Consider the following 144,179-nt stretch of genomic DNA (forward strand, 5'->3'; position numbering starts at 1 on the left):
CAGTTTTGTCTTCATACACCTAAAGCATATGCTTTCATTCTGAAACCACTTTGAAATATGTTCAGCAGGATACTAATCATTTGTTTTTTGCATTTATATTGACAAATTGTTTTTCTTAGTTGTGAAGGTTAAAATAAGCGTAAATATTGATGTTGGGTTTACAGTTACAATTTTAATTCTTGAACAGATTCATTCGGATTCAGACTCAGCCTGTTATGGACTCGGCCTGTAATGGACTCGATCTTGAGTCCGACTCAGCCTCTTTTGGACTTGACTGTTTAAAGACTTGGACTTGACTCGGACTTGACTAAGGTTGACTTAAACCTAACACTATTACAGACCATTCCAGTCCATTGATGAGGCGACGGTGTCATTCTTTGGGGGATAGCTGAGCTCTCCCGATCTGCATGAGCTCCTCCTCAGAACTGGTCTCGGATGGTCTACCCGGCGAAGGAGGTCGAGCCGTAGCAGAACACATGCACAGGATGGAGGAGGCTTGCGGTGATGGTGCCGAATGGCCAGCCGGTTGTCGACCGTGATAGCCAAATCCTCCAGATCATCAAAATGAGCAGGGAGGTCCAGTGCAAAGATCTCATCTTTAATTCGATCTGATAGCCCATGCAGAAACCACAACACCTACTCATTCCAACAAAACAATGCAGCAAGGGTGCAAAACTCAATGGAGAAATCAGAAACAGAATTGTCTCCTTGCTGAAGATCTGAAAGCACCCTCGCTGCCTCCTTCCCAGAAGTAGCACAGTCGAAAACTTTGCAAAGTTCGTCAGAAAACGTGCGAAAGGAAGAGCAGCATGGATGTTCATTGTCCCATACAGCGGTCCCCCACTCGTGAGCTCTGCCAGTTAACAGGGTGATGACATAGGCAACCTTGACTCGTTCTTAAGGAAATGATTATGGTTGCAATGCAAAAATCAAGGAACATTGACAAGTCTTTGGCTCACCGGAGTATGGTGCAGGAGGGTTTAACCGAGGCTCAGAGGGTCTGGAATAAGAAGTGACTTCTGTGGAGCTGTAGTTTGGGCAGAGAGACCAGCGTTGGCGGAGAGCTGAAGTTGTTCAATCCTGGACAAAAGTTCGGCTATCCGCCCGGCCATTTCCTCAGTGGCTTGACTGCTGTTGGTGAGTTGTTCCTGTTGACTACCCAGGAGGGCCCCCTGTTGTGAGACTGCATTGTAGAGTGATGTTCCCTCTGCTGGGTCCATGAATGGCCAGATTGTTCTGTCATGAGTCGTTTAAGGAAGGACCCAAATGCAGAGGGAATGAAATAGATGGAGTCTTTATTGAAACACAGAGCAATGCAATAAAGGATTGAAAACTGATAACCCGGCACTGGTTGCAGGAATGTAGGGTAATGAGGTAGACAGATGAGTTTGCAGTGACGATCTTGGGACACCCAGGTGGAGGATGATGGGGATGGACGACAACGGTGATGAGGTGAGTAATCCACAGGTTAAACAGCCATATAGAGATAATAGTCCAGATGACAAGTCCACAGAGCAGTATATGGGGTGATGAGTCCAGAGGAAAGTCGTTGCTGGCATAAAACTGGGAGAGAACACAAGACAAGACCAACAGGATGGCAAGACTGTAACGAGCGAGAACAATCTGGTGACTAGACGTGACAAACGAGGGAGAATATATACACAGCGGTAACGAGAAACAGATGGGGGTAATTGCCTTGTGAACAGCGCAAATGAGCGGCTCCTAGGAAACGCTGATTGCACCGCTCACGTGGCCAGGGAAAACACATGAGGAAAACGAAAACACACAGACACAGAGAAAGAAACCGGCAGACCCACTGGAACCGTGACAACAAATTATGAAAACTAATAGTAAAATGTAAAATTTATATTTTCGTAATGTACCTAGTTAGAAGTTTCCCTGTATAATTAACAGCATTAGGTGAGAATTTCTATCAAGCAAAATGTACATTATAACACAAATTTACCTGTATAAATCAGAATCTGTTTCAATAGCCAGCCCTACTGTTCTATTTTGCAGTTGTTGTTTTTTTCTGGCTAAGAACTGTCCACCTAGACCAAAAGAGACCATCTGGCATAAAGTGATGGTAAACCAATCAACCATAGTTTATTTTGTTTCAACTTGCTTTTTTAAACACTATTCAATTCATACATTGCCATTTTTAATGTGAGATCCAGTAGAAGGAACCAGCATCATGTTACCACTTTTTACAGTATCTAGAATAAAAAGGCTCCTCCAAAAAATCTCTTGAAAGGGCTGCTGTGGTTTCAGTTTTTCTTATAATATCAGCATTGCCAGTGCTGTTGTACAGCAGATCTGTTGTATTGCATTATGTGACACTGAATCATTTGCCGTTGTGTGTGCATTCTGTGTGAATGATGTAATGGCTGTTGGGATGGTGAATCTAACTGAGGTCATAATACAATTTGAATGTGTTCAAAAAGAATAAAACACCTGCTCATTCTGGGACACAAAACCACAGACCCACGTGTCACATGAACTGAACTAAGAGACATTCAACTCCTTATAATCACTCACAATTGTGCAAATGTGCCATTTAAATGTTCATTTTTAAGCTTAGTATGTCTGAAGTTCGTAATTGTGGGTGAACTAGGAAGACAAGACCAATTACAAGGCCAATTTTGAAACATTCTAGCAATGTAAGTCAATTGGAGGTTTTCAAACTTGAATCTTAGATTTCTTGAAACAAAAGGAAAGTTGTTTCAGAGGTGGAGCAAGACTACAAGGACAACTTTTTTTTAATTTTATTTTTTTATTTAGAATAACATGCACTGATGAATCATTCAGACCAGGAACATGCATTCAGAAAGCAAATGGAGTCAATTTTGATATCATGTTGAATAAGTTTCACTACAAATTTCTTTAGTAAACCATCTACTGTATGTACTGGTGCTTTAAAAAAAATCCAGAAACCAAAACACTTATCTGAATAACCGGTTATGAAACATCAAGAACATTTTTTAATCTCTAAAACCATATAGCAACTAAGCCGCTTTCATAAAGAGCACAATAAGTACATATTTTGGGGCCAAATAATATGTACCTTTTCTTTTTTTTTTTTTTTTGAGTTCTTCTTAATATACTTCAAAAAACTAACCTTTAAAAACGGATTTTTTTTCTGAATGACATAAGATAAGGGTCCTTTTTTAAGAGAGCTAGCGCTAAGGGCATGGCCATGAAGTTTTGGTATTTTTGTACAAGAATGTGCTAAGTCTTGGCGCAATTTGGTTTGGCTAAATAACACACATAATGTGCAAATGACATTTTCCATTTTGGATTGAGTGAGCAAATCTCCACTTCGATGCCTGGCGGTCGCAGTTCCCTCAGTCTCGCTCAGTATATCGACCTTGCCCTGCAGATCACTGGTTCTACCTTCACTGTGGGGGAGGCGGATGTCCCACGTCATGGTCGCTGAGCTAGCAACGTCTTTTGTACCGGATCCTCAGCCTGCTACATGCCATGTCACAGCCACGCCTGAGTCTGTTCCACGCCATGTCATGGCCACATCTGAGCAGTTGGACCTGGAGATGGTTCCCGCCCTTGTACCCACCCTTAGTTCTCCTGAGCAGGCATGGGGAACTTTCAACCCTCCGACCATGCCTGGACCCTCCGAGCCCTGGACTCCGCCTTGGCCTGTCGGTCCCTCGACATTGCTTCAGCTCTACGTTCCCTCGGCTCCACTGAGGTCCTTCAGCCTGTCTGCTTTGCCGGGGTCCCTCGTCCCTCTGGCTCCTCCTTGGTCTGTCAGTCACCTAGCTCTGCCTTGGCTCTCTGATCCTCTGGCTGCGCCTCGTCCCTCCAGTCCGTCAGCTCCACTGGGGACCTCCATCTCTACGGCTCCGCCTTGGTCCTCAGTCCCATCGGATCTGCCTCAGTCTTCCAATCCCCCAGCTCCGCCTTGCTCCTCCGAGCCTCCAGCACTGCCTTGGTCCTCCCTGCCTCCGGCTCCACCCTGGCCCTTCGAGTCTTCAGCTACTCTCTGGGCACCAAGTTCCATGGTGTCGCCCTTCAAGTCTGTCACAGCTCCGCTTTCCATGGCTCTGCCCCTCGAGCCTCTCAGGGCCCCACTTTCCATTGACTCTGCCTTGGTCCCATGCCTCACGCCCTGTCTCGCCAGGCCATGCCCCACGCCTGAAGACCCCCCCACCCCACCCCCAGCTCCCTACAGAACTTTGGAACTATGTCATGTTTAATGTGTGTGTTTTGGGGCGTTAGTGGGGGGTATATGTCATGTGTATTTTGTTAATTCATGTTTTTCATTTCTTTTATTTTGAAAAATTGTATTTCTAGTTCCTGTTTCATGTCATGTGGTTCCCTTGTCCTGTGATTTCATGTTTCCCTTCCATGTTCATGTGTCTTGTTTTCTTTGGTTTATTGTTTAATTATCTTGTTTAAGAGTTCTGGTTGTTCATTGGTTTAATCTCCCATGTCCATGTATTTAAACCTTCATGTTTTCCATTGTCCTTGTTCAGGTATTGTTGAATGTAACTTTGGTTGTGTTTGGTAACGTAGTCATAGTTTATGTCAAACCAAGTTAATGTCAAGCCAAGTCAAGTCAAGTTCATGTTTATGCTAATGTTTCATGTTGTAAGTTAGGGTTATTTGGATATCACTTTTGTTTAATAAATTGCACTTGGGTTCTTCATTCCATCGTCATCGTCTTCATCATTGTCAGCACCAGCAGCACGTTACAATCATAAATACAATAGTAAATATAGCCTAACCATAATATTAATAATAATTGGAAAAAATAAACCATGACCTGTAGAAAGATTAACACAAATCTCATACATTTTTGTTTCATAAAACTAATACAGTAGTGATTGTCAGGGACATCATTTGACTACTGAGTTTGGACATGAACTTTATTATTTACTGTATCTGGTGGGATCTCCAAACTGCAAATGCAGGAACTGAATTTAGATTTTGCACTGAAAACAGACCTACTTTTGAAAAGTCTTAACGCAATTACATATTTCTCAGGAAAATAGCAAATTGCTTTTTGTGCCACTTCAGTTACATACACGCAGCTTGCGCGCATACACCCGCAAACACCTTTGCATGCTTTGAGCACTCACGAAAATAGAGCCCAAATCTTGTTTACATAGAATCTAACTAAATTTGTTGGGATTTATGCTTTTAAAAAAATAAAAAAATAAAAAATAAAAAAGAAGCTATTTGCCAATGGGGTTAGAAAATACTTGTTTTTCCTTTGAATTAAGTTTTTTTTTTTTTCTCACCCCATTGGCTAATAGTTTTTCTAATTAAAACTTTGACAAATTTGATCATTTTGCTTCTCAAGTAAATTTTGTCTTGTTTTAAAAATGTTTAGATACTTAAACTGGAAAACAAGACAAAATATTGAGTATTAAAACTCAGTGTATTATTACTTGTCTGGCTGGGAGTCTTTGCAGCCCATAGAACTGTACAAAGGAAACTTTTGAAATTTGGAACACAGGGTCAGCAATTTGGCATTGCTGAAGGTCTTATGATCAATCTATACAACTTTGGGGTCTACAACACAAACCCTCTAGCTCCACTATCACAAAATGTGTGAGTTTTTAACAGCTAGTAACTTTTAAACTGTGTGGCCTACACACATAAATAATTTATCCTTTGATTCATCTGCTCATTAACTTTTCAACAGATCCACCTCCTCTTACCCCTGCACTCGACTTTAGCTGGCATCTTGAAATCTGATGAAAATGTACATTTGGCCATATCGCCTGTTTGTCTTTTTTAAATTTGCCAAAAAATGCTGAATATTTTAAATGATTTGGCATACCGAAACAAAATTTGGTAAACATTATCAGTACCACACCCCGGAATAACCTAAGCAGTTTGGGCACAGCACTACAGAATATAAAAAAACTCTGTTTAGAGTAATTGCGTCATACTGAAAACAATGATACCAATCATATAGTCATATGCAATTTCGAACTCGTTTTACAGCTTTCATCAGATCTTCCTCAAATTTTGGTCAGATCTTGAGAACCAGCTGGCAAAAAGTTATCCAAAATCTTTTCATTATGGGGGGCCTGGGTAGCTCAGCAAGTAAAGATGCTGACTACCACACCTAGAGTCGCAAGTTCAAATCCAGTGTGTGCTGAGTGACTCCAGTCAGGCTTCTTAAGCAACCAATTGGCCTGGTTGCTAGGGTGGGTAGAGTCACATTGGGTTAACCTCCTCGTGGTCGCTATAATGTGGCTCTTGCTCTCATTGGGGCGCTTGGTGGGTTGTGTGTGGATGCCGCGGGGAATAGTGTGAGCCTCCACATGCGCTACGTCTCCACGGTAATGCGCTCAACAAGCCACGTGATAAGATGCGTGAATTGATGGTCTTAGACGCGGAGGCAACTGAGATTCATCCTCCGCCACCCGGATTGAGGCAAGTCACTACGCCACCTCGAGGACCTAGATTGCATTGGGAATTGGGCATTTCCAAAATTGGGGAGAAATTTTTCATTTTCCCAACATACACACCAGCAAAGTTGACCATGAAGATGTCCATCAGAAGTGAAACTTTATGTTGGCAATGCTTTAGCCAATTCTCATTACATTTGGCTCAAATGATTGTCAAACCATGCCAGACAAAAGGCTGATTGCATTATCCAAAGTAATCCAATGTATGCTTTATATTAAAGACAGATACATCTGCAGTATCTTACCTTTGGATAGCTCTTTGGCATTTTTGAGCTATGTGTCAAGTGCACCGTAAGTCAATTTTTATTTGTGATTCTCTTTAAACAAAGTGAAAATACGTTCAAATGCAGACTATAAGTGAAACTTTTCTCCATACAATGTGGTCAGTACAGGCTGAACAGTACTTTGAGTGTTGTCAGTGATGTCCAGTGAAATGTTTCCAGTTGTTAAAGGCACTTATGTAATGTGAGGGTGGAGGGGCCAAAATCAATTCAAAATGTAACACTTTGTCATCGCATTCTTTGTGCACTGACAGCACCAAACAACACATCCAGTAAAACTCAATGCCAAAAACCACTGATAGATCCGTTTATGAGGATATTGTAAATGACCTGCGAGCTGACCCTGCTGCATTATGAGTTTTACATTAATACGACTTTGTTGAATCTTAAATGTGGTTAAATTCGCATATATAAGTGTTTTGCTATGTACAGTTCTTTATGATGTCAGTCAATTCACATGTGCTAAACTTTGGTTTTGGCAGAAGTCAAAGTACTATTACTGGCACACATTAAACTACTTGAAAACTCTGTGCACACTTAAAGAAAGGACAACCTTACTTCAGTAGAGCTCTATGATTTGAAGTAAAATGTTTGAAGCAAAAAATTTGAAGTATAGTTTAAGTTTTGCCAACACAAAATGTCTTACATTAATGCTTTAAACTGGTATAAATTTATGATATACATCTTTTACCATGTATGAGAGACCATTGAAATCTATGGCAGCCCATAGAACCGTTTAGAGAAAAAGTATAAAATATTTATTTCCTTCAATTGCTTGGCTCATTCAAATGCACAACATGGTTACAATTTCTGTTAGGTCTTCTGCCATTTTTAATTTTCAGGAAAAACCTACTTTTTTGAACTCCTCCTAAGCCACACATCAGATTCGCACTAAATGTGGCATGTGTCTAGGTACACTCATGATAAAAGGTGGTCAAAATGTCTTCGATAGACTAATCCGTTCTTATATAATGCATGTTGAAGCTATATTTTGGCACTGCTTTAGCATATTGAAACAAAACTTGATATACTGGATGTAATTCCCATCATGCCCTGTGGGTACATGAGCAGCTTTTGCACAGAGACACATAGTGGTCAAGAAATTTGAAAAATGGCAATTTTTTATATATAACTTCTGAATAGTTTGGCTTAAAATTGAAAGACTAAAACTGAGACTTCTTGAGACATATTTTCATACAATTTGGGGGTTGGTTGAGGGCAGAACTTTGTTATGGACCATGCATGACACGGACGGTTTAAGCCATTGCGCACCGTCTCCAGAAAGCGAGCGGGGTCAGAGCTGTTGTGGCAAGTGGAGTGGCAAAGTTTTAAGGTGGCAGCTGCCACCCCATGCCACCCTCCTGGCCCTGACCCTGAACACAATTTCACAACATACTTTTAATCCTATAAGAATACCATGTAAAACAGCATAAAACAAAAGCAAACAAACAAATAAAAAGATTGTAAAACATAAATCCAGGCAGATTATTGTTCTGGTCATTTTAGCTTTTAATAAATTGTTTTGAAAGATTTTATAGAATTTCTCCATGAAAGTGTATTTATGATATCAGAGCTGTTAAATCTGCTTTAATTAATTTCCAACATGTTGAACACTTCAGTGTGTCTGATGTCCCTGGAAACATGGAAGGAAACATGACGTTTGTGTTAATGAAGGGCCGTGACTTCACTGCATGAGTACAGTACAAAACAGGGAGTCAGCATTTATTCATCTGTGATGTACGACATCTTATAGTATGCAGAGGAAATCTGAGGCTCTCTAAATTTATGTTTCCTGTACAGATGCTTTGGTCTGTATAGCTTTAGATTAATCCAGACTGGCTCAGCACACCCAGGGATTCGAACTCGTGAACTCCAGGGGTGGTAGTCAGCGTCTTTACTCGCTGAGCTACCCAAGCCCCCCGACTGACTTTCTTAATACACACTCCTGGTCTTATTGTGAACAATTCAACAGTAGTAATGTGTAGTTATGTTTCAACAAAATGTAATAACTTGCTCCGCCTCTGAAACGACTTTACTTTTCAGATGATGTCACCTAGACCACACAGGCTATTGGTTAATGCTAACCCTAATCACTTTTAATGGATTCCACATGGCGAGTTCCATTTTACATTAGCACTGTGCATTTCTGCATTGTGCATTTCTTGTGGTCATTTGCCCTGTGCGAGTTGCCATACGATGATGTCATCTTCACTTGAGCATATGTGTTTCATCTGTGGCTGCGTTTACAGACGCGCTGAGCCAAAAGAACCACGACTGTTTGTTCTGTAGATGTTTAACACGGAGCTTTGGTTTCTAAGCAGAAGGCTTCTTGGTTTTGGTAGGCTGATGTGTTCTGCACTAGGCTGAAGGGTTTTTCCTCTTCATTTTGGTTTGAAAGAGTGTTGTAAGCGATCATTTAGATTGTGTTTGTATTTGTGATCAAGTAGTCAACATTTACTAGGATTTCTCCAGTAAATGACCTCTCTTTTGAAATATTCTTCAAAATATGTCAGTCTTTAGATCCTGTGGACTTGCCTGTTTATCATTTCAATCAGTGTGAACAGGACAGTTACAGTTGCAATCGAAATTATTCAACCCCCCAAGACAGTAAGGATTTACAAGGTAAGCTTTTCTGATGACCCAGAATTTTTAAACTTTAAATCTATATCAGTTGAGTGACACATTCAAAGTCATAGTGTGAATATATAACCTAATATTTGTAAATAGCAGGATTGAAAAAAAAATACAGCCATGTCATAATTATTCAACCCCTATTGCGTGTAGCTGTTTCTTAAATATGTAAGGCTACACAAGTAATTGTTTTAAAACAAAATTAAGTCATCAATCCGCAATGGCACTTATTTAAGTTTTCAAATTTAAGTTTAGCGTTGTAAGCAAAAATGTATTTCTATGCAAAAATGCAATTAAAAATAAGCTGTCTCAAAAGCTAATATAGGAGATTATTTCATTACACAAGAAAGGTCATGGCTAAAAGTACATTTCCAAAGTACTTCAATTTCCAATAGACAAAGTTGGCAGCACCATTCGTACATTTTTTAAATATGGTACAACACCAACCTTCTTGGGGTGTGGAAGAAAGCAAAACTTCACCAAGGGAAATGTTGACTTGAATATTCAAGAAGTAATAGGAAAGAAGTAGGAAAGACCTGTGGAGTCCTGGAATAAGGTTTTATAGACGTAAGACACTAAACTGAAAATGAGTTTTAGACCCATGGGTCAGCAGTACGTCTGGAGTAAGATGACAAGGTGATGACAAGAACGACACCATCCCCACTGTCAAGCATGGATGGTCAGTCCTGTTATGGGGGTGTTTTGCGGATGCATGAAACGGCTATCCTGACTATATGACTGACACCATGGATTCTTTCAGGTATCAGGCCATTTTGGCATGAAAAATTGTGATGCCTTCAGTGTGTAAATTGAAGCTCGGTGATCACTGGACTTTCCAGCAAGACAGTAACACCAAGGATATATCCAAGTTGTCCAAAATCTGGTTCAGGGATAGGTCGTGGAATGTCCTTAAATAGCTCTTTAAGTCCATCATTAAAATCCCATTGCAAACCTTTGTTGGGATTTCAAGGAAGCAGTCGCAGCACAGAAACCAAAGAATGTCAATGAGCTGGAAGATTTTGCTCATGAGAAATGTGTAAAAATTCTAATAGAGAGGTGTCCGAAGCCTGAAAACACTTACCTGAAACATTTATTTGTTCTTATTAAGGATAAAGCATGCTCCACAAATGATTGACTTTGGGGGTTGAATATTTTTGACATGACATTTGTGGAGAGAAGTAGTTATTTTTTATTTAAAAATGTGGGTAAACTGTACTCTTTGTTCTAAAATCACTCAAATGTGTATTAAAAACTTTGACTGTTTACTGAGGTTTTAGTTGATGTGTTTTAATTCACATCACCAGAATGTATTGCTGGTCAGGGGGGTTGAATAATTTCGATTGCAACTGTATATTTCCCAACATACTAAGGTGCCATTCACATGAACGTGTTCCAGTCAGGACCTGACTTCCTTCAAAAGAATAACTTTTATTGGCTTGGGCAAACTCCCCATGCAGGGACAGGGCGGGGAGAACAGCGAATCAAACTCACCAGAGGTAACCGAACAGATCCAGCAGAATTATATTGGTACAATTGTTAATTTGCATGAAAAAGATTCAATAGACACTTGATAGAACTTCATATATTTAACAAGTTATTACAATAACACATTAAAAATAGACTTACAATAGATTTTTAAGACACTGTGTCAGGTTAAAAAGTACTTCAACTTTTAAAAACATATCTTGAGACACCATCTAAATAGGCAAACACAGAATGTTCTTCTATCGAATGTTTTTTGTTTGATTATTTTTTGGGAAGCAATTCCTAACATTCCAGGGACGTTATTTTTAGGTTTAATTTTTCATAACCATAATCTAACGTTCCCAGAACTAGAGTTGGGGTACTCAAGTTCGGATGAGTCACAAGTCCAATTTTAATGGACTTGGACTTGTCATGGACTCTGATGCATTTTTACTCTGACTTGACTTGGACTTGAGCCTTTGGGACTCGAATCCATGGCATTTGATTTGTGATGCAATGAACAAAATAAATAAATAAAAGAACAAAACAGAAATAAATGGACACTCTGTCTGCAAGCAGTTGTAGCACCCCCTGATGTCATAGACGTAGCAAGAGTTTGTTTCACCGTCTTGAGCAAACACACCTGCAGAGCGGCACACTCAGTCAACCAATACGCTTGAATGTTACTATGGAGACTGCTGTATAACATCGATTACTGAGGTGGCTTGCACAACGAACACATAAAGACGGGTATGTAGCCAATGTACTAGAAACTACAAGGCAGTTTCGCATGGAACAGGACCTGACAACTGGTAAAATCGCATGCGGTGTTTGTGCAGCCAAGACATGGCTCGCATCGCAGTTTCGTCATGGTTAAGAACTTCAGTAAGTCAAGTCGCCCACATCAAGTCTCTCACAGTTTACTAATACAACATATAAAAATTAAAATTCAGAAAAATATTATTAATAATGGGCTATTAAATCTTTTTAAACGTAATGTATCCACACATGTAGGCATCTGTATTCTCTTGTGGTCTACGCAGTGTTGTCAGCTTGAACCAGTCCTTGATTAATTAATTGTAACTTTTTAAATAGTCAGGGGGGGGGTTGTTATTGCCAAACCAGACTGCAACTCTGAAAAACAGATAAACAGCGCCTGTTTATTGTTTTTCTATATTAAAAGCATTGACAAGCTGCTTAAAATATGCTCTTTTACAGTTTATTCCACAATAAAATGCACAGTGAAATATGAAGTTATTTTGGGCAGCGAAATGTTTTGTTTATAATTTAATTATTATAGACTGGGTGACAAGACGTCCCAGTTTATTATATAGAACAGTACCGGTTTTGGTAGGGTCACTGATTTTTTTCTTCTTAAATTAAATCTTCTAATTGTCCTTCTCTAATTGTCCAACATGTAAAAATGTATGCGGGGTGTTTTCTGAATGTTCATTTTCCCCACGAGCGGAGGTAAATTAGACAATGGCTGTGTCTTGTTTGGAAGGATCAACTGTAAAATCTATTTTTTTTCTCTTTACATCATTATAACTCTCCTAAAATGTACCTCATACATTCCCTTCCAGAGGGACTTTGTTCCCTTCTCACTCAAAGCACTCGCACTTGTTAAAGAGTGGCGTGCTGTCATAACAGCCATGTTACGTTACCTTTCCATTTGTCCTAGGAAGGCCGTCTCGTTTAAACGAGGCTTGTTTAAAGGAGGACACTCGGTATACTGCAGCCTGCAAAGGACGCGTCCTACCAAGCATGCAGCCTTCCAAACGAGACACAGCCTATGTCATATTCAGACAGCTACACTGCACTTTTTACATAGTACAAGCACTTAAAGGAATATTCCGGGTTCATTACAAGTTAAGGTCAATCGACAGCATTTGTGGCATAATGTTGATTACCACAAAAATACATTTTGACTCGTCCCTCCCTTTCTATAAAAAAAAAGCAAAAATCGAGGTTACAGTGAGGCACTTAGAGTGGAAGTGAATATGGCCAATTTGTGAACATTAAAATACTCAGTTTCAAAAGTATAGACACAAGACGTAAACAATGTGTGTAAACATGATTTTAGTGTGATACAATCGCTTACTAACCTTTTCTGTGTAAAGTTATAGCCAATTTTTCAACTTCTTTGCCATGATGATATAATGTCAACAAACCCTAAAATGACTGTAAAAATGACTATTTAAACAACTTTACAGCTCCAATAATACATGAGTTTTAACAGAAGAATTAATGCAAGTGCTTTTATCAAATTATAAGCTTCACATTTCTTTGTTTAAACCCTCCAAAAATTGGCCACATTCACTTTCATTTTCCCCATTCACTTCCATTGTAAGTGCCTCACTGTAACCTCAATTTATGCTTTTTTTAAAGAAAAGGAGAGACTCGTCGAATTTAATTTTTGTGATAATCAGTATTATGCCACAAATGCTGTTGATTGAGCTTAACTTGTATTGAACCTGGAATATTCCTTTAAATGTGGGGATTGTATTTTGAATTTTAGGTTCCAATTTTGTGCATTTGTGTGTTCTACTTATAATTACACATGCAGTACAAAATTATATGGATAGAATAGGCTACATGGAATTTGTAGATTTAAAAAAAAAGCTAAAATGAGGTTAAATAGTGAAAAACAAGGTATAAAATAAAATATAAATTTTCACAAACTATATATTGCAGAGGTTTGCATACCCCTTTTGTTTTAGGCCTATACATGTTCACACCCCTTTCAAAATGTATGCAAATATAAGAGATAAAAGATTATATATTTTATGTAGCACTGCCCTTTAAAAGCTACATTACACAAAATGTACTGTAATTTACACAAATCATCCTGGTCAAAGGTTTGCATCCCCTTGGTTCTTGGGTTGCCTTCTTGAGCATCAATTAATGTTTGTACCTTTTGTAATAGTTGTGTATGTGTCCATCATTAGTCCTAAGTGTCAAAAGCTGGATGTCTATATCATTTTGCCACTGTTGGAAACAACTCTGATGTGAACAAAAGAATGTGCAGTATTTTTCTTAAGAAAAGTGGACTGCTTCACAGCTCAGGACAAAGCAGGGACTCATGAACAATTACACAAACAGTCATTAATCAGAGAAAGCAACACCATATTAAAGGGGTTGCTCTCATGCCAGTAGCTCTAAAGCTCTCCTGCGGTCTGTCTCATGAACGCGCACAGGAGATCAACGGTCGGTGAAGAGTTTCACTTAATAATACATCAGATTTCGGTTTGTTTCTCACCAAACCTTATCGTATTCCTTCAGAACAAGACATGAGTCGCATACTATAATTTATTAGACTTCTGAATTATACTTTTGTGTCCTTTTGAAGCTTGAAGAAGTGGTCACCATAAACTGCCATTGTGTGACATCACTGTGTTTTCACAATTTCTCCCTTTGTGTTAAGAAAAAGAAAGAAAATCATATGGAGTTACAACAACACAGGAGTGAGTAAACAATGACTGAATTTTCATTTTTGGGTGAACTAATCTTTTTGAACCAAGGGAATGTAAACTTTTAAACCGGATCATTTTTTTAAGTTCAGTTACCATTTTGTCTTGAGGAATATACAGTATCTGAGTATCTGTTGTCAAATAGCTTCTTCAAGGTAGTACTAAATACATTTTTATGTTACCTCTTTTTTTTTTTAAATGATAACACACGGACACATCAGGGTTTTAGGTGCACAAGCAGTGCGGAGAACTGTCCCGCGTTTTCCATGAATTAACAATCATTTCCGTGTTAAATGGCCCTAATATTAGCAATGGGCATTGCCAGTGTTCTTGTATGTAGCATTTGCAGTCAAGTTGTGAGATGTAACTTCTCAGTGAGTGCTAATTACTACTGTTGACTCATTATTTTCCCAAACCAGTTGGCAGATAGAGACAAAAAAGTAATCTCGGTATATATTATTAGATAGGGATCATTTTAGATAAAACTAAACTAAATTGAAAGGACAAATTGAAAATGAAGTAGAAATAAAAAGCAAAATTAAAATTCAAAACAATAATAACTCTGGTTTTAATGACTAACGCAGCTTTCACTTTCTTTAGTCTATGTTTGAGTGGAGGGGAAAAAGCAACAAATAACTGAAATGTCAACAGAACGCAATACGAATCGTGTTGAAGGACAGATTTGTCTTCACCAAAAGCATATGCTTTCATTCTGAAACCACTTTGAAATTTGTTCAGCAGGATACTACTAATAAAAGATATATATGAAAGGCAACAGAGGTGTTTTTGTTACATTTATATTGACAAATTGTTTTTCTTAGTTGTGAAAGTTAAAATAAGCTTAAAATATTGATGTTGAGTTTACGGTTACAATTTGAATTCAGATTTATAAACAGATTCATTCGGACGGTTATGGACTCAGTCTTCAGTCCAAGTTTGCCCCTTTTGGACTCGGACTTGATTGTTTAAAGACTCTGACTCAACTCGGACTCAACTAAGGTGGACTCGAGCCCACCACTACCCAGAACATTAGAAAGAAGGTACTTATGTATCAACCTAAGAACTTTTACTGAACATTCTCTACTGGTTATTTTTTTATTTTATTTTTATAACTATGAACTAACGTTCCCAGAAAATTGCAAGGAGGTTCTTGTGTAACAACCTAATAAATACGAATACAGAATGTTCTCTACTGGTTATTCTTATGGTCATTTATAGTCATTCTGAAGGACCAACTCAGTGACATCTTTTTATCGATTTCCTTAATAAATAGTTACTTCTAGACATAAAATTGAATATATATGTTGTTGATTTGTTAAAGATATTTTCTCATATTCTCATATTTCTCATATTCTCATATAATCAAACAGGACATGATGTTTACGTGTAACCGAGAAGTTTTTTGTTTATTGACAAAGAGAAGCAGAGATGTCCCTGCTAAATTGTACACTTCAGTGGTAAAGAAATGAATATAATGTCTTGACTGTGGTGAAGTAATATTTGACTTCAGTATCTGCATATTAATGTACAGTGCTGAGGTACAGTATTAGGAAATGTAAAATCAAGGCTCAGTTTTCAGTATTGTGGTACAGTGTTAGATAGAAAAAAAATACATGTTCCAGTAAATCTTACATATAATTAGAAAAATTAAATGTTACATATATTAATTTATTCCTCCATATTCTGTGTTAACTTATTTTAATGATTAATTAAACAATAGATCATGGAATGGATCATTGCATATTATTTACATACAGCAGGTTTGATGAAAGGATACTGGAATATATAATAATAGAGGTTAGAAGAACGTTATGAACACTCTCCAAACCTAAAGGAAATGTTATATTGTGAAACAAACAAACAAACAGAAAAGAATGTTAGAATGTCTGTTCTATGACCATTATGCAACTAAAAATTGTTAGCTGGGTAGCTCTTTTTAGCACAAGAACATGTTTGGTCTGAATGGCCCCTAAGGCTGAGTCAAGACTAATTTGTTTTGTTTGAAAAATCCTTTTTCAGTATTATAACATCATTGTTTTTCAAAGTATGAGAGACTAGAGTGTGTTTTCGAAAGTCTCCTTTCTCAAACACAAGTACTATATGCCGAGTTCTAAATGATCAATGGACTTGAAATTAACAGTACAAGAAGTAAAATAATTTTTTTGTGTGCAAACGATTTCAGCCTATTATCATAATTAAATATTTTAATACCACAGTGGTTTTTGTAGTGCATTATTGCTGCTGTGTTGAAAATCCTTGCTTGCCTGGAGTGGAACAATGGCAAACTTCCGTTTTATTGCATTGCCCTCAGTCACAGTGACAAATAAATCACTGTAGTCTGTAAAGTGTACTTATTACCATTAATCGAGACTGTTACTGTTTGACTGCTGTGATTAGCAGTCATGTTGCCATGTTTTATGGCTCTTATTAGCTTTAACTCATTAAACTGTCTGACCTGCTGACTGTTGTTAGTGGCTATTAGGGTCTGGTGGGGCGCACCATATATAGAGACTAGAATATCATGTACACTTGAGGGTTGACTCTCATCCAGAACACCCTAGCAACACACTAAAAACCACACAGAACACCTTAGCAACCATAAACTGTAGCAATGCCCTGGCAAACACCCACAAGTTTGGCTGTGCCACTGGTATGTTACAGATTCATTAATAAAATGAATGAATGCTGCGTAGTGTACTGCACTGCATACTCAGTCAAGCTAGTATGCCAGATACCTCTTCTGGGACCTATAAAACTACATGGAATCTAAGGCCAATAAATCAGAGCTCAGGTGTAGTTGATGGATGGCTTCTACTGCTCGACTAAATACTTGTGTATTTGAACATGACATGAATAGTAGAATGGATTATTCATTTGCCTGTTTTGTGAAGAGCTATTAAATAGAGGGAAATTGTTTCTGTGCAATTGCTTCATGGTAGGTCTGTCAATCGATTACATTTTTTAATCGAACTAATTACATTGTGAGCCGATTAATTAATCGAATTAATCGCATATATAAATATATACTGAGAAAGCCCCTAAAATAACAATAATTCAATATATAATGATTAAATAATTATAATTAGTTATATTTAAATAATTACAAATATATATATTGTGGCAGAGGAGTTAAGCATTGACAATACAAAAAGTGGCTTTAGAATCAAATGTATTTTTTATTTGCATATTATTGAACATAAGCTAATCATTGGTATACAGTTCACAGTAATCCATTTTGCAATTGAATTTGTCAGTCAGTCAGAGATTTATTATGAGGGCTTGTCTAAGGACGCGTCAATGTATACCTGCGTCAGATTGATGCTTTTGGTCTCACTTTGGTTGCATCGCATCATAAACATACCGTTTTTAGGACGCTGTGTCAGGTTTAAAAACGTATTGAGATCCTTAAGTTCGGATTTGTGCTCCATCAAGCTGTGTTTTGAACACAAGACCGCATCCTCGTGTTGTGCTGTCTGCTGAAGGGTTAGTTCGTTCTCTGTTTGAGTTGCATGTTGCCTATACAGCTGAAGTTTCACTTACTGCCCCCTGGAGAAAAGAGAATCAGAATCAGAATCAGCTTTATTGCCAAGTATGCTTACTCATACAAGGAATTTGTCTTGGTGACAGGAGCTTCCAGTGCACAACAATACAATACAGCAACAAGACAGAGATAATAATACAAAAATAATACAAAAATAAATAAAAATTGAATTAAATAAAAATTGAATAGAAAATAAATTATATATAAAATGCACAATAAGACAGTATTATATATATATACATACATTACCGGTCAAAAGTTTTAAAACATTCTTTATTATAATTTGTTTTCACATTTTAGAATAATAGTAAAGTCATCAAAACTATGGAATAACATAAATGGAACTATGGGAATTATGTTGGGACTATAAAAATCCAAAATAAATCAAAACTGTGTAATATTTTAGCATCTTCAAAGTAGTCATCCTGTGAGAATTTGCAGATATGTACTCTTGACATTTTCTCAACCAACTTCTTGAGGTATCACCCTGGGATGCTTTTTAAACAGTATTGAAGGAGTTCCCATCTATGTTGGGCACTTATTGGCTGCTTTTCTTTATTATTTGGTCCAAGTCATCAATTTCAAAAACATTTTTTTTTTAAATAAAATTTTAGTTTTGTAATGAAATAAATTGATATGTTGGCGCAATTATATTTTTGTCTATAAAACTCATTTCAAACATTTAAGCATACGCCTTCAGATCAAAAGATTTTTAAGATCATGAGAAACATTTCAGTCGTGTTTCAAAACTTTTGACCAGTAGTGAATATACACTATATTGCCAAAAGTATTCGCTCATCTGCCTTTAGACGCATATGAATTTAAGTGACATCCCATTCTTAATCCATAGGGTTTAATATGACGTCGGCCCACCCTTTGCAGCTATAAGAGCTTCAACTCTTCTGGGAAGGCTTTCCACAAGGTTTAGGAGTGTGTTTATGGGAATTTTTGACCATTCTTCCAGAAGCGCATTTGTGAGGTCAGACACTGATGTTGGACGAGAAGGCCTGGCTCGCAGTCTTCGCTCTAATTCATCCCAAAGGTGCTCTATCGGGTTGAGGTCAGGACTCTGTGCAGGCCAGTCAAGTTCTTCCACACCAAACTCGCTCATCCATGTCTTTATGGACCTTGCTTTGTGCACTGGTGCGCAGTCATGTTGGAACAGGAAGGGGCCATCCCCAAACTGTTCCCACAAAGTTGGGAGCATGGAATTGTCCAAAATCTCTTGGTATGCTGAAGCATTCAGAGTTCCTTTCACTGGAACTAAGGGGCTAAGCCCAGCTCCTGAAAAACAACCCCACACCATAATCCCCCCTCCACCAAACTTCACAGTTGGCACAATGCAGACAGACAAGTACCGTTCTCCTGGCAACCGCCAAACCCAGACTCGTCCATCAGATTGCCAGATGGAGAAGCGTGATTCGTCACTCCAGAGAACGCGTCTCCACTGCTCTAGAGTCCAGTGGCGGCGTGCTTTACACCACTGCATCCGACGCTTTGCATTGCACTTGGTGATGTATGGCTTGGATGCAGCTGCTCGGCCATGGAAACCCATTCCATGAAGCTCTCTACGCACTGTTCTTGAGCTAATCTGAAGGCCACATGAACTTTGGAGGTCTGTAGCGATTGACTCTGCAGAAAGTTGGCGACCTCTGCGCACTATACGCCTCAGCATCCGCTGACCCCGCTCTGTCATTTTACATGGCCTACCACTTCGTGGCTGAGTTGCTGTCATTCCCAATCGCTTCCACTTTGTTATAATACCACTGACAGTTGACTGTGGAATATTTAGTAGCGAGGAAATTTCATGACTGGACTTGTTGCACAGGTGGCATCCTATCACAGTACCACGCTGGAATTCACTGAGCTCCTGAGAGCGGCCCATTCTTTCACAAATGTTTGTAGAAGCAGTCTGCATGCCTAGGTGCTTCATTTTATACACATATGGCCATGGAAGTGATTGGAACACCTGATGGGTGAGCGAATACTTTTGCCAATATAGTGTATATATATATATATATATATATATATATATATATATATATATATATATATATATATACATAAACACATACACATACGTAGTGCAAATTTAAATACAAATCTGTTATATACAATGCAAGGGAATGTAATGGCAGAAGAAGTAGGATGTGTTGGATAAATATAAAAAGACTAAACTGTGTATTGCACATTAATTATTGCTCAATGGGGCAGTTTTAACTGTTAATGAGATGGATAGCCTGAGGGAAAAAAACTGTCCCTGTGCTTGACGGTTCTGGTGCTCAGAGCTCTGAAGTGTCGGCCAGAAGGCAAAAGTTCAAAAACGTAGTGGGCAGGGTGAGTGGAGTCCAGAGTGATTTTACCAGCCTTTTTCCTCAACAGGTGGTACTTCAAGCTTGATTTGCTTAGAAATCTTCCTTATTACGGACCGGGGACATGATTAATTGCGCAATTTTTTTACGCATTATTTTTAAATAATGAATTGTACTGAATTAACGTGTTAAATCGACAGCCCTACTTCATGGTAACCCGTTACAACCACAGCACATGTTTCTACACCCTTATAGAACTTTAAAGGACAAATTCATTAAAGTCAATTTTAGCACATGATATTTCAGCTTTCAGTTTAACCAGCCAGTGTGTGAAGCATTTAAATGGATCCATTGTCATTCATTTCTGGCAAACTTGCCTGATTTCTATGTAAGTGAGGTCAATCTGTGATGTATAGATTCTCAATTGGTCAAATGTATTTTCGCAATGTGAATTCAAGGTCAGAGTTCACCAAAAATGTGTGGCATGCAGCAGAAGATGAAACTTCTTTGCTTGAGTTGGCTACTGTTTGTAGGGCCCTATAAAATACACTTGATTTTTTTCCCCCAAATTCCGTGTTTTCCATGAGTACTATTTTCTAAATTCTGTATTTCTGACAGTTTAATTAAATTTTATCATCAAAATGGCATCTAATCAAATGAATTTATTAAAACTTTAAACAAATAAAATAGAACAGTTATTTGTAAACATAACATTACATTATTTTTATTAAATGAAGTGCTTACAGATCCTCACATAAAATAATATAAATCATATTAATTATTAATAATAATAATGATTATTATTACATACATTTACAGCTGTGATATATATTTTTCAATTTCACATACCCATTTAAAAAAAAAACATTCGGTGTCTCTGTGTTTTTGACGGTAGTTTCTCACCTATGGATATTAAGCATTAATTATTTAATTAAATTGTAGCCTTTTAGGTTTAATAATCACAATTGGTTCTATTCCAAGTGATTTCAATTTGATTTAATTGTGCATTCAAATATACATTTTTATCACAAATACATCAAATTCCGTGACATTCCGCGATTTATTGTAAAAAATTATTTTTTGGGACCGAATTCCGTGATCCTGTCCGTGTTTTCCTCAATGTGGATATCATAGTTTGGAGGATAGCGAATAATTTTGTGTTTGTGCTTCATTTTGGTTCAAACTATTGTGTCTCAAAACTCGTGTGTCTGTTAACTTTAGTACTGAAAACTATGCTATGTGCATTTTTCCTCTTAAGTTTAAGCAATGTAATATTTGGTGGTGGTTTTTTTTTTTAGAAATACTTTGTTGGCTTTGTCAAGCCAGCATTAGAAGCAACTGTCTGGAGAGATGAAGCTATTATGTCAGAATAGTTACAATATGATCAGGGCGGTTCTAGACCATTTTGACTGGGGGGGGGGGGGGGGGCGGGTGTGCTTGTAGTGGGGCAACTGTATTACACTTTAAATGTCCCCTGCACACATATCAAACATTATTTTCTGTTTTAATATTTGCAGACATGCAATTGTATAAAGACAACCAAAGATTCACCAAATCTGAGTAAAAATTTTGAAAATATATAAACAAACAGGAACATAACAAATGTTTCAATGAGTCAATACACCCTAACATTCTGGTTTTACCCACAAACTTTAAGCCATGTTGCCATGCTGTTCTTTAGAGTTACAAATGCAGTAAAATTCTTGGGTAAAATGAATGGTAGGCTACATCAAGATTTTAAGTTAGAATTTTATCAGTAGGCTATAATCAGCATGTACATGTCTTGTAAATGGTAACCATTTTCTTTAAGATTCTTTTTTTATTATTATTATTATTTTTTTAAGAATTTTTAAGCACATTTTTATATTCACTAGTTAATTATAAATGGTCCAGTGTGGGGGCCTGGGTAGCTCAGCGAATATTGACGCTGACTACCACCCCTGGAGTCGCAAGTTCGAATCCAGGGTGTGTTGAGTGACTCCAGCCAGGTCTCCTACGCAACCAAATTGGCCTGGTTGCTAGGGAGGGTAGAGTCACATTGGGTAACCTCCTCGTGGTCGTGATTAGTGGTTCTCGCTCTCAATGGGGTGCGTGGTAAGTTGTGCATCGATCACGGACGGTAGCATGAGCCTCCACATGTGGAGTCTCCGTGGTGTCATGCACAACGAGCCACGTGATAAAATGCACAGATTGACTGTCTCAGAAGTGGAGGTAACTGAGACTTGTCCTCCGCCACCCGGATTAAGGTGAGTAACCATTCCACCACGAGGACCTAGTAAGTAGTGGGAATTGGGCATTCCAAATTGGGAGAAAAGGGGATAAAAAAATTAATATATATATATATATATATATATATATATATATATATATATATATATATATATATATAAATAAATAAATGGTCCAGTGTAACAAGTGACTTTTAAATGTATGTATTTATCTTAATTACTATGAGTTTTACATGCATCGTAATTTTAAGTGACCAATACAATGGCTTTAATGTGTTTTTTTTTTTTTTTTATGATTATTATGTCTGTCAGCGTCTATGCGCATTCCTTATTGAGAGCACTTGATGTGCGCTTCTTATTAGAGAATGCGGTTACTCATTTTAAGCTCAATTCTCCATTAGTGAGCACACGTGTGCCTCTCACTTGTGATTGGTGTGCCGCGCATTAAAAATGGTATTGATAAATGGTATTATAAAGAGGACATTGTGTTTATGTTCTTCCCAGTAAACTATTTAGTGCTTCTTTTGCATTTCGTTTGCAAGAGAAGAAGCAGGATCAACTCTGCAGCTTTGTTCTCTCTCCCGGTTAGTTGCGTGTTTGCTTTTTATTCTTGTGCCTGTACCCAACAGTTCCAATATTAATCTGTATATATTATTAGGTTGAAGTGCGTTGATGTGGTGAGCTTAATGTATAAGAGCCTTTCTCACTGAAGGTATTTTTTGGGCTTTAGTGGGGTGGTTTATATGGTTTCCAATTTTAGGTTTTTAAGTATATTCATAATAAATTTGCCATTGAAGGAGCAGTGTGGCCCTGTATAACGCTAGCTGCTGTTTCTTCATACCTGTTTCTTCACATCTGTTCCAGCGTGCTGTTTCATCATATTCGCTTGTTTGTTTTGCCAAACTTGTTGCACTACATTTGTCTTGTTTCTGCATTGTATAGTGCAAAACATTAAATAAAAGACGGTGAACAAAATACCTCATTATAAATAAAATAAATGTGTACTGTATGTTGTCCGAGAAATGAAAACCCAACAGATGTACAGTATACATACACAAAATAATTTTATAATGAATGCTTGCTAAATAAGAGCGATCTGTAACGAGTTGGGCTCAGGTTGTAATGTTGTCTCTGTAACATCTGTAATGATGTTTCTGGCACTGGAAATGACAAAGATGATGACAATGGTGTAAAGAACCCAAGTGCAAATTTATTCCAACATGTATTCCATAAACCCTAACTATAGACATGAAGTAAACATAAACATGAACTTGACATAACATAAACTTGGCTTGGCATAACTAGACTTGACACACTTGACTCTCCAACAATACCTGACAATGGACAGAGGAAAACATGAGGCTTAAATACATGAACATGGGAGAACACATGACAAAGATAACCAATAAACTCTGAGAACTCTAAACAAGATAACAAGACAATCAACAAATGAAAAACAAGACAGAAGAACATGGAGGGAAAACATGAAATCACATGACAAAGGAACCACATGACATGAAACAGGAACTAGAATTTCAAAATAAAAGACATGAAAAATATGAACCAACAAAGTACACATGACACAGGTGCATTCAATAAGGCAGAAAATCTGGCGGGTTTTGTCATAATAAAGTGAGAAATTGCACTATAAAAGTAACTTAACTTGCACTTACTTTTACACCAGCACGCAACTGAAACTGGAGCTGGCAGGTCCAAATATGCTAAATTAATGCTGAAACTTCTACCTTATCTCCAGAAGTTCGTTTTTTGGCTCGTTATTCTTTGACATTCAGTTTCTCCTAATTACCCGACAGTTTTACAATGATACTGAAACAGTTCAATGGAATGAGGAAGCGGGAGACGGTGAATCCAACTCAAAGGGGTTATTTATTTTACAAAAACTCAAACTATGCTTTCCAGTGGTAAACACACAAGCACGCTTTCCACGCTTTTTTTTTTTTTTTAACACTCAAAAATAGTGTTAATTTGAACAGCACTCTATCTTTTTTGACTTTCCCTTTTTATTTCCCCCATCTCTCACTGTGAACACAGAAACAAGCAATTACCAGCAATCATCTTACCGCTTACTCTCTTACCAGACGAACGCTCGACAATGTCCTCGCCTCCACATACCCCCACCGCTTGACTCAGGCCAGGGAACCATCTGGACTGCCACCCCCCACCTCTAGAAAGTAAGTCTGCGACAGCCATCTGCGCCCCCGGTCTGTGGACCACCTCAAACTTAAATGGCTGGAGTGCCAGATACCAATAGGTGATCCGGGCATTGGCATCCTTCATGCGGTGGAGCCATTGGAGTTGGGCACGGTCCAAACAGAGGGTGAATGCCATCCCAACAAATAGTAGCTGAGGGTGAGGACCATCCACTTGATGGCTGTGGCAGAGGGGGCGTGGTCAAGCCTCCGTCCGGAGAGAGAGAAAGCGGTAAGGGCGCTTGCACCTGAGCTAGATTACGTTTAACACCTGTCACTAATTCCAGTGAGCATGGAGAGAGCGGCATATAAGCTGCAGAGAAGAGAGAGAGTCTGGCACAAGGATGGCCATGGTGCTCCTGAAGCTGTTGCGTTTAATCTATTGTGTTTGTGAAGCTGATGTGTTTAAGTAACTACGTGCCTGTGAAGCTGATGTGTTTGAGTGACTAAGTGTCTGTGAATCTGTTGAGTTTGTGAAGTTGTAAAGCACTCAAGTGGCCGATTAAAAGTCTAACCTGAACCTGGAAAACCCACTTCCCTTTGTTCTCCTTCCCTTCTGCTGTGAAGCTGTGTTACAATGGCCAAGCACTCCTTTTCTATGGTGCTGTGCTTAGTCTCTCTCATAGAGAGCTTCTGACTAATATACAGCAACAGGCACTCCTTCCACTCCACCACCTGGGACAGTACAGCACCCAGCCCCCTGTCCGATGTGTCTGTCTGCAAAACAAAAGGGAAAGAGAAGTCAGGGGAATGCAGAAGTAGCCCACCACAAAGTGCAGCTTTTAGCTGCGTAAATGCTTGTTGGCATGGCTCTGTCCACTGGACCGGGTCTGGAGCTCCCTTTCTAGTGAGATCATTCAGTGGGCTTGTGACGTCCAAATAATTAGGCACAAACCTTCTATAATAGCCAGCCAGCCCCAGGAACTGTCTCACTTCCTTTTTGGTCTTGGGTCTCAGGCAGGTTGCAATCGCTGCGGTTTTATCAATTTGGGGCCGCACCTGACCGTGGCCAAAGTGGAACCCCAGATACTGTACCTCCACCCGCCCAATTGTGCACTTCTTTGGGTTTGCCGTGAGCCCCACCAGTCGCATCGACCTTAGGATGGCCCCCAGATGCTGCATGTGCTGATTACTGTAAATAATGATGTCATCTAAGTAGGCAGCGGCATACGCAGCGTGCGGTCTGAGGACCCTGTCCATAAGAAGCTGAAATGTAGCCGGTGCCCCAAACAAACCGAATGGAAGGGTCACAAATTAATGTAAACAAAATGGTGTGGAGAAGGACGTTTTTCAAACGGGACATTGGCATTAAGTGGATCTGCCAATACACCTTTGTCAAATCCAGTGTCGAATAAAAGCGAGACGTGCCCAATCGATCGAGCATTTCGTCAATGCGTGGCATTGGATGTGCATCAAATTTCAACACCATGTTGACTTTCCTATAATCCATGCAGAATTGGACCGAGCCATCACTCTTAGGCACCAGAACCACCGGGCTGGCCCAATCACTGTGGGATTCTTCTATTACCCCTATATCGAGCATGGTCTTTAATTCTTCCCGTATTACCTGTTTCTTGTGTTTGAGTAGGTGGTAGGGATGATTGCGTGTTGTTTCAATGTGGTGTTCTATGAGGTTAGTGCGGCTGGGGAGAGGCGAGAACACATCAGAAAAATCCTTTTGCAACTTGGCCACCTCCATACATTGCGACGGCAAGAGGTGGTCTCCACAAGGGACCAGGGTGAATTGATTGGCTTTAAATTCACCTCCGGTCTGAGCTCCTCCCTCTCTGGAACTACTGCCGCCAAGGATATGGGGACCGACTCTCTCCATGGTTTTAGGAGGTTGAGATGGTAAATCTGATGTGCCCCGCCCCTATCCGTACGCACCACCTCATAGTCCACTACCCCAACTCGCCGTGTGACCTCAAAGGGCCCTCGCCACTTCGCAAGCTTCATGTAACAAATTCTCCTGTGATAGTCACCCCAGTGTGTGGAGTTTTGCTCTCAGGTCAAGATCGTATTGAATTTCATTTTTGCTCTGTGAAGGTCTCTCCCCCAATTTTCCTTCATGACGTCTAACACACCATGGGACTTATGACCATATAACATAACAAATGTGGAAAACCCTGTGGAGGCTTGCCACTCGCACTGCAAATAACAGGGGTTCAAGCAACTTATCCCAGTTCCGAGCATCTTCGTGCACGAACTTACGAATCATATTTTTTAAGGTCTGATTAAATCGTTCGACCAAGCCATCCATTTGTGGATAGTACACGCTTGTCCGAATCAATTTAATCCCCAATAATTCATAAAGCTAGCGTAGTGTACGTGACATAAAAGCAGTGCCCTGATCAGTGAGGATTTCTTTCGGAATCCCCACTCGGGAGATAATTCTGAAGATTGCCTCCCCAACACTACGTGCTGAGATGTTTCGCCGATGCACTGCTTCCGGATATCACGTTGCATAATCCACCAGAGACAACTGGGGGGGGGGTTGGCGTGGGTATGCCACCAGATGATTTTCCACAGATTTTCCACAGCACCTCGAAATGCTGCTGCTGCTCCATGTGTAGGTCCAGGAGGGCCTGGTGTTGGGCCTGGTGAATGCTGGCCAGGGACCTGAAGACTCCCGGAAGACTGAAGACTTTAATAAAATCTCAAACTACGCTTTCCAACGGTAAACACTCAAGCACGCTTTCCAGCGGCAAACACTCATACACAATGTTCATTCGAACAGCAGTCTCTCGGGGTGTGTGAAGCTCTCTCTCTCTCGACAAACTCTGATGACTGGCCCTTTTTATTTCCCCCGTCTCTCACTGCGAACACAGAAACAAGCAATTACCAGCAATTCATCTCATGTGTGAACCCTTACTGCTTACTCTCTTTCCAGACGATTGCTCGACCATGCCCTTGCCTCCACAGATATCATTAGCACAATTGGTTAAAGAATATATGACTGTATCATACAGGCATAAAACATTGAAATCAAACAGTCAATGCTTTTTGAAGCTGGAGATTTAAGCCTAAAAATGCTCCCATGGGCTTTCATTGAGCAGTGCTTGTTGGGGACCATCTGAAAATTCCACCCACAGTACTAAAACATTGGAGGTGTCCAAGTATTCATTAATTCATTCAATTAAAATGTAAGTTATTCATACAATTTACAATCTTTAGAATGTGTAAATGTTTTTTTTTTTTATTTTATTTTATTTTTTTTTTAATAACAGTGTTTAAGACAGAACATGCAAGAGAGTTGCATTGAACACTTGGACACCAGTGACGTTTTAGCAGAATGTGTGGACTTTTCAGATGGTCTCTTATGCACTATAAGCAAATATTTAATAAATATTGAACTTGAACTTTACCCTGCTAAAAATTATTATGCAGTCATAATGCATTGATGTTTTGTTTAAATATAATTTGTTTGGTCTATTTACTATGATGTGGGGTCACTGAACTCTCAGTGGGATGGAAAATGAGAATCCCACTCTTCCCATTCTAGCACTACAATTTAGGGGGGCCACTGGCCAGGCCTATTGACATGGGGACACTGCCATCCACCGCACATGGATACGATGACTTAACCTGTCTGTTAAAATGATCTCGTCTGGCTTACAGTTGTTCACAGCTGTTTGAAATTTGTCATCACTGTAAATTCATTTCACACATTTCTACACTTGATGTTTTCCAGACATTGTGAGATGCTGAAAAGTGATGTCACTTAAGATAATTTATCTACAACTTACTGTGTTTCGTGGAGTCAGTGAGGTCACAGGATCAGCAGTCTTATGATAGGAATGAATGGAGAAATCCAGTCCACTCCTAAGTTAACATCCCTTACTGGGTTGTGAGGCAGCAGACATTTAATTAGTTGTGTTAAACTCTGACCTACTTAACCACTGCTGACCTGTATATCAACACTGATCAGTAAGAGTAACAATATTTCTTTTTATTTGGCTCTACTAATCAATTCCTTCAAAAATGTTTTATCTCACTTTGTTTCAATACAATCTTGTTATGTCTCTTTGTTCATTACTGTTGAAAATAAATAAATTAAAGAGATAGTTCAACCAAAAATAAAAAATCTCTCATCATTTACTCACTCTCATGCCATCCCAGATGTGCATGACTTTATTTATTCTGTAGAACACATATGAAGATTTTAGAAGAATATCTCAGCTCTGTATGTCCATACAATCCAAGTGAATGGTGGCCAGAATATTGAAGCTCCAGAAAGCACATAAAGGCAGCATAAAAGAAATCCATATGACTCCTCTCCCCCCTTACACCCAGCCATGATTGTATGTAGTTATAAGTTTGTTTTTTTTTGTTTGTTTTTTTTTGTTTTGTTTTTTTTTTTAGAATGGTTAACATGTGGTCTGTTTTGGTCAGTTCAATATGCATTTTGCACATACGTTGCAAATATTTTAGTTTTAGGGATGTACCGATACTGATACTGGTATTGGAATCAGGTCAGATACTATGCTCATGTACTTGTACTAATGCTCGTAAAAATTTTCCGATACCAAAATCCGATATCATCTGGTGTACGAATGTCATTCTGTAAACATTCAGCGCACAAATTAAAATCACGTTATGTCCTAGTGTGATTATTAAACCGCAAAGGCTGCGATTTAATGAGATTAATATATAGATTGCATGTGCTTCAAGCTTCAAATTTGAGCGCTTGTGAATGTTTAGAGCCAGTGTTGTGCTGACAGCCTTCATTTGGCTTATTTTGGAGGATGCATCAGATGCATCCATCACAGCCTTCAATCACCCACAATCCTTTGCAAAATTCAGATTTTTTTTTTAAAGAAAACATCAGAAAACAAATCAAAAGGATGTGCACCCTCCTGGTGGCTTCCTCCATTTCTACAAAGCAGTTGTAGTGGTTCGCACATAATTTATTTAAAAAATTTCACACCATGACCACTGAGGTGGAAACCTTTGTGACGTAGCTATGCGGACTTACTAGACCATCTCATTGACTGCGTCCGAAACCAGGAAAATGCCTCTGGAGGCTTTGTACGGAGGTAGGAAGGGATCAAGGACTGACCGAATCCAATGTTCGTGTCACATCTTGTCTACTGAGATACCTTCATCTAATTGATTTTTGAAGGCAGCATAGATGTATCCTTCACTGCCTATGATATCCCACAATCCTATACATGCGGTTCCACAACAGTTGAGCTGAAGAAAAAAATGGTGGCTGAAGAAGCGGTTGATAGCCAATTTGTCTATAAATGTACGTTTTTCCCACTTTTTCCAACTTTTGATTCCATTTGATTTTAAATTAGTACTGTAGTTATGAAATATACAGTACATTCAGTTATCGCCAAAACTCTCTTGATTTTGTTCTAGATTATTAGACCATTGTGGTTCGATTGGACTGAATTGTGGACACCAGATGGCAATAATCAGTTGCTGGTATCCTAGCAACAATGTGATGAAGCCTTAGTAGCTTTTCCAAAATCAGTTTCTGGAGGTACCTTTGTACACGAATGCTGTCTGTTGTGTCATTGACTAATAGGGCAGCGATGCAACAAGACAGCTACCTTGGGTTTTGGAGGCAGCCATTCATATCACTGAATGCTGAGGAGGAGCCTAGCCTACAGCCTCAGAAGGACTGGTCTAGGAAGGACACAGCCTTACTAGGCTGTAGTCTATCATTTGAGAAGCATCCTGGGTCACTTAATGACCTGCTTTTCCAGAAGTGAGAAGCTACTGTAAGAAGCTACTGTGGAATAAAAAAAAAACAAAAAAACAAAACAAAGAAATGGAAAAGGCTTCACTCCAAAATTAAAGCTTCGCTGAAATTAAAGCTCAATTTGAATTGAAAAAAGTATGACAGAAATATATAATTACTGTGTAGGTATGTAATAGTCACTGTAATACTACTGCTAATACTAATAAATAAAAAGTAATTGTATTATGTTTAAGCAATACCTCAATTCTGTGATGCTCTATTATGCAGCACTTTATTTGACAAAAATAACTATAATAATTAGATTGTGCTGTGAGGTTCTGTATACCAAATCTGTTTGACTAAATTTCATTTGATAAAAATAATACAATATTATGTTGAAAATGTATTGTTCTTTTATTATTTTTGTTAAAGTTTTAATTATTTCAGTGTAATATTGACTAATATTAATGAATATGACATGATGTGCATGAAGTTATAGTCTATCTGTAGAATAAATTATTAATTATAAAGTATTATAGAGATTTTAACTTACATGGGAACAGCCACTCCAGCTGAGTGTGCTGCTCACATTGGCCCCTATTTAGACTCTCCTCCCTCAAAGTATTAGATAACACACACACACACACACACACACATGTGCTGTGATACAAGAGCTCAGGCTGATAAGCGTGTACCGTATGGCAGACAGACCGTAAATTACAGCAAATACACTGTTTTGATGTAAGTTTTATCATTATGTGTCTGTGTGCATTTCTCTGTCTCATTCAGGTCATTATGACATCATACTTTTTCATTTTACACATGTGTTGTGATGTGTGTGCAGGTGTGCTGCAAGCTGTCACGTCAGCAGTTGCAGGGTTGTGACCTGCAGGAGCGTGGTCAGTGGGCTATTAAAGCTGAATTTCTTTTGGCCGTTGCTGGACAGATTATCAGTTTGGGAAACGTGTGGCGCTTTCCATATCTGTGTTACAAGAATGGAGGAGGTGAAACATTCAACACTTACATGCAGCACTAACAGAAAAATACAATATTTGTCAACCTCTAATTTGTATGTATTGATTTTATACTGGTACATAAACAAATTTTAATACGATATGCATGACTAAATGTAATTGTTTCATCATGAACAATTACTACATATGTGTATGCGCACTACGTATGTGTATGTGTGTATGTATGTATGTATGTGTGTATGTATGTGTTGTACACTGGAAGCTCCTGTCACCAAGACAAATTCCTTGTATGTGTAAGCATGCTTGGCAATAAAGCTGATTCTGATTCTGATTCTGATATAGTGAAAAACATGTCTTCAGTATATTAAACTGCGAGATTGTGTGGTTAATCAGGTATGGAGATGCGGTATTAATTTTAATTGTTCAGGTCTTAAAAAGCCTTAAATCTGATTTTACAAGCTGTGCAGCAACCCTGTTTGTAAATTGTGCTATTGTGTCTTTTGTATTTGCTCTCATATCAAACACTGTAACCGTCCTCTTGTTCTCTCTGTCTTCGGGACAGGTGTGTTCTTTGTGCCATACATGTTATTCCTGTTTCTGTGCAGAATTCCTCTCTTCCTGTGGGAAATGGCTCTGGGTCAGTTCACCAGTCTTGCAGGAGTCAGTGCCTGGAATTATTTAAAAGAATAATTTTTTCACTCTCATGTTGTTCTAAACTTTCATTCTTCTGTGGAATACAAAGGAGATGTTTATCAGAATGTTCCCACTGCTCTTTTCCATACAATGAAAGTGGACAGTGATTTATACTATAAAGTTCAGACAAAAATGAAAAAATAAAATAAAATAAAAAATACCATAAACATATCAAATAAGTAGACTGAACAACTTGTGAGCTATATTCCATGTCACACAATTACAAATCACTATAAACATACATTGTTTTATGACTAAAAATATCTTTGCTAGTTTTTGAAAAGCAAAACAAAAAAAAAGTAAAAAAAAAAGTAAAAAAAAAGAAAAAAATAATAATAATATATATATATATATATATATATATATATATATATATATATATATATATATATATATATATATATTTGAGTGTCCTCAAAGCTGAAAGGATCATACTGTATATGAATTGCACATTTATTAAAACACCATAAATGTTCAGCTGCAACCCATATTTTAAGAAATGCTACTGTATTAAGGCTCAGCAAAATGCAGATAATTTGAGAAGGGTTGAGGGTATGTATAACCAGTCAGATACAATGGGGCTAAATGGGGATAAAATAATCAACATAAAAAATAGAAAAATAATAATAATAATTGTAAATATTGCTGGAGCAACATCACTTTTGTGAAAAGTGTGTGAAATTATAATGGTACATTGTTTTGATAAAAAAAAAAAAAAAAAAAAAAAAAAAAACACATTTAATAAAGGTGGACTTTTACCCCATATTTGGGGGTTATAGTGATATCCTGTATAGGGGGAATAGTGATATAAGGGGAATAGTTATAGCGCAAATTTGTCGATTTTAGCAAATACAACCCCAATTCCAGTGTCTGTATGGGCCAGGGGTGTGTCAGTGTCCATGGCATGGGTAACTCACACATCTGTGAGAACACCTTGAATGCAGACAGATATGTACAAATTTTGGCGCAACATATACTGCCATCCAGCACAGTATTTTCCAGGGATGTCCCTGCATTTTCCAGCAGGACAACTTCAAACCACATACTGCCCGGATTTCAAGTGCATGGCTGTGAAAACAGAGAGTGTGGGTGCTAGATTGGCCTGCCTGCACTCCTGACCTGTCTCCAATTGAGAATGTGTGGTGCATTATTAAGCTCACCATATGGCAATGAAGACCCCGTACAATTGTGCAGCTAAAGACCTACATAATGGATGAATGGGGGAAAATTCCACTTTCTAAACTTAACAAACTTGTGTCTTTAGTGCCCAAATGCTTAATACGTTATTAAAAGAAATGGTGATGTTTCATCTGATTTGAAATTAAATTGAAAAAAATAAAAAAATAAACAAAAAATAGAATTCACAAGGTAAAACATCATATAATGTGTAGTTGTAGTGCTTTCAATATAGCAAAGGGTGAATATAATTTACAAATCACTACTTTTTGTTTTTATTAGCATTTTTCATACTGTCCCACTTTTTCGGAATTGGGGTTGTACTTTTGGGACAGGTTAGAGCTTTTTTGAGTAACAAATGAAAATAATGCTTATTCAAAATTACCATGTCAGCACCGTGCTCCATTTACTGTTAATTAGAACCACATTTGGCATTTCATAACATCTCTAATATTCTATAAACAAATGAATATTTGTTCTTTATAACAAATATATTCCTCCCCGTAAGAAAAACTATTCGTTTTATGGGGTGGAGGGTGGGCTTAAGCCCCTGAAACAAGTTTTTTAAATTTTTAAATTTTATATTTTTTTTTTTACCTCAAATACTATCCTTTCAATAATTGGACAGTTATTAAAAAACAACATTTGATTGAATCACTTTGAAACAAACTGAAAATCACAGCCTGATCTCATGAACATAACGTGGCCATGGCAACATTTTTGCAAAACAAAATTATGTGCCTTATTTCACGTTTTTCTGCAGTTTCCCAGTGAAATTTCCAGCGAGGGGCACCAAAAAAAGAGTGAAATGGTGTTGTAACCAGACAAGGATTTTAAGGTAAATATTAGATGGAGGTTTTATTGAGTAAAACATATCTCCCTAACCTAAAACTTTAAACTAAGCCTAACCAATAGTGATTTAAAATCAATGGGAGGTGAACAAAACAGACATCCTTAACCTAAACCAACACCACGGTACCCCTCTAGTTTTATTGCTGTGATGTGGATAGTGGTAGAATCCTCTAATTCATTTATCACATTTTTTCAGTAAGTGCTTATTCCTCAGTAAGATATTATATGAGAGAGCTGGGATCATTATGAAGCACTTATGGCATTATATTACAGATGTCAGAAATATTTCACCTCTAATAGTTTTTACATTAAAGACAGTGAGAGAGAGTTTCGATTCGTTCCAGAGTGAATATAATACAAGATAATATCTGTTATTGCAGGTCTGAGTTATGCCAGTCAGGTGATGATCTTACATGGCTGTGTGTATTACATCATAATTATAACTTGTGTGCTTTTCTACCTGGGGAGCAGATTCCAATCACAGCTCCCCTGGTCACAATGCAATAACACCTAGAACACAGGTAACATGATTGACTCCACATGCACTTCATATTTATAATCAATATGTCCCGACGCTAGTGTCTACTCAAGGGAACATCATTTCTAGGTTGTGCCGACTGTGTCTCAAATCGCACTCATCATGTGTGTCGTAATGCAAGTGGACCACGCCAACATTTAGACTTATTTTTGGCCCAGTTTATTTCCATTATTCAAGTATCTAGAAATTCAGAACTGAACTCCAAAAATGTGCTCATTCTCCACCCATACAGCATCATCATGATAAAGGGAAAAACGTTTTCTTTAAAGATTCCCATGAAATTAAAATGAGAGTTTTGTGGCTTTTATTACATGTCTGATAGCTGTGAGGTCATCTGTTTGATTGTGTATGGTAGCTAACAAACTAAACTGAAAAAATATTATTTTCTAATGCTCATGGCCCTGAAAGAAAGAGGAAAGTGCACCAGGGACAATAGACCAAAAATATGTATTATTTACAGTGTCACCAGGGGTTTACATTTTTGTCTAATCATATGCTTTCTAGAATGAGAATGTTCTTCCCCCTTTTTATAATGCATTAGCAAGAGGCAAAACATGGTTCATGGCTGTGATGTAAACTAAAGGCTATTCGATATTAAAAGCAAAAGTCCCTTTAAGGCCAATCAGGTCACTCGGCGGCCATGTTCGTAACGCCTCTGGGCAACCCTCGGGGCACTATTTTCTATGGAGAGCTCATATCTTGAATGGGAAAAGGCCGAAATCTCCAAAATGGTTTCTTCAAAATTACAAGCAAATAATGTATTTCAAATCAGCGGTAAAATCAGGCCCAGTCTCAGATCAAACTTGCTAAGGGTGCTTCTGAAAATAGTGGAGGTGCTCTGCATTTTATTTTTTTTTTTATTTTTTTTTTATTTTTTTTTTTTTATGAAATCATGTTTAATGCTACCAAAACAACTTTTTTGTTTAATGTGACCAAAACACGAAATACACTGCTTATTAGTATTACAATCATTTATAACTACAGTACGTTTTCACTTCGCATGAATGCAGCAAGCGATGTCAGAAGTAGGCAAGTGCAGTATAACATTTTTACATCACGATATTGCTGAAGCTTTTATCAAGGTATACGGTATTACCACTGTATTGAATTACATGACAGAAATGGGTTGAAAGATAAACAAACTTTATTGTTGTTCTCTTAATAACAAGTTTAATTACATTTTCAATACCAAAATGGCCTTTAAATTAACAGATAAGAAACAACTTAATATTTAAATAATCATTATGCCACGGGGCCAGTGATCTTTACAGATCAGTACAGACAACTTGTATTGTTGAGGCTAATGTTCAAGTAAGGCTAGCTAGACTAATTATATCAAGCCAGCTACTAGGCTACAACAATAGTATTCATGTTTTTTGTTTTTATGGATAGCAAGCCAGTTGCTACTATATAGGCGCTAGCTGCAAATTTAATAATAGCAAGTTTATTCACACTCCATGACAACGTACGATTGCGTTGCATTCCAACTTGAACTTAATATTGAAATGATCATTGTGCCACATTGCCATTACAGGACTTAGCGTTAGCTGATTCCAACTTTATTTTAGTTGTTACCACAAGACGCCATCCGTTAATGGAAAAACTACTGTGTGATCAGAAAAATCTAAACAATTTGGCTAAAAGGTTATATAGAATTATTTACGGCATTTTGAAGTGCCCTCGATAAGATCATGCGTGTATATACCCATGATATACCATATTCCCAAATACCGTCACATGCCTAGTCGGAAGAAAGAAGTTATCCGAACCACTGATCTAGTGTCAGTTTCATGTTTCAGTAATAGTTAATGTTTGGATTTGGCTTTGGAAAACTGATCCTAGACCAGAAGGCCGCTTTATCCAGAAGCAGAAATCGGATGCAATAGGTGGTGGATTGAGTACGATACAGTATATTCACCATATTAAGAATTTTGTATTATAAATACAGAGCTTTGTAAAGAAGCCAAGTCTTTGTCATTTCAAAATAAGAGTCCCGAAATAAGTACGTGTATTTCGGGCTTGTTCATAGTCTTGCATTATACGCTAAATCTTAATTTGTTTCTGGTTTTTATTGTGATTTTGGTTAACTAATAATCTGCATTGGGATTTTATTAATTTTGGACTCTTGTAGCCTCTTTGTCTATGCCCATCATAGTAATGTAAAACTAAGAAATGTTTTATCATTCTATAAATACATTTTTAAAAACTATCAGCCGATTAATCAGTTATTGGCCTTTTCCACCACCTTAGTTATCAGTATCAGCAAAATCCACTATTGGTCGACCTCTTTCAACAAAAGACTTAATTTAATGACATAAAAATGTGTTGTTATCTAACGTTCATTTAACTACTTTTTTTTTTTTTTTTTTTTAAGAAATAATAATAAAAAATTATTCCAAAATACTATGCCACGCATTTTTTACTTTAAGACCCACTACAAATATCCGAATATGTTTTAATTCAGAAAGTGAAAACAAAGGCGTATTCAAGTCACAGTCTGTATGAAATGTTTTTTTTTTTTTTTTTTTTTTTTAAATAAATAGATAAATTAATTCATATCTGGATCTGGCAAAAAATCCTGACATTGATCGTTTTGTGTATGTAAATGTGAGTAGTTTTACTAGCTGTTACTAGTTCAACTGCACTGAAATTGTCATTCATGTTTTTCACTTTGTGTGTGGTCATGAAGATGATCAAGTGACTCTGTGGTACCTGTGGGTCCCTGAGGTGTGTGTGATCTGGTTTCAGGTAGTAAACAATCCCGTCCACAGCACCGGGCAGCGTCACCCCACGAATACAAAAATCAACAGCATTACATAAGAGAAGATGGCTGTGAGATACAAATATAAAAAAAATTCTATTTTTGCCTATTAATTTATATATATATATATATATATATATATATATATATATATATATATATATATATAAATAATATAATATATAATTCTAAAATATATTATTATTCACAAGATTTGTGTTGACGCAGCACGTTTCGATATAGAGGAACATGGAGGGCAAAAAAACTATTCGCAACCATAAGTAGATTAGTTGATCGCATAGATTAGATATTGCATAGATTTTTGCCGATAACCGATAGCCCCAAAACGTAACTACAGGTACAGATTAATCGGTAAAACCAATATGTATCGGTCTACCTCTAGTATAAATGGTGTAAAAGTTTTTTTTTCAAAAATGTATGTGTAGGGAAGATGTCATAAGGCTTCCACCCACTAGGGGGACCTGTAATTTCTCCATGTTCCAAATTGTGTTACTGAGCCATTCATTAGAGTGTTGAAGCTGTTGCTATGCAACAGATTTGTGTTCCCTCTGGGAAGGTAAAAAGTGTGCTCTTTATCTCAGAGTTAATCTAATTAATTTCTTTATCAATATTGCCCATCCATGTTCTTCAGTACAATTATTCACATGTTAAAATGTTTGTAGAAAGATGGTGTGATTTGTGGCAAATGGGTGTTCAAATTCAGTATTTTTGTACTTTGAGTAATTCCATGCGGGTGATTACATTTCATTATATTTAATCCTGTTTCTGAGACTCATTTAACGATTAAATCTGTCTTTATTTTTTGTATGTCAGACTATTAAACTTTTTTGGTTTACTTTATTTGTTTTAATAGTTTTGTGGACCATATTTATTTCATATCCAGTGCACATACTACAACTTTTATTTAATTGTTTTATGAAACAGGATTTATCTGTGCTGTTACAATTAATATGTAAACTAAAACAGATTTGTGTTCCCTCTGGGAAGCCTGCTGTTCCCCTTATGCCTGATGTGGAGAGAAAGAGAAGAGAATAAAAGGGAGCTACCCTGCTTCAAACACAGCAATGCCTCGTGTCTCCTCTCGTTTCTCACTCACACCCTAATAAAATGCAGAGACTCAATTAATGAAAAAGAGGGGGCCTGTGGTGCAGACATCGCAGAGCAAAGGTTACATATCAAATTGACATGCAATGGTGGCATGTTTAAGATCTTGGCATATGTGTTTAAACTTTTTTTATTATTCAAAAATTTACCATTTTCATTCTCTCAGACATTATAGATCTGCTTTGATTAATTTTTAGTCTTAATTTTTAGCCTAGAATTGAAGATTTGTGTAACTAGTTGTGACAAGTCTATTTTTCAAGTAGCTTGTAAAAGTATGAGATAAACTTTATAGTGAAATCTTTACTAATACGCTCAACTTGGGGTCCAAATAATGAAATCCAGAAGACTTTGGTGAAATGTTTTTTCTAATATACTCTGTCTCTCTTTCTTTCTCTTCTGCAGGTCTGGATGGATGCCGGAACTCAGATCTTCTTCTCGTATGGGATTTGCCTGGGAAGTCTGACCGCTATGGGTAGCTACAATAAATCCAACAATGACTGTTACAAGTAAGTCCTTCATCTTACACACTTTTTCAGCCGAGTTGAATTAACATAGACTGATGGCTTTAACAGAAGCATATTCCATCAATTTACAACCTCAGAGCTCTTGGTTTGTCTGTCTTTAAAGGTTTCTTAGTTATCGTTAATAATCAGTTCCCCTATGGAGAAAATGAATGGGATTTTTACTTCCAGAACCTCACTCTATTCTCACTGTATTGTCTAAAATCTCTGTTACTACACCGATATTTAAGTTTGTTTCATTTTTAATGAGCTTGCAAATATAATGTCTGCTCACATCAACTGCATTTGATAAAGGACCAAAGAAACATCTTTAACTAGTCGTTAAACATCTAAGTTTAATGTGTTGTGTTTCAGGGATTGCTTCAAACCGTGTCTGCTCAACAGTGGCACCAGTTTAATTGCTGGATTCGCCATCTTCTTCAGTGCTTGGCTTCATGGTGCAGGAGCAGCAAGTCAATAACTCAGAGGTCGCACAGTCAGGTGAGAGTCCATTAGAAAAAAGCATCATTGGGGAGTAAGGTAAAAGTAGCGGTGCAGCTAGTAGCGCTGTAGTTTCACAAAACACTACATCTGTCAGATCATATTACAGGGTTCCCACGGATCCTTAAAAAGTCTTAAAGGAGACCTATTATTGCCCTTTTTACAGGATGTAATATAAGACTCAGGTGTCCCCAGAATGTGTCTGTGAAGTTTCAGCTCAAAATAACCCATGGATCATTTATTGTACCATGTTGTAAATGCCTATTTTTGGGTGGAATCAAAAATACGCTGTTTTCATGTGTGTTTCTTTAAATGCAAATGAGCTGCTGCTCCCCGCCCCCTATTATTATACAGACAGTAAGCGTAAAAATAACTACATAGCTCTGGTCTCCGTGAATACAATCAGAGACAATGGTAACTGACAGTAAGCATTTTTGTGTTAAAAATTAAAAATAACGACATAGCTCTGTTCTCCGTGAATATAATCAGAGACAATGGTAACTTTAGCTGCATTAGCCATGGAATCAGCTAACAAGCACATTCGGAAAGGCGATTTGCAAACATTCACAAAATATAAAGTGCGATACTAAAGCTGGAACACGAACAGTTGGTACTCATCCATACTTGAGAATCAAAGTTTTGGAAAATCCTGCTTTATATTTGTGGCAGCGGGGGCGTGGCCGAGCGCCCGTCCGGAGAGAGAGAAAGCGGTAAGGGCGCTTACACCGGAGCTAAATTATGTCTAATTCCAGTGAGCTGGGGAGAGCGGCATATAAACAGCCACACCACCGTCAGAAGGAGAGAGAGAGAATGACACGTCAGTCCAGTGTTGGCGTGTGTCCTGAATGTCAAAAAGCTGCATGTCTTTTAAGAAGTTTATGTTTATGTTTATGGAGAGTTTTTGTTATTGGTGAAGCTATCTGAGTGAACCCAGGAAAACACTAGAGAGAGTGTACAGGCTGTGCAGAGGGCAGAAAATAAAAGCCTTACATTGACGGTGTCTGAGCTTCCCGACTCGTTCTTTCCTGTGCAACCTTCACAATATTGATCCTCATTCACAAAGCAGTCCGGTGTAAAATGATTTGCACAAACATACATGAATTTTGGTATGTTTTGGGGCGCATTTGCTTCAAAAACAAAACTTGTCCACTGCGTCTTCAGTGGCTCTGATGCCGGGAATTTATTAAACTAATTACATTTCTGTGAACTTGAAACATGTAATTTTTCATACTAGATTTTTCAAAGATTTCAAATTTTTATAATCTCTGACAACCTGTTTTTGTCTACAACCCATATTTTTGTCTGTGAAATAATCTTTACTTACTGTAATACTTTTGGATGGACATACGTATATTTTGATCACAGAGTCTATATACATTTTATTCAGTTTTTTGGGTGTTTTATGTACAAAGTTTTGCAGACACTGCTGCACAAGCAACTGAAATCTATTTCTTTTCATCACGGTCTGTTACTGAGGTATCATCTATTACAGATAAACCCGCCCCTAAATGGCATGTAAAAACTAAAACAAACTGCGGTTGGCCACATAATTTTTTTTTGCATGCAATAGAAAGTTGTGTTGACTATTTGTTGTCAGTGTATTTTGTAGCACCAAGTTTTTCTCTCATCACAATACCCAAGCTGCAGCTCAGCTAAAATATATAATATATCGGTGAAGAAACACTGTTTTAAAGCATCCTGCAGGTTATTTATAGAATATTATATAGTGTGAAATCAGAGAGCAACTACCTCTCCAGTCTTCTGAGTGGTTAGAAGTCATTGTAAAGAGAAAGACAATTGTTTATGCAAGTGGCAATTAAAAGTCCTTCGGCAGACAGTGAGTCTACAGTCTGGACTCATAATACTCCTGCATAAAGGCTCATTTATCTCTCTGTTGTGTTCCGGTGTCTCTTCTTGCTGTGTCGCCCTGTGGAGAGCTCAACTGTGACCCACAAGCACCTTTCAAAAGTTACTCATTTAACCACAGAGAAGAGCCAATTCAAAACATTATGTAATGGGCCTTATTCACAGCAGCCATCTTTAATTTTTGACGGGAATGACGAGTCTGTGAGGGACAGACTTGCAGACTTTCTGTGCTGTTTATTTTCTGCATTCGATGCCAATTTATAGTCAAAGTCTTTACACTAAAAAGGATAGCTCACATAAATATTAAAATAAATAATTATGTTTTTGGTGAACTATCCCTTAAACTATATGAAACTCTATCTTACTGGTACTTGAAATCACTCACACTAGATTGTTCACATTGTAGCATCATGAAAATAAATTATTAAATTAATAACTTAAGTTAAATTAAGTAGCAGTTTTATACTTTTAGTGCCAATAAAATAGTATTGAATTAATAGTCTTGTCTCACTTTTGCTTGTTGATGCAGGCTTACAAAAACAAGGAAAGCTTGTATGGGAATAACTGAGCTTTGTGGACAAGAAGGTTAAATCTAACAAAACCTCCCTTTGGTGATGTCAAAAGTACAACTATTTTTAAAATTAAATATAACTTTTCTGTCAGGATTTGTGTTAGTCTGTAGATTTTATAATTAGCTTTAAAGTTTATCTTTACAGTCTATTATATGTCCTTGTTTAAATAACTTAACCAAGTGTGTGTTAATGGCAATAAAACTTAAAGTGAAATAAATATTCAACAAGATAATTTCGGACATTAAGAATACTTGATTGTACAGAGACAGCTGGTGAATACGGTGATCAGAGCATTGTATTTCGCTGTGTATAAGATATCCAACTCAGCAGTGTTGAGGAGTAGTTAAAAGTTTGTGACGCTACTAATTTAACTACAAGATTCAGTACTATTTTCTCAATAGTGTAGCTTATCCAGTAACAAGTAGCGCTGTAGTGTTTCAAAAACTTAATTTATCACATTATGTTGTGAATACAGCAATGGAGCTGAGGGTGTATATAAACACGCTCACCGAAACTGTCCTCTTTCTTTCATGTAGCGCTGGCAATATTGAATCATTTAAGTATGAACTGGTTAAAATAATCGATTCACTTATATTTAGCATTGGGATTTATTTTAGATATTCGGTACTTTTGGATGGTTCGCGACACGTTAATGAACTAGTTCTCATAAATGATTCACTTGAGCCCCTTTGCAGCCTTAAAATGATTTTTCCTTCTTTTTTAAAGTGAAATGTGTAGTTAATTGTTTCTGTTTATCATGGCATTTTGACTCTAAATTACAAGGTTATCTAGTACATATACATTTGTTCAATTTAATGTCACCCTATTTCTTTAACCCTAATGAAAATTAACCTTGATTTTACTATAGTAAAACTGTAGTAACTTTTTTTTTGGAGTCACCATGGTTTTACTTAAAAAAAAAAGTGTAGTCTTGGGTACTACATTATTACTTAAGTTTTACTATAGTAATGCTATAGTTTCCATTTAGAACCCCTATAATTTTACTATAGTAATATTGTATTAAGTATAACCGTTGTAACATCTAAAAGAAGGTCACGAGAGCAGGATCCAAGTGCAGCAAGTTTTAATGATAAATGAATAAATAAAAATACAAGACAGGGTAAAACTGGGGACCATGAAGCAAGAACAAAACATAAACAAACAAGAACTAACCGGGATCATGAACTTCAGAAACACATGCATAAACATAACTCACAAGGACTGAACCGAAATCAGGGCATTATATACACACACAAGGGATAATGAGTTAATGAAACACAGGTGAGGACAGTCGAGGACAGCTGGCAGTGATGAGGGCAGGGAATTATGGGAAGTGTATTCCGGGAGGAACAGATGATAGGGAGAAACACAAAGCAAACAACAGTGAATCGTGACATAACCCCCAGCCCCTTAAAGGGTGGCTCCAGACACCCAAGGATGGCAGGTAAGGGAGGCAGGGCCAAGATGGAGCCGGAGACCAAAGAGTCCAGAGCAGCTCAGGCGGACGGCTGAGAGACCAAGGAGACCAGAGCAGATCAGGCGGACAACCAGGGGACCAAGGAAACCAGGGCAGATCAGGCGGACGACCAGGGGACCAAGGAAACCAGGGCAGATCAGACGGACGACCAGGAGACTCAGAAGGCCAGAGCAGATCTGGCAGACGGCCACGAGACCAAGGAGACCAGAGCAGATCAGGCGGATGGTCAATTGACTCAGTAGACCAGAGCAGATCAGGCAGACGGTCAAGAGACCCAGAAGACCAGAGCTGATCAGGCGGATGGCCAGGAGACCAGGGAGACCAGAGCAGGTCAGGTGGATGGCCAGGAGACCCAGGAGACCAGAGCAGATCAGGCAGACGGCCAGGAGATCTAGATGCCACCTCAGGATAGGGACTGGATTAGGAGGCCTGGTTGGCGGCCACAGGGCTTAAACAGGATCAGGAGACCTGGGAGATGACCACAGTCTAGAGACTGGAGCCGTGGAAGGCAGAGCCATGGCAGGCTCGAGGGGCGAAGTTGCGGAAGGTGGAGCCTTGGCAGGCGTGAGTGGCGAAGCCGTGGCAGGTGCGAGGGGCGACCTCTGTGGTCGTGGGCATGGACAGAGACTCGGGAATGACCTCCATGGTCGTGGGCATGGACAGAGACTCGGGAACCACCTTTGTGGTCGTGGGCATGGACAGAGACTTGGAAACGACCTCTGTGGTCGTGAACACTGGCAGAGACTTGGAAAAGGAAGCCTTTCCGCTCCTACTAGTTGGCAACGCTGGCTCTGGGACGGACAAGGCTGGCAACACTGGCTCTGGGATGGGTAAGTTTGCTCGGCTCAGCTGAATAAAAGGAGCCGCTAGATCCATTTTGTGCGGTTGTTTGTTCTGTAACATCTGAAAGGAGGTCACAAGAGCAGGATCCAAGTGCAGCAAGTTTTAATGGTAAATTAATAAATCAAAATACAAGACAGGATAAAACTGGGGACCATGAAGCATGAACAAACCGGGAAATAACCAGGAACTAACTGGGAACATGAACTTGAGAAACACATGCATAAACATAACAACTCACAAGGACTGAACAGAAATCAGGGCATTATATACACAAGGGATAATGAGTTAATGAAACACAGGTGAGGACAATCGAGGACAGCTGGCAGTGATGAGGGCAGGGAATTATGGGAAGTGTAGTCTAGTAGGAATAGATGACAGGAGAAACACAAAGCAAATGTCCTAGTTACTTGCATAACCTCCCTTCCCTGATGGAGGGAACGAGACATTGTGTCGATGTAGTGACACTAGGGGTCACTCTTGGGAGCCTGAGACACCTCTGGTCTTTGATAAAAGGCCAATGAAAATTGGCGAGTGGTATTTGCATGCCACTCCTCCGGACATATGGGTATAAAAGGAGCTGGTATGCAACCACTCATTCAGGTTTTATGCTGAGGAGCCAAGACAAGGTCCGGCCATTTCAGCGGGTAGTTCAGCGTTGTGGCAGGAGGGACACAACGTCTCGTTCCCTCCAATCAGGGAACGGAGGTTATGCAAGTAACCAGGATGTTCCCTATCTGTCACTCGACGTTTTGTCGATGTAGTGACACTAGCGGTCCCTATACAAAACACCGCAACTGACTGAACTGTGTTACATGAACTGGCGGTGTGTGACGGGCAGACAACTGTGTGCCTCATAGCCAGCACATCAGGCTGACACGTAACCTCCCCCAACATAGTTATGAGTGTCGAATGGCCCTTTGGGGACAAGTCAAGTACCCAAAAGATAGAGACAGGCTAACCCAGTCGTGGCCTCTTTTCCCCTTCTTTTTTTCCCACTCCCTAAAATACCTCTTCTTGCCGACCATGTGGAGAAGTCTCATGGTAGATCCTACCCATCGGGGGAGGAGTTACTACAAACATGGAGACTGTGGCAGAGGGGGCTCTGCCCAAGGAAGACGCAGTTTGCCAACAGGGAAATGAATTAGCGGAAGATATACATCGCAGGGAACCGCCACATGTGGAGCACCTATCCCAGAACAGGGCTCTTAGTTAGCACATCTACTGGGCCGGCAGCGAGTCTCTCCGAAAAATCGACTGCCACAGGGCTCGGAGGAAGTCAACCAGGGAACATAGTTTGTGAACACTACTGGGAATTAATGGCGCACGTCTTCAGCTCAGAGGAGGTGAAAGGCGCTATGTGCAAGCGATACACCTGGCTGGCTATCCCGGGCTTATCCGCTTGTATTGCATGCCACTACCTGGGATGAAACCGGTTCCACCCGGAGGTTGTAGAACCTTGCAAAGGTGTTGGGTGTTGCCCAGCCCGCTGCTCTGCAAATGTCTGTTAGAGAGGCACCCCTGTCCAGGGCCCAGGAGGCCGCTACACCCCTGTTAGAATGGGCTCGTAGCCCTACCGGGGGCGGCACGTCCTGGGCGTGATATGCCATAGCTATGGCATCAGTGAGCCAGTGGGTGATCCTCTGCTTGGAGACAGCACTTCCTTTCCGCTGTGCACCAAAGCAGACAAAGAGCTGCTCAGAGATCCTAAAGCTCTGCGTGTAATCCAATTAGATGCGTAAAGTGCACACCGGACACAGCAACAACAGGGTTGGGTCTGCCTCCTCCTGGGGCAGCGCTCGCAGGTTCACAATCTGGTCCCTAAAAGGGGTCGTGGTAACCTTGGGCACATAGCCCGGTCAGGGTCTCAAGATCACGTGAGAGTAGCCCGGACCGAACTCCAGGCACGTTTTGCTGACAGAGAACGCTTGTAGGTCTCCTACCCTCTTGATGGAAGTGAGCGCAGTCAGGAGGGCAGTCTTCAAGGAGAGTGCCTTAAGCTCAGCTGACTGCAAAGGCTCAAATGGGGCTCTCTGTAGACCCTGAAGAACTACAGAGAGGTCCCATGAGGGAACGAGGCGCGGTCTGGAGGGGTTCAGCCTCCTGGCACCTCTCAGGAACCTGATGATCAGGTCATGCTTCCCTAAGGACTTACTGTCCACTGTGTCATGGTGTGCTGCTATAGCAGCAATGTACACCTTCAAGGAGGAAGAGGACAGCCGCTCTTCCAACCTCTCCTGCAGGAAGGAAAGCACTGATCCGACTGCGCATCTCTGGGGGTCTTCCAGTCGGGAAAAACACCATTTAGCGAACAGACGCCACATAAAGGCATACAGGCGCCTCGTAGAGGGGGCCCTAGCCTAAGTAATCGTGTCTACCACCGCGGGTGGTAGACCGCTTAGGTCTTCTGCGTCCCGTCCAGGGGCCAGAAATGGAGATTCCAGAGGTCTGGTCGTGGGTGCCAGATGGTGCCCCGTCCCGGAGAAAGAAGGTCTTTACTCGGGGGAATTTGCCGGGGGGGGGGGGGGGTTGTCGCGAGGAGCATGATGTCCGAGAACCACGTCTGGGTGGGCCAGTAGGGTGCTACCAGGACGACCTGCACCTCGTCCTCCCTGACCTTGCACAGGAGGCTAGCTGTGTGCCAGTGCGTCTATGCCGAGAGGTGCCTCGGTCATGGCGTACCAGAGCGGGCAGTGGGAGGATTCTTGGGAGGCAAACAGGTCTACCTGTGCCTGTCCGAATCGACTCCAAATCAGCTGGACCACCTGAGGGTGGAGTCTCAACTCTCCCCTGAGGGTAACCTGCCATGACAGCGCGTCCACTGCAGTGTTGAGGTCGCCCAGGATGTGAGTGGCTCGCAGCGACTTGAAGTGCTGCTGACTCCAGAGGAGGAGATGGCGGGCAGACCACCTTGGCGGTTGACATATGCTACCGCTGCTGTGTTGTCTGTCCGAACTAACACGTGCTTGCCCTGGATCAACAGCCGGAACCTCCGCAGGGCGAGCAGAATTGCCAACAACTCGAGGTAGTTGATGTGCCAACGCAGCCGCGGGCCGAGTTTCAGTGGAACCGCTGTTTTCTGTTTGAACGCCTTCAAACAGGTCAGCACCGACTGTGCGTGCTCGTTCGTGAGGCGCGCTGTCAATGAGACTGAGTCCAACTCCAAACCGAGAAAAGAGATGCTCTGAACCGAGAGGAGCTTGCTCTTTTCCCAGTTGACCCGAAGTCCTAATCGGCTGAGGTGCGAGAGCACCAAGTCCCTGTGTGCACACAACATGTCCTGAGAGTGAGCTAGGATTAGCCAATCATTGAGATGCGAATGCCCACTTCCCTTAACAGGGCAAGAGCTGCCTCTGCGACCTTCGTGAAGACGTGAGGGGACAAGGACAGGCCAAAAGGGATGACCTTGTACTGATACGCCTGACCCTGGAATGCAAACCGCAGGAAGGGTCTGTGTCGAGGTAGAATCGAGATGTGAAAGTATGCGTCCTTCAGGTCTACCGCCGCGAACCAATTTTGATGCCGGACGCTTGCCAGAATGCGTTTTTGCATCAGCATCTTGAACATGAGTCTGTGTAATGCCCGGTTCAGTACTCGCAGGTCCAAGATTGGCCGCAACCCACTGCCTTTTTTCAGTACGATGAAGTAGGGGCTGTAAAACCCCTTTTTCATATCGGACAGAGGGACAGGTTCTATCGCACCCTTCCGTAGGAGGGTGGCGATCTCTGCGCGCAAGGTAGCAGCGTTTTCATCCTTCACCGAGGTGAAGTGGATACCGCTGAACCTGGGCGGGTGCCTGGCGAACTGAATCGCGTAGCCGAGTCAGACGTTCCAGACCAGCCATCGTGACGGATTGGAAAGCGCAAGCCACGCATCCAAGTTCCGCGTGAGGGGGACCAAAAGGACAACGTCGTCGGACGTACTGGCAGAGCTCGAGGTGCCACACCATGTCGTGGCCGTGCTGAGTCTAGGGACATCGAAGCACTTACCTGGCTCCTTGTGACCACCCCCGGAACAACTTGGGATGGGGGAGGAAGAGGCCTGTCCTCGCAACTTGTGGAGACTTTCACATTGGGGGCAGATGTGTGCCACAGCTGGGCACGCAGGGGCGGGGAGACTGCCACTGGAGCACCAATCCTGCAAGGGAAGAAAGGTGGACGGTGGTCGTGATGACGACCGTGCATACCGGGTATGTGACCCAGGGAAGGAGGAAACCGCTCTTTTGCTGAACTGTTGGGTACCGCAGCCACTTGGGCATGCAGCAAAATCAAATGAAAAGGCACCAAAAGATTCTCCACCCGGCCCTCCACCAGGGGATGGAGTGGTCTTACTACCAGCTCCAATGCAGTGGGTTCCATCGACCCTGGGTCACCTGTTTCAGGGGCGCTTTGATGACCTTCGTGGGTTCTTGGCAGCCGGCCGTGAGACGGGTGGCATCTGCTTCCTGCGGTAGGCTTCACGCCGGGGCCGGGTCGAAGGGGCGGGCTGCGGCGGAGCCGGTGCAGTCACCGCAGGTGGACGCCCTTGGCGACAAGCAGATGTGGTGTGGGATATGCCGGATAGCCTTCGTCTGCTGCTTCACCGTCGAGAGCTGCTGGGTGAAGTCCTCGACGGTGTCGCCGAATAGGCCAGCCTGGGAGATGGGGGCAGTAAGGAACCGTGTCTTGTCGGCCTCACCCATCTCGACCAGGTTGAGCCAAAGGTGGTGCTCCTGGACCACTAATGTGGACATCGTCCGCCCGAGAGACCGCGCTGTGACCTTCATCGCTTGGAGAGCGAGGTCGGTCGCCGAGCGCAGTTCCTGCATCAGATCTGGGGCAGAATTACCCTCGTGCAGTTAATTTTAGCGCCTTGGCTTGGTGGACCTGCAGGAGAGCCATGGCGTGCAGGGCAGAGGCGGCTTGTCCAGCAGCCCTACAGGCTTTGGCCATCAGGGACGACGTGAACCTACAGGGCTTGGACGGGAGCTTTGGGCGTCCGCACCAGGTGGCGGCGCTCTGCAGGCATAGGTGCACCGCAAGCGCCTTATCCACCAGGGGAATCGCTGTATAGCCCCTGGCCGCCCCGCCATCGAGGGTAGTGAGGGCAGGGGAACTGAGAAATCGGGACCGGGCAGTAAAAGGTGTCTCCCACGATTTTGTCAGCTCCTCGTGCACTTCTGGGAAGAAAGGCACTGGAGTTGGGTGTGGCTGCTTTGAGCGGCACCGCGAGCCCAGGAACCAATCATCGAGCCACGAGGGTACAGGGGAGAGCGGAGGGTTCCACTCTAGCCCGACGCTCGCGGCCGCCCGGGAAAGCATGTCCGTCATCTCTGTATCCGCCTGTGACTGGGCAATCGTCCCCGAAGGGGGGAGCCCAGCTGAGGCTTCTGCGTCCGACTGGACAAGCCTGCTCTTCGATGCTGCGCTCTAGAGCTCATCAGCTTCGCGGGCTCCGAACAAGAGGTCGAACTCACCATGAGACGAGCCGGCGGACTCATCCGGAAGCCCGATCGGGGCAGACGGGCGTGCTGGGGAATGGGAGGTCTGCGGGGGAATACCCGGCGGAGGCGGTCCCATTGGGGTCCCCAAATCGCCTTCCGTGCTAGCCGCGCTGGCCTCAAACCTGTAGGTAGAAGGACCGAGGCGGGGAGCCACTGGGGTGGCTTGCTTTCTTACGAAAGCAAGCCGCGATTGCAACGTTGCCATGGTCATGTTCTCGCAGTGAGAACATGAACCATCCACGAATGCTGCCTCCGTGTGGGTCGCGCCCAGACACGAAAGACAGTGATCGTGACCGTCTGAAGTTGAGAGGTAACGACCGCAACTAGGAATAACACACAATCGGAAAGGCGTCTTTAAAAAGATGTTCCGCTGTGTGTGCCGCTCTTTTAGAGAAATATACTCTTTCAGGAAAATATACTCTCTTTTTTCTGTCGAAGTGCCCAGGGGCGTTCTCTGCAGTGCACCAGTGCAGAGGAGGGAGAAGCTGCTGAAATGCACCATCAGATCCAGCAGAGGTGAATGAACAGTCGTGAGAATTCAGCTCAGTGAGCATGACCATTCGGCTCCGAAGAGAAAATCTGAATGAGTGGTTGCATACCAGCTCCTTTTATACCCATATGTCCGGGGGAGTGGCATGCAAATACCACTCGCCAATTTTCATTGGCCTTTTATCAAAGACCAGATGTGTCTCGGTCTCCCAAGAGTGACCCCTAGTGTCACTACATCGACACAATGTCGAGTGAGTGACAGGTAGAGAACAACAGTGAATCATGACAACCGTAGTAACCATGGTTAATTTTGTGGTTTCTACAGTATGCTTTTATTACCAATACTGTGGTTACTGTGGTATAACCATGGTTAATTTCCACAAGGGATTGTCACCCTAATTAAACATATGACTATAAGGTGATGTTATTGAATTCTGAGATCAGAACTGATTGCAGAATATATATAAATGCTTTCTTTAAATAGCTTCAGTGTAGCCACTATGGCTTGTAGTGTAGCCAGGGTCCAAAATTAACTTTTTAGCCCAACAGCCAAGGTGACTGTTAGATTTTTACCAGCCATTTATTTTATTTTTATTTTTTTGCATTTTACAGGTGGATTTTACAGACATATGAGACAAATAAAAAATACTGTATACATGTGAACTGCGTTTTTAAAGAATTGTATTGTTTTATTATTTATGAAATATTTAATTGCCAGATAGTCCATTTAGAATATTTTTTTAGATTATTCACTTATTACAACGTAACTAAATTTGTATTTTAAAGTACATGTTGTCATATGAATGACCAGTAAGTAACACTCATGAGCCTTTAGTACACACAACACAGTAGCAATTCTTGGTTTACTTGGAGTGAGTCAATTAATTCAGTCAGCTCTGAGGGATTCATAAGTCTTTTTGATTCATTAAATAGAGCCGGCACATAGAGTCGTGCATTTGGGAAAATGACAACAGTTGTTGATTCACTAAATAGAACTGACTCAAAAGAGTAATTTGTTTGTGACTCAGATTACAATGTCGCTTATGTCTCGCACTGTAGATTCAAAAGAACCATCTCAAAAGAGTCATTTATTTAGGAATCTGTCTGCTTGTAATGCTTTATATCTCGTCTCGTGCTGTAGATTCAAAAGAACCATCTCAAAAGAGTAATTTCTTTAGGAATCTGTCTACTGGTAATGCTTTATGTCTCGTCTTGTGCTGTAGATCCAGTACCAGTGTTGCTGTGGTGCTTAACAGTAATACAGGAAACACAGTCTGAGTATTTTAGTCCGGTTGTCTGTCTGCATCACTGGAATAAAGCACGTTCAAGAACCGTTAACGAAACCGAACGTCATGAAAATTTTGTTTTAATTATAATGCAATCATTACCAGAGAATTTGTATGTGTGGTGGTGGGTGATTAAAACTTACTCGCACATCCACTGTAAATCCAAGAGTGGGATTCCTTTCATCCAGATGGCATGAATGTTCCACACTGCTTTCATTTTGCATCAAGATGTACTGCTAACAGTACCTGCCCACTGGCTGGGAAGAAATCCGCTCACCATGCCAGAGAAGTGCCGATTCAGGGTGAGTTTGTAATACACAAAGCCAGTGTGTATTTTCTACTATTAGCTTTCAGTGCACGAGCATTTATGTCATCTAAAATATGCGCGATTACAGTTGGAAAAATGCCAACTTCATTTTCAGTTGCCCAAAATATACAAACAGTGTTGGTTTATTTAACACTTGCATACCCAGCTACAGAATTGCCACAAAGAATGCGTGCAATCATCATTTTAAGTCTGGGTTAAAAGCACTGAATCCACCTTCGCTCACCACACGCCAGTGGACACACAGCATTTGAGACTATTGATGAGCTGCAGGACTATGAGCTAATAAAGCGGTTCTACGTAAACAACACCAATGTTACTGACTGTACTTTAGTCCTACAGAGCACCCTTGAGGACAAAACTAGAACGTGTTAAAAATGTATTTTACAAGCTGAGAACCTGATAGAAAGCAAAAAAAATATAACACCTGCCAGAGTGGCCTGTGACGCTGCCAAATTCACCGGCCAAACAGAAAATCTACCTGCATTTGGCACTTGCCGGGTGTTAATTTCGGACCCTGAGTGTACCTAACTACTTTTTCAAAAGAGCAGCTTGACTGTAGTTTAAATACTTTTAAGTTGGAAGCAGCTTGAAACTTGAGAAGATAGTAGCTTCAAAAACACTGCAACATTGAAATATGATACATTTTAACACGTTATCAACATTGTCAAGAAGCATTACTCTTTTAAATGAGTGCAAAACAACTCACTCATTCTTCGAAGCATTTCAGGTGCATCTTAAACCTCATCAGTATTGTATTATGAATGAGTGATGCTGAAACAGACCATAACAGTGTCAGAACTACAACTGCCTCTTAACGCTCTTCATTTATAAATGGATTCTAGTGCTGTCGGCTACACACAGTGTGTGTGTTTGTGTGCTGTTGATGCACGTGTCTGTGCAAGCATGTCCAGATGCACGTTCTGATAGTATGTGTGATATTTATAATAAGGATAGACTTATTCTAATGGACTAGTGTGTGTGTGCGTTGTTGTGTTTCGCAGATGGATTGAGATTATATCTGATCCTCTAATGTTTGCTCGTGTCTGATACTGCACAGCACCAGTGCATCTCCTGCGACAGAAAAGCTTCAGCATGTTGAAGTACAGTACAGTATCTGTGCCAGCGCATGCCCGTGTTTGTGTGCTACATGTTTTGGATAGTGTTTTATTGAGTGTAAAATTTGTTGCAATTTGTTCGTAAAAGCACAAATCCTACAAACTACTACAATCCTACATGCTATATTTTGTCAAGACGTCTGAATGTTACTATTGCCTGTTGCAAAGTTAATTGGATTGTTTGGGGACAGTTGTAACATGCTGCTAGTGACATTTGTTATTCATCTTTACTTTTAGCCAACACCCTAGGTTTAAAATAGATAATGAGATAGACATAGATTGAAGAGATAAAAGTTTAAATTTTTGACCTCCAATTGAATCACCTTTATACCTCAAAAGCAAAACGTATTGGGTTAAAAATGTTTCAAGTGAAACGATCACACTTGTTTTCTCTGGCAGAGAGACCTTGACTGAGCAGGTCCTGAGTTAAGTGTCATCACTTGAACTTAAAATATGACTTAAAGAAATTTAGTGAGCTAGAATTGCCCCCCAGTCTCCTCTACATCTTCATTTGTCCATCACTGCTTCAGAAAACACTTTTTGCTTGTGTTCTGTACAGTTTTCAGTGTGGACTTGCTCAAGTGAGACAAATGGACATGTTTTCAGCCTTTGTAAACAGCTCGGCATGCTTTACAAAAACATTTTTGACTAGAAAACTGACTGTATCCACCCACAGAATTCCCTCAGCAGCAAAACATGCCATGGAAGTGTTTGAAAAATGGCCCGAACCTCATTCCATGCTCATTTTAATCTCCCGCATTTGTTGGCAGGTCCCGAGCCAAAGGTGAGTTTTGGGTTACAGCGATACATTTTAAAGATCCCAAAGCATTCATCACACAAAACACACACACCCGCCCCTCCCATGCACCCACCCTGCGGTTTTCTCGCATGGCATTAACCTGAGCAATCATCTGCAGTGGCAAGGTCAATTGAGCAGTCGGCCGCCAGCCCCCCGGAGTGATTCTCTCATGAACGACTGACAGATAGATGAGAGATGGGGAGGGGGGGTCTCTCTTTACAATCGTTTTGTAATGAAGATGTTTTGACCACAGAAAAACAGGCCAAGAAGACTCACAGGTGTTCGCAAAGTATGTAACGTGTATTTTTTTGAGAATTTACAGTTAAAGTCAACATGAAATCAAAATGCACCCTTTTACTTCAGGCAATTTAGTTCCCCAGGAGTTGATTTTTATTAAAACAAACAGATTTCTTTTTTCTTTTTGTTATATGAAGGTCTCATTAAAACTGAATTGGAAACTTCACCAGGCCTGCATAATTTATTTTTGGTACTTTTCAAATGCATTTTATGTGTAGATTTGACTGTTTTAGCCTTTTCCCAGACCCAGACTTTCAATATTAAACTATGAATATCCATAAAAAAATTTTTTTAAATTATAACATGTTTAAAACTATGTTCATCTACACTAACAGTGAAATAAACTTAAACCACTTCAATATTAATTGTGTGAAAATGATTTCTTAAAATTGTTAAAAATTTACAACTGTTCTACAGTTGCATCATGTTGTGCATTGAAAGCTGAAAACAAATAATTATGTACTACATTTAAACACATTATTCCTAAAATTCCCAGGGTTTAGGCCAGGGTCGGTTCTAGACATTAAGAGGCCCTAGGCAAAATTTATGTAAAATGCCCCCCTCCCCTCACAAAACATACTTCTGATTTGGAAACTAAAAGAATGTATTATGTTAGAGCAGTAATGTTAACATCAGTTTTAATTTGGAGTAGTTCACACAGTTAACTAATGTTACAATAGGTGTGTTCGACTTTATGCAGGCCTGGGCAGACTGATCGGTGCCAGACTAGAAGTAATGCACATTAGTTGGATATGTTTCTGTGAAAAATAAATATTAAATGGACGAATTTATTTAGATTAATTACTGTGTTATGGTATTCAACAAAATTGCTCATTCAAATAATAATTTACATAATCTGCTGCTTTCTTTCAAAGATTCAATGTCATAATTTTTGCAAGCTTTGGCAAATCTAAAATCTTGTTCTTCCTCAAAGGTGCTTTTGTAGCAGTCTGGTAACTTCTAAAAAAACTTTGTTACCTGATGAATTGATAAATAACAGAGCACCCCTGTATTACAAGATTTTCATTGCAGCCAGCCTATCATAATTTTTTTTTTTTTTTGCCAGCGTTTGCCATTTTTACTGTCATTTTTATGCATCACACTAGCTGCGAATGCTTTGTGCTTATTCCATAGGCATGTTGTCTGAGACTGTTTAGTGTTTTACAAGTACAGCAACTAAAACATAAGGCAGTGCAAAATAATTAATCCCACATCCATAACAGAGTTTAATCTAATGATGTACTTTTATTACTATTAATATTCATGTTACGATAAATTATAAACATTTCTAAAACTCCTAATGGTAATTATATCTCGCTTTTTATTTGATCACCTCTCAGTATTTGGGGCTCTTGAGCATGGCTGCCCACGCAGAGGGAACATTACCTCAACCCTGAAAACACGTATATGACCGTATGCTAATGTTTGAGCGCTCGAGATTTCGCTATGTGGAGGACCTAGGCAATTGCCTAGTCTGCCTATAGCTAGCGCTGGCCCTGGTTTAGGCGAATATACTGGCAGACAGCTCACCCCGGGAGGATGGATGTTGAAACCTGCATTTGTAAGTGTCATATATACTGTATATTTTAATCTAATTCGTTAAGCCACTTAAACTGTAACTGTGGGCAAGGGAATGAAAAATAAGAGGAATCACTCTGTAGTGTGGGATTTCCAGCTCGGGTCTTCATAAGCGGGATTGCTGTTAGGAGATGGCCATTCTATTCTACCATCAGCATGAAGGATGTGTGATAGGACAGTGTTCTCTGGGAAACTCCCACACATTCTCTCATATAGAAAAACAGCAGAATGGTGAACGTGTGTGTGTGTTTACATTCTCATGGGCTAAAACTGTATATTAGTCCATGCTAGGAGACACACCAAAATAAAAGGGATAGTTCATCCACATCTTCATTTACTGAATGTCAACACAACAAAAAGCAGCATAAAGTGGTGAAAAAGTTTCATGCACAGAGCTACAGTGGAGAAGATTTTCAGTGTAATGTCATAACAGTTTTGTGTCTGTTCCTCACACAAAGCTATCATATGACTACAGAAGACTTAGAATATAGTGCAAAACTTGTGTGGACTACTTTTACAAAGGCTTTATGGATTTTTTATTTGTTGTCCTTTTAGTGCTTGACACCCCTCGCTCACCATCCACTCTCATTGTATGGAAAAGAGTAGCATGAACATTTTGCTAAACATCTAATTCTGTGATTCACAGAGGAAAGTCATTTAATTATTTAATTTAATTATTATTATAATTAAATTATTTTAATTAATTATTATTATTATTATTACTACTTATATACACACACACACACACACATTCAGTCACAACATTCAAACCACCTGCCAAATATTGTGTAGGTCCCCCTCGTGCCGCCAAAATAGCGCCAACCCGCATCTCAGAATAGCATTCTGAGATGCTATTCTTCTCACCACAATTGTACAGAGCGGTTACCTGAGTTAACGTAGACTTTGTCAGTTCGAACCAGTCTGGGCATTTCCGTCCACAGAACTGCCCCTCATTGGATGTTTTTTGTTTTTGGCACCATTCGGAGAAAATTCTAGAGACTTGTGCTTGAAAATCCTAGGAGATAAGCAGTTACAGAAATACTCAAACCAGCCCATCTGGCACCAACAATCATGCCATGGTCCAAATCACCGGAAACGCCTTGTTGATGAGAGAGGTCAACAGAGAATGGCCAGACTGGTTCGAACTGCCAAAGTCTACGATAACTCAGATAACCGCTCTGTAACCGCAATTGTGGTGAGAAGAATAGCATCTCAGAATGTTAATCTGAGATACGTGTTTGCGCTGTTTTGATGGCACGAGGGGGACCTACACAATATTAGGCAGGTGGTTTTAATGTTGTGGCTGATCGTGTATGTATATACTGTATATAAATTTAAAATGCAGGTTGATACTGTTTATATTTTATTTTTCCATGTAAAGCACCTTGACAATCTCCCTTCAAATGCACTGTATAAAAATAATATTTCTATTATTATTATATGGGTTTACACCACGTCTACACCGGGCGCGTCAGTTGATGTGATGCGCCGCAATGGCTTGAGGCTGTCTACACTGGACGTGAACCGAACCTTCTAAACTGTTTAATTTGTGTAGTAGCGCCAGCGCGAGCAGCCCGCAACAGACTCTTCCAGTCTAGACAACGTGATTGATTATAATGGGGTTCTGTTGCTTTTGATGCGATGCGCTGCTCGCGTCTGGTGTAGACAGGGTGTTAGAACAACATGAGGTTGAGTAAATTAGTAAATAAGTACATTTTCATTTTTGCATTTAATGTTCTTTTAATATCTTTTTAAATATAGAAAATACAGTACACAAGCCAAATGGACTTCTTTTATGATACCTTATGGTACTTTTTGGAGCTACACAGCCTTAGTCCCCATTAAATTTCTCTCTATGAAAAAGAGCAGTGTGAACATACTGCTAAACATCTCTTTTTGTGTTCCGCAGAAAAGAAATAAATAAATTTGGGTTTCAAAACTTATGAGGGTGAGTAAATGAAGACAGAATGTTCATTTTTTAGTAATTTTTAAGAAGTACTCCTTTAAGTTGTGGTGAAATGGCACTATTATCTGCAGACAAACACTGTTTGTATTTGTGAGCATGTTTGTGTGAGGACGAGAAAGACTAAATATTCCCTGCTGCCGGCCTGTCTGGTGTGTTTGACAGCTTCTCTGGGAAAGACTATGAAGTGACTCAGCTTCAGTAAACAAACATTGAGCAGGAGATCCGTGAACTGACGCATCATCTTATATGGCTCTCGATAGCGAATCATATTACACAACACCCAAATCCAGTGACTGACAGCAGTGGAAGAAAAACAGCCTCTTGAGACATCATAAACATTACCATAACACCACATAATAATGACACATGCTCTTCCAGAAACAGTGAGATGTATATATCTGTCATATTGCATGTGTGTGAAACATTTTGTACCTGTCTATTCTGCTATTCTAGCTCCTATTCTGAATGCATCATAAATTATCCATTACCTTAAAGCTCAGGTCATCAGGCTATGTGTGTTTTCAGAAGAAGAAAGTGCCTTCTTCAATAATTAAAATACTGTTACTTAACTAAAGGAGCTACAGCTTTTAAGAATGTACAAGTCTGTTGTTTTCACTACCAAATTTTTTCCTCCAGAAATAATTTTTTTTAAGCTTGACACCCTAGTCCCCATTTATTTTTGCTGTATGGTAAAAAGCAGCATGAGCATTCTGCTACACATCTCCTTTTGTGTTCCACAAAAGAAAGAAAGTCATATGGTTTTGGAATGACATGAGGGCGAATAAATTATGATTTCATTTCATTTTTGGATTAAATTATTCCTTTAAGCTCTGTTGCTTGTAATAACATTTTGGGCATCATAGGTGCCCTGAACTTTGGAATAGAATATTTTTTAATTACGTTTGAATGTCCATTTCAAACATTTTGAGCATCATAGGCGGGTTTGAATGTACGAATCTGAAATATTTTGAGCATAACAGGAGTGTTCGGATCTAACATTTTTAAACATCAAAATCACATTTGAACGTACACATAGAAAAATTTTGAGCATAATAGGCGTGTTCGAATGTACAAATTGAAAATTTTTCAACATAACAGGCGCGTTCGAACATACGAATCGACCGCTTTTTGAGCATCATATGTGTGTTCAAACAAACAGTTCTGGGCATCATAGGCATGTTAGAAAATGCAAAATGAAAGTTTTGAGGATTTTAAGCGTGTTCGAATTCACAAATCGAAAATGTTTGATTCATAGGTGGGTTCTAAACTACAATTAGAACAGTTTTCAACATCATAAGTGCATTCTAACGTACAAATCGAACAATTTTGACATCATAAGTGGGTTTGAAACTACAAATTGAAACTTTTTGAGCATCACAGATAAGTTTGAACTAACAGATCAAACATTTTTGGGAATCATAGGTGCGTTCGAACATATGAATCGAAAATTTTTGAGCATAACAGGCATTAAACCTTTGTGAATTAAACAGTTTTGAGTCGAGATGCACCAAAACCAATTTTTGAAGGTGGATACAAGTACTGATACGAGTAGTTTTGTGTTTGTAAACGTATGCCATTCTATATGCATTTGATATCTTGATATTGCCAATATTAGTATTTTCAGTCATTAAAAATTTCAATTCAGTACTGTTTTAATACGTACCTTTATTGTAGCTTACCTATAAAGTATTTCAGCTAACACGTACATGTTATTCATGCTTTATCATTGTTATTTTAGCCATATTGTTTTGTACATTCATGGAAAGGACAGAGCAGCTTTAGTATTGATTGATTGTTCTGGTTTTGTTGTGTTGAGCCTGACTGAGTTTGACGTCTGTTCGATTGCTTTATACTGTGTTGTTATTGGGCTGAAGTAAAGTGACAGACAGACAGTAACTCCCATCACTTTTTCCAGTTTTGTCTTTACACATAACAAATGATGCTTGGAGTTAAAGTGTTTATGGCAACAATGGCCTTCTGGCGTGAGCAGAACCCTTCTGAAAGTAGAGCCTACCAGGTTAGCATAGAATAGCGTAAAGCGGCGGTCTATGAGCGGTACACTGGCGAGGAGACAAGAGGCCGTTCTTTTTGAATGGATATCTATGGAGAAAAAGCTTCACGATGTTGAATGGACTGCTTTTTGTGAGGAAACAGTTCATCACTTAATGAATTGACTGCCTGTCTGCTAATCTTCAACATGATTTACACAAAAAAATCTGTTTGGTGTGAACTATGAGTTTACTATGATAAAATTGCGATTTATCAAGAGAATTTCCATGAGGGTCAGCCAGATGTGACGATTCAAAAAACACCAAGTTGCTCATTGACTTGCCAGTGACCTGTGCAGTGACTTTCGTGGCTCGCTGCGCTAAGTCCGTAGCACAGCAGAGCTCTTTGAACGTCTCTGGATCGTAGCTTTGCTCGTCCATTTGTTTGAGGAGCTTAGCTTGGAAAACTTGGAGCACCGTCATTGCGCGGAGTGCTGAACCAGTTTGGCCCACCGCTGAGTATGTTCTTCCAGCAAGTGCGGACGTTAGTCCACATGGCTTAGAAAGATGAAAGGGCCGTGAGTTTCACAACCTGCTACTTGCTGGGCAGAGATGTGCCACTACTGCCTCATTCAGGGGGGTAGTTGGGCATAACTTTTGTCTTCCCCGTGGTCCACTTTATTGGGAAGAGTGGAATCGCTGTGCAAACAAGCTGAATAGGGCGCGCACCAGGAGCGGGGTAGATCTGCAGAACATGGTCGCTTGACAGCGTCCAGACTGCACAAACCATTCATCAAGGCGAGATTTTTCAGGTATCTCTGGAGATTACTCGAGACCGAGCTCTTCGACCGCCCTTGAAAGGACGTGAAGCATATTAATTCATATGAAACAACCTCTATCGCGTTCTTTGCATGAAGATTGTGTATTTCGGCTCCTAACAACGTTGCGTTTTCGGACGGAACTGTGGAAGACAGAACACCGTTGAAATGGGGCAGCTGATGTGCAAATTAGATCGTATAACCATGTTCGATCATTTTTAGCAACCAGTGTGTACGCTCCTCGCCCTCAATGTGGGAAGCCCAGGCTGGTTTGAGTATTTCTGTAACTGCTGATCTCCTGGGATTTTCACACACAGCAGTCTCTAGAATTTACTCCGATTGGTGCCAAAAACAGAAAATATCCAGTGAGCGGCAGTTCTGTGGACGGAAATGCCTTGTTGATGAGAGAGGTCAACAGAGAACGACCAGACTGGTTTGAACTGACAAAGTCTACGGTAACTCAGATAACTGCTCTGTACAATTGTGGTGAGAAGAATAGCATCTCAGAATGCGGGTTGGAGCTGTTTTGGCAGCACGAGGGGGACCTACACAATATTAGGCAGGTGGTTTTAATGTTGTGGCTGATCAGTGTATATATACACATACATATACACAATAACACAATAGCTTATAGGGATACAAGTCTCCTGCTGAAGCACTGCGGTTATTCAGGAAGATGAAGCGGCCCGTTCACCAACAAAGCATCAAGGCGGTGTAAATGTTCGGCGGAACACTGCAGGGGAGCGAAGAGTCTTCTTGTTGCCGTGAAGATCCCGCCTGCTGACTCATGCCGTGAAGATCCCGCCCGCTGACACGCATATGTTGACAGCGAAATAGTAGAGAGCTTCTAGAGGAGAGATGAATCGCTGTCATGAAAAGAAAATTCTGAGGAATGGTGTTTGCACGCCTGCTTTTATAGCGGACAGCTTTGCGCCTAAAAGGGCGGGGCTCAAACACCATAGCCAATATTAGAATACTGGCATTATTGTAGAGAGGTTTCAGCTAGGTCGTGTAGAAGGACTCCCCCATATGCATTGGCAGAACAATGTCAAGTGTACTGAGTCGTAAGAGAACTGATGTTCTAGATCTAAATAGTTTAAACACATTAAAATGTTTCTTATGTTTTCAAACTGCTCTTAGAAGCACTATGCACACATGTGCAACCACGTTATTATATTACTACTCATACTCGGAAATATGAAATGATGACACAGATTACCAAGTACGAGTATTTACACCCCCCCCCCCCAAGTATCGGCCCGATACAAGTACTACTACCGAGTTGAATCGGTGCATCTCTAGTTTTTAGCATAATATGTGCATTAGAATGTAAAAATTAAATAGTTGGGCATCATTGGCACGTTTGAGTGTTCGAAATGAACATTTTGTGCATTTAAGGCACGTTCCAACACAAATAGAACATTTTTGGCATCATAGGTGGGTTTGAAACTACGAATCAAACATTTTTGAGCATCACAGGTAAGTTTGAACATACAGATCAAATATTTGTGAGAATTATAGTCACATTCAAATGTATGAATCGAACATTTTTGAGGATAAAAGGTGTGTTCCAATGTAGGCTAAAAATCAAACATTTGAACATTACAGGCGATTTCGAACGTTCAAAAATATTTTTTTTTTGGAATTATCAAAACTTTGAAACTATGATTAGAACTTTTTTTTTAGCATAATAGGCACATTCAAATCGAAATTTTTTGAACATTATAAGCGCATTTGAACACAAATTAAACATTTTACAGCATAATAGATGCATTCTAACACACAAATAGAGCAGTTTTAAGCATCATAGGCACATTTGAACAAAACATTTTGGCCATTTAAAGCGCGTCCGAACGTTTGAATAGAATTTGTTTTTAGCATAATCGGCACGTTCAAACATAAGAATCAGTTTCAAGCATCACAGGTGCATTCGAACGTTCGAATGTACAATTTTTAAGCATCATAGGCAAGTTTAAACGTATAAATCGAACATTTAGGACATCGTAGGCAAATTTTTTCATTTTCATAATGCACCTACGGTATGATGCCCAAATAATGCTGTCTAGGTAGAGAATAGAATACGAATCAAAACTTTTTTGAGCATCACAGGCAAGTTTGAATTTGCAGATCAAACATGTTTGAGAATCATAGGTATGTTAGAACATATGAATCGGACAATTTGAGCGTAACAGACATTTGAACTTTACCAATTAAACAGTTTTTAGTATAATATGCGCATTTGAACCCACAAATTAAATAGTTTGGGCATCATAGGTGTCTTTGTATGAAACAAACATTTTGTGCATTTTAAGTGTGTTTGAACACACAAATCGAACACTTTTGGCATCACAGGATGGTTAGAAACTACAATTTTAACAATTTTGAAGTGCGTTCATATGTACAAATAGACATTTTTGGGAATCATAGGCGTTCGAACGTATAAATCAGGCATTTTTGAGCATCACAGGCATTTGAACATACGAATTAAACGGTTCTGAGCATAATATGTGCGTTCGAACACACGAATGAAACAGTTTGGGCATCACAGGTGCGTGTGACCGTTCAAAACTAACATTTTGTGCATTTTATGCGTGTTCGAACACACAAATTGAACATTTTTGCATCATAGCGTTTGAAACTACGAATCAAAAAAATTTTGAGCATCGCAGGCAAGTTTGAACATACAGATAAAATATTTTTGAGAATCATAGGCATGTTCGAATGTACAAATCGAAAATTTTTGAGGATAACAGGTGCGTTTGAATGTACAAATCGAACATTTGAACATCACGGGTGCTTTCGAATGTTCAAATAAAAAAACAAAAATTTAATTATCGGAGCGTTCGAAACTACGATTAGAACATTAGATTTATTTTTATTTTTTTAGCATCAAAGGCACCTTCAAATGTCCAAATCAATCATTTTTGATCATTAGGCATGTTTGAACATACAAATCAAACATTTTAGAGCATAACAGATGCATTCTAATAGAGCAGTTTTGAGCATCATAGGCACATTCAAACAAAACATTTTGGCCATTTAAAGCATGTCCGAACGTTTGAATATAATTTTTTTGTTTAGCATCGCTGCGTATGAATGTAAGAATCGAACAGTTTCAAACATCAAAGCGCATTCGGACATTTAAATGGAACATTTCTGAGCATCATCGGCACCTTTGAATATACAAATCGAAAAAAATTAACATTATAGGGCCGTTTGAACATACAAATCAAACATTTGCATTCAGATGCATTCTAACACACAAATAGAGCAGTTTTGAGCATCATAGGTGCATTCAAACAAAACATTTTGGCCATTTAAAGCACATCTGAATGTTTGAATAGAATTTTTTTTAGCATAATCGCTGTGTTCGAAAGTAAGAATCAAACAGTTTCAAGCCTCAAAGTGCGATCGAATGTTCGAATGTAACATTTTTGAGCATCATAGCCACCTTTGAATGTACAAATCAAAAAATTTTGAGCATCCTAGGCACATTTGAACATTTTCAAAACGCACCTATGATGCCCAAACAATTGTGTTGTTGTTGTGATGCTGATGATGTCATAATACAGTGCCTGAATGACCTGCATTGACCCCAGACATCAGAATGAATGCCTCGCTCGCTCATGTGCACAATACTCAGTATTCTGCATTAGTTAGTTTCGTTGCCTGCTGGGATTGATGCACTATTGAGCAGAAAAGGGTTTCCCAGTAGTGGATTCCCTCCACAACAGCATGTTCTGTTTGCTCTCTCTCATGCCCAACATAACAATGTGACAGTACATTCTTTATGTTTGGGGTGCCAAAATTACATTACATTAATAATGGTTTCTCTTAAAAATTATTTCAATTTCTTCCTCTGACTTAATCAAAACAAAGCAGACATAATTTAAGGTTTAATCCATCTTTTGTATCACCTCCATTAGGTGACTCGCTCTCTATGTATAAAACTTTTTAGTGAGGAAAAATTACTGGGTGCACAATTTAAAGAAGTGCTGAGAGAGAGGGAGAGAGAGAGTGAGAGTGAGAGAGAGAGAGTTGGTTGAGTAAAAAGAGGAGGGCTGGTGTGTAGAGTGAACGCAAATGGGCTGGACTCTCTCTCTCTAAGTGCTTTTAAGAGGAAACTTTGTGTTTTTGTTCTTCCAAGTTCACTTTAGTTACTCCTCATCTCGTCTCGCACCTCTCATCCTGTTTTATTTGCCTTTATTTATTTCCTGGCGCGTCTTCATACTTGGGTGTTTGGAACACGTGAGATGCGCACTGTTCTTCATCCCAGTCCTCCTACAACTTGATTTTGGATAATAATGTCTCCAAAAGTTTTCCAGAGAGTGGCGCGTGACTGAAATACATCGGACTAAATTACATTTCTGCAGCGAATGGCATGATGTTGCGGAATGCTTTGTTGTTTTGGCTTACATTATGTGCAATATACTACGCGTCAGGCTACTCTGGCGCTTCCGTTGCGTTCAACGCGTTCTTTCCACCTGCGAACGGGTCTCACCGCACACCTGCCAACTTGACCGCCGGTCTCGTGCGGGATGTGGACCGGATATATTACGGCGGAGGAAAAGCCGGTTATCTTGTTTACATGGACGAGATGCGGTTTCAGTTGGATTTGGAGAGGGATGAGTCGATATTGTCTCGTCACGTCAGTTCGAAAGTGCTCGCGCGACTGAACGCGAGAGATGACGCGCCGCCGCTGCACCGGGATTGCGTTTACCGCGGCACTGTGAATTCGAACGCGGAATCTCTGGCGGTTTTTAATCTGTGTGGCGGCGGACTTGAGGGATTTTTCGCCGTCGATCACGCGCGCTACACCATCACACCGCTCATCCGAGCGAGAGAACACGAGAATGACGCGCACATCGTCGAGGACGCTGACGCGACGCGCGCGCTCCACTATTACACCAGCGAGAGGTTCAGTTTCGAAGCGATGCCCGCGCGTCACAGCTGCGGCACGCGTGACCGCAAAAGGCGCAAACGCAAGCGGAATGCTAGAGGGAAATGGAAAAGCCTCCGTCAGGATTTTACTGAGTTGGATGAGAGTGCGCGCGGGAGGTGGTGGTGGGCAAAATTTACGAAACCGGTCGCTACGCGACGCAAGAGGTCCGTGTCTCGCGCCCGGCACGTGGAGTTGCTGCTAGTTGCGGACGATTCTATGACGAAGAAATACGGAAAGGACCTGCATCACTACCTGTTGACGCTCGCGTCCATCGCGTCCAAACTTTACGGCCACGCCAGCATCGAAAACCCCATCCGTTTGTCGGTGGTGAAAGTCGCTGTTCTGACAGAAAAAGAGAAGGGGATTGACGTGTCCAAAAACGCCGCTGCGACGCTCAGGAGTTTCTGTAAGTGGCAAAATCAGCAGAATCCGTTAGATGACGACCACCAGCATCACCATGACGTCGCCATCCTCTTCACCAGGCAGGTAAAAACAGAAACCTAAACACTGCACACCAGACGACCACATATATGCGTTTCATGCAACAGTCTTTGTGAACTTTGCACTAAATATACCTTAAAAATTTTCTAACATTATTCTGTGGTAATGCCATATTTTTGTGTAGAAATACCATGGTAGTGATGTAAAAATAATGGCAAGTGATTAATCACTCAGTAGGCTGGCATATAATCAAGTATAATGGTATTGCCATAGTTTTTGGACATGTACCAGACTGGTCACACAGTGAAATCAGAAACAGTAGGTTGACTTTTCTTTACCTAAAATAGGTCTGTGCTTTCCGAAATTTGAAACACTGCCCCCAGTGGCCAAATTGGTAAGTGTTGTTGGGCATATGGACACATGCTTGAGCTCCATTTTCCAACTAGGTATCCACCTTTTTCCTGAACGCGGAAGCGTTCCACGATTCAACTGTTATCAGTTTCCGGTCTCCAGTGTTTTCACTCGCATCAGCGTATATTCTTAGCCGGTAATGTAATGTTTCAAGGTATTCAGTTTGTAAAAATTGTAAAAAAACATGCCGATACTTCATAGAGTCGAGATGACATTTTTTTTTTTACAGACAATGCCTCACCTGAGTGTGTGACATGAAGCTATGGTCAGAGGTTAGTTTTAGAGTTGTTATGACAGCTAACAACTGCACAGGTTGGGCCTGAAATTTATTTTTACCCCAAGTAACACATAAATGGTTGTTTTTCTCCTCTGGATCGCTCGTTTTTGCAGTTTTTATTTTTTTATTTTATTTTATCCCCTTTTCTCCCAATTTCCCACTACTTAGGTCCTTGTGGTGGCGGGGTTACTCGCCTCAATCCGGGTGGTGGAGAAAAAGTCTCAGTTGCCTCCGCTTCTGAGACCGTCAATCTGCACATCTTATCATGTGGCTCATTGTGCATGACACTGCGGAGACTCCCAGCATGTGGAGGCCCCATGTGACTCTACCCTCCCTAGCAACCGGGCCAATTTGTTTGCTTAGGAGACCTGGCTGGAGTCACTCAGCATGCCCTGGATTCCAGCTCGTGACTCCAGGGGTGGTAGTCGACGTCAATACTCGCTGAGCTACCCAGGCCCCCGTTTTTGCAGTTTTTACTTGGCATCTCGAGACCAGAAATAGAAAACAGGCACTTAGAATCATCATGGCACCGCCCAGTGGTTGGTCAGGAAAACTGTGTATGTATAGCTGCAGGCCGGAGATCTCCAAATGGAAGCAGAATCTCCAAAATAGGGTGTGGTTTCTCCCTATCTTGTAATATTAGAGGTAAAAATTAAACCTTTGAATAGTGCTCGCCACTATTTATGCGAACACGATTATTTCCTGGTTTCAATGCAGTATCTGAATTCGAGTCTCCCACACTGCTGACTTGATGTGCTACTGGTCACACCAAAAGGGAAGGCAAACACACTGGAGCTGATGCAAACATGTCTGCCAGATGGCGGTTGTCAGTAAGTCTGCATAACGTGGCCGATCCTAGGGTACTGGATGTATTGGACACAACATGCCGACCTCCCGTGTGATCATGTTGCAGACTGAAGAAAGTACCATGGTATTACTGTCTGATCCCATCTCTGTATTATGGTTTCACCAAAGCTCAGTCCATGCACAGCGATGTGTATTCAGTTCAGTTGGATCCGATCAAGTGTCCGACTACTGTGGGAACTCCAGTCTCTCTCCCTTCCCTTTCAGCATTGGACTGTATAATTATTTCCTTTGCTACTGTTTTTCTAGGCAGGAGACTTTGGAGTGGCCCTCCCAGTCCACTGACCAGTGTGTGTCTTCATAAAGTGTGTGATCCGCCCCGAGCTATCTGTGCACATTCCTTACACAGGATGCTGTTTGAATGAGATGTTCAAATGGTGAAATTTAAGTGCTCAGCTCTCTCTCGCTCTCTTTGTGGAGCGCTGGTGGCTGTGAGGAAAATAAACACATCAACCATCTGAAAATCCTTCCATGGCTTGAGACCACAGTAATTTACCCCTTCCACAAAATACCACAGTAAAGCACAGAACGTCATGGCCCATGTGGTACATGTAAGTCATGCAAGGTCTTGTGTGTGTTGGGGGGGGGGGGTGATAATTCCAAACTAGGGTTGGGAATCGAGAGCTGGTTTCATTTTGAAAAGAAAAAAAAAAAAAATACTTGAGCCAAATGATTTTCATGATGCTCAGTTTTGTGGGCAGTCCGATGTCTGATGTGGACAGAACTATATGCTTTAGAGTGGCCGTAAACTTTGCAGTTATCCTGGCGATCAGTACACAGTCTTAGGCTAGCAACATACTGCAGGCAGATATGCAAATGCAGGTGTGAGCTTATTCAACACATCGCAAGCAAGCAGTCCCATTGTACATACTTTACATGCGTTCTTGTAAAACTCTGGCGATAACAAACCTTAGCCCTCAAGGGCGCGATAGAGACATGTCAACAGTTTAAAGGAATATTCCAGGTTCAGTACGCGTTAAGCTCAATCGACAGCATTTAGGGCCAATCCAAGCGTGTTAACGTGATTTTAGTGTGATAAAATCACTTCGGAACCTTTTCTGTGTAAAGATATATTCAATTTTACAACTTCGCTGCCATGAAGACGTAACATATTAAACCTTAAAACGACTGTAAAAACATTGATTTAAACAACTTTGCAACTCAAATAATGCACAAGTTTAATCAGATGAATTAATGTAAGTGCTTTTATATAATTATAAGCTGCACATTTCTGCCCTCCAAAAATTGGTCCTATTCACTTCCATTGTAAGTGCCTCACTGTAACATTGATTTTTGCTTTTTTTAAAGAAAAGGAGGGATGAGTCTAAATTATTTTTTGTTGTAATCAACATTATGCCACAAATGCTGTTGACTGAGCTTAGCTTGTATTGAACCCTGAAAATTCCTTTAACATGCTTGCTTAACAAGACTCTTTTCACACTGTTGCTCTGCCATGACAGTATTTGATCTGAAGAAGAAAACTGAATGTTGAAGTTATTTCCACTAATTTCCACTATAGTGCCACTTATGGCGTTGCTGAGAATGCGACGCATTCTTACATTGTGTTATGAATAGAGCACATCAGTCCCCACCCACTTTTTCAGCCATCTTGGTTCCAGAAGTATTTTCCTATTCATTTTTTCCTTAGGGATATAATAAAATCATTCATAACCAGCTCTGAGTTGAATCACAACATTGCAAACTTTGATTTGAAGCAAAAACGTATTTGAAAATCAGACAAAAATACAGAGGTACTGACTGTGTACTTGAATGTCTTTAATAAGGGAATGAACTATAATCCCATCAAGCATTGCGAATGATGTACAGTAATCAAATTAAAAATGCTGGAAAAATATAAAACTATTTATTTTGTTGATTGTAAATATAGAAACAATATATTTAAATTGTATTGTAAAATATTCATAAATATACAAATATATAATAGTTTGAGTGTGTAGGGAGTACAACTTTATTATGCCATTCACAGTGCGTCATGGGAGAGGGTGGTCGCTGCAGAGCTCTTATGGCACGCTTTGCAGCGATTCTCTGATTGGTGGATCTTTCTCGTTAGGATCAGGGATAGTGTAGTTCTTCACCAGGAATTCCGCTATTAAACACAATTTTTAAAAATGAAGTTGAAATAACATCAACTGATGGCTTCAAGAGAAGCATATACCATTGATTAAAAAAACCTTGGAGCTCAAGGTAGGCCTGTCTTTAAAGGTTTATAAGTTAATGTGAAAAATAATTTGGCCTATGGAGTAAATGAATGGGATTTTTACTTCTGTTGCGCTATACTGTAGTCACATTTTGGAATGCAGCAACACACAAGAAAGCTTCCATAGCTAAAAGCGTTTGCATTTCCATACTTGCGTAGAGCTTTTATTAATTTATTAATTAACAATCATATTTTTAGTATACGATTCATTGTTTCTTGGAATAGTCTGTGTAAAGGTTTTTCATGCTATATATGCTGCTTCACAGATGTGCCAGACATGACATCTTACTGTAAAAAAAAAATTCTAAATATGGGTTCAAGGAGATAATTAAGGAGATGGAGTAGATATAATAAATGTTAAATGGTGGCCTTTTTTTTTTTTTTTCAAGAACAGGCTTCTCCAGGCTGTCCATTCTTTCTCCCTAAAAATTGCTAAAAGAATTGTTCAAACAACCATTAAGGAACTGCAATCATTAAGTTTAATTGGAAACAGAATTGTTCAATTCCTTTCGATTCCAATCCCTATTCCATACATAACTATGAATTCCTAATGGAATTAATTCCTGGGTGCCACTCTTTGCACCTCTGTAAGTGATGCTGATGTCGTTTCCCCTTAGAAAGGGTTGCCACACTAAATTCCTCTGAGAGGTAGCTTCTCTTGGCTGTGCCACAGTGTCCTGGCCTGGCTGGCACAGACAGTTTGGTGCCAGCTGCCTCTTCCCACTGGCAGTATGGAGCCCTAAAACATCTGGTGGTGTAGTTTTTGTTTAAGAGTGTGTGTGAATGTGTGTGGTTGTAAAGTACACCATGTCAACATGCCGTGATGGGCAGCAGAAGCTCACAGACACCCACTGAGAGAGCTGCAACTGTGGCCAACCCAAAGCACAAAGGCTATGAAAGAACTTGAGCATTATTTCCTCTCTGCTGTTGCTCAGTTTTCCCAAAACTCCTTGTGCTTGTGACTGAGCCTGATTTTATGTGTTTCTTGAGATATTAAAAGAAAAGCAAGGGGGCCTGGGTAGCTCAGCGAGTAAAGACGCTGACTACCACCCCTGGAGACGCGAGTTGGAATCCCAGGGCGTGCTGAGTGACTCCAGCCAGGTCTCCAAAGCAACCAAATTGGCCCGGTTGCTAGGGAGGGTAGAGTCACATGGGGTCGCTATAATCTGGTTCGCTCTTGGTGGGGCACGTTGTGAGTTGTGTGTGGATGCTGCGGTGGATGCCACGAAGCCTCCACACGTGCTATGTCTCTGTGGTAAAGCACTCAACAAGCCATGTGATATGATGCGCGTGATGACAGTCTCAGACGCGGAGGCAACTGGGATTCATCCTCCGCCACCTGGATTGAGACGTGTCACTACGCCACCATGAGGACTTAGAGCGCATTGGGAATTGGGCATTCCAAATTGGGGAGAAAAAAAAGGAAGAAAAGCACAGCCAAAAATTATAATTTACTCAACCTCATTTGCTTTTATGTCCATTTAATACATGATTAAATTATTAAATGTTTCTACATTTTTAAAACACATTCATTTTGCATATAAATTTTTAACTAAAATGTTATTTTTGTCAACTAAAATTATAGGCCATTTTAGTTAGTAAAATTGGCTAAGATTAATGAATATGACATGATAAAATATTGGCAAAATATTGACTTTTTCATCAAAAGGCGAAAATTATTAATAAAACAAAAATCTGTGTAAAAAATAATACTGCCTAAAGCACAATAAAGCTGAAAGCTTTACAGTCAAATACTTTATAGATCTGTCAACACTGACGGGACATCTGGGGACACCAGTTTTCCCAAACAGCAGTCAGAGCAATGTGATCTCATGAGAATTTGTATGTATTCTTGCATAAAGTTTGGTTCTAGCAAATGTAAATATTTTTAGTCGTCAAGTAATTTTTATTTGTATAGCGCTTTTCACAACACATATCGTTTCAAAGCAGCTTTACAGGAAATCATGCGTTAACACTCACTGTGGGGGCCATTTCCCCTCTGGCTAAACAACATGACTATAATGCCAATATTAGTTATTTGTGTGCAGTGGAAGTCATGGTTTTAAATTTGTAAATGAAGTAAGCGTTAATGTCCGGTGTTTTAAAAATAAAAATATTTTTTATGAACTTTAAGATTAATGACTAATGTCTTTGAAGTCCATCCTGGATTATCTGCAGAAGTTTACATAGAAGCATTGTCCTTTGTTAGTTGGCTGATGAAGGCTTTTGTTGGCAATTAAATGATTGTCTATGTATTTAATTTCAAGAGTGTAGTCCATCAATAGGTGATGCAGGCAGAGATAAATGATGCATCCCAGTTCAACCTGCAGGTCATTTCGGTGATGTTCGGTGGGGTTCATCCTAAATCCAAGGTTCAGGCAGTGACATATGAAGCATCCGATGTCTTACAGTTGGAGTTGGCATCAGTTCATCCTCTGAAGTCAAAACTGTAGTGATGTCTGTCTAGCATCGGTTGTAGTTTGTCGTCATCTCTCAGCGACACATAGCAGTGGAGTCCGACGCAAGCAGGAAAGGAGCTGGATCTGGCAGGCTCTGGTAACCTCGGGATATTAATCCAGAGGTTGAGACATGGAAACAATTAGAATAATATTAGCGTAGATGCCATTCAATTTCATGCAGAGTTATAGTTCATGATGGATGTTTCTGGTTCCGGCAGACCTAACTAAAGCAGCCTAATTGTGAATTGAATGATAAATTAGGTGTATGCCTGGCTAAATAGATGAGTCTTTAGTCTAGACTTCAACTGAGTGAGTGTGTCTGCATCCCGAACAGTGTTAGGGAGACATAGTTTAGGAGCTAAGTATAAAAAGGATTTACCTCCTTTTTTGGATTTTGATATTCTTGGAATTATTAACAAGCTAGAATTTTGTGATCGAAACGAACTTGACAGAATCTAGCGTGTCAGAATGTCACTTAAGTACTGTGGAGCTAGACCATTCAAAGCTTTGTATGTAGTTAACAGAATTTTAAAATTAATACGAAATTTAAAAGGTAGCCAATGTAACGACGATAAAATTGGGTTAATATGAACATATTTCTTTTTTTCCCTCCCCAATTTGGAATGCCCAATTCCCAGTGTGCTCTAAGTCCTCGTGGTGACGTAGTGACTTGCCTCAGTCCAGGTGGTGGAGGATGAATCTCAGTTGCCTCCGCGTCTGAGACCGTCAATCCGCGCATCTTATCACGTGGCTTGTTGAGTGTGTTACCGCGGAGACCTAGCATGTCTGGAGGCTTCACGATATTCTCCACGGCATCCACGCACAATTCACCAAGCGCCCCACTGAGAGCGAGAACCACATTATAGCGACCACGAGGAGGTTAATCCAACGTGACTCTACCCACCCTAGCAACTGGGCCAATTGGTTGCTTAGGAGGCCTGACTGGAGTCACTCAGCACGCCCTGGATTCGAACTTGCGACACCAAATGTGGTAGTCAGCGTCTTTACTTGCTGAGCTACCCAGGCCCCAATATGATCATATTTCTTAGTTCTAGTCAGCACTCTATCAGCTGCATTTTGAACCAATTGAAGTTTATTTATTGAACTTGCTGGACATCCTCCCAGTAATGCATTACAATAATCTAGCCTTGAGGTCATGAACGCATTAATACATTTTTCAGCATCAGCAACAGAGAGCATGTGTCGTAACTTAGCAATATTTCTCAGGTGGAAGAATGTTGTTCTACAAACATTGGAATTTAGATTTTCCAAGGACAGATTGTATCAAATATAACACCTAATTTCTTTGCTGAAGAAGATGACATAACAGTACATCCATCGAGAGTCAAATTATATTTTAGCTGCTTATTTTTAGAGGTTTTTGGTCCATCCATTGGTACCTCTGTTTTGTCGGAATTGAGTAGAAGGACATTTCTTGCCATTCGATCTTTGATTTCATTGATACACTCTGCAAATTTGGAGAATTGTGAATTTTCATTGGGTTTAGAAGAAATATAAAGTTGGGTATCGTCGGCATAACAGTGGAAACTTATTCCATGATTCCTGATAATATGCAAATTCACACACCTCTTCACATTATCTCTAGTGATCTCCGACTGGCGAAGCCTTACATCATTGGTGCCGACATGAATAACAATTTTAGAAAATCTAAGTTTATTATTAGCCAGCACTTGTAAATTTGATCTGATGACAGACACCCAATCCCCCGAAATGCATTTAACAATAGTGGCTGGAGTCTCTATTTCCACCTTCCTTACAATAGAATCACCAATTATTAGGGCTCTTTCAACATGATTCTCAGTGTGTGCATCATTGAGTGGGGAGAATCGATTGGAAACCCTAATAGGAACAGGAGAGTGGTGTCACTTTGCTGAGCGAGTATGCCGCTGAGACGTCACCCAGTCGCCCTGCTGCGGGGTGTAGCTCGCTGTTCTACCCGCATCCGAAACAGTATCTACTGGCTTCTGTTTCTCACTGACCTCCAATAGTGTTCGGATGTGTGCCTCTAGCTAATTAAACTTCTCCATCAGCCTGAATAATTCCTTACATTTATCAAATGTGAATCCCTCACTGCTGACAGAAGAAGCTATAGTAAAGATGTGGCACGTAATGCAGGAAGCAATAACATGAGCGGAAACCATGACTTACCGCAATTGTTTGTTGTTGTTGTTGTGGTTGTTCTTGAGCGGTGAGGGTTTGAGTTCGATGTGGTTCCTAATGGGCAGATGTTTGAGATTAATGCAGTAATCCATGTAAAACACGAATGCACGCAGTCGAGACGCGGGATGTAGATAAGTGGAAAAAAGCGGAAAAAAGAACGAAAACAAATAGAGAGAAACGAGTGTGCGCGGTATTATACACACTGATGAAACAGTAGAAAAGCAGAAAAACCCGAAGCACGTGGTAAAATGGCAAAGGATAAAACAATGAACGTATAAGAATAAGAATAAGCAATGCTAAGCAGGCTAGCAAGCTACAAACACTCATGCAGCGTGCCGTCAGCAACAGGAACAGGAGGTGACGTCACCAGTTTTGCACAAACTCATTTGCATAGACACCAAAACGTACAATATGGGTGAATTAACAGCATCTAAACATCATCGTTTTATGTATTAACACCTATAGAAACGTACAAATATTTACATGTACTTTTTGAATTGATTAATATTGAATAATTCATAGAATAAATCAGTTAATTACATTTCATTTATAATTAGATTAGTTAAATGCCATCACATTTATTTAATGCAGTTGGCATTATAATATGACATTTTAATGGTTTCATTCAGTTCTATCAGGAAGACTCGCAGACTTGAGTGGAATTTAAGATGACATTTATTTGATGAATATAAAACAGAAATATAATGTCTCTCTTTGGCTTAAGCCCCGTCTGGTGGTCCGAAGATGTTGTATTCGGAACCGTCATATCCTGCCTGAGATAGGAGGCAGGGGCGAGGAGCCTACCCCCGTGCAGGACGGGACTCAACTCATGGTGGTGGGGTGGTGGAGGTTGCCGTGTTAGCACACTGAAATGCAATGTGATAGATTGTGAGCAGACTTATAAGGCATTGGCTTACATGTGATTGGCTAGGAGTTACCTAGCTAATGGTGCGATGATGTACAGCTGCTAGTCTTCCCGCTAGAACTACGCTGCGCTTATATTTTTGTGTGATTTCTCCTGCCCTATACAACATTTTAAAGGATTATATCACTTTAACCAAGACTAAACTTTAAAATGTTAAAATGAATAAAAACTCTGTAATCGTTTAATCATTTATTAAGCATTTATTTTGTTTTTGTTTGCCATGGGACACAAAAGGAGTTTTCAAAATATGCCAAAAAACTAAATGAATAATAAAAAACACTATAAAACAATAATAAAATGAATCCATAAATTTGTTAGCTATAATCCAAATATTCAGACTGCTTTCTTTGAAGAACAGACCCAAATTCATGCCTTTTATTCAATGATCTCTGTCTCCATCTGCCGCAGCACCGTCGAGCCCACTGTAACTGTCAACATGCCTTGGTTCCATTGTCAAAATTCATAAACTTTCAAAATTCTGCCTCAAGCGTTACGACCAGTGGTTTTGCGGCAGTGATGTTGAATGCTCATTGGCTCTCAGGTGTCTCCTGACTGTTTGCGACATACCGTATTCTGCAATGTATATGCTTAAATGAGATAAGACAGCGCCGTTATGGAGTGCATCAGGAGAAGAATTACAGTGATTTAATTATTTAAATTCTACTCTCCACCTCACACAATGCTATTGTATGCCATCAGGGAGCACATCGGATGCAGCGCATTGCCATTTGGACTACTTTTGTACTGAATTTTGCCATTTTTCTGAATAAATTATGATGATTTAATTTATCTGCCCGTTATGTGTTTTATATGCTTAATAAATAGTCATGGTTAGGTTTAGGAGTAGGTGTGGGATTAGCGGCTGTAAAATATATATAAATTAGTATATTGTAACAAAAATTATTGCTACTGTACATTAATCTGCTTGTTACATGTTTTTATGTTGTTGAAATGTGGTTATGTAAATAGGTTGGGGTAGGGTTAAGGGATCTAAAATATCTATAAAACAGTAAAAATATATTTATAATCGATTTGTGTATTCAAATATATGTGTAATGGATTTGTAAATATTTTATGTTTCTAAAGCTATATATACTTAAAATGTTTACGTTTTAGATGCTTTCAAACGTCTATATTGTATGTTTTAGTGTCTATCAAAATGTACAAACGTACATTTAAATGTTACAAATATTAACGTACAAATAGCTACGTACAGTATATTAATCAGGCTGGGCATAGAGGACATGCCATCTTCTGAATTGTTCTCTAGTACACGTGTTGTACATCACACAGTCAACACATGTGCAACCCCTCTTTGGTTCTTCATAGTGCCTGAAAGAGAGGGGTTTATAATCCCAAAACAAGCCACCATACTCCCTCTCAGCCTGTTTCAGGTCCAGAATGCGCTCAGGCATGTGGATGTATCCATGCAGCTCGATGCAAACCACTGTGAAACAAGGGCCACACGGAGCAGATAGTCACTTGGGTGAATGTTTGGTTATTAATGGTGACATCAGAGAGGCGACGGATGCATGACTGAGCTGAGACTGAAGAGACAATGCAGCATGTGTCCTGCAGAAATTCTGAATGTGGCGTGTGTCATCAGATAGTGAGAGTCCATACACAACCTAAGAACAAGCACCAATCTTCACCACAATGGTAACTCCCAAAACTCAAGCCTAACAAACATCCTTTTAAATGCCAATATAACACACTATTAAACATGAACAAATCTCTTCCTATTCTTAAAAAAAAATAACACTTAGTTTCAACATTTGTTCACCCCATACAGCCCCTGCAAAGCATGCTGGGAAATAGAAAACCCCTGCCCAGTTTCATCAATGCTACAAAAAGTATTCATGTAGTTGTAACACAAATTAATTAGGTAAACTTCAGTTTTACAAATTTAATTGTATAGAACGTAATGAAATTAAGACAAAATGTTGTAGAATTGTGTTGCTTTAGTTCATTTTAATTAAGTAAACTGAACAACCTGCAAAAATCCTTTTTTTTAGTGCAGTCTATATCGTTCTATATATCTGTCTGTCTATCTGTTGTTCTTTCATCATTCGCTCATTCATTCGTTTGCTTGTTATGTTTGTCTGTCATTTTATAACTTTCTATATATCTGTCTGTCTAGCTGTCTGTCTGTCTGTCTGTTGTTTATTCTTTCAGTCTGTCTGTCTGTCTGTCTATCTATCTGTCTCTATCTGTTTATCTTTCTCTCATTTGTCAGTCCATCATTTGTTCATTGCTCGTTCTATACACCTGTCTTTCTTTGCCTGTCTGTCTCTGTCTGTCTATCTATCTGTCGTTCTATATATCTGTCTGTGTATCTACTGTGTCTACTGTATCTATCGTTTGTCCATCTGTCCCTCATTCATTCTGTCTATCGGTCTGTCTGTCTATTGTTTGTTCATTCATTCTGTCTGTTGTTTGTTCATGTCTGTCTGTCTATCATTCTAGCGTTCTTTACTGTCTATCTGTCTATCTATAATCTGTCTGTCTATTTATTTTACTGTTTATTTATCATAATAATCATTCTGTCTGTCTGTCTGTCCGTCCGTCCGTCTGTCGGTCAGTCGGTCGATCTCTCGGTCTGTTGGTCGGTCTATCTGTAATCTGCCTGTCTCTATCTATTTGTCTGTTTATTTATCATAATCATTTGATCTGTCTATCTGTTTTATTACTTTTCTTTGCTGACATTAGTATCTTGGCAAATCTGAGCAGAGCCTGAAACGTTTTTGAGATCTGTTCTGAACTTTCAGAGGTCTTTTTCTCAGGAGAAACATCTGAGAAGCAGGAAACTTCAGCAAAAGTCTCCACTTGATCTCCTTTCAATCTCATTGCTTTGTAGGAGAAAGAAAGTAGATGTTACAGATATCTCACTTGTTTTGTAATATGAAAAAGATTGAGACTGATAGAGATGTTTTTCCTCATACAATCACCTCTCAATCGCCTTCTGTCTGTTTGTTGTAACTTGTAACACACTGGGGAATTTCACATATCCTGTATTTCACCTGCTATACATTGACAGTCCACTGAAATCCTCACAGATATTCTGGCCAGCCTGAATGCATCTATCCATACATACACCCTGCTGTCTGAAATCCTCATGATGTGTGCCAGCGTTGGGCAGCAACTGCCTGCGACTGGATCCGGCCCTTCTGTAATCACTCAGTAGGATAAAGAATTTGCTTTGTATCAAGAAGAACTGGAATTGTTCAGAATAAGTGTTAACATTTATAGCTGGGTGATATATTGGAAATATACAGTATTTGTGTACTATTTTGTTGCAGATATATATATAAAAAAAAAAAAAAACAAACAAAAAAAAAAAACAACATTTTGTGCCACTCAAACTATCCATTTTAGGGATGGGGAGGGGCAAACATTTTATTAAACAGCCACGCATACAGAAATTAAGACATTGTCATTCTTTTCAGAGCAAACATGCTCCTTTCTATGTTAATTAGGTTTGTAAGTTATTATAGATTGCACCTTATTCTCAGTGCTATTTGCCGGGTTCAGTTAACATTGTGTTGTTACCGCTCACAGAAAGCAGGTGCTAAACAGAATTTTATTTAAAATAGACATTTGTGTAAATTTTCTAGTGATGATGTTAGCTGTAATTGGCTATATCAAAAGATAATCAAATGATGGAAAAGAGCATTGTAACTGGGCAAACATCCTGATTCCACTTTCTGTGATTTTTAGAGCTGATTTGAATCTGGGCCATTGACAAAGTTGTTCGAGGTAATAAAATTTAGAAATATTGTAAAAATCTGTTTTAAAATGCATGTCCAGTTTGTAGAAATTTAATCTTTGTGTCCATGATGGTTTCATGTATTTTTGAATAACATGTTTATAGCATTTTCTAATAGAAATTTGATTTAATGACTCAGAAATTTAAAGTGGTGTAACCATCAACTAAAAAGGTATGACATTTTTTTTTTTTTTTTCAAAACAGTTTACAAACATATTTTTCAATGTAAACAATATTTATTTTACAAATAGTGTATCATGAATTTTTGAGTCACGAACATGGCCTTTTCCAAAAAAAAAAAAAAAAAAAAAGAATATCATAATATCTGATATTTTTAACTTCACACAGTCATGAGAGTATAATATGGGATGAAATTAGACTCAATTATTATCAAATGCATGCATACTTATCCTTCAATTTGATAAATGTTGCAAATGTATCTTACAATCCACAGACAAATGCCTTTCAACTTGTGTCTGTGAAATTCAGCGCTCTCCGCTTAAATCTCCACACTCTTAAAGGCACCTCCGCTTAAAAGGGCACCTTTAGATTTGTGAACGAAAGGGGCTTGCACCCCTGCAGCCCCCATTCTGTGCACGTCAGTGCACATTCATTGACATCTATTTGTGTCAATTCCCTTTGAATTGTGAGACTTCCTTTCTGCTGGTTTTGCCTTGCACGATCCTTTGTAACTTTATGCGAGCAAAGCAGATACCACTAAATGGCAGCCTCATTTTACAGATGTACCATCAGGCGGGGTCTCAAATCAAATCACAATAAAGTGATTTGATTTGATTTGATTTGATTTGATTTGGTCTGGTTTATTCACAAGCTCAATTAGCAAGCACTCCACACTCCAAGCAAACAGAGGCTGACATCAGCAGAAATGATAAAAGGTTTGTCTCAATTTCTCTCATATATAACCTTGGATATTGTCATATTTTAAAAGGCAAAAAAAGCCCATTTTAGAGTGCAAGTCCCGGTGACAATGCGTTTGAGTTACATGTCAGTAGCTTCTAGTTAATAGGATTTCAACACCTGACTGACTGCGTCATTGTTTCTGGCACCAGTCAGCATTAAAGTCTGTTTTAATCTTAACAAAGTTTATAGACTGACAGTGGGTTGTGCCAACAAGGAATCTGATAATTTAGTTGCACTAAACTTTAAAGCTTGTTTAAAAATAATCACAGTTACATTTGCGAGTACGATGGCTCATCTTGTTGGCAGTGCAATCCCCATTGTTTACATGCGGGGACATTGGACAAACGGATCTCTCGAACAGAAGAAGAGCATTAATTCGGCATTTAACGAGAGCACTTACAAGCGACAGGTGTTCGTTATTGCTTCCCTCCTCTCTCATACTCGCTTCAGTCGGCAGCCCACGCTCCTTATTTCTGACCACAAAACTAGCGCTGACGTAAGGGGAGGTGGTCGATCTGAGACCCGTGCGGTCCTTTTTTCTTAAATTATGCTGTCATATCCAAGGCTTGTGACACTGTACATTCTGCTGAGACATTTTCTTAACCTCTTAATGACGGGTGGGTCAAAAATGACACTTGCGTATTTATTTACATTTAATTTATGTTTAATGCATGTTTAAACTGTAAAATTGTAAACTAATATTGACATCCAATATATCATTTGAAAGATCTGGTTCTTAAGATTTTATATTTTATAGAGATTTTGATGATCATAAAGTTACAACAATAAGATTTTATTAAACATATCAAGAGTGAAAATCAAAACACGGAAAATGAAACCGGAAGTTCTGACTTCTATTGTTTTCCAGCCAAACACAGTTGAGCATAATCCTCCAAACTTCAGTATGCTTTTCATTGCAAGAGTCCAATAAATAAAATCCAATAGAGATTTTAGTCTAAAAATTTACAAATATGAAGAAATATTGATCAATCTGTCTTTATTCAGGTTTTACATATTCAACACGTTCTCATTCATGTCCATTCTCTGCTAAACCTTGCACTCTTGTGTAGTGTTTCAGTAGCAAAACATCCAAACATGATATTTGGGAGGGTCTTACGAAAAAAATGAGCCCTCCCTCAAAATGTTCTGTGCAGCTGTGATTGGGTGGTCATTCAGAATAGCCAAACAGGGCAGTCGACATGAGTGATGTAAAGATTTGCGTCATCCATGTTGTCTCTGGATAAAGCCGGCCAGTGAAAAGCTAGATAATTTTTGACTGATGGGTTGTGTAGCTAATGAAAAGATGAAAACAACAACATGAGGGTTGTGTATATACAGGTGCATCTCAATAAATTAGAATGTCGTGGAAAAGTTCATTTATTTCAATAATTCAACTCAAATTGTGAAACTCGTGTATTAAATAAATTCAGTGCACACAGACTGAAGTAGTTTAAGTCTTTGGCTCTTTTAATTGTGATGATTTTGGCTCACATTTTACAAAAACCCACCAATTCACTATCACAAAAAATTAGAATACATCATAAGACCAATAAAAAAACATTTTTAGTGAATTGTTGGCCTTCTGGAAAGTCTGTTCATTTACTGTATATGTACTCAATACTTGGTAGGGGCTCCTTTTGCTTTAATTACTGCCTCAATTCGGCGTGGCATGGAGGTGATCAGTTTGTGGCACTGCTGAGGTGGTATGGAAGCCCAGGTTTCTTTGACAGTGGCCTTCAGCTCATCTGCATTTTTTGGTCTCTTGTTTCTCATTTTCCTCTTGACAATACCCCATAGATTCTCTATGGGGTTCAGGTCTGGTGAGTTTGCTGGCCAGTCAAGCACACCAACACCATGGTCATTTAACCAACTTTTGGTGCTTTTGGCAGTGTGGGCAGGTGCCAAATCCTGCTGGAAAATGAAATCAGCATCTTTAAAAAGCTGGTCAGCAGAAGGAAGCATGAAGTGCTCCAAAATTTCTTGGTAAACGGGTGCAGTGACTTTGGTTTTCAAAAAACACAATGGACCAACACCAGCAGATGACATTGCACCCCAAATCATCACAGACTGTGGAAACTTAACACTGGACTTCAAGCAACTTGGGCTATGAGCTTCTCCACCCTTCCTCCAGACTCTAGGACCTTGGTTTCCAAATGAAATACAAAACTTGCTCTCATCTGAAAAGAGGACTTTGGAACACTGGGCAACAGTCCAGTTCTTCTTCTCCTTAGCCCAGGTAAGACGCCTCTGATGTTGTCTGTGGTTCAGGAGTGGCTTAACAAGAGGAATACGACAACTGTAGCCAAATTCCTTGACATGTCTGTATGTGGTGGCTCTTGATGCCTTGACCCCAGCCTCAGTCCATTCCTTGTGAAGTTCACCCAAATTCTTGAATCGATTTTGCTTGACAATCGTAAGGCTGCGGTTCTCTCGGTTGGTTGTGCATCTTTTTCTTCCACACTTTTTCCTTCCACTCAACTTTCTGTTAACATGCTTGGATACAGCACTCTGTGAACAGCCAGCTTCTTTGGCAATGAATGTTTGTGGCTTACCCTCCTTGTGAAGGGTGTCAATGATTGTCTTCTGGACAACTGTCAGATCAGCAGTCTTCCCCATGATTGTGTAGCCTAGTGAACCAAACTGAGAGACCATTTTGAAGGCTCAGGAACCCTTTGCAGGTGTTTTGAGTTGATTAGCTGATTGGCATGTCACCATATTCTAATTTTTTGAGATAGTGAATTGGTGGGTTTTTGTTAAATGTGAGCCAAAATCATCACAATTAAAAGAACCAAAGACTTAAACTACTTCAGTCTGTGTGCACTGAATTTATTTAATACACGAGTTTCACAATTTGAGTTGAATTACTGAAATAAATGAACTTTTCCACAACATTCTAATTTATTGAGATGCACCTGTATATATATATATATATATATATATCCCTGATGTCGATTTGCGAAGGTTCGGAGTGGAATCCCATGAACTGCGTTTGTTTGCGTTTGCGCTTTTACGCACAGTGTGCAGTTATAGCATGTTACTGCTGTACTTTCGACAAAGAACTCGGCATTTGGACCCGTGATCTGATCCACCCTCCTCGGTTTCAGTCACCATCACTGAGGGTATGGAGAACACACGCTCCTGACTGCATTTTTTCATCAAACCCCCTGTTCAACTGCATATCCAGGGGGATCGAACATGTCATTCAAGCCGAGATGAGCCACCTTCCCCTGGCTTTGCTCACCATGAGTTAGACCCTGGAGCACACATGCTCCCAATGCATTGACTTAGTCATTTTTCACTGCTTTTTCTTTGCCATTCACCCAGGGCCTTTAGCCTCTGCCTCAAGCCGAGAGGCACCACCTTCCTCGGCTTCAGTCACCATCACCGAGGGCCTGGAGGAACCGCTCCTCCCGACTGCATTTTTTCATCAAACCCCTTGTTCAACTGCACATCCAGGGGACACTGACATGTCATTCAAGCCGAGATGAGCCACCTTCCCTGGCTTCGCTCACCGTGAGTTAGACCCTGAAGCACACGTGCTCCCAATGCATTGACTTTACATGATACATTGAAACAATATTTACATATTTAAAGGGATAGTTAACCCAAATATTAAAACTGTCATCATTTACTCACATCCCAAATAAAGAGGTTATATAAAGAGACTAGAGGAGTCAGGGGTTTGGAACAACATGAGGGTGAGTAAATGATGACAGCTTTCATTCTATTTTCATCTTCACAAAAAGAAGTCCTGGCAAAAGAAGACAGTGTTAATTATTTATGTAAATGTTTGCTGCACTTTAATTTGAAGATATGGAAATCTAACTTAAAAAGTCTGACTTCACATCAAAGGACAATAAAGGATCATATTCATTTTAAAATGTATCCTGTACTGGAGCTGGAACAAGTGAGTTTGGGAGCAGGTGAGTCAAGTGTTGTTGCACAGGACAAATCTGAAAAGGTATAAGCAATGAGTTAATGATCATTGTCTGAATCTGAAATAGTATATCATGGAATTCATATCTATTGCCTTATTGGGGGAAAAACATATTTATTATTTACATAATAAGGAAACAAATTCTTACATCAGCAGATCTTGTATAAACCTTAATGTAAAGTATTTATGGTATGTGCTCATCTATAAACATGATTCATGTTTTATAAAGGCACTTGTAGCTGTGCTGCTGTTCTTCTGCATTTATACCTTGGGCTTTTTTTTCCAATAGCAATTTAAAAACAATACAGTATGAGTTGTACAATCTAATTGTTACATGAGGCCAAGAAGTAACGGCTTCTCAAATTGAAACCTAAGAAAGGATACAGCAGTGCCAGGTGTTTGGATACTACAACATTAAAGAATAGTTCACCCAAAAATGAAAATTTGCTGATAATTTACTCACCCTCAGGCCATCCAAGGTGTATCTGAGTTTCTTTCTTCATCAAAACAGAATTTAAGACTTTTAGGATTTCATTTCATGCCTCCTCCTCTAAACAATGCAAGTGAATGTACTCTATTTTTTGATGGTCCAAAATGCATAGTTAGGGTGCATCAAAATAATCCACACGACTCCAGTTGACAAAAAAGTTCTTCTGAATGCAAATGACTGATTATTTTGAGAAACAAAACAATACTTACATACTTTTTAACTACAAATGTTCGCTTCCGTACATCTCGCTCATGAGAAGGATGACGTAAGCTCATTGGTAAGGTCACGCGTCACGTGGAGGAGGAGTCAGGAAGCATGTCATTGTCTACATAATTTTTTTATTTATTATTATTTGGAAATGATTTTTTATTTTATATTGTTTTGAAATTGTTTTGGACTGTTTTGGTTTGTGAACGGTGCTTGGTCTGTGATCTGTGCAAGTTTCTGTTGTAAACAATGATGCGCTTCCTGCCTCCTCCACATGACGCGTGACCTTATCAACGAGCTTACGTCATCTCTTTCATGAGCGCACGTCACAGAGATGTACGGAAGCGAACATTTGTAGTTAAAAAGTATATAAGTATTGTTTTGTTTTTCAAAATAATCAACTCGACTGGAGTCGTGTGGATTATTTTGATGCACCCTAAATATGCATTTTGGACACTGAGTACATTCACTTGCATTGTTTAGAGGAGGAGGCCTGAAATGAAATCCTAAAAGTCTTAAATTCTGTTTTGATGAAGAAAGAAAATCCGATACATCTTGGATGGCCTGAGGGTGAGTAAATTATCAGTAAACTTTAATTTTTGGGTGAACTGTTCCTTTAAGAACTGTACTCATGCTTTTACAATTATGTATACAAAAGTTTCAGGGTTGGTTGCACCAAAAAGGATTAAATTAAGCAGAATTTAGAGCTAATCCAGGGGTTGTTGATCAAAATTTTATTTGAATTTGAGTTGTGTTGCACCACTAAATTTTAAATACGGTTTAACAAATCAGAGATTAACTCGTAATTAAAACCTTCATCTGCGAATTCTGAACCTGTCTATAGATCATTAGTACACAGGGCCGATCAAGCAGGTTAAGAAAATGTCTCAGCAGCATGTACAATGTCACAAGCCTTGAATATGGCAGCATAATTTAAGGAAAAAGGACCGCACGGGTCTCGGATCGACTGCCTCCCGTCACGTCAGTGCTAGTGTTGTGGTCAAATATAAAGTGCGTGGGCTGCCGACTGAAGCGAGTATAAGAGAGGAGCGAAGCAATAACGAACATCTGTCGCTTGTAAGCGCTCTCGTTAAATGCCGAATTAACACTCTCCTCCTGTTCCGTTTGTCCCATGTCCCCGCATGTAAACAATGGGGAAGTGGGTAATCGCACTGCCAACAAGATAAGCCATAGTACTCGTATGTAACCGTGAATATTTTTAAACAAGCTTTAAAGTTTAGTGCAACAGAATTATCAGATTCCTTGTTGGTGCAACCCACCGTCAGTCTATAAACTTTGTTAAGATTAAAACAGTAGAATTTAACGCTAACTGGTGCCAGAAACAACGACACAGTCAGTCAGGTGTTGGAATCCTGTTAACTAGAATCTACTGACATGTAACACAAATGTATTGTCACCAGGACTTGCACTCTAAAATGGGCTTTTTTCGCCTTTTAAAATATGATATTATCCAAGGTTATATATGAGAGAAATTGAGACAAACCTTTGTTCCTTTCTGCTGATGTCAGCCTCTGTTTGCTTGAAGTGTGGAGCGCTTGTTCATTGAGCTTGTGAATAAACCAGACCCCGCCTGATGGTACGTCTGTAAAATAAGACTGCCATCTAGTGGTAGCTGCTTTGCTCACACAAAGTTACGTGTGGATTGTGCAAGGCAAAACCAGCGGAAATGATGTCTCAAAATTCAAATGAATCAAAGGGAATCGACACAAATAGATGTCAATGAAATGTGTTTATCTCTTGTTCCACAAATGCACATTCATTGCTTAACAAGAACAATTTGTGTTGGATTTGGAACATCTCCCTTTGGTTGCACACACAAATTGTGATGTATTTGTACAAAAAGGAACACTTGTATTCACAAATCTGTCTCTATTTGTAGAAATTCCAACACATTTATTTAATGATAAATTTCACAGATACAAGTTGAAATGCATTTTTTTTTTTGAGGGTTGAAATACACATTTGTTAAGTTTTTTCAAATTAATGGGTAGATATTCATACATTTATGAATACATTTAGGACTTATCCATTGGTAGTTGTTTGTGTGTGAGTCGGCCATGGTTAAAACAGCAAAACAAAAGTCTCAAAATTCAAATGAATCAAACAGAATCAACACAAATAGACATCAATGAATGCATGCGTGTCACTTGATCCACAAATGCACATTCAATACTTCACAAGACCATTTTTTTATTTTTATTTGGAACATCTTCCTTTGGTTGCAAACACAAATTGTGATATATTTATACAAAAGGGAACATTTGTGTTCATAAATATGTCTCTATTTGTACAAATCACAGCACATTCATGTAATTTGGAATTTCACAGACACAAGTTGAAAGACATTTGTCTGTGGATTGTAAGATACATTTGCAACATTTATCAAATTGACGGAAAAGTACGCACACATTTGTTAATCATTTTGAGACTAATTACATCCCATAGTTTAAATGACTACTTGACTACACGTTGGTTACACCACCTGTCTTTGATTTGGTGAACTAAAGTTTTTCAAATATTAGTAATAGTTTAAATAGGGCTGTCAATCGCTAACATTTTTAATCAAATTAATTACATGACATGCCGATCAATGAATCAAATTAATCGCAATTAATCACATACATCATTAACAGAGAAAGGCCCCCAAATGAAGAATTCATTTAAATAATGTATAATCATAATTAAAATATTATTAATACAATATGTAAGGCCTATAATAAATATACAAAACGGATTGAAATTCAGTTTGAAATCAATTGCATTATTGTGGCAGATGAGTAAATCTTTGATTAGACAATACAAAAAAATGGCTTAAGAATTTAAAGGGATAGTTCACCCAAAAATGAAAATTCTCTCATCAGTTACTCACCCTCATGCCATCCCAGATGTGTATGACTTTCTTTTTTCTGCTGAACACAAACCAAGATTTTTAGATGAATATCTCAGCTCTGAAGGTCCATACAATGCAAGTGAATTGTGATCAGACATTTGTAGCTCCAAAAATCACATAAAGGAAACATAGAAGTAATCCATAAGATTGCATAAGAAGTCATGCTCGACGCGTGACAAAAATCTCATCATTAGCAGTGCTTGAGCACTGAATGCGCACACAGCCCTATTTTTCTAACTATGCATCTTGACGCAGAATGCACATGCGCCTGCAATTATTGCATAAATTAGTGGATCCACAAGGTGGCTTTTATATTGCTTCTGAAGATATGGATCTAAACACTGGAGTTTTATGGATTACTTCTATGTATACTTTATGTGGTTTTTGGAGCTACAAAGGTCTGATCACCATTCATTTGCATTGTATGGACCTACAGAGCTGGGATATATATATATATATATATATATATAAATCTTCATTTGTTTTCTGCAGAAGAAAGAAAATCATACACATCTAGGATGGCATGAGGGTGAGTAAATGATGAGAGACTTTACATTTTTGGGTGAACTGTCCCTTTAAGAATATATTGTTTGTTTTCTTCTCATATCATTGAACAAGCCTTCAGTTGACAGCAGTTTGTAGTGCTCGAGACCAGACTCCGGAGGAGTCCAAGTCCAAGACCATATTTTCATGGTCTTGGTCTTGTCATTGACTTGTGAGCAATTTGAAAAACAACAAGTGTGGACTCGGACTTAACCCCGAGTCCAGTCGAGTCCCTTTTAAAAAAATATACAGTTAAAAGCTTTGACTTATCTGACAATCATTTTTGACTTACAATTTCAGAGATCTTGACGTCATGTCCCGCATTTCCATCTGCTGAGTAAAATCAGAACTAGTCAGGGCTTAATTTGTGGCGGAACAAGCCGGATCCGGATCCTCAGAATTTAGATCTGGCACCTGTTTTGGGGGATCCCCAATCTCATGCGACACTGAAAGACATTCATGCTGACCTGTAGCCTACATGTGTTTCATGAAAGATCAAGTATAATAATGATAATGTTGTCAATAACTTGCTATATACCTTTTAAATGTAAAATAATAATAATAAAAGTAAGAAATTAGCTATATGTAGTGTGTAGTCCATGCCATATTTTGGAGGTGATCGATTCAATTTGACCTATAACTATTCCTATTTCCATGGTAATAAAGACTTCTCTTCTGTAATTGGTGGATTTGTGTGTGTGTGTGTGTGTGTGTGAGGGGAATTTTCATATTTTTTAATTGGAGATGCGGAATGATGGCGAAAAGACATCTTAATTTACTGGATTATTTTAGACAGGGCCCAATGTCTGTAACCAAACAGGCCAGAGTAATTATAGATACCACTGATAGCAAAGGTGCAAGTTCATCAGCTAATGATGATAACACAGAGCAAGAAACAATCTGCGAGGACCAGAGCAAGTCGACAACTGCGGAAAGCTCTGGTGGGTTGGGGGAAGAAGCATGTGGAGGTGAGCTGACAAACACTGGAGAAGGTCAAAGAACGGGGGCAATATGGACCGAAGCAGAGTTTAAAACATAAAAAACATAATATCCTTGGCTTCTCATGGAGGGGTCGCATCTGGGCTGTGCTGTTTGCAAAAAGGTTGGAAGCATGGGTCCCGTAAAATCGGCGGGGATGTAACTGTCCAAAGAGTGGGTGACATGCTCTGTAACGTCTTCTGCCACATCTTAAAAAAACAACAGAGGGCACTCAGGAAAAAAGTTTTTGAACATTCTCAGACGAAGGTACACACTGCAGCACTTAGCATTCTCGAAAAGGCAAAAGAAGACTCGTTACAAAAAACAGTAATAAATAAGCTATCCGATGAAGTGAACACTACTGCAAGAATTTTTCGTACAGCCTACAAGGAAGCGAAGCGCAACAGACCAGCATATGGCTTCGAGAGTGAAATTGATCGCCAGGTGTTAAATGGTCTCGACATGGGAAGAATTCTCCACTCTAATGTGGCATGTGCAAACATACAAAGCCATATTTCACTTGAAATGAAAAATAAATTATTTGAAAAGATTGTTGACTGTGCTCCTAAGATTGGTCTCATGCTTGATGAAGCAAGAGTGCTTTAATCATTTACATCAGATTTCAGCTGTCCGGCATGGAGTCGCCTGAAAACATTTCTGTTGAACTTGTTGAACTAGAAGACCTAAGTGCCCATGGAATTGTCGATCAACTATTACGTGCCTTAGATGGTGTTAATTTTACCCAGGATTTTCTGTATGAAATACTAATAGGGCTCTCATGCGATGGCGCATCAGTTATGCTCGGCCGCAAGTCTGGAGTGGCAGCAAGACTTAAATCTCTCTTTCCAAATATGAAAGTGTGGCACTGCTCAGCGCATCGACTGGAGCTTGCAGTCGGCGGTACGATGAAAGAATTGTGGGCAATAAATCATTTCAGTTTTCATGGATAAACTCTATACACTGTACAGCACATCAAACAAGAACAGAATTGAGCTTAAACAATGTGCTGATGAATTAGACATTCAGTTGTGCAAAATTGGCCGGGTCTTGGACAACAGATGGGTTGCATCGAGTTTTAGATCTGTCGAAGCTATATGGAAAAATTATCCTGCCCTCTACAGTCATTTCAGTCAGGCAGCAGAAGATTCTTCCCATGACAGTGCTACCCGTGCAAGCTACAGTGGCCTAGCTAAGCGCTTGTCCTCGTACTGTTTCGCACTTCAAGAATTGTCTGAGCTGTCCTTGGAGCTCCAAAAACAAGACTGTAACATTATTGCGGTGCATAGAACTATTTGTCGCGAGGCAAGGGTGTTTGAGGCAATGTCTGAGAGACCAGGTCGTCATAGCCAAATCAGCCAAAATACAGTAAATGACAGCATCTTCCAAGGTGTTCCTCTGCATCCAGGATAAAGAGAAGACAAAGGTATGGATCACAAGGTTTTTTTTGGGAGTCTGGTGAGAAGCCTGGAGAATCGCATGCTATCGTATGGAGGGGGAGAAGGGGACCGGACGGGTTACAGCAAACTCATCGAAGAGCTAAAAGTACTTTTTCCTGAGTACTGGCCTCAGGATGCCAGAGCAACTTATGTGATAAAGAAATCGAGTCACTTTGTCAGCAGTTTGGCATTGACAGCTCTCGATCTGCCGTTCGGGCTTTGAAGGAATATCGAGAGAACGGTGGTGAGCTCATCCCAGTTGGATTAAAAGACCTTTTGATTGCGGTCAACACTGTTCTGATGTGCAGAGTGTGAGAGGAGTTTTTTCTCAAATGAACTTAATTTGCAATGCCAACCGAGCATCTCTCCACACCTCCACAATTTCATCGCTTCTATTTCTCTGCCTTGTTGGACCCCCACTATCTCAGTTTAACCCCATTCCATACGTGAGGTCAGGGATTTCAAAAGGACACAGGACTGCAAAAGACACCGAAAGCAAAGCACGAAATAGAGAGACAGAGTGGAAAGCAAAGTCTGTTTTATGGTCTAATTTAAACAACTAAAAGGAATGGTAAGAGCCGCATTATCTTAATTTACTTGTGTTGATTACATTGTTTATTCTGTTTTTGGTTTGTTTGTCATGTGCACACTGTAATAAAAGCAACTGATGCAAGCTGTTAATCACTTGAGTTGGTCCGCTAATGTGATTGCTCAAATGTTCCGTTACTTCTCCCTCCCATAATCACTTGCCGGATTGGTCACCCCGCTATGTTCCGGGACCTCACAATTTACAAATTAAGCACTGGAACTAGTGATGCCCAGTTCACAAATAAATGATTCTATTGAGTCAGTTCTTTTCAGCAAATTGGCCAAACAGGTTAGCAAAAAGGTCTGAATCGATTGGCTATTCAGTCTGATTCGTTTCTTGGATAAAGTGGATATTTACCTCCAGTCAACAAAAGACTACTTTTTTTAGAGGTAACTTTGAGAAACTTCCATTGGTGCTGTGTCTTGTTAATAAGGCTTTGTTTACACCAAACGCGTTGTTGCGTCCACCCATGTTGTTTATCAGTTGTTTTTCTATGTAAACATGCTAAACAGATGTGTTTGACCGTTGCATTACGTATCACTGTGTTTTTTGGCATCTCGTGCAGGAGCAACACACATTTGTTTCTACGTTTTTTTGTTAAGTTAAAAAGAACATCAACTGTTAAAAATGTGTCCCGAGACACCTGTGTTATATTATTTTACCTGATAGCACACCTACAGCACCCAGACGTCTATTTGATGTGTGTGTTTACATCTGGAAGACGTCTATTTTAAGTTGTTTGCTCATCTGCAATACCTCTATAAAATGTATGTCAATAAGTATGTCTCGGATGTCAATAAGACATTCCGCAAATTAGACGTTTATGATTTAGAATGATTGTAAATCTGATCTTTTAAAGATGTTTAGCAGATGTTAGATGCTTTACAGATGAAAAGATCTAAAACAGACATCTCGGAGATGTACATGTGCTATTTGGGTTCGTTGCACCTCGTTGGCCTGAACGGCCTCTCGTCTTTTAGAAATGCTTTAGCCATTAGTTACATGAATGCTACACATACTGAAGAAAATGTAAAAATACTTCTCTCAGTGTCATCAGAATTGAATGGTTAATGAAAAAAAGGTTTCTGTGCGTACCCCTAAATGAAATCTTGCAGGCACAAGTAAGCAGAAATGCTTACTTTACTTACAATGAATGAAATGTAGTAGTTAACCAATATTTATACCATGATCAATGGAAACATGCAAACTCTTCACGCTGCAGCCCCCCCAATGTTCAAGCCAAATCTTCACCTTTTCTCACAGGAGACGTTTTTGCGTTCCATCTTCGCTATTTTTAAATGTTGCTCTATGTACGTGTGTGCCTTAGTTGGACATGTTTGGAGCGTCTCACTGGTATTCACTGACATTTTTAGGACACTGTGTCAAGTAGTAGAAACTTTGAAAATCACGTCTCAAGATTCCTGTATTCTGTTGTGCTTCCTCAGTGAATGGTTTTCATTCTGTGGCTGCGCTGCCTGTGAGGTTTGTTGAGACGCCCTGCCACCTATTGATGCGGCTCATAAAAACACATGTACTTCAAACCTGAGTTGCTCATATGGAAGGAAAATCTGTACTTTTATTACAGAATTTACGTACTTGTCAGGGGGCATGATTAATTGCATACATTTTTTTACTTGTGATTTTTTGTATAATTAATCACACTAAATTAACGCATCGATTGCCCTAATTTTAAAACAAAATTCATTCACTGCTTATTTTTTTTTAATAAATAATGATAAAAGATTATTCTAGACTGCTCTTGTAAACATTTCTATTTTCAAGAATTTCAGCTTTTAATGAGACTTTTATTTATTGTTTTGTTTGAATTGCATTATTGAGTAATGTATATAGATTGAATAACTTGAAAATATCAAGATAAAAAAAAAAAAAAAGATGTGCCACGTCATTGACTCATCTACTTGGCAACAGTGGCTGTGTGGTTGAAATGATGGCTTTTTGAAATTAAGAGAGCCAATATATGTATATTGAGATATATAAATCAAATATTATAAGGCTGAAAAATTGCCAGCCCTGTAGACATTTTATATGATTTATCAAAAGAAAGCTATGATTTTGTGTGCTAAGATTCCAGAAATGGTGTCACCAAACCCCTTCACTCAGATCAGTCCTGATATTCTGCTCATAAGAATAACTAGATCACTGAGGGACTTCTGTAAACAGACTCCAGATCAGTGTGAAGTGTAACCGGGACCATTTGTCTGGCCCTGAAACGCCCCATAAATCAAAACCAGCTGACAGAAACTCACGCCGCCTTTCTCCCCATCACACCTCAAATCAGATATCCAGAGTCTTCTCCACCCTCCCGCAGCTCTTCCTGTCTGTCTGCTGTCGATATGTTTCCTTAGAATGCTTGCCAAGCGTGAGACCCTCAAGCAGATAAACATTCCTGTGTGTGTGTGTGTGTGTGTGTGGGCAGGTTTAAGTGGTTTACGAAGACTTTGTTTTAGGTTACAAACTGATAATTACAAGGGTATTATGCTATAAATGTGGTTTATGAGGACATTTCTAGTGTCCCCATAATTGAAATTGCTTAAAAAACATACTAAATGATGTTTTATTGAAAATGTAAAAATGCAGAAAGTTTTTTGTGAGGGATAGGTTTAGGGGTAGGGTTAGGTTTAGGGGATCGAATCTATAGTTTGTACAGTATAAAAATCATTATGTCTACGGAAAGTCCTCATGATAGCTGCACCAACGTGTGTGTGTGTGTGTGTGTGTGTGTGTGTTTGCGACTTTGCGTGTGTTCTGAGCTGACCTGTGAACTGTCATTCACCTTGTGTCTGTTTTGATCATTTGACTTACATGCTGCAAAGTCAGTGTTTTTGTCTTGTTTTCTCAGTTAAAACATCCTTTAAACTAAATACAAATCCTGTACTTTGAACAAATAATTGTCAAAGGAGTAAGAAAACTGGACTGAATTCAGGATATATTCCCCAAAAACATGTCTTATTATCTTACACAATTTTGCTTCTCAAGTAAATAGATCTTGTTTTAATGATGTTTAGGGACGTTTATTGGAAAGCATGACAAAAATATGGATTAAGAATATTATTTTTTACCTTATTTTTACCTACATTGTTATGATTTTCACTCAATATTTCCCTCATTTTCTTTGCTCATCCTTTGGCAGACATGCTTCCCTGGTGCCCTCAGGCAGGAATTCCTTGGAATATCAGTCCATATCATGTTGCTCTCTGTCTGTTTCTCATTTAACTGTGAAAATTCAACAGGTCAAAATCAACAGATCTGGTAGCACAGGGCGTCCTACTGCAGAAAAACAGAGAGATAATGAGCAATGCCAAAAGGAGAGAAGAGATAATGTATGTATGAGAATTTAAGAAAGATGCTTTTAGTGTAAAAGCCCCTCTAATATCTGTTCCTAGAGTGCTGTTGAACTTGCTCCAGCCCTGAACCAATCTCAGGCATGAGGCAACACAGTGATTGGATGAAAGCGTTCCTTCTCATGAATAATGTGGAAAAACAATCTGAATCTAATGACGTATAAAAGTACTCTCTCACCAATTACACCTCAGATTTTACACATAAGCGTCTCATTTTTTGACGTTGCTTCAATTTCATTTTTTAACCGGAAGAACGAAAATGCTGGAAAATCTTACATTTAACCACTTTCCTCTTAGTATTAAACATAATGAGTGCTATCGTGGTTTTCAAGGATTTGCAATGTGTGCATAACCATTAATATCTTAATAAAAATGTGTTTTGGGGTTTAATGACCCTTTAAAAGGGTCGCAGGTTGAATTCTTTTGGGATACTTCTAAAATGTACCATATTCACCAAAAGGTTATTGTTAAACACAAGATAAAGAAACTGCAACATCTTACTGATGTAGAAAGATACTGGGATTGAGGACCTAGCAACCACGTGTAGCTTCACACATTCACAAATAAGGTTGTCAGAGATTATAAAAATTTAAATATTTAAAAAAATATAGTTTAAATCATATGTGTCAAGATTGTAGAAAAGTAATCTTTGTGTCTATGTTGGTTTTATAACTTTTTGAGAAGTATTTATAGCATTTAAAAAAAAAAAAAAAAAAAAGGAAGTAATGACTTAAAAAATGTCAAGTGGCATCAAGTAAAAGGTATTAAATTCAATAAATTTCAATTAAGATTTCAAACATATTTTTCAAGTAATTTTTTTTTTTTTTTTTTTTTTTTTTGCAAATATCATGAATTTTTAGATCACAAATATCACAAAGTTTTTATAGAGTTGCTCTTCTTGACCTGAGCAAAATGTACATTTTCATAAAAATGTCAGAATATCTGCCATTTTTTAGAACTTCACACACAGTCATGAGGGTCTAAAGGGATCTGCTCTGTTTTATGGTTTTCATGTCACATGTCTGCATGTTGGTTACACCACCTGACTTTGATTTGGTGGACACATTTTTTTCAAATATAATATTTTAATAACACTATGTAACACAATTTTTGTTCCTGGGTAGTAATTGTTATTTCCTAATTGCTTATGCCTCAAAAGTATAGAAAATGGCTATTATTCCCCACAAACTTTGCTTTTGTGACCAGGACAGTGATATTTTGAAATGTACCTATTTCCAATGAGAAAACGGGAGAATTTGTGTCTTTTTGTTCACAAAGTCAGAAAAAAACAACATATGAATCCAAATTAATGTATTTATACTAAATTAATAAAAAAATGACTACAAAACATTTAGAAGTGAGTAGTTTTTTTGAGATTTACGATTATACTGTAAATCATTTTAACGAATCAGCCCCCAAATGTAGTCTCCCATCATGTTCTCGTTATACTGTCCTTGGTAGCGGCGTTCAAAGTCCTGTATATCCTGATGGAAGCGCTCGCCTTGAGTCTCAACCAGCTTCACATAGTTTTTGGCCTTGTGATTGCCCAGGAAGCCCCGAACCACTGCGACAAAGCTGTTCCATATGGATTCATATGTTGTTTCTCCTTACTAGTGAGCTTCTTGGGGAATTCATTGCACTCTAGGATCTTCTTTATCTGTGGTCCGATGAAGATACCGGCTTTGACCTTTGCCTCAGACAGCTTAGGGAAGTTGTCTTGAAGGTACTTAAAGGCTGCCGACTCCTTATCTAGAGCTCTGACAAATTGTTTCATAAGGCCTAATTTGATGTGCAGTGGTGGCATCAGCACCTTCCACCAGTGACTCTGACTTGACGTTGTTCTTCCTCACAGAGAACTCAGTCCGCTGTGGCCAGTCCCACCTGTGGTAGTGCGCCTTGGTGTCCCTGTTGTCCCAAAGGCAAAGATAGCAGGGAAACTTGGTAAAACTGCCTTGGAGACCCATAAGGAATGCCACCATTTTGAAGTCTCCTATGACCTCCCAGCCATACTCATTGTACTTCAAGGCATCCAGTAAGGTCTTGATGCTGTTGTAATCCTCTTTGAGGTGCACAGAGTGAGCCAGGGGAAGAGTCGGGTACTTGTTACCATTATGGAGCAGCACAGCTTTGAGGCTCCTGGATGAGCTGTCAGTGAAGAGGCGCCTCTCATTCTGGTTACAGGCGATTCCGATTGCCTCGAACAGACTGGTCACATTGTGGCAGAAGCAGAGCCCATCTTGACGGGTGAAGAAGCTGGAAAAAGGTTGGTGACGCTTCCTCTGATCTGCGACTTGCACACATTCATCCAACATGTTCCACTGCTTGAGCCTAGACGTCAAAAGCTCAGCACTGGACTTGGTGAGACCAAGATCTCTAATCAAGTCGTTGAGGTCTTTTTGGTTGGGGTAGTATGGGTTTCTGTCCTCAGCTCCACCTCTGAAATCCCTCAAAGTCCATATCCTTGATGCTCATCTTGATAAATTCAAGGAGAACATGGGAGCATACTCGGAGGAGCAAGGCAAGCACTTCCATCAGGATATACTGGACTTTGAACACCGCTACCAAGGACAGTATAACGAGAACATGATGGGAGACTACATTTGGGGGCTGATTCGTGAAATTGATTTACAGTATAATCGTAAATCTCGAAAAACGACTCCCTTCTAAATCTTTTGTAGTAATTTTTGTATTACTTTAATATAAATACATGTTAATTTGGATTCATATGATGTTTTTTTCTGACTTTATGTGAACAAAAAGACACACAATCGCCCGTTTTCTCATTGGAAATAGGTAAATCTTAAAATATCAATGTCCTGGTCACAAAAGCAAAGTCTGTGGGGAATAATAGCCATTTTCTAAACTTTTGAGGCATAAGCAATTAGGAAATAACACTTACTACCCAGGAAACAAATAATAATAATATTTGTTACACAGTGTAATATAATATTATTGAAAACAAATTGGTTTCACTGCTTATTTCTTCAAGAAATAATAAAAGATTATTCCAGACTACTCCTGTCAAAAGGCCAAAAGGTTGAGATGGATTGAGTAAATGATGAGAGAATTATAAATTAGAGGTGAAGTATTCCTTTAAGATTTAAGATTGCTTTTTGAGATGTTGGGCAGAACTTTCAGGCTGCTCTTTTTCACGATACAATGACAGTGAATGGGGACTGAGGCTGTCTAGCTGCAAAAATGAAAAATTTTTTTAAAAAAAATACACATCACAAAAGTGTCATAGGTAGTCCATACGACTCTTCTAAATCTATATGGTAGTCTTCACGACTGAAGAAAAACAGCCTGAGCTGGTTGGCTGGCCTTGGCTGGTCAGTTGGCTGGTTTAAGAGGGGTTTTGGATTTTTCTTTTAGCTGATCACATTGGTAGACCAGCTTAAACCAGACCAACCAAGCAGCTAAAACAGACACAAATTTAAGTCACTAAAAATCTTGCCTTCCATTGTGGCACTTGAATATTCATGTGCTACAACTGATTCCTTCTGCCTTCCATGGAAGAATGAAAGTCATATGGGTCTGGAAAGATATGAGAGTGAGAAAAGACAGATTTTCATTTTTGGATGAACTATGACTAATCTCTTTAAAATAAGTAAGCTTCTTAAATAAAACCAGCATGAGCAGTTCTGGCCCATCACTGTGTCCAAATCTAATCTACAAACTGAGCCATTACAGCTATAAAAAAAAAAGAGATCAGGTTTGAGTTTTGGGTCAGGTTGAAAATCGAAAGAAATTTAACAATACTGGTTCTGATTTTTTTGATGATCGTCAACCAGAAAACTGTATCAGACTTTATGCTGACCATCCGAGACTAGCATCTCTATGGATCCATGTTTTCGGGTTTGAGTTTTAGGTTTTGTTTTTATCCATTTTGTCCCACCTGATTATACATTACACATGTGCTCCGCTGAGCTCATGAGCTAAACTTTACTCTGCAACCTGTTTACACACATACAGACACTTGCATGGTGTGTTTCTTTTACAAATGCGAGCAGCCTTGAGGGGCCGGTGGTGTTAAGAGTCGCTTTCTCTCATGTGGCTTTGCAAGATGTTTACATGCATTTGGCAATGTGAACAGAACAGAGTCCAAACTGTTTCCAACCTCTCTGACTAAATAAGTAAACACACAGAATGCCAGAAACCAACCTGCCTTACCGTGTGTGTGTGGTTTGTTTAGTTATGAGAGCATTTTGAGAAATGAGATGATTTGCATGTCTGATGGTGAAGATCGTGGATCATTATGTATGACAATAAACATGGAAACAGGTTGCCTGTATGTGTGTGTATTCAGTTATGAATCAAGCCCTGTTTACACTCACAGTGACTAGTATAGTATTATTTAAATTTATGCATTTTGCAGAACGAACACATGACCTTGGTGTGTCTAATCAAAAATGTGTTTTTTCGAAAATGTGAAATTGCCACTAAAATTAAGATACTGTTCTATATAATATGAGTTCACTATTTCAACATTTTTTCAGGGACTTAAAGTAAAAAATGTAATGCGGTGTAACCATCCAGAGACATTAAAAAAGTCAAAGTCTCATGAAAAGCTGAAAGTCTTGAAATAATTTTTTTTTTTGGCATGTTGGCAACATTTCTTAAGAAAATAAGCAGCCAGTGATACAACTGTTTTTTAATATATGATTAATATTTAAAAACACTTGTGTCCACCAAATCAGTCATGTGGTGTAACCAACATGAAGGTAGCTATTTTGTTGTTTATGTTGACAAAAACCATAAAACATAGAAGACCCCTTTAGACCCTAAATATGTGTGATTTATTTTATTTTTTTATCCGATAATTTTGACATTTTTATGAAAAGGCACGTTTTGTTGATGTGCAACCCTAAGAAAACTTTATTACTATTCTATTATTTACTAAAAAAATATGATATTTATGAAAAATCCTTTTTTTTTTCTGTCTCTTTATGTAATCGCAGACTGTCACGATGTTTAGTGGGGGGCTCTGTGGGGGTCATGACATCTGTTGCAGGGCTCCCTGTTCTTCTATTCTAATCTTTTCTATTTGTATAAGTAATGTTTGGGAGTCTAACATTTATATTTCCTATTGACATACTAAAGCTGAAGATATAAATAACCATCTTAAGACAAATGCTTTTGTGAAGACTTTTGCCACAGTACTGTATAATTTCTTAAAAATTTCCTAAAATGTCAAGCAGTCTTTAGTCAACATGAAATAAAACATTTACTCTATTTAATTTCAGGTCTTAATGTGAATAATGAAGGAATGCACAGTTTTCTTAAGAAAAAATATTTGTCTTCATAATCTTTCATTAAAATGCCTTAAATTGCTCCGCCTCTGAAGCAACTTTCCATTTCAGCTGACGTCATTAAGCCGTCTTATTTTCATCCTCATCAAATAGAGACACCATCCTGTCAATTCCTGATGGATAAAATCAAGTCCCACCTTACATTTTTCATTCTCATCGTATATCCTGATCTTAGTGATTACAGAGAAAAATGGGCTGTGAGCAACTTTAATTAATAGTGTGTGTGTGTAAAAGAATATAAGAGATGGGTGTATCTATTGCATGTATTCATGAGTGTGTGTTTGATTTGTGCAGGATCTGTGCGGGCATCACTCATGTGACACTCTTGGCATGGCAGATGTGGGCACCGTGTGTTCTCCAGAGAGAAGCTGCGCGATCATTGAAGACGACGGCTTGCATGCTGCGTTTACCGTGGCACACGAGATCGGTAATCATGATGTGACGTGAAGAAATAAATAATGGATACTTGAGTGAATCTAACAAAACTATGTCACATTTCACCAAAAAAAGAGACAACAATAATAAATTATAGTTAACACAAAGAAAATCAAACATATTTTAGAATCTCCCATATACAGTATTATTGTAATCATAAAGTAAATATCTTATATGGTATGAGTCATGTTTGTTGTACTGCCTTTGTTCTGTACTGTATTACAGTACTGAGAATCCGGGGGTTTAATTGTGCTTGATTATGATGAAAATAATGTTTTATTGCAAAACATACCTAAATAGGCTTAATTTTCTTTATGTAAAATCTCTCTGGAGTGAAAATATGGCCTGGACATTTCTTTGGGAGATTCACTCACTGACTAACACCCTAAACTTTCATGACATCACTTCCTGTGTATGTGTGTGTGTTCAGGGCATCTGTTGGGTTTGTCTCATGATGATTCAAAGTTCTGTGAAGAACGCTTTGGTTCCACTGAAGATAAACGTCTCATGTCATCAATTCTGACCTCCATTGACGCTTCCAAACCCTGGAGTCGCTGTACATCCGCTACGATCACCGATTTCTTCGATGATGGCAACGGTGAGGAACGATCATATTTATAAATGACTTGAACTGTGTATAAGACAATACAATAAAAAAAACTAGCATTTTGTCATGCTATATCGACGAAAAAAAAGTAGAATATAAATGAATTGCCTAATTATTATACATGGTATAGAAACATAATTATTTGTATATGATGCCCAATATCTGATGGATCATTGACTTATAACGTTTTCCAAGGTGATATAAATGATAAATCTTTTAAAAATCTAGTTTAAGAGTTTCAAGTTGATAGAAATGCAATCTTTGTGTCAGTGTTGGTTTCATAATTTTTTGTAAAACATTTATAGCATTTTCATTATAAAATAAAATAAAAAAATTAACGACTGAAGTAGACGGGATTAAAATACTTTCCTTGCACATTGAATTCATGAGAGTGTATGCAACTTAAAGTTTTTTTTTTTTAAATGTTCAAAGTATGAAAACTTTAAATAAAAAATAATAATATTTACTAAATAAATACATATTTTTTTTATTTATTTACAAATATTAGTTTATTTATGAGTCACAAATATCAACATGTTTTTTTACAGGTTACTCCATTTGTCCTGAACAAAATTTGTCCTTAAAAAAAAAAAAAAAAAAAAAAATCAAAATATTTTATATATATATATATATATATATATATATATACTTTATTTATTTATTTTATTTTTTTACAGAAAGTCTACTTGCATGTTGGTTACACCACCTGACTTTGATTTGATGTACAAAAGACTTTCAAATATTAATCATATTTTTATCACAATAGTTTCACTACTACTATTTATGCCAACATTACATTTCAAGAATTATAGCTATTAATGAGACTTCATTATTTATTTTTATAATTATTTTTACTGCCTCCAGGCGATTACACCACTTAGATATTTTCCATCTTAAAGGAATAGTTCACCCAAAAATGAAAATTCTCATGATTTACTCACCCTCATGCCATCCCAGATGTGTATGACTTTCTTTCTTTTGTAAAACACAAAGATTTTCAGAAGAATATTTCAGCTCCGTTGGTCCATACAATGCAAATGAATGTTGACCAAAACTCTGAATCTCCAAAAATCACAATGTCAGTATAAAAGTAATCCATAAGACTCCAGTGGTTAAATCCAGGTCTTCTGATGTGGTGTGATAAGTGTGGTTGATAAACAGATACATTTTAAGTCCTTTTTTACTATAAATCTCCACTTTCACTTTCACTTTCACTTCCACATTCTTCTTACTTTTGGTGATTGTATTTTTCGTGCATATCGCCACTTACTGGTCGGGGCTGGTCAAAGGTGGATTTATAGGGGATAAAATGACTTAAATATTGATCTGTTTCTCACCCACACCTATCATATCGCTTCTGAAGACATATATTTAATCACTGGAGTCATATGGATTACTTTTATGCTGCCTTTATGTGCTTTTTGGAGATTCAATCTTCTGGTCACCATTCACTTGTATTGTATTGACCTACTGAGCTGATATATACTTCTGAAAATCTTTCTTTGTGTTCTGCAGAAGAAAGTCATACACATCTGGGATGGCATGAGGGTAAATCATGAGAGAATTTTCATTTTTGGGTAAACTGTCCCTTTAACGCCCAGAAAAAATAAAAGTTATTGTTTCATGTGACTTGCATTTTTAATGCGTTTTTGAATAACTAACCGATCCGGACAAAAAAACAAACAAAAAAAACAACAAAAAATCATCATATCATTGACCCTGATATGATAGCCAGTATTATAAATCTATACTTTTTTGACTATTCAAAACAACAGTGTTCACATTAAAGCTCTGGTCTAGAATTTGAAATTTGTCAAATCAGGCATCAAAACATATTGTACAGTGCAAATAATTTATAACTGTTTAAGACTTCTGAAACTTGAAGAAAAAACAGGCCCTGATATGACCAGCTTAATATCAGACTAATCAGAACAATGGCAATGATTAAAAGACAAAACACTGATATTGGTTGTCAGTCGATACCCATGTTGGTCACTGATATATTGTGCATCTTAACACATTCCTTTTGTGTGTGTTTATAGCTGAGTGTCTGTTGGACCCGCCTCGTCAGTCTCTTCTCGGTCCAGAGGAGTTGCCAGGTCAGAGTTATGATGCCTTACAGCAGTGCCGTTTAGCATTTGGTCCGGAGTACACTGTGTGCCCGGGCATGGACATGTGTTCTCGTCTGTGGTGTGCAGTCATCAGGAAGGGGCAGATGGTTTGTCTAACAAAGAAACTGCCCTCTGTAGAGGGCACGCCGTGCGGCAACAGCCGTATCTGTCTACAGGGGAAGTGTGTAGACAAAACCCGCAAGAGACACTACTCGGTAAGACAAAGAGTTAAAAGTTAACATAAAATCAATATTGACTCTATTTACATTCGTTATACTTGTTCCTGGTCTTATTGTGCATGATTCATGTTCTTCCATCAAAATGTAATGACTCCACCTCTGAAATTACTTTCAATTTCAGCTGCCTATCATATAGAGACACTTTAAAAGATTAAATAAATTCTCCATGGATAAAATCAAGTGAAATAAGTCACATTACAGAAGTAAAATGGTTTTTGAATGAATTTTGCAGTCGAGTTTGTCAGTCTGCTAGACTTTGGGGCTGTTCACACAGTACTATGGCTGGGTAAGAATATAGATTTTCCGATAAATCGCAATCTTCATTCGAACGATCCAGATATTGAGTCTGCTTTTATCCTCCACTTTCTCATTCTCTGAGCTTAAGACGCTGAGTTGGTTCGAGTTAACCAGATTAGTATCAAACACAGGAAATTTCCCCTCAGGTCGGGTATTTTTATCCCGTGTCGCCGGTCATTAAGTGTTCTAGAGACGCATTTTATTCCTGCTGAAGAATACCCGCCTTGTGTAAGCATGCAGGTTTGTTTTCTGCATGAAATCAGGAAATGCCATTTTAATGTCATTTTGAAATGTCTCTCCGCACCCTTCCAATTGCTAACATGTCATCTGATTTGCATTTTACTGAAAATATCTAGCATTAATGGGGATAGTTTACCCAAAAATGACAATTCATCAGTTACTCACATTCATGTCTTTCCAAAGCTGCATCAATTGTGGAACATAATGGAAGATATTTAGCAGAATGTTAGTCAAAGTTTAACTAAAAGGAATGTTTAATTAAGTTTAATTTAAAGGAATATAAATCTCCACAAAAGAAACAAAGTTATGCTCAGTTAGACTGTTTTTAGCAATTTTTGGCACAGATTTAGTTTATTACAGGTCTGTGAATGGATGTACATGCCCCTTTACATAAAACACTCATTTGTTCATTGTTGTTCATCATTGTTGATTGACATTAAACAACCACGTGACTTGTGTTTGTGAAACTGTTCTAAGGTTTGAAGATGAAAATGAGTCACTTTAAAGTTATTTGTTGATCTCTAAGCTCAAAAGAAGCATATTTGTGTTTTTTGTTATTCATTATTACAGTTATTGGATGATTTTTAAGAACAGAAATCATTAAGTCATTAACATAAAGTCAATCTCTAATATCACCTTTAAAGTCAACATGAAAACAGAATTGACCCTATTTACCTCCTAAACACAAATCCCTGGTCTTATTGTGCATGGTTCATTAGTGCTCAGAAAACTATGTTTGTCTTTGTTAGCGCTCATTGAAATATAGTATAGAAATGTTTTCTGTCACCAATTTCCAATCAGTTCCACATGGATAAAATCAAGTCCTGGCCTACATCTTTCTTGTGTCCTGTTTCACTCAGAAATACAGTATGTCACATTACAGAAGTAAAATGGGTTACGAATGCCGTTTCACATTGATTCTGTCATAAATTAACACATTTTTGTAGGGCTGTTGAAATAACATGTTAAAAACATTTATACAATTAATCATGTCATCCGACTGTAATAAGGAATATTCCTACCATTGGAGCAATTCAAGCTTGAGGCACCACCTGTTTTCAGCAGGGGGCTGTAAGCAAAACTCTAGTTGTATTGGCAACATGCAGCTGAACAGAGAACAACCACATTAGTGATTTGACCCTATCTGCTCCAGGGGCACCGTATCATGGCTGACCCTGCACTCTGACCCCAGCCTAGCTAGGATATGTGAAAAAAAGAAGTATTTCACTGTATATGTGCAAATGTATAATGTGATAAATAAAGAAAATTATTATATTATTATTAGATGCAACCAAAGTGAGATGCTCCGTCTGACGCATGTGTACTTTGACACATCCTTAGGAAAGCCCTTATAATAAATCTATCTCTGACAGACTGACGAATTCAGTTGTAAAATGGATTATCGTGGACTGGAGGCCAATGATAGGTAAATGTTCAATAATATAGAAATAAACCATATTTTGCCTCTAAAGACACTTTTTGTATTGTTTTATCAATGCTTTACTCATCTGCCACAATAATATAATGCATTTTAATTATCTGAATTATTGATTTATAATATTTATATAATATTTATAATTATTTAAATATAAATATTTTTAATTATTTAATCCTTATATATTGAATAATTTTTAACTGAGGGGCTTTCTCAGCAAATATTTATATATGCGACTAATTGCGATTATCTGAATTATTATTTTAATAATTTGTATATTTAAAACTTAAATATGTATAATTATTTTTATGAACATATAAATATGTATAATTATTTTTTTAATTATTTATTGAATTGTTATTTGAGGGGTTTTCTCAGCAAATATTTATATACGTTTAATTTGATTAATTAATCAGCATATCATGTAATTAATTCAGTTGAAAATTGTAATCGATTGACAGCCCTTACATTTTTTATATACTGTTTATGTGATTTAATGTGCGATTTTCTCACTAACTGTCTCTAATCTTGTTTCATAGACATCTAATCATGGCAGCTGGAGCTCTTGGGGTCCGTGGGGTTTGTGTTCTCGTTCGTGTGGTGGTGGCGTGCAGTTTGCACATCGTTTGTGCAACAATCCACCTCCTCGCAACAACGGCCGTTACTGTACGGGAAAGAGAGCGGTCTATCGGTCGTGTAACGTCATGCCATGTCCTTCAGCGAGTGAGTACAAAACATGTACTTTGATTTATATATCAAAACATGCACGTTCAAGCAAATAACACAACGGGCAAAGATGTTTTAAGATACAGACACATATCGATGCATTCACACCAAGCTGCCTACCTAGACAGCATTTTTAGGCATCATAGGTGTGATGCAATGATGATGCTGTCTTCAGTGTTAAAGCTACGTTGAAACTAGTTTTCCACACTACAAGCTGCTCAAAAAATTTAGTTTATGTACACTATATTATAGTTTATTTAATAAAAAGTAGATAGCAAGACGAGCCACTAGGGTTTGAAACTGTCACATAAACTCATGTTAAACCTTTTACAACAAGAACTCAATGTTGGTTCATATAAATACTTAGACACACTTGTCTTCTGTTTGTGTCAGGTAAGAGTTTTAGACAGGAACAGTGTGAAGTTCGGAACGGCCCTCAGACCGACCCGAAAGGAGTGAAGACGTTTGTGGAATGGGTGCCCAAATTTGCCGGCGTGCTTCCTAAAGACGTGTGCAAATTGACCTGCAGGGCCAAAGGAACAGGATACTATGTAGTGTTCTCACAGCGGGTGAGTCTAGTGTGCACTGTATTTCATAGAAAATATGTTTTTTATATTCTAATAATTCCATATTAGCCAAATACTCCAAATTCCATGGTTCTTGTGTCATTGACAAATAAGGTTTTCCGAGGTGAAAAAATTTTGAAATCTTTTAAAAATGTAGTTTAAAACATGTTTCAAGTTCTTAGAAATGTAATATTTGTGTCTAATTTGGTTTAATATATTTTTTAGATACTTATATGGCCTTTTCTACCAATTAAAAAAAAAAAATGTAATGTGGTGTAACCATCAAGTAAAAGGTATTAAAGTACTTTCCTTGAACCTGAGAGTGTACAAAACATGATCATAAATTTCAAAAACATTTTCAAACACACATTTTTCTAAGTAATCTTTTTTTTTTATGAATTTTTGAGTAAAGAATATCAAGACGTTTTTGTTTTTTTCTCACAGTTACACCACATGATGTGCCTATTTCATATTTTATTTTTTTTAAATTTTTTTTTTTTACTTCACACTGTCTCGAGGGTCTAAAGGGGCCCTCTCTGTTTTATGGTTTTTGATGTTGCCTACACCACATGACTTTGGTGGACAAAAGTTTTTCAAATATTAATCACATTTTAAAACACAATTGTTTCACATTTTTATTTTTATTTTGAAGACTGTTCTGCAGTACTCATGCTAACATTTATTTTCTCAAGAATATCAGCTTTAAATGAGACTTTGGCTGGGGTTCCCGATAATGTTGCAACTTAAGCTTTTATGATCATCTTAACGAACATCGTTAGTTATTTTACAATGGAGTAACGCCTGTTTCCCAAACCAGCACGTAGATCACTCGTTATAAAGTAGAACATAAATGCTTCATTGCAGGAGCTGTCCAGTCCAAAGATGCTGATCACTTTGTTTGACAAGTGTTTGACATGAAATTATGTGGAAATACTGACAAACATGGAAGTTGTTTGTAACCTTGTTGAGGCTCCGAAATTTATTAACTATTACAGAATTTAATTATAGAAATAATGATGGCTTTAGTAAGATGGAGTTTCAGATGTATTGATGCTCGATCATAGAGATTAATGAAAGTGATGCAATAAATGCATGTAACGTGAATGTAGGTGATGTGAATCATAAGCGACTCTCACGTAGCCTAACATTTTTTTGCTGGAAACTGAACAAATGCACACAGAACTGGATTAAAATGACGGTCATCAGTATTGAACTACTCATAGACCTACAGTATCTAAATATTAATAGATCGTCTGGTTAGAATTCAAGGCATTGTGTACTTACTGCCATTATGCATCATGCAATTTGTTACTACCTTGTAAGAAGACTACAGGCGAGCTGATTTGAAACATCCTTTGGAGGAAGAGGAGGAGGAAGAGAGAGAGGGAATCTCTCATTGCACACTCTTACTCTAAACTCCTCTAACCAAATTTTATTTATTAGGTGTATTTAATTAAGTTTGAAACTGCATGTTCACATTATATTACTCATGTCTTCTTAAATCTGTTTAATAAGAACGTATTGTCTTTCTATTGCATTACAATTATGCTTATCAAAGAAGGCTAATATATGTTATATAATGTTTTACTGTATTATGTGTCTTGTAATTTAGACCTATCATGTCGCATGCGAGGACTGCCTATTGATTTTATAGCGATTTTTTTAACACTTTTTTTATGCTCTGAAATAGTTTACAATGGCTTTCCAATGATCAAAATATATTAATACAATTGATTAAATGTAAACTGTGAATGATTCCAGAAAGATATGTTTAAGTTGCACTTAATGGACTTGAGCGGTTCAAAGCTCTCATTAATTGACGAACATTTTTACAAACTACTTAGATAACAATGCTTTTGGGAAATGCGCCTTAGAGATTAAGTACTACTTAAGTGCTACTAACGTTCTACTTAGTGCTTAGCCTTTGACTTTTTTCTTTCCCTTGACTGTTGCACCACATGACATTTTTTACTTTAAGCCCCCAAAAAATATCAAAATGACTTTGAATTCAGAAATTAAAAATTTGAGCATTATAGAAGTAACTGTTTTATGTACCTGTTTTCTGGACAAAAAATAAATAAAAATGAGTGTCGCGTCATTGACCAACTTAATGATTGCTATATTTATTTGTCATGGTATTTATAGAGTAATCCAAGGCATAAAGGAATACCATGACATATGTCCAGATAACCATGTTATTATAATATATAATACCATGGTTATAAGATGGTTGTAATAAGAAACCAAAATTACCATTGGAACATGTCCAGAAAAACATGGTATTACCATAGTACTTTTTTGTGGACGTATAAGGCTAGAGAAATTAAATAACTTTTTGTTAGTGATACTTTTGTCAAACATCTTACTTACTGTATGAGTGTAAGCCTTTAAAGGATTCGAAAAAGAGTTGTTAAGTATCACATCTTTACCAAAAAATATTAGTGGTATTCTGTAGAACTGAGCATCAAACAAAACATTAAGTTTGATTTTGTATTATTTTTGTGTAGGTGATTGACGGGACAGAATGCAGACCGTACAGCAGTTCAGTGTGTGTGAAAGGAAAGTGTGTTCGCACCGGATGTGATGGAATCATTGGCTCTAAACTTCAATATGACAAGTGCGGCATCTGTGGGGGGGACGGCAACAGCTGCATCAAAGTGGACGGAAATTTCACCAAGAAGAGGTGAGAAATACACATACACTTTTGTAGACACACCAATTCACTGATTGCCGCTGGACTGTTTTCTGGTTTCGGTCTCTGATGTAAAAACTATCGAAACAAGTGATTCAGATGGAGAACAACAAACATTGTAGGTGCTAGTTGGAGTAAAAATGAGTTAAGGCTCAACTTGTGCAGTTGTTGGCTGTCATAACAACTAAAAGTAGTTGATGAAATCAACAGAACTAACCTCTTTGACCAGTGTATTAGCACTATGGTGCAACTTGTTTTTTTATTAGGCAACTTTTTACTAATTTATCCTCCTTAGACCTGAGTGTGACTGCTGTTTGCATTTTCCACTTGCTTTTTGATTTGTAACTAGTAGCAAAACAATACAAAAACAATTATTTGACTTGATTTGACTTGTATGTTACGATGTTTTTCTACTTTGGCAACAAAGTCTCAATTTTTCCCAAGACCAAAAGATCTGAGCTGTGTTATCCACATACATTTTTAGTAGAAACCTCTGAGACAACATTGATGATATAAAACATAACTGAAAACTCCTGAGATATGAAAGAGAATCCTTTGAGCAAATTATAATAATAGCAATGTTGCTCCAGGAAAAGCAAAGGTTGTTCATTCAGGAACATGTCCTATATGTTTAAATTGTGTTCTAATCATGCATGTGTTTGTTCTTCTCTTCAGTAAGGGTTACACTGATGTCGTGAAGGTCCCAGAAGGCTCGACACACCTCAAGGTACGACAGTACAAACCCAAAGGACAAACACGATACACGGCTTACCTCTCTCTGCGCCGCCCGGGTGGAGATTATCTTCTGAACGGCAAGTTCATGATCTCCACCTCCGAGACCATCATCCCCCTCAATGGATCCGTCCTCAACTACAGTGGGTGGAGTCAGCGGGATGACGCCCTTCACAGCATGGGACCCGGAGCCCTACAGGAGAGCCTGGTGGTGCAGATTCTTGCCACGGACTCTAAGAAGCCGCTTGACATCCGCTACAGTTTCTTCATGCCACGTAAAACGCCGCTTCCACCTCGGACATCTCCCACATCTTCGGCCACCGCTGCGGCGTTGTCATTGGTGGAGATCTTTACATTTTCTACCGAGGTTCCTACGACGGAGCCTCCATCAACGACGTCCGCTGGCCCTCATTGGGTGACGGGATCGTGGATGACGTGCTCCAGAACTTGTGATACGGGTTGGCAGAGTCGCACAGTGCAATGCAAGGACCCACATGGAAAGCTGGCAAAGGGTTGCCCACTCACCACTAGACCCTCAGCGTTCAAACACTGCCTACTTAAAAAGTGTTGAGAATCTCTCAATTAAACAAACTAAGGAAGGACCTTATTCCTTGTCAACCATGTCGAGTGTCCAGCCGAGACGCAGGCTCGATGGAGCACACGAACACTTGCATGACTGACCCGTCACGGGTCCCGTTAGACCTGAAGTTGTGTTTGTATAAACGCTGTTCCTTGCTCTAAACACAATCACTGTGGAGTTCTGCTAGTGTTTAGAATTGTGACTTGGATGAGACATTCCTGCTCTTGCCTCAAGTGGGGCAAAATGACCTTCAAACTGGTCTCTCGATGCAGCCACACCCCATTTCCTGATGGCACTCCCATTATGGGTCCAGTTCAAAACCACACCATTTGACAAAACCACGCCCCTTAACACAGGCTACTTAAGGGTCCACAACCCTTGCGTTCACACTGACAGTGATTTAATTGCTGCAGGATGTTTAGTTGCTGTTGGTTGCTAGTAGGTGTTCGACTGCAGTTTTCAATTGTATCAGGCCACTGTGCACTCCATTTGTTGTCATTTTTGACGTCACTGCTTACTTGCGTAAAGTCCAACTGAGCTCAGCTTTGTCATATCACCAACATTTACTGTTGCTTATGTCGCCTCAAATCACCAACTTTCATTGAAAAATGAATAACTTCTTATCACGTTGTTACAGCAAATCACTTTCAGTGTGAATGCCCTATCAAGAGTCCACAACCCTACTTAGGGTCCAGTACATTTCTAAGATCTTCCAATCCAAAAGAACCTTTGACTGCAACAAAAGGGTGACACGGAATGCTGATCTTCTAGTGTTAGCCATCCAGGAATCACTCAGTTATTGCCTTCAGACAAAGTCAGAGTGCTTGCCACATCCAGGAATATGACAGAATGTCTGTTCCTATTCTCAGTTTCAGGGTTGGATCTTTGGGGGACAGATGATGTTGAAAACATTGCTAACGTATGTATGTATATGTGTATGTTCCACTATAATCTATTGTTAATGTCTGTTTGAGTCTTAGGTCTAGGGTATACTTTGTTTTTCCGTGTGCCGTTCCATCTCACGCATGGTCGAGTCCTTAGCCTTTCAAAGTATATGAAGGTATTCACTGCAAGTGCACTATGACTGCTTTGTGATACTCTTTAGCACAGTCAACATAAAGCACATGCGCAGACAAGGCAGACTGTCTGCATGTCAGGGAAAACTAGGCTGCACACAGACAGTCCACACGTACTGTGCTGATAATGAAATTTGTGTCACAGGTACTGCTCACGCGACGTAGCACCACGGGGAAAACCAAAGGATACTTTTGCCCCCAATGAATTGATCATCTTCTCTTTGTTACGAAAGACACACAGTTGTGTTCATAAGTTAACACGCCCCTTGCTGAATCTAGAAGATGTTTAGTTTTTTTTTTTTTTAAATGAGAGATTGTAAAAAAAAAAAATTATTATTATGTACTATTACTGAAGATGCTGAACAGATATTTAAGTATCTTCCACAAAGACAAAATTATAACTGAAATTACCCAATTAATCCTATTGAATAATGTACACTCTCTTGGTTCTTAATATCGTGTGTTGCCTCCACGAGCATCAATGACTGTTTGCAGCAATTTGTGATAGTTATGTATGAGACTTTCAGTTGTCCAGAGTGGCAAAGCTCGATATCAACATCATTGAATCACTGTAGGGGAGAGCTCAAATGTGCAGAACTTGCAAGGAAACCGAAGAACTTGGATTTTGAGATTTTTGTGTAGAACAGTGGATAGAATCACTGCCCAGGGCAAATTAAGAGATACAAACAGTCATTGGTGTCTGAGGAGTGTTTAAACTTTTAATCAGGATAATTTAGGTAATTTTTATTATTGTCTCATGGTATAAATGGGTCAATGATGTAATTGTCTCTCTTTTTTTTTTTTTTTTTTTTTTTCTTGTCTGGATCTATAAAGTCATGTAAAAATTATTTCTTTAAATATAAGTCAGGTGGTGTAACATCGCGATGGGAGAAAGGTGCCATCCATTGGCTGTGTCTTGTTTGGAAGCATGCGTCCTCTGGAGGTCGCGTTTGTCAGCCGCATACGTCATCGAGGCTCTCGTTTCATTTTTTTTTCTTATTTTTTATCTATTGTCAATGCCTTTTATGTCTGTGCATTTACATTTATACAATTGTTAACATTTTTTGCATTCCCAATAAAAAAATTAATTAAAAAAGAAATGAAACAAGACAGCCTCGATGACGTATGCGGCCAACAAATGCGACCTCCGGAGGACGCAGCCTTCCAAACGAGACAAAGCCATTGTTTCTGGCAGGCTACTCTGCTTTACAGGATCCATATGGTTAGGATTAGGGTGGGGTAAGGGTATCTGCTGCCTGCCAGGGACAAACTGTCACTCCTGTGTACAATGGGCAACCAACATGCAGGTAGCCATTTTGTTGTCATGTTACAAGAAAAAAAAAAAAAAAACTTTAGACTATGTGATGTTTTTTTAGAAAATCAAATATAGTACTCTTATAATTTTTTTAAAATATTTTTTACCTTGAAAAATATGTTTGAATTTTTTTTTTTTTAATTAATAATTAAGTTGTGTACACTCTCATATATTCAAGTTGCAGAAAAAATATTTTAATACCATTTACTTGATGATTACACCACTTGACATTTTAAAAGATATTACATTTATTTTTGTGTGGAAATTATAATTTTTTTTTGTATTATATGAAACCAACATGGACACAAGATTTCTGCATACTTCTTGACATTTTAAACTAGATTTTATTATCTCTGACAACCTTTTTTTTTCAGTGACCCTCATGTAAATATCTATTATGTCAAATAACTTCATTCAGGCAGTACCAAATAAAAAAAAAAAAAAAAGCATTTTTAATAATCCCATTTAGTAAAAAGAAAAAAGATAAACATCTGGCAGATTCTGTGAGGGGTGTGTAAATTTATAAGCAGAACTGTAAATCAGGCTCTATTATTTGTAAATGTGTGTGACTGAATGTCATTTTCTCTGTTAAGAATGACGAAGTGTACCCTGGACACGCAACAACACCAGCCAATCATATGCTCAGTCGCTCTGTTTACATTCACATGTTTAAAACCATTTGACACACTTCAGTTTAATCTCCTCTACATTTCTCACATCTTGCTTGAAACACTGAAGGATGCTCATACAAATACACACCACTTCTGTGAGACATGATCAAACACAAGTTCAGTTTATGAGTAGCAGGGCTTATCTGCATTTATGATTTGATTTATTTCAGCACAGATCCATATAAGATCCATATATAATTTAATTTGTATTTTAGTGAACTGAAATTCACATCTATTGTTTTCACATTTGTATGCATCATGTATGCAGTACTGTCTAACCGTCTCAATGGGAAATGGCCGTTTCACTGAAAATACACAGCACTGATTTAGTAATTTATTGTTTGTACAACTGGTGTGTGAAAAAAGAAAACACATGATGAATTTATTTATTGTAATGGTAATTTTGTCTCATAATTACTATTTAACAAGGAATACTGAACACAATAGTTTCTTTTTGAAGAAAACTGTTTTTTAGCCTTTTTCATGACAATATATATGTATATAAAACAAATCGCTATATTTAAATGTTTACATTTTTCATTTGTTGTCAGTGTCTTCTCACTGGAGATCTGTTCGTTTAGCTTTCAGTTCAATCCACTGCAATTAGAGCGGAGGGTGATATTTTTTTACCCTGTTATAATTACTATCACTAATTAAATTCTATGCAATATTGGACCTACAAACCTGTGCTTTCTCCATTGAAACCTCTATTAAACATTTCACTAACAACAACACAATGTTTCAGAAAGTATTTTCTCATCTTAGATGAGTTATTAATAAACAATAACATCTAAAAGCAACTATGCTCCAGTTAAAAACACTCCAGCTGCAAGAGCTTATTATTAATATTATTTTTAGCAATATTTTTTTCAAAAGTCCATTTCTGTACAGACACAATCCTTAAAGTCTTGACTGAAAAAAAGCTATTGAACATTTCCAAGGTTATTGCTCAGGTAAAAAAAAAACACACATTGAGCCCTGTAGCAGGGCATGTTGTCACACGACAGTATGTAGGGGAGGTTTTCACACGGAGAACCTGCTGTTTATTGACAGTGATTTGAAAAGAATACCTTTTTTAAAAATGCAAATAATATCTACATTTTAAAGAAAAAAAAAAGCCATCATCCAAAACATATCTGTATTTAAAATGAATTATAGATTATTTAAAGGCTAAATTTAAAAAGTATAACAATTAGGAAAAACAAAATAATTTATGATACAAAAATATACCACAGAATTTGTGTCCTCAATTTCACTTTGCATCCTGTTAGTCTTTTGTATAGAATAAGTACCAAACTACCTGTTTAGCTCTCTTTATCTTTGTTGGCTTGATGCAAATGTCTTAAAATAACTGAAAAAGTCCTAGTTAAACCACAAGGAATCTTTTGGAATCTACTGGAATGATGACATCAGTTAGCAGTTCTTTGATGACATCTGCATCTAATTGACAGGAACTTGTTTTATGAGGCCCTGTTAGTTCATACTTGTCTGGATAAAAACTGACTCACTGGCCACAGTTAATGGTCATTTTGACTTTATTTTGCTCTAGTGGTGACAACATCAACTGTTTACCAACTGTGTTCCATTGTGCCAGTATGATGCTATATTTTTATTAGGTTTCACTCATTTAACCTAATACTCAAATTATGTTAGCTGGTAAAGGTTGAACTTTACCCTACTGTAGACAACACTGAGAAAAATAGAAAGTTCATGGCAAATTTGTAGCAAACTTGCCCCAAATTTGCCACAAATTTATTACAAAGCTCATTTGCATGTAAAAATGATCAGTGGCAATTTTGGGGCAAGTTTGTGGCAAATTTGCCATGAACTCTCGATTTTTCTAAGGCAAGTCAGGTGAGTTTATGTCAATTCAGTATGTAAAGTGAACCCAACTCATGTTGTTCTACAATGCTGTGCAAAGAAATAAGAGGTCTTGAACCAAGCATAAGTCTGTTTTCACACTTGGTTTGATTGTTTGGTTATAATTTTTGGTTCCCAATCATGGTACATTTGCATCATAAATGTAAATACCACAGTGAGCTTGCTTCTGTAGCTAGGCAACAACTCAAAAGGAAAGATGGAAGCTTCACTTTTTTGTGCTTGTCGTTGTCCCTTTGGTTTTACTACTAAAACTTTACATGCACAGATCAGTGTTGCATCTGTCGGCTTTACATGAACGGTACCCAACATAGTCTCATAACAGCTCAGAATAAAAGTAGCAAAATAGTAAGATATTGTTCACATTGGCTCAGAACTTTAAATTGATACATTACAGGCATTAAAATTTAGCTAGCCACCTATCCTATACAAAAGTTATTTTTGCTATTCAAATTATGGTTACGTTTAGGTTTGGGGTTTGGGTTAAGGCCCCAGCACACTGACGGCAAAGTGCTTTTTTGTTCTTCACTCAGAACCAAAATTAAGTTTGAAACAGCTGAGCAATGACATACTGTTTGCGAACATAGACACACCACTGGGGGAGGCGTTTAGAGGTACATGTAAAAATAAGGACGCTCAAGAGTGCATGTAAATCATTAATATGACAAAAAAGAAAATGTGTTCTCAATGACTTAATGCCTCATTCTATGAGTTGAATTCACACGAGATCAATAAAAGAAGATGTTTTAACTACTCGATGATGATTTAAAGTAATATACCTCTATATGCAGTAGATGTGTAATTTGTAATGTTTACCTTTTGCTTACATGCTATACACCACCATAATATGCACCGATTACACACTGTTATTGTAATTTATGATGACACTGATACTACTGCATAGATAGGTGTATAAAAGAGTGTTAATGGGTAGAATACAGACAAAAGAATGATGTTAGACATATCTTACTTCAGGCAGATGTGTGAATCGCGTTCGACAGCAGAAGGCACATGAGTGAAGCAGCATATAAAACAACAGAGTGAATGGGAACTTAAGCGTATTTGAGTAGATTTTATTCCTTTTGTAGACTAATTAAAAAAGAAAACCACGTGACATGTTCTTGGAAAATGTCTCTAAGCATACGATTGTACAGATGTAGGTAAACTTGAATTGCATCCCAGAATATAAAGAACCAGGTGGTTGGAGGTGAGGGGTTGAAATGTACAGAAAAAGTCACTTATGATACAGATTAAGTAAAAAAATAAAAATAAATAATAATAATACATATAGAGAGAGAGAGAGAGAGAGAGAGAGATTGTTGGTGCCAGACGGGCTGGTTTGAGTTTTTCTGCTGATCTCCTGAGATTTTTACGCACAACAGTCTCTAGTGTGTAAAGAGAATGGTTTAAAAAACAGCGGCAGTTCTGTGGACAAAAACACCTTGTTGATGAGAGAGGTCAACGGAGAATGGCGAGACTGGTTCGAACTGACAGAAAGGCTACGGTAACTCAAATAACACCTCTGTACAATTGTAGTGAGCAGAATAGCATCTTAGAATGCACAACATGTTGAACCTTGAGGTGGATGGGCTACAACAGCAGAAGACCCAGTTGGGTTCCACTTCTGTCAGCCAAGAACAGAAAACTGAGGCTACAGTGGGCCTACCATTTGTGTACCTCAGCAGAAATCCAGATTTGTCAGACCAGGCAATGTTTTTCCAATCGTCTACTGTCCAGTTTTGGTGAGCCTGTGCCCACTGCAGCCTCAGTTTCCTGTTATAAGCTGACATTAGTGGTACCAGGAAGGGTCTTCTGCTGCTGTAGCCCATCTGCCCCAATGTTCGACGTGTTGTATGTTCAGAAATGCTTATCTGCATAGAACTTTTGTAACGTGTGGTTTTTTGAGTTACTGTCACTTTCCTGTCAGCTTGGACCAGTCTGTCCATTCTCCTTTGACTTCTGTCATTAACAAGCCATTTTTGCCCACAGAACTGCTGCTCGCTGGTTGTTTTTTTTTTTTCCGTACCATTCTCTTTACACTCTAGAGACTGTTGTGCATAAAAATCCCAGAAGACCAGAGTCCAGAAGTACTCATACCAGCCTGTCTGGCACCAACAATCATGCCACGGTCTAAATCACATTTTGTACCCCATTCTGATGGTTGATGTGAACATTAACTGAAGATCCTGACCCATATCTGCATGATTTTATACATTACACTGCTGCCACACGATTGGCTGATTAGATAATCGCATTAATAAGTAGATGTACAGGTGTACTTGATAAAGTGGCCGGTGAGTGTATATATAAATAATAATAATAATAAAAAGGGTCCATTTTGATTTCTTGTTGACTAAGCATAGTTTGCAGTGAAACTGATTCATTTTGTGGATGATTTAGAGTCATGTAAATATTTGTCTTAGATTAACATCTGCTCATATGCTAAATTCTTTATATTATTCCAATGACCTCACTTTCTCTCTCCTGTCACCCGCTGTGCTGCTTGTCAACAGTCACTTGTTCTAGGGGTGACCAGCAGATGCCAGATGCTTTATGGAATGCAACATTATGCAAACAAAACATCAGGCGAGAAACGTCAGTGACTGTCAGTGTCAAAGCAAGCACACGTGTGGGAATTCACATAAAAACACGTGCAAACATCTATGCAAGCACATCCACTAATGGAAGCCTGTTTAAATCACACAGCTTCGGGCTTTTGTCACATAACGTGCTATGTGAACAAAGAAATATTTGGTTTTGTGGTTGTATTTGTATGTACATGCTCATGGCTAATCAGTTTATGGAATTTTACAAGCTAATCCTGGATGTTTTTCTAATGATGAAGATGTCTTCGGGTCATGGAATGTGTTCTTGGAACATGCTGTGACACCATCACAAAGCTCTGGAAAAGTTCTTAGAGTTGGAACAAGCTCAAGGTCTGTCAGGACAGACAACAGCACAAGGCTTTTTGGAAAACGTTCACTGTTCTTTAGCAGGAACGTATATTGGTTCTTAAGTTGACAGCGTGTATGTGGAGCAATTACCTGCTTATGAAGTGGTCTGTGCGGCTGTTGAGTACTCTGACCCGAGGGAAATGTCCCAGTTCCTACTTAAAATTGAAGATCAACCTTTACACCTGACCCATCCTCAAAATGGATATATGTTTATGTATTATTAGTACTGACAATACAGTCACAGAGCAAGGGATGTATTGCATACACACTGACGTTCCTTGACAGGGAATGGACTACTATATACAATAGGATGCAGATTGTGCAATAACAGGAGAAAAACCTCAGAATTAAATTGCCCAGACCATTAGCACTTGTGCATGCAATTTCACCAAAACCCACTTGTGTCTAGACTTAATGCATATTTGCACAAAAATACCAAAACCTCATGGCCATGCCCACTGACTTTAGGCATGACGTATGGCATAGCGCTGCATTAAAGGCATGGCACTCTTAAAATAGGCCCCCAACAGATTGGAGTAATTTGAACAAATATAAGGAGATGTGCAGAATTGCAGGCATGTGAAGCATAACACATTTAATGTCACTGGTTTTTATGTTTGTTATTAATGGCTAACTTAGACATTGTGTTGGTGTCTCATGTTGATTAATCCTGAGTCTCAGTTTTCAGTTATAAACACAGAAACCATCTGCATTTATGTAATTTATACTGAATATTTCCTCATGTTAAATCTAAAAGCCCACACCTGCTCTCAGGAACGCTGTAAAAGCTGGCATCAAAGTGTGTCTGCCCCGGCCTTACCCAGAGTCCTCTGCGGTCTTGACATCACGGATGGCTGTTTGTACAGATGTCTTGCTCCAGGGCCAGACAACACTTTCACTCAGTGTGTGTGTGTTAAAGGGCCTTGGGTGTGTATATGTGTGTATGTGCTTATTGCTGACTTTTAAGTGTATGACTGAGTGACTAAGCATGAAGTGTTGAGATGTGTGAATGGAAGTGTTTTTGGGTCCAAAATCTTGGATTTATTTGTGGTGTTTGCTAAGGCAAACATCATTATAATTAGTGTTAGTGATGCAGTGTTAGCCAGATTGGTTTACAAATTATTTTTCGTAATCGTGACGTAGGCCTATATTTCGTAATTTCAACTTTTTTTTTCATAATTATAAGGTTATATCTCGTAATTGCAACTTTAGACTATATCTTGCAAATGCAAATTTATTTCTCATAAGTGCAAGTTTTTATAACGCAATTGCGACACTATTTCTTGTAATTTCAAGTTTAGATATCGAAATTGCAAATATATTTCACCATTGCGGGTTCATGTATCGTAATTAGGAGAAATAAAGTCGCTATTACAATTGCAACATTATTTCTTGTTATTGCAAGTTTATATCTCAAAATTGTGACTGTTTCTCACAATTTATATATCTGTAATGTTTATATTACTCGAGTTTATATATCTGTAATGTTTGATGTGTTTGTTCATGTTTTTCATGTCTTTTATTTTGATAATCTAGTTCCTGTTTCATGTCATGTGTTCCCTAGTCATGTGATTCCTGTTTCCCTCCATGTTCTTGTGTCTTGTTTTCATTGGGTTATTGTCTTGTTATCTTGTTATCAGTTCTGTCTGTTCATTGGTTCCCTCATCATTGTTTTACCCCTTGTCCATGTATTTAAGCCCTCATGTTTTCCATTGTCCTTGGTCAGGTATTGTGTTTGGTAACGTTGTTATGTCAAGCCAGGTTTATGTCAAGCCAGGTTTAAGTCAAGTCAAGTCAAGTCTAGTCAAGTTCATGTTTATGTTTCACGTTTGTAGTTAGGGTTTTTGGATTTCACTTTTGTTAATAAATTTGCACTTGGGTTCTTTACTTCATCGTCATTGTCTTCGTCATTGCCAGTGCCAGCAACAACGTTCCAGAATACCTGACCTAACTATGAACCCAGCAATCCAACTCCTATGCCTACGTCAGGGGAATCATCCCCTGGAGGATTATGTGGAGGATTTCTGTGCTCTGGCCTGCCGGGTGGACTTTAATGAGGTCGCCCTCAAAGACTGTTTCCATTTTGGATGAAGTGAGCCAATTTCCTCTTTGATGCTTGGCGGTCACAGTTCTCTCAATCTGGATCAGTATATCGACCTTGCCCTGCAGATTACTGGTTCTGCGTTCACTGTGGGAGAGGCGGATGCCGAGCCGGCGTCCCACGTCATGGTCGCTGAGCTAGCGCCATCTTTTGCCCCAGATCCTGAGCCTACTCTGTGCCATGTCACAGCAACACCTCAGCCTGCTCCATGCCATGTCACAGCAACGCCTCAGCCTACTCCATGCCATGTCACAGCAACGCCTCAGCCTGCTCCATGCCATGTCACAGCAACGCCACAGCCTGCTCCATGCCATGTCACAGCAACGCCACAGCCTGCTCCATGCCATGTCACAGCAACACCTCAGTCTGCTCCATGCCATGTCACAGAGTAGGCTCAGGATCTGGGGCAAAAGATGGCGCTAGCTCAGCGACCACCTCAGTCTACTCCATGCCATGTCACAGCAATGCCTCTGCCTGCTCCATGCCACGCCACGCCTGAGTCTGCTCCACACCATGTCATGGCCACATCTGAGCAGTTGGACCTGGAGATGGTTCCCACCCTTGTACCCACCCTATGGACGCTTCCTCATGATCAGGCAAGGGGAACTTTCGACCCTCCAACCCTGCCTGAACCCTCCGAGCCCTGGACTCCGCCTTGGCCTGTTGATCCCTTGACATCACTTCGGCTTTATGTTCCCTCGGCTCCACTGTGGTCCTTCAGCCTGTTGGCTTTACCGGGGTCCCTCGTCCCTCCAGCTCCTCCTTGGTCTGTCGGTCACCTGGCTCCGCCTTGGCTCTCCAATTCTCTGGCTGCACCTCTTCCCTCTGATCCGTCAGCTCCACCGGGGACCTCCATCCTTACGGCTCCGCCTTGGTCCTCAGTCCCACCGGCTCCACCTCAGTCTTCCGATCCCCCAGCTCCACCTTGCTCATCCGAGTCTCCAGCACCGCCTTGGTCCTCCCTGCCTCCAGCTCCACCCTGGCCCTTCGAGTCTTCGGCTACTCTCTGGGTAACAAGTTCCCTGGTGTCACCCTTCAAGTCTCTCACGGCTCCGCCTTCCATGGCTCCACCCCTCAAGTCTCTCACAGCCCCACCTTCCATGGTTCCACCCCTCGAGCCTCTCAGGGCCCCACCTTCCATTGACTCTGCCCTGGTCTCATGCCCCACGCCCTGTCTCACCAGGCCACGCCAACTGCAAGTTGTGACTATGTCTTGCAATTGCGAGTTTATTTATGTTAATTACAAGAAATGAAATTACATTTACAAGAAATAAAGTAGCAAGTTTATATCTCAAATTTGTAAATTTCTTGTAATTTCGCAATTGCAACGTTATTGCAAGTTAAGATCTCAAAATCATATTAATTATTAATAAGATTATTTCTCACAATTGTGAGTTTATATACTGAATTAGGAAAAATAATGTTGCTATTAAGAGAAATAGTTGCAAGTTTATATCTCACAATCTCAACATTATTTCTTGTTATTGCGACTTTAGCCTATATCTCGCAATTGCAACATTTCAAGTAGTTGCAAGTTTAAATCTTGAAATTGTGACTATTTCTCACAATTGTGAGTTTATTTATTGTAATTATGAGAAGTTAACTTCCATTTACAAGAAATCCAGTTGCAAGTTTATATCTTGCTTTTGTGACATTATTTCTCGTAATTCAGACTTTAGTCAATTTCTCGCATTTGCCACTTAATTTCTCATTATTGCAAGTTAAGATCTCAAAACCGCAACTTTATTTCTCACATTTGCAAGTTCATATATCGTAATCAGGCGAAATAAAGTCGCTATTATGAGAAATAAAGTTAAAAGTTTACAACTCGCAATCACAACATTATTTCTCGTTATTGCGACTTTAGCCAATATCTCAAAATTGCAACATAATTTCTCATAGTTGCAAGTTTAAATCTCGAAACTGTGAATTTATTTCTTGCAATAGCGAGTTTATTTATTGTAATTACAAGAAATTAAGCTCCATTTACAAGAAATAAAGTTGTAAGTTTATATCTTGCAATTGCAACATTATTTCTCTTAATAAACTTTTTTTATAAGTTTAAATCTTGAATTTGTGACTTTATTTCTCGCAATTACGAGTATGTATATCATAATTAGGAAAACTAAAGTTGCTATTATGAGAAATAAAGTTGCAAGTTTAGATCTCGCAATCACAGCATTATTTCTCATTATTTCAACTTTAGCCTATATCTTGCAATTGCGACTTTATTTCTTGTAATTACAAGTTTAGATCTCAAAATCATGACTTTATTTCTCTCAATTACAAGTTTACATATCGTGATTACAAGAAATAAATCAAATCAAATCAAATCACTTTATTGTCACACAACCATATACACAAGTGCAATAGTGTGTGAAAGTCTTGGGTGCAGTTACGAGCAACATAGCAGTCATGACAGTGATGAGACATATACCAATTTACAATAAACATCAGATTTACATATCTAATATACACATAATTACACACAACACAATATACAAATAATAATATACAATGTACAGTATACAATACACACAATATAGAATACACATTATACAATAAAAAATAGTATATATAGTATATATAAATATACAGTAGGTTGTATTGTACTGTACTGACATTCAGGCTGTTGGTTGATAGTCAGTTGCCAGTGTGTTGTTAATTATGACAGTCCAGTGTGAAATAATAAGATTAATAAAATTAATAAAGTGCAGTGCTGATGTATATTGATCGTGAGAGATCAAGAGTTCAAAAGTCTGATTGCTTGGGGGAAGAAGCTGTCATGGAGTCGGCTGGTGCGGGTCCTGATGCTGCAATACCGCCTGCCTGATGGTAGCAGTGAGAGCAGCCCATGGCTCGGGTGGCTGGAGTCTCTGATGAGCTTTTTTCACACACCGCCTGGTATATATGTCCTGGAGGGAGGGAAGCTCACCTCCGATGATGTGTCTGGCAGTTCGCACCACCCTTTGCAGGGCTTTGCGGTTGAGGGCAGTGCTGTTGCCGTACCAGTCAGTGATGCTCTCCACAGTGCTGGTGTAGAACCATGTGAGGATGTGGCGGTTCATTCCAAACTTCCTCAGCCGTCTCAGGAAGAAGAGGCACTGATGAGCCTTCTTCACAACAGCCTCAGTGTGGACGGACCATGTGAGTTCCTCAGTGATGTGGACACCGAGGAACTTGAAGCTGCTGACTCTCTCCACCGGTGCACCATTGATGGTGATGGGACTGTGTTCTCTGTCTTTTCTCCTGAAGTCCACCACAAGCTCCTTTGTCTTGCTGACGTTGAGGGAGAAATTGTGCTCCTGACACCAGCGTGTAAATAATAAATAAAAAAAGTCACAATTAAGAGAAATAAAGTGGCAATTACAAGAAATAAAAGTCTCAATTGCAAGATATAAAGTCAGAATTACCTTTTAATTTTGTTCTTCCATGGTGGGATCAAGGCACCATAGATATCACTTAACTAAGAGGTCAGACTAGCTTTCTGTTTGCCAGGCGGACAAGAGAAAAAGGAAGATACAATATAATTAGAAAAAATACAAATGCAAAAACAAAATCTGTCAGCTACAATTTCATGATAAATTAAGCATTTGCAGAACATTTTTATTATCAAACAAAATTGAACTTACAAGCTGGGTCATTGTATTGAATAATGAACAGAAAGAATGTTTAATCAGCCTTTGTGTGTAATCTATGTATGGCAATGATCTTTATTATGTTTTCAAATGTTTGAGAAGCACATCATTTTTAATATATGCTTTTGTTCTCCATCTCAAACAAATGTGCAATATAATTTATTGCAAACTATGCCAGAGAGCAATCAGATTCAAGCTGATCGTGTCAGGGCTGGAGTTTCACATTGAACCTCACCCCTACAAACATGTGTCTGCCATCTGAATCAAATATAGACAAAAGAATAAGAGATATTCAGAATACAGAAGAGTAGCAGTAGCAAAACAAACATCTTGTTTTCACAACCCAAAAATAAAAGGAAAACTAATAATAACATGCAACTAACCATATAATCATTTATATTTATGAAAGGAAAATAAACAGGCTTACCAACTTTTTAAAGAGAGGAGAAAACTTTTCCCACATCTTTTGTGGTTATTGTCAATGGTCGTGTGTCAAATTAAACTCGACTGTATTTTGGTGTAAACCCATCTGTCACTGTAAAAGCTTGTCAAATTAGACAGATCTAAACATGGTCCGGTTGTGTGATGTGCTCACATCCTCAAAAACTGTAATTTTAAAGGAATAGTTCAGACAAAAATGATAAAAACTGTTTCTTATTAATTGTTCCTTATTACTGCATTTATGTTTACTTTTGTACAACAAACACTTTTAGTACTGTGTTGCATTGCCACTTGATGTCCAAAGTTAAATCTGAGTCTTGATGCAAAATCAGAGCCACTGGTGTGTATACTAAAGAGTGTATGTGGTGTGTTAAAGGGTTAGTTCACCCAGAAATTACAATTATCTCATGATTTACTCACCCTCATGCCATCCCAGATGTGTATGACTTTCTTTCATCTGCTGAACTTAAATTAAGATTTTTAGAAGAATATCTCATCTCTGTAGGTCCATACAATGTAAATGAATGGTGCCAAAATTTTGAAGCTCCAAAATCCACATAAGGGAAACATAAAAGTAATTCAGAAGACTCTTCATTTCAAACTTCAGACGTGATATGACAGGTGTGGGTGAGAAACAGATCAATATTTGTGTCCTTTTTCGTTCACTTTCTTTTTTTTTTTTTTTTTTTTTTTTTTTTGGGTGATTCACATTCGTGCATATTGCCCACTACTGGGAAGAACCAACATTTTGGCACCCATTCACTTGCACTATATGGACCTACAGAGCTGAAATATACTTCTAAAAATCTTCATTTGTGTTCCACAGACGAGAAAAAAGTCATACACATCTGGGATGGCTTAAGGGTGAGTAGATCATGAGAGAATTTTCATTTTTGGATGAACTATCCCTTTCAGCTTCATATCTGTGCTGTTGTGTTTCTCGTCCGGATGTGAGCGAGAGCGTCTATCAGCACTGCTGAGTGGAACTGAGACATGGTCAAAGTGAAGACCGGATACATGCCTTCCCCCACAACATCCTGAAACTAAGAACACTATCACACATGCACAAACAATCAGGGGTCACTGGTAGATCAGTGAGGTCAGAGATAAGTAACTGACCCTTTCAGTGTGTCATTAATACTTTTTATGCAGCTCTTCCTTTTTTGCCATTTTTCCTCCTCATTTTGGTGAATACAATGACTATGCTGCAGTATGCAAATGACCATATGCATGGAATATCCAGATGATCAACTACATTTGTCAAAATGTGCAGTAGCCTATAAAACCGAGCACACTGTGTGGAATAGCCTACTGAATCTCACAGTTAAATGTGTTCAGCTTCCACACTTTCCAGTGTGATGAATTATCAGGAAGTTATATCTGTTGTGAGTTAAATATCTCTTTATTGACTCATTATTTGATCAGACTAAAATCTTGTTTTGATCACAAAAGTGGATTAAAAATGCAAAATAAAGGCATTTAATTCCAAAATAATAAATGGACACTGAATTAAATTGCTTAATTAAACGTGCAACATAGTAGTGATCTCCGATTCACTAATGAATCGTTAATTTTAACCGATTTGAGAACGAATCATTCATTTGAACTGATTAGAAAACAAATAGTTTATTTGAACCTTTTCGCTAACTAATAATTTGAACCGATTCTTTTTAATAACGTGATCAAACCATTTCGCAAAGTTTAGGTAGATAACCTAGCTGTATGGAATGACTTTGTTTAGGAGTAAAACTGTAAAATTGGAGAATGGGAATAATAATCATTAATAATTAAGATTGTTATTAATTTTGGCAAAACTATTTTTCGTGATGGTATTCACAATGTTCTTAACAATAATGTTGGAACAATCAACAACATTTGAGGCAATCTATATTACAGTGAAATATACTGTGATAAACAGCTATTTTATTAAAATATTACGTAAAATGCCACACAAGTGGTGCGTTCCAAACCGCACACTTCTGCACTATTCTACGCCATCTTGTAGTGTAAGTAGTGTGACTACTATGTACACTGAAAATGCAACATGGAAGTTCTTCACCCCTCAAAACAGAGTGTGGATGTTGGACACTTCATGCACTTACCACTCATGGCATGCCGTGCATAGCGGAAGGGGCGGAGTTACCTGGCTGCATCACTGGTCTGACAAAACAATTGTAAATTATGGAGAATGTAACAACAAGCGAAACTTTAGTGAAGACAGCACCTTACAAATTTAAGTGCTTTACCACCACCTTACGCAGTGTGAATTTGTACATTATTTGAGATACAAGTGTTGAACTGAGGTTGGCTAACGCGCTAAAGCTAGAGGCAACACATCACGTGTGTTTGAAACATCACTTCCGTCAGCTACTAAACGGCAAATGCTTCAGTGTAGTAATTTTTTTTAAAAGGGATACTTCACCCAAAAATGAAAATTCTCTCATGATTTACTCACCCTCCTGGCATCCCAGATGTGTATGACTTTCTTTCTTCTGCAGAACACAAATTAAGATTTTTAAAAGAATATTTCGCTCTGTAGGTCCTCACAATGAATTGGTTCCAAAATTTTGAAGCTCCAAAATCCACATAAAGGGAGCATAAAAGCAATCCATATCGAGTCATGGTTAAATCCATATCTTCAGTGGTTAAATCCATATCTTCAGAAGCAATTCGATAGGTTTGGGTGAGAGACAGATCAATATTTAAGACATTTTTTTTTTCATAAATTCTCTTCTCTGCCCAGAAGGGGGCATTATGCATTAAGACTGCGAATCACCAAAAAACAGAAGAAAAAGAATGGGAAAGTGAAACTGAAGTGGAGATTGACTGATCAGGGTGGAGAATTTATAGTAAAAAAAAAAAAAAAAGAACTTAAATATTGATCTGTTTCTCACCACACCTATCATATTGCTTCAAAAGTCATTGATTTAACCCCTGGAGTCATATGGATAACTTTTATGTTGCCATTATGTGGATTTTGGAGCTTTAAAATTTTGGCACCCATTCACTTGCATTGTATGGACCTACATAGCTGAAATATTCTTCAAAAAATCTTTATTTGTGTTGTGCAGAAGAAAGAAAGTCATACACATCTGGGATGGCATGAGGGTGAGTAAATTATAAGAGAATTTCATTTTTGGGTGAATTATTCTTTTAAGTGTTCCATTTGGACAGCTAGGATGCTAACAGAAAGGTCATGTGATAAATGTAATGAGGTCATATGACAACAATGTAGCATGCTACTGTTTGAAACATTTAGTGTGAATTATGCTGACTGTTTCACGCCACTATTTAACTTTTAGTTAGTAGGATACAGTGTATACTGTTCAGTATTCAGTCAATAGCTAGTATTCAATTCCAAACAGCCCAAAAACAAAAACAAAATAAAAAGCTGCTCAGGTGTGTATCCAAGATGGCCACCATGTGATCTGTCTTTTCTTTTTGCTTCAGCTTTAGATGATGGTTATGACATGAGTTGAATTATCGGATAAACTCTGCACAGACAAGACTGGTAAGTAGGCCTAATGCTATCACACCAGCCTCATGCTAATATTTGTGTACTGATGAATTGTTATGGTAATACTTTCAAAACAGTGTGTCACTTTCAAATGGCACTTCTCATTTTTGCCTCATAAACTTCCATTTTAGTGAATATTATCTGTGGTAATCACTGTTAAGTTGTAACATTGCTTTAACTAGTGTATTTCAACAATGATAGGACCAGTGAATACAGTTTGTTCTTGTAAGATTAACACAAATGATTTGATTTGTGAACTTTAAGCCGGTTTGATTGAACTACATCATGTTGTGTGAATGATGAATGGCTGCATAATTGAATCCAATTAGGCAACTTTCCAGACTGCTTTCAGTTTAACTAGAGAAACTCCAGTGTGAAGTTTATCAGAGCATTAGCAATATGCTAACAATGCTTTTACTGTAGAGCTAACAGCTGCTGTAAGTTGCCAATCCATACAGACGGGATTTTGTTGTGTTGAGTGAACTATGGCCAACATGCCCTCATGTGACTTATGATACACAAGCTGCTTAGGGTACAATGGAGCTAAAGGCACCCCTTAAGGAAATGTAGCTTTTTTCTGATCACAAAATGTATCAAGGTCAAAAAACTGATTTATTTTGAATGAAAATTGATGGAGTAGCACAATTTGTGTGAAAAGAAATAATAATGGAAGGTTGTTTCTATTAAAATTCCATTTTAAAAAAATAGGTGGTGAGGGAGCCTTTTATCCCACACTTGGGGTAAAAGGCCCCTAGGGGGTTTAAAGTGATGTTGTGTAGATACCGGGGCAATAGTTATAGGGCACAATTTGTCAACTAATGCAAATAATTTTGAGACCGCAAGAGGCTTTTTTGAGTGACATAATAAGATGATGCTTTCTAAAAATAACTACTTAAGAAAAAAGTCAACAATTTCCTGTTAATTTCAAACACATTTGGCATTTTATTACATTTCAAGTATTATATAAATGACTAATTTCTATTACGATTGGTCTATTATGAGTCAGTGTGAGCCCACTTTGAATTTTTTTTATAACAAATCTATTCGCCCCACTTTAAGAATAACAATGTGTTTAATAGGGGCCTTTAGCCCCTGCAGCAGGGGGGGCTTTTTACCCCAAATGCTATCCTTTCACATATGGGACATTTATTGAAATATGTTTGATTTAATGACCTTAAACAAAACTGAAAATGATAAATAAGTATTTTGTCTCAAAATAATTTCAGGGATTTTCATTAGCTACATAAATTTGCAACATTTAAAAAAATAATAAAAATTAGATCAAATTGCCTCAAAAGTCACCTTTAGACACCACACGCATAGATCTCACGGATCAGGAACATTTTGCAGTTCATAGTGTCATACAGGTGTTTAGGAAAATGCTGTGGTAGTTTTTGTTGCTATTTAGTGTTTTGGGAGAAAATAAAATCAATGGAGCCTTTTGCCCTGCGAAGCCTTTAGCCCCAATATACCCTACATACTCAAACACACAACCAGTATTTTGTGTGATGCATCATGCAGATTTCTGTGATGTTAATTAGGGAATGTTAATTATTATTTATAATCTAGTGTGGTCATGTTTTCACATACAGTATAAGATATCTCTATCAAATTGTTGCACATATGTACTCACAGGACCATCTTTTTAGAACTAGTTTTATGTTTTTAGGATGTCCCATGCTATTACTATGGTATTTTTTTTTTTTTTTTAGAGTTCCATGGAAAATAACTCAAAAACCATGGTATATTGTATGAATGTGATAAATATTTAGTACCAAGCTATAAAAAAAAAGCTCTAAAGGCTATACAGTATATTATATACTGTAGCACGCTTCACTGTAGCCTGTTACACAAAGAAAATGCACTGGAATATTCCGATATATATCCAGTGTAAGTTTGGTCATATTCTAATTATGTATGTTTCACATTAATGCATTAATCCGATTGCAATAACTCTTAAGCCAATATTGTGGTTTCTAGAAATATTAATAAGACACCTGCAGTGTGCCTGTATTTACTGGAATTTTGGGTCATGTAAACACCTTAATCAGAATATCTATCATTAACGGAATATTCCTTCATATTGTTGTATATCTAAACAAACTTAAAATTCTATAAAACAAGTGCTCCTGATATGAGCTGTTGTTTTTCAGAGTGCAGACACGCAGAGGTTATGAGCCGAGCAGCATCACTGAAAGAATGCAGAGCGGAAGAGAGAATGATAAGTAGAGGAAAAGAACTGATAAAACAAACTGCTCAGTGGAGGAGTGAAGATTTGCACACTTCATTTTAAAGGGGTCATGAAATGCTCTTTTTATATTTTCATTATCTTCCCTGAGGTCCACTGATAATGTTTGTAAAGTTTTTTTTTCTTCACCAAAACAGTCATAATTTTTTAATATATGATAATTTCCCACCCTGTCTCTGACCATCTTTCTGAAAAGCTAGATTTTTGCCTCAGCTCCTCCTTTAAACTTCAGTGTAAACTCTGTTATGATTGGCTAACAGCGTTCAGCCCCTCAAATTCAGCCATTTTTGAAACTCAATAGGAAGAGAAGCACCAAAACATTCGAAATTTAAATTTCACGGTTTACACATAACGCACATCCAACACATTGCATCTGAATATTTTACACTATTCATCTCAAGCACAACTGTTAACACACTGGACACTATAATCAATGATGCTGTCTACCATGGAAGCGTCCGTTGCGATGTGTCACTCCAACAGTAAACAAACAGGTGTCCCGTTCCATTTTGCCCTGGCGCTACTACTGCCAAACACACAAAGAAATGTTTCAGAAAGTTTGTGTCGATGCGCCCGATGTAAACAGCATCACAGCATCATAAACAATCATTACTGTAATGTATGTTCAGGCGAGCAGTTTCTGGAGTACTTGATTCTGATTGGTCAATGGCGCCATCTAGTGGTCTGATATCTCTGAGTAACAACCGCACATCCGGGGATTAAGACATATCACACCGGATATTGCAATGCTAATAAAACAATTTCAGCTCAAATCAATGTTTCTTGTGCATTTATTTATTTGGCAAGTAGTTTTGTAATAAGACGCATAGTGTGCAGTCAGACATTCATTAATTACAAAATAAACACCAACATAACTCTGAGTCAAACCAGAGGTGGATTTCAGCTGTTTAACGATTTATTACTTCTCACATAATTACATAATTTAAACACAAATCAATCTTTTGTCCATTTATTTATTTGGTTAGTAGCTGTGTGTGGCAGCGGGGGCGTGGTCAAGCATCACTCTGGAGAGAGAAAGCGGTAAGGGCGCTTACACCTGAGCTAAATTATGTCTAACACCTGTCTCTAATTTCAGTGAGCACGGGGAGAGTGGCATAAATAGAGCGACACAACACTCAGTCGAGAGAGAGGCTGGATATGACAGAGCCGAGCCAGAGCAAGGATTTCCTAATAGTGAGAGTGTATTTGTGGAAACAGTGTGTGTTAGTATTTAGACAGTGTATAAAGGTAAACTGTAAAGTGGTGTCGAGGAAGAGGGGAAATAAAGCCTCACCTGAAGAAGGAAAACTGCTTCTCGCGTCATCTTTTACACTGTGTAATAAGCGGAATAATGTACAGTCAGCCAGTTTTATTGCAAAATAAACCCCTTCAGGATGACACAAGATCTCATCACCTTGATGGGGTTTATATTGCGATAACAACCGGCTGACTGTACATTATACCGTACTTAACATAAGTGGCCCCAAAAAGTCGCTTAAGTCACTTTTAAAAATGTCTTAATGTTAATGCATTAGATAACAAAAATATTCAAGCATCGTTTATTTGAAAGAAAAATGGCACAATTACACTTTTTGTTTGTCAGAAAGAAGCATGTTTGGTTTGAATAGATAAAAATTAAAAAGGTTAAAAGTTAAAAGGTATTTTTTTTGCCCAGATCTATGAAATGATATATAAACAATTCACACATAAAAAAAGTTCAGTCATTTTTATATTTTATCTGTGGCTTAAAGTAAATAAATAAATAAAATAAAATAAAAAAAAAAATCATGTGGTGTAGCCGTCCAGAGATGGAGGTCAAAGTCTAATTAAAAGCTGAAATTATTGATATATTCAAAATATAATTAAATAATTATTAAAAATTATATAAAAAACTTTTGTTCACCAAGTCGAAGTCAGGTGGTGTAACCAACATGCAGGTAGTATTACAGTAGTATTAGTAGTATTATGTTGACCAAAAAAACAAACAAAAAAAAAAACTGACACCTCAAGACTGAGTGTGAAGTTTTAAAACAATATCTGATATTTTTACATTTAAATGAAAAGGCACATTTTGTTCAGGTCTTTTGGTGTAACCCTGAGAAAACTTCTCACTATTCCTGACTCAACGATTCAAGATATTTTCAAAAAATACAAAATAAAAATGAATATATATATATATATATATATATATATATATATATATATATATATATACTGTTGAAGTCAGAAGTTTACATACACTTAGGTTGAAGTCAGTAAAACTCATTTTTTAACCACTCCACAGATTTCATATTAGCAAACCATAATTTTGGCAAGACGTTTAGGACATCTTCTTTGTGCATGACATAAGTAATTTTTCCAACAATTGTTTACAGAGAGATTGTTTCACTTTTAATTGACTGTATCACAATTCCAGTAGGTCAGAAGTTTATATACACTAAGTTAACTGTGCCTTTAAGCTGCTTGGAAAATTCCAGAAAATGATGTCAAGCCTTTAGGCAATTAGCCAATTAGCTTCTGATAGGAGGTGTACTGAATTGGAGGTGTACCTGTGGATGTATTTTAAGGCCTATCTTCAAACTCAGTGCCTCTTTGCTTGACACCATGTGAAAATCAAAAGAAATCAGCCAAGACCTCAGAAAAAACATTGTGGAACTCCAGTCTGGTTCATCCTTGGGAGCAATTTCCAAATGCCTGAAGGTACCACGTTCATCTGTACAAACAATAATATGCAAGTATAAACACCGTGGGACCACGCATCCATCATACTGCTCAGGAAGGAGACTCATTCTGTCTCCTAGAGATGAACGTAGTTTGGTGCAAAAAGTGTAAATCAATCCCAGAACAACAGCAAAGGACCTTGTGAAGATGCTGGAGGAAACAGGTATCTATATCTACAGTAAAACAAGTCCTATATCGACATAACCTGAAAGGCCACTCAGCAAGGAAGAAGCCAATGCTCCAAAACTGCCATAAAAAAACCCAGACTACAGTCTTCAAGTGCACATGGGGGCAAAGATCTTACTTTTTGGAGAAATGTCCCCTGGTCTGATGAAACTAAAATTGAACTGTTTGGCCATAATGTCCATTGTTATGTTTGGAGGAAAAAGGGTGAGGCTTGCATGCCGAAGAACACCATCCCAGCCGTGAAGTATGGGGGTGGCAGCATCATGTTGTCGGGGTGCTTTGCTGCAGGAGGGACTGGTGCACTTCACAAAATAGATGGCATCATGAGGAAGGAAAATTATGTGGATATACTGAAGCAACATCTCAAGACATCAGCCAGGTAGTTAAAGTCTGGTTGCATATGGGTCTTCCAAATGGACAATTACCCCAAGCATACCTCCAAAGTTGTGGCAAAATGGCTTAAGGACAACAAAGTCAAGGTATTGGAGTGGCCATCACAAAGCCCTGACCTCAATCTGATAGAAAATTTGTAGGCAGAACTGAAAAAGCGTGTGCGAGCAAGAAGGTCTAAAAATCTGACTCAGTTACACCAGTTCTGTCTGGAGGAATGGGCTACAATTCCGGCAGCTTATTATGAGAAGTTTGTGGATGGCTACCCAAAAAGTTTGATCCAAGTTAAACAATTTAAAGGCAATGCTACCAAATACTAACAAAGTTTATGTAAACTCCTGACCCACTGTGAATGTGATGAAGAAATAATAGCTGAAATAAATCATTCTCTCTACTATTATTCTGACATTTCACATTCTTAAAATATTGATCCTAACTGACCTAAGACAGGAAATGTTTTCTACGATTAAATGTCTTAGCAGGAACTGTGCGAAACTGAGTGTAAATGTATTTGGCTAAGGTGTATGTAAACTTCTGACTTCAACTGTATGTGTATATATATATATATATATATATAGACATACATATATATATATATATACACACACACACACACACACACACACAACAGTTAGTTTCGGTCCTTGAATCTGACTGGACGAGAGATGTTCCATGAGTACTGATGGTCACACACCATCAGCACTCCGACGCTTCACTGTTTGTATCACTCCGCATGTGTTCATTCCGTTCTAAACTTAAGTGTAAGAGCAGCGCATATATGTTAAGAGCTATATGTTTCTCTTTACCTTTAATTTTGTGACATTACATATTTTAGCCAGCAGGTAGTGGCAAAAAGCAATTTTTTGTGTAATATGAGCCAGGTGATGTGAAGTGAGTCAGCGTCAGTCATTGTTTTCATTCATCAACACTATGTGATCGCTCGGATTACTGTAACACTACTAAAGCTAGGAAATAGCTTTGAACGGCTTTAAACTAACAACTTCAGCATTAAGGCTCATCACAACTGAGAGACACTACAGACTGATTAATTACACAAACTCAAGGCACTTACCTCTAATCGGAATTTCCACATTGGAGAAACATTCTGTTCAAAATTGTGAAGGAGATTGCAGTTTCTATAGTGAATGACTCTTGCACACCAGCTACCACGAAATAGGGAGGAATACCCCTGCTTGGACGGCTATTTTTCCACTGAGAAAATAGGATGAATTTGACCAAAATGACATTATCTTCAGAAAGCTATCTAACACACTACAGCATTTCTGCTTGGGAGTGGCAATAGGTGATGGCACACGCTCCATCCCTCTCTCTCTCTTTCTCTCTCTCACACACACACACACACACACACACACCCTTGTTTCTCCAATATCTTGTTAGAAGCAGCCCAAGCCATGATACTAGTTCTAAAGTGACATTTTTGAATTGCTAACAAAGGTTTGGACGCATCATTTGGTTTGAACTAGCAATGGCAGATTCTGATCCATCGTGTACATAAGTAGTTCCATGCACAAATGCGTTTTTTTTATGAAGTACTCAGTTTTTCCTAATTTTTTAAAATTTACTTGTTCATCGAACTGTTGAATATAAGCAATATCACACTCGCAATCATGCTATATGGCCCTAAATCAGCACTGCTGTGATTTCCTACGGCACTCGGCCTGCGGCTGATATAGGTCCATATCTCACTTTTGCTCGTGTGATATTGCTTATATAAAATAGATGTAATGAGACACATCTAGCTTTTTACACATCTGCACTGCTCTTACACTTTAGTTTATAATGGCATGAACACAAGCGGAGTGATACAATGAAGTGCTGATTTCAAGTGCTGATGCTCTGAGACATCAGTACTCATGGAACGTCTCTCGTCCAATCAGATTCGAGGACCAGAACTAACTGTTGTGTGTGTATGTATGTATGTATATACAGTATATATAATATATATACACCGATCAGCCATAACATTAAAACCACCAGCCTAATATTTTGTAGGTCCCCCTCGTGCTGCCAAAACAGCGCCAACCCGAATCTCAGAATAGCATCTGAGATGCTATTCTTCTCACCACAATTGTACAGAGTGGTTATCTGAGTTACCATAGACTTTGTCAGTTCGAACTAGTCTGGCCATTCTCTGTTGACCTCTCTCATCAACAAGGCATTTCTGTCCACAGAACTGCTGCTCACTGGATGTTTTTTGTTTCTGGCACCATTCTGAGTAAACTCTAGAGACTGTTGTGTGTGAAAATCCCAGGAGATCAGCAGTTATAGAAATACTCAAACCAGCCTATCTGGCACCAACAATCATGCCATGGTCCAAATCATTGAGATCAAATTTTTTCCCCATTCTGATGATGGGTGTGAACATTAACTTAAGCTGCTGACCCGTATCTGCATGATTTTATGCACTGCACTGCTGCCACACGATTGGCTGATAAGATAATCACATGGATGATTGTTGGTGTCAGATGGGCAGGTTTTAGTATTTGTGTAACTGCTGATCTCCTGGGATTTTCACATACAACAGTCTATTGAATTTACTCCAAATGGTGCCAAAAACAAAAAAAAATCCAGTGAGCGGCAGTTCTGCAGATGGAAATGCCTTGTTGATGAGAGAGGTCAACAGAGAATGGCCAGACTGGTTCAAACTGACAAAGTCTACGGTAACTCAGATAACCGCTCAGTACAATTGTGGTGAGAAGAATAGCATCTCAGAATGCTACTCTGAGATGCGGGTTGGCGCTGTTTTGGCAGCTCCAGGGGGACCTACACAGTATTAGGCAGGTGGTTTAAATGTTGTGGTTGATCGGTGTGAATATATATATATATATATATATATATATATATATATATATATATATATATATATATATATATATATATACATACATACATACATACATACATACATACATATATTTATAATGATGTGTGAGTGTGTGTGTGTGTGTGCGTGTGTGTGTGTGTGTGTGTATGTACATATATACTTTTTTAAATTAATGATTGAGGTATTTTTAATACCTTTTACTTTACACCACATGATATTTTTAAAGTCATAATTTTTTATAGAAAATGTTTTTAGTTTTTTTAAATTATGCAACCAATTTGGAAACAAAGATTACATTTCTATGAATCTGACACACATGTTTTAATATAGATTTATATATATATATATATATATATTTTTATCACCTTGGACAACCTTATTTGTCAACTGTTTTAGTGTCTCAAAACCTCACGTATTCCCTAACTAGGGAGCATTTTATTTGGGCATTAAAGGGACATTCTCATGTGTCTAGGATGCCTGAAAATACTATCTAGGTAGTCAAGTATCTTGAAACAAAATGAAATATCATGGTATATATCAAAGTACCATGATATTACCATCACTGATCTATGGAGCAACCACAATAGTTTTTTGGAAGGGTCCTTTTCTTCTTGAGTTCATGTGATAATTGTCCATTCTTCAGTGCCACTGTGTGTTTGTTCGTTGTAAGGGTGTGTTTACATTTGAAATCTGTTGCCCACTCCTTCAGCGCCGCCTGCAGGTGAACCAGCAGTACATTCACCCACTCGTTACCTTTTAGCGCTTGTACTTTGGTGAGCTTTGATTTGCCAGCAGATGTCAGAGTTGAGTCGACAGCGTAAACAGGTTCCATATGTATCCTTAGAGACCTGCTTTGCTTTGCTATAGTATCTGTGTGTGTATTAAAGCCCTCTGTTTGCTTTGGCAGCCCTTCTGTTATGCAATTATCACTATCGTGAACAGGTAACGGGAACGTTCTGTTTGCTTGGAACAGACTTGAAGATGTTCTGACATTAATTTAGCTTTACAAACACACTTTATCATGTCTAAACTGATACAATGGATAGTTTAATTGCCTTGTGTGTCGGATATATGTATAGGCAAGAAATATCACAAAAGAGAGCTGTTCAATATCGCAATAGTTTCTTCTGGACAAAAATGAGATGAAGTGAAGAGCAAATGGAGACTTTTTACTACAATAAATAGGGTTGCCAGACGTCCCATATTGATTAGATTTTACGGGACGGTGGCAACCCTACAGGTACTTACTTTTTGTTGCGATTTGTCCCATATTTAAGTTGGTCAGATGGTGTCACGGCGAAATCGTTCCAGATCATTAATTTAATATTGATATAAGTTGGAAATTGTTCACAAATAATGAGATCCTATGATTGTGGACTTTGTTGTTTGGCAAATCTAATTTCTGTGAGAGAAAATAAGTGAGATATTAAAGAGATATCACTACTGATTTTTTAATTTTATTTTTACTTTTGGAAAGCACTCTGATGTTAAAAAAAAAAAAAAAAAAAAAAAAAAAAAAAAAAAAAAGAGCTTCGAGATTAGTTAAATGAGGCAGCAGCAGCAGCACTTTTGAGCTGGCTCCCTAATGTCTAAAACAGCAGGATGCTAAGACCCATAGACAACTACTGATGGACAAAACAGAGGTGTGTGTGTGTGTGTGTGTGTGTGCGCGCGTTCGTGCGTGTTTAAGTGACGCAGAAAGATCTAGTGAGCTCTGTCCTAAACCAAGTGAGCTGCCTAACCTAGACAGCAGTTTAAGGCATTATAGGCTATATGCATATGCTACTTAAGAGTATCATCAAAGTCTTTAAGCAAGTCAGTTCACTTGACAGCCATCTTTCGATCAAAGAACATATTTCAAATCAGCAGTAAAATCTGACAACACTGGTATCATTGTGCCTCTTTACCTTTATTTTCTAAAAAAATGAAATTTTCCCAACTTGTATATAGCTGAAGTCAGAAGTTTACATACACCTTAGCCAAATACATTTATACTCAGTTTTTCACAATTCCTGAATTTAATCGTAGAATATATTCCCTGTCTTAGGTCAGTTAGGATCACTACTTTATTTTAATAATAGTAGAGAGAATGTTTTATTTCAGCTTTTATTTATTTAATCACATTCCCAGTGAGTCAGAAGTTTATATACACTTTGTTAGTATTTGGTAGCATTGCCTTTAAATTGTTTAACTTGGGTCAAATGTTTTGGGTAGCCTTCCACAAGCTTCTCACAATAAGTTGCTGGAATTTTGGCCCATTCCTCCAGACAGAACTGGTGTAACTGAGTCAGGTTTGTAGGCCTCCTTGCTCGCACACACTTTTTCAGTTCTGCCCACAAATCTATCGGATTAAGGTCAGGGCTTTGTGATGGCCACTCCAATACCTTGACTTTGTTGTCCTTAAGCCATTTTGCCACACCTTTGGAGGTATGCTTGGGGTCATTGTCCATTTGGAAGACCCATTTGCGACCGAGCTTTAACTTCATGGCTGATATCTTGAGATGTTGCTTCAATATATCCACATAATTTTCTTTCCTCATGATGCCATCTATTTTGTGAAGTGCACCTGTCCCTCCTGCAGCAATGCACCCCGACAACATGATGCTGCCACCCCATGCTTCATGGTTGAGATAGTGTTCTTCAGCTTGCAAGCCTCAATCTTTTTCCTCCAAACATAACGATAGTCATTATGGCCAAACAGTTCAATGTTTGTTTCATTAGACCAGGGGACATTTCTCCAAAAAGTAAGATCTTTGTCCCCATGTGCACTTGCAAACTGTAGTCTGGCTTTTTTATGGCGGTTTTGGAGCAGTGGCTTCTTCCTTACTGAGCAGCCTTTCAGGTTATGTCGATATAGGACTCATTTTACTTTGGATTTAGATACTTGTCTACCTGTTTCCTCCAGCATCTTCACAAGGTCCTTTGCTGTTGTTCTGGGATTGATTTGCACTTTTCGCACAAAACTACATTCATCTCTAGGAGACAGAATACATCTCCTTCCTGAGTGGTATGATGGCTGCATGGTCCCATGGTGTTTATACTTGCGTATTGTTGTTGTACAGATGAACGTGGTACCTTCAGGCATTTGGAAATTGCTCCCAAGGATGAACCAGACTTGTGGAGGATCACAGTTTTTTTTTCTGAGGTATTGGCTGATTTATTTTGATTTACCTATATGATGTCAAGCAATGAGGCACTGAGTTTGAAGGTAGGCCTTAAAATACATCCACAGGTACACCTCCAATTCAGTACACCTCCTATCAGAAACTAATTGTCTAAAGGCTTGACATCATTTGACATCATCAGGCGATGTCTGTATCTAAAAGGTGATTGGCTCTTTTACCTGAAAGCGGGACTTAATTTCTACAGCTGTTGACCGTTGGTGACCGTCCGTGACCGCCCGTGACCGTCCAATCCGTCCAATCCAATTTCTCCCATTCATTTTAATAGAAGTTACCCTTCTCTGCTAAATAGTCTCTGGTATCATGTAGTTAGCTTAGCAACATGCTAATGTCAACATGCTAAGGAGTCAAGTCTGTTTGTGTGGTGCATGGAATTGTAGCCAATTCTGAGCGTATCAGATCAGTCATTTATGAGGTTCTATTTCAGTTAGCATGCTGCCTAAGGCCACGTCCACCCTTACACACTTTCATTTGAAAACACATTAATTTAGCTCCATTTACGCATCTCATCCACTGGAATGGAACTGAAAATGTAAGGCTTTCGAAATGCTCCCAATAAAGTTACATTTTGGAAAATGATGATGTTAGCAAACCGAAAACTGAGTTTTTAAACTGAGTTTTCAGCGACTTTGCCGCTGGATATAGCTAGTCTCTGTACTCAGTGTCACTAAAAGGCAATCCTACTTCTGATTGCTATAACATTATTCGTCGGCTTCACAACTAGCTATAGCTTTAGAAATTCACAAGGAATCAGTAGTTTTGCCGCTAAAAAATTACCCTTCTTTCTAAACTGCAGCAGTGCCCAATGCATCATTTCATGAACAAGATTAATCATTTATGAAACAAATGTATGGAACAAACTCACTCACAATGCCAACAATTACTAGGATGTCATCCAATTTGACAAGGAATCAGTTTACCTGTGTATGAATCAAACTCACTGAGCATTTTATCAGCTATAGGTCACCCGGCACTTTAGAGCTCACCATCGACCATTAAATAAAACCATATTGGTTTACCACCTATTTAAATGGCCTTGACAATAAACTATGTTAAGTTGCCGGTTCAACCAGAGTGTATTTACAGTTCATTTGAGGTTATATATGACCATAATACACCTCTATATGGAGAACAGAACACCTATGAGATGTCATTGATGTGTTTAGAGGCGTTTGCTCCAAATGTATGCATGTATCTGGAGCTGCTGTTAGCAGAGCTGCTGCTCGCGTGCCGTGTTTTTGAGCGATGACAGAATCCTGGAGACTGTGAGGATGGCCTGCAGAACCTGCCGATGACTTGACCGGAAGCCTGCAATCTGGGTTAGAGAGAGAGAGAGAGAGAGAGAGAGAGAGAGATCTAAGGAGATCCCAAAGGGAAGTGATGTCATCGCAGCGGCTTCTCTCTCACTGTTCTATGGTTGTCAGTTCATCTTGCCACTTCATGACAGTGGAAATAAATAATCACATGAGGAATATGTCTGCAAGTTTCATTGAGCGTGACAACTTTACATGTAATACATCTAATATCATTTACAGGAGGGAATCCAGGCTTAAAGTAGAAAAAAGGAAGAAAATGTATTTGTAAAGAAAATGAGGCCTGATATTGGGACCACAAATGTTTTTGCATTGTGACATTATTTTCATAACAATTAACACATTTTTACCCAAAGATTGTCAGTACCATAATGCATCTGGACATTTGACTTTTTGTTTTTGTTTTGTTTTTCTCATTATTCTCAATTTTCTAATGAGTCAAATTGGATTCTCGTTACTATAAAATATTATTTTATCTACTGTATTACTGTAAGGATTTTTTTTAACCAGCATAAATTTAAGGCAGTATAACAAATAGTACCATGCTACTTTAACCCTATGGGCAATTTAGGGTCTCCAGTTAACTTAACCTGCATGTTTTTTTGGACTGTGGGGGAAACCGTAGCACCCAGAGGAAACCCACGCAAACATGCAGACTCCACACAGAAAGGCCCATTTGAGCCAGCACTCAAACCTGGGACCTTCTTGCTGTGAGGTGACAGTGCTTCCCACTGAGCCACCATGCCACCCTTAACCAACAACTTAAAATCAATAAGTTTTATATTTTTCCATCGTTTTTAATTTGATTTAATTTGTCATTTACAATGCTTCATAGGATTGTAGTTAATTCCTTCATTAAAGACATAAAGTACACAGTCTTGTACCTTCATCTTTTTGTCCCATTTTTTAAATAATTTTTTGCTTTAAAACAAAGTTTGTAATGTGATTTACCTCAGAACTGTTTTATAAAAGATTTTATGAAATCCCTATGAAAAAAAAATAAAAAATTAAACACTTCTGAAACCAAGACGACTGAACAATTGGCCGGGCACTGTTGTGCTAGATTGTTTTACGTTATGGAAGTTGTGCAATATGAGTCACTAATATTTTGTGCACACACACAGAGATGAGAGCAACAGGTGGCAGAACAAAAAGAGCTGTAACGCTTTGTCATTTTTTACTACTAAAAATAATTTTGACTCATACCTCCTTTTCTGTTGAAAAAAAAAAAGAAGCAATGATGGATTTTACAGTGAGGCGCTTACAATGGAAGTGAATAACACCAATTTTTGGAGGATTTAAATGCAGAAATTTGAAGCTTATAATTTAAAAAAAGCATTTGCATAATTTATTTCTGTTAAACTTGTGTGTTATTTCAGCTGTAAAGTTGTTTAAATTATAATTTTTATGGTAGTTTTAGGGCTTGTGCTGAAACATCATCATGGCAGCGAAGTTGTAAAATTGGATAAATCTATACACAGAGAATGTTAGTAAGCAATTTTATCACACTAAAATCATGTTTACACACATATTGTTTATGTCTTGTGGCTATACTTTTGAAACAGTGAATATTTTAACGTTTATGGATAGGCCCCATTCACTTCCATTGTAAGTGCCTCACTGTAACCCAGATTTGTTTTTAAAGTAAAGGAGGGCTGAGTCAAAATACATTTTTGTGGTAATCAACATTATGCCACAAATGCTGTCGACTGAGCTTAACTTTTTGTGTTGAACCCAAAATATTCCTTTAATTGTTGTTCAAGCTTATTCTCCTCAAGGATCTTAAATAAAGGAGGATGAAACGGAAAGAAAGAAGAGTAACAGGATAATAAAAGAAGCAAGAGGAGATGGAGAGCTCCTGGATTTTATCTGCTTTAGACTACGGAATGCCTCGAAAAATTCACAGAAGAGAAGCCCTCTTCTAAAACACATACACAGGGCTCATTGTTGGTGGCGTACCACCTGTGATCATGCAGGCCTACGATGATGAACGTACGGCCCCTTCTCGGCTTTCTTCCAGTGTCACCCCTGATCCCGGGGCCCCGGCGGCTCCATGTGCACCACAGAGGGATCAGTCACAACCCCGCACGCTCCGATTATTATCAGCCGCCCGCTCTTCCTGCTTTTTCATCTGCCGATGGCTTTTGTCCTGTCCTCACTTCACTCATTTCCGCTCTTCTACCGCTGTGTTCTCACTCACCTGTGGAGGAACGCAGCCGACGAGAGAGCTTTCAGTTGTGTGTTGCGTTTGGAACGTTGTCTTAGACCAACATTATTCCATGAGATTTTCACAGCTGTTATGATGAGTTAATAAAGATTACGTAAGGTTGGAAAAAAAGTCACAGCCATAATAATGATATCAGTTATTATACGTGATGTGTTATGACAAGATCAAGTGTACTTTCTAGAGCATTCATTTGCGATGTGTACATTCCCATCTTTTAGATTTATCTTGCACACTTAAGATGGGATTGCATGCAGGCAGAATAACAGATTGTTCTGGAAGGAGTCACTAAGTCTGATACCAAAACTGAAGATGCCTTCTGTTTATTTACATAAAATGTATGTGAATAGCATAGCTCAGATCACTTGGATTTGACTTTTGATTGTATAACTGAAGTGTTTTTCTTAGGAGAAACACATAAGCAGGAGACTTGGAAGCAAAGTCTTCAGTTTCTCTCCATTTAATCTAATTGCAGTCTTGGAGAAACTATTGAGATATTAAAGAGATTATTTTTCTCTCTTTCGAAAGGTACTCAACTGAAGATCAGTTGAGTGACACCATTAAAGGAAGATTGCTATATGACATATATTTTTCATTTTAAATAGAAAAGATAAGTTGACTGTTAAAAATAATTTGCTGCCACACAAAGAAAGCCTGACAGATCTTGAATCAGCAAAAATATGTGTTAAAGGCAAACACACAAATGATATGACAGGCCATAGTTCTCAGTGTTGTGAGTGTGTGTGTTTGGTTGCCATGGCAAGATCTCTGTTTTCCGTCTGCTCAGCGCTTGTTTCCATTGAAAAGTGAGAAGGCAGAATGAATGGAATGCTAGAAAGAACATGCCACCTCACCGCACATCAGACAGACCGCCGTTTCCACGCAGTTCAGAGCTGACCTGTGACCACTCTTGACCTTTACTTCACCTTGATCTTCATGCACTTTTTCTACTTGGTTAGTCAGACACTGTAAAAGAATAACTTGATATATTTTCAAGGCCATAAAATTAATTAAACCTGTTAAAATAAGTTATGTCGGTGGTGAGAAGCATTCATGTAAATGAAGTAAAAGTTTAATGGACTGATGACCGAACCCTATAATAAATAATAAAAATAAATAAATAAATAAATAATAATACAAAATAATAATAATATTTTTTTTGTCTTGTTTTTCAGTAAAAAAAAAAAAAAAAAAAAAAATATATATATATATATATATATTCCAATGGAGTAAGACAAATTAATTTAATTCAAAGGGAAAACAAGTCTTGTTTTAAACAAGAGATTTTGTTAGATTTCTCTCATAATATCATATGGCAATTTGCTTCTCAAGTAAATATATCTTGTTTTAAGGATGTTTTGA

At 38.6% G+C, this 144,179-nt stretch overlaps 1 protein-coding gene across 1 annotated transcript; it reads left to right on the forward strand.

Annotated features, from left to right (window-relative positions):
• The first annotated feature begins 1,425 nt into the window (after window positions 1-1,425).
• On the forward strand, window positions 1,426-113,860 carry LOC127445576 (A disintegrin and metalloproteinase with thrombospondin motifs 5). The gene is made up of 14 exons (XM_051705721.1): window positions 1,426-1,452; window positions 31,114-31,273; window positions 31,637-31,649; window positions 31,849-31,903; window positions 38,791-38,894; window positions 39,264-39,346; window positions 64,733-65,718; window positions 99,752-99,884; window positions 100,323-100,490; window positions 102,542-102,825; window positions 105,361-105,544; window positions 105,941-106,116; window positions 108,621-108,796; window positions 109,481-113,860. Exons 1-14 carry the CDS (start codon window positions 1,426-1,428, stop codon window positions 110,106-110,108), a joined length of 3,177 nt encoding a protein of 1,058 aa, XP_051561681.1. The 3' UTR covers window positions 110,109-113,860.
• The last annotated feature ends 30,319 nt before the right edge of the window (window positions 113,861-144,179 follow it).

This window comes from Myxocyprinus asiaticus, chromosome 8 (assembly GCF_019703515.2).
Source record: "Myxocyprinus asiaticus isolate MX2 ecotype Aquarium Trade chromosome 8, UBuf_Myxa_2, whole genome shotgun sequence".
NCBI lineage: Eukaryota > Metazoa > Chordata > Actinopteri > Cypriniformes > Catostomidae > Myxocyprinus > Myxocyprinus asiaticus.

Coding starts and splice junctions, on each gene's coding strand:
- LOC127445576 (XM_051705721.1), top strand. CDS start 1,426: ATGGGGATGGACGACAACGGTGATGAG. Junction 1,453..31,113: donor TGGACGACAACGGTGATGAG/GTGAGTAATCCA, acceptor ATGTGTGTGCAG/GTGTGCTGCAAGCTGTCACG. Junction 106,117..108,620: donor ATGTAGTGTTCTCACAGCGG/GTGAGTCTAGTG, acceptor ATTTTTGTGTAG/GTGATTGACGGGACAGAATG.